Here is a 137500-nt window from a genome sequence, read left to right on the forward strand (position 1 = left end):
CGAATATGTCCCAATCCCCATGCAAACCCAACCACGGAGCCACATTTGTTTCTACAAGGACATCGCTCAAGCAAAGTATACGGACTTTGTACAACCTCTCCAAGGGGAATTAAAACAACAGTCTTGGAATAATTTTCTCAGCCTATAATTAACCTGCGCACTTCAGGTTTTCGATGGGCATCATCCATAACGCGCTCCCGTTGGGTTCAAATGAAATCTATTTGATGTATGAAAAGTATTTGCTATGTTTTATTCTCTCAGGAGGCTAGAAAAGATTTCTACGCGTTTCATGTAACGCCTCTAAATAGGCAATAGACCCGTTTTGAACCTTTTTCATTTAGCTTCTAAATAGTGCACACAATTTGCACGTATATCTCCAACCGCACTTCACCCCTGACATTACCGCTGTTAATTCAGAAATATACGTACGGTGAATCAATTTGTTCGCCAGGGATGCTAATTAAAAAAACATCAATTTATTTTTCGATTCCATCATATCGCACTAAATGCTTCATTGTGAAATTTAGCGGAACCGCAACAACGGAACAGCCAGCATATGCTTATCCAAGGGCAAGTCGTCTACTACGAACGCCTTTGTGTGTACCGTAAAGTTGTAGTCACCAAAGTTGCTCTCGCTACATTTTGTGGTCTTTAATGAAATATTCGTTAATATTTTTTTTAGATTTGCAGCGCCATAACAGAGCCTCGAAACATCTTTCGCGGAGCATGTATTTTAACTTATTCCTCTAAATTAATCAAAAATTGCAAATCAATATTAGTTCTCGCAATCTGAAAGTGATGTAGATTTATAGGCGTAGGAGCTGTGGTCTTTACGCTGCTTTGCGGGTAGCGCAGTGGCGCCGGCGGATGCCATTTCAAGCCCTGCACGGCGTGCTAAAGATCCCAAGAGTGCCAGGAATGTTGGCGTTTCAACTATTCACGCACACTGACATAATAGGTCTGCTGAAGTTGACCGATTAAACGCTTTAGTGAGATAGCAAATACACGGGTGCTCGAGAGGTGTTTGCGCCGTCATCGCCAACGCCGCCGTTGTCATGCTGTCCCCCCGACGGCGCATGCGCGGATCTTCGGCGGAGGAATAAAGGGTCCCCAGACACGTGGTGTGCGTTTGACTGCAAAAGCGACGAGTCGAAGCGCACGCGCAGCCTACGCTGCGCTAACCCAGCACCTCGTAAGTACTTGTTAAGTATGTAGGAGGTGTTGGCCAACCTAGTGCACCGCCTAGCTCCGTATCCAGCACGGTGATTAGTCGCGCACTTCACGCCATTGTTGTGAGACGCCTGGTGGCTGCTGGGGCGTAGAGAAACATACCTACGTAAGGAACGGTGGCTCGAGCCGTTTCGCGGCACAGCGAGTAAAAGGATCTGACCACCCGCCAGGCGCCTCAGCGATGTCCGCTTCCACTCCACCTTAAACGTAGACACCTCATCATACAGCCTGTGGGTTGCGTCCACATGTACCGTTTCCATAGAGGCGTTGATGCTGCGCCAGTTATGTGCAGCTGGTTACGGTGCTTTTCAACGCATCGCCTCGCTTTTGCCGTAAATTGTTTCCGTTTTCCTGTGGAAATAATTTTGCTGTTTGTTGCGTTAAGAGAGAGAAACATCTTTTAATAATATGCTGGAAATGTTAGCCTTGCTGTTCGCCTGACATGCTACCCCAGTAGTTGGGTGATGATTATGATATATGCAGTGATAAACAATTAGCATATACAGTCACACACACACACACACACACACACACACACACACACACACATATATATATATATATATATATATATATATATATACCGTAGAGATATTTACAGTTTCATTAAGGATCGTGACCTGCAAGAACATCAGCAACGCTTCATTGGCGCGTAACGCACAGGTGGTGCTTTGCTATAGGCCGAGAATGTGCCGCAGTTACGAGCTCGAGGCCCGTTGAAGGTGTAGTGCGCTTAGCTTCTGCTTCGGAGGGGCGCACCTCTGAATTCTGGCATCGGCGGCGTGGAGCCTCTGCTCGGGCAACTCATTTAGCAGCAGAGGCAGACGAAGCACTTCCACCGGTTGCGTCGCTCATTGTTCAAACAGAAAGCGTGAACAGGGAAACGCGTGGCTCGCGCGGAGCGCATCCTCTAGCGGCGGCGGAGCGCCTGCGCAGCGCGTCCAAAGCCCACGCCAGCGCTTTGTTTCCATATATGGTATTGGTGGACGCGCTCGCCGCATACCTTAGTAATGACGTAATCGGCGACCGGGTAACAGTGAACGCTACTACTGCGCCATCTCGTAGCGGGTCACCGCCGTGGAGCACGTCTCTTGCGGCACTGCTCTTTTCTCGTCACCCTCTCCTTTCCTTCTCACGGTTACGCTGTACCCTCTCCTCCGCTTTCCTCCTCGCGCTGCCTTCGCTATCGCCGTCTTTACACAGCGGAGCACTGTTTAGGCCGTCTGTGCAGAGCGAACAGAAAATGTGGGCCGATCCTAGCGGTAGTGCAGAAACGGTCCAAGCGGAATGGCACATACCCCTGTGAACTAGCGAAGGTGTTTAAGCAAGCCCAAATACGCGGCCAATACCTTGCGATAGCACATCGATAGCCAATCAATAGCTAATCTATACTCGATCAATGATCAATAAATTTCGGGAAATGCTGGGGATGAGTTGGTGTGCTTAGCCATGCCCAAATACGTGGCCAATACCTTGCAATAGTCAATCAATAGGTAATCGATAATCGTCCAATAATAAATACATTGCGGAAAAAGCTGGGGATGAATTGGTAGTGCTAAGTTCCGTTTAGCTCCGCTGTTTCTTTAGCCTTGCGCCACTAGTGCAAGCTACGCAAATTTTTTCATCGCTGCGCTACGCGTTCCCTCTCATTTTTCATCCTTTGGTGAACGAGCGCGTTCGTCCTGCTGGTTACGCCGACGCCGAGGTCGACGCTCAACGCAGGAACGGGCGTCCAAGAGCTGTGCTCTAAAAGTATTACACAAAGATTGTTATGGTATAAAACTCTAAAAGTATTGTACAACGACAGGGGACACCTAGGTTGCGTGCTGTGGCTTCCTAAGCGGCGACGTGTTCTTGTGAGGCTTGTGTTGTCTCTGGGTTGGGGCCTCAATTACTTATTGGACTTTGCTTTTTACCTCTAACACTGGGTAGTGGGTATCGACGGCAATAGGATGACAATGCCTAATGACGACGGAATTAACCCGGTGGGTGTACGGCCTGACAACCGCAGCATGACGGTTACAGAGTGACCACAGTTGCACGATGATCACGGCATGCAGAAAACTACGCCATTACGATGGCATCACGACAGCGTGTGAAGAAAGAATGACGACAAAGGAGTGACGAGACAATGGATAGACGATATTGGAATAACGGCCATGCAATGACGACGACTGACTGACGACGACAGAGGGAGTGACGACGATAGCTACATCGATGACAGCGGAACAATGATGATGGCGAGGACGGAGTGGAGACGTTGGAACAATGACGATGTAACTACGAAGGTCTGAGGACCATGGCATGACCCCGACAGAATGACGACGATAAATGACGGCGACTGAATGACAACGACATAACGAGTAACGAGGTAATGACGACAACTGAACTATGATGATGATGATGTAACCACGAGGGCTTGAGTACCAGGTTATGACCGCAACAGCATGACGCCAGTAGCATAACGTTGACGGCATGCCGATGAATTCAAGATTGCAATGGCGTGGCGACTGCATGACGACGTGAAGATGACAGAATAATAATGGCGTAACGACAACGAAGTGACGAAGGACGGAATGTGACGAGCGAAAGACGACACAGAAATGGCGACGATGGAATGATGAGCACGGGGTGCGGACGACAGACTATATCGGACATCTAGTCTGCACTACAGCCGGACGACAAAGGATGATAGTGAGAACGTAGCGACTAAAGCGTGTTTTTGTTGGAGTTAACGTCAGTGCTTGCGTATATCATCTGCCACCCCCGTACATCTCGCTTCGCACTGTAGCTGATGTAGAGCACTGCACGGGCCGATTTTTGCGGCCCGGGCCCGGCCCGGGCCCGTTTTTACATTGGGCGGCCCGCCCGAGCCCGATCAAAACTTTTATGGCGAGACCCGAGCCCGGCCCGGGCCCGGAAATAATCTACGTTACCCGCCCGGCCCGGCCCGCCACCCCTTTACCTTAAGCCCGAGCCCGGCCCGAGTCCGACTCGAAACCGGCCCGAACCCGGCCCGAGACCGAAAAATACATGTTTTTCAGAGTTGAGAAGCCCGAGAAGAACTCGCAGAAAGCCCGAGCCCGGCCCGGGCCCGCGTCAAAAAACCCGAGCCCGGCCCGGGCCCGGGTCAAAAAGCACACGCCATGCCCGAGCCCGGCCCGAGCCCGTGAAAAAACTCCTCTACCCGGCCCGGCCCGGCCCACGGGCCGGGCCGGGCCCGGGCTTTCGGGTAAGCCCGAGCCCGTGCAGTGCTCTAAGCTGATGCTGGTCTGTACTATATCCAGGATCGCTGTCTTGCAAGACAGCAACAAGCACCCAGCAGCCAGCACGTGACAGGTGGCCGGGGGAAAATAATCAGTGACCCAAGTAGTTGTATAATCGGCAGGACAGCAGTAGCCCCCGCTGGGAAAGTGGGAAAAATAGCCATATAAATGCTCACTTTAAAATGAAAAAGCACTCTTTCAATGTGCAGAGAAGCTGCAACATCTCTCCGCCAGCGTAACCTCCCAACAAGAAGAGCTGTTCATTGCGGGCCAGCCTTCTCTGCTATTTATTGTGTGCGCCTTTTCCCATCAGAAAAAATGTAAACCTAAGTCGATTCCTCCCCATAAAAAGAGAGCACCAGGCTGTGATTCTTCGCAACCGGGCACTTCGGGCGTCGAATAGTCTTCGCTGCCGTCTATAGCCACCGCCACCACCCCATTCCGCATCGCTGTTCTGCATAAGGAGAACAATCAAGCTGATGAACCTAGAGGTGCTAAAAACCAGAAAGAAACCGAAACTAACCATAAAAAGAAGATTCAGAGCATACTGAAACATTTACTGAACTCCATGCACGTGCTTCCTTCTGAGTTTCAAACACCGGCTGCTCAGTTTGCTGAACAGGTGCTTGCCGTACTGGAGCCGCTCAACATTGCTCTTCTGTAACAGCTTACGAAGCCCGAATGTTACGCGCCTTTCGTACGCCCCTGAATTAGTGCCAGTCACCAGTTCATCGCGTTGATGCGTGTCGCCGTCTGGTAGGTCTTTAAGGATATTCCTGTGCGTCGGTCGTCGCTTCACAAGATATCCAATAATCGTCATTGCGGGAGGTTCTGGAGCATTTTCACAACATCGAAGTGGGCTCGTGCCAATATCAGTGCAGCAAGATTGTGCATCTAGCCTCACTCTAACCTGTCATTATCATCGTTCATACCCTCTTTCCTTCCTATTCTCCTCTTCACCTTGTGCAGAGTCGCAGGCTTGAGCACGCTACCTCAGGCCGATCTCTCTGTCTTCCCATTAGTAAAATCTACCTCTCCCATACTCCCTTTCTCTGAAATCAATGCTCACCCCAGTAACAATAAGAACACCGATCAATGTTCTAGTACATTTCTGACTTATTCTTGGCAGCTAGCTCTGCACCCACCAAAAGAAGGGAGCGACTCTCGCGTTACCTGGTGACAAGACCCCGCGAAATTTCGCCGTCCACTGCGAACTACAGGGAGATTTATTGGTCTGGTGCATCATTCAAAAGCCCCAACAGCATCCATGTTTGTAAGCAAACGAAACTCTGCCGCTGCATCGCGTATAAGCAATGGAGAAGCACGAAGAGAGCTGTCCGCACTCGCATCGGACGTTCGTCTGACACGTAGCTTTGCGCCAGCATGCATGCCCGCAGGTTATCAGCTCGCCAACACAGCTGCTCTATGAATGAAGTGGGTTAAGGGGATGCCTTCTTGTTTTCTTCTTCAATATGCTCTCCCATGCGACAAATAAATTACCTAACTAACAGTACAATTACCAACAACACGACACACTACGTTTACGCAGCACTCCATCTTATGCACCTGAGGAATATAAAGGATTTCTTGCAATGGCTGTGTGTTTCCGTTGGCTGCATTAACTTTAAATAGCGCACGCGAGCAAAAGCAAAGCCCCCTTACGTTCCTAAGGAAATCGCGTTGTCCTATTTATGTATGCTCCATACATTATCTGGTTTTTGATGCTTACGTACGACATGCTAACGTACATTTTTGGCTTGGTTAGCGCCCATGGTGTTTACTCAAGCTAAGAAATAGCGTTCGCAACTTAAAAAGCTATGTGTTTTATGATGTGTGTTCATTCAACATACGCAGTCGCTGTACAGCATTTCTAGGCTATCACAGTCTCATGCTTGTCTCCAAGCTGCTCTTGTGTGTTGTCCACGTGCGCCTCTTTGATGGCCGTTTTAATGCAGTTGGCGCCAGTCTCGTGCTGATATGCCTCGGTAAGGACCAGCTGCAGGTGACCATATGTCCCGGATATTGACATATCCGGGACATGCCGCGATAACTGCTTCCGCAAGTAGTGGGCTGTCACAATCCGAATTAGGCGTCCTTGATGTCGTCGAAGTCGACATGCGATAGTGGTGGGAGCTTACGGTATTTCAGTCTTCGGGTTGTTAGGGGATTTTGAGTCTCGTTGTTTTTGCGAGGGCGGGGCCGTTCCTTGAAGCCTGTCGCCGTTCTCTTGCCTGTAGTTTCTGTTCTAGAAAGGTGAGGACTGTTTTCCATTCGTAGTCGCCATCATTGCGTTGCATCGTTGTCGACGAGCCTACGCGGCGGCTGCCGCCTTGCGTCTAGCTTGTAGTAATCGTGTTCCACCGGTTGGATTTCGAAATAATCCATACCTTCTTTCGTGGACTTTCCCCGACTAAAGGTGCGCGTTCTGGTAGTCTGCACATTGGGCGCAAGCATTTGGGACACCATCTGCGCCCGCGTCGCCTGCGCTACCGGCGAAGCTGCTACAGCTTCCTACTCGTCGGTGGGCTTAGCTCGGCGTAGCGGGGCAAAAAAGGGTTCCCTGTTAAAAGAATGTGCGTGACTTTCTCATTCGACTGGCGTCGGTATTTTGTGGGTTTTGACGACGAAACACACCGCAAAAACATGAAAACTCCGGGCCCGATGCGATCACGTCTGCACTCCTCGGCGCCCCTAGTATATCAACCCAATCTGAGAAGTAGTGTGCGAGGCCTTGCACGGACAGACAAGAGGTGTGAGGGGGGGGGGGGGGGTAAAGTGATAATGAAATTCATTCTGGCTACGTGAGCAGGTGTCAGGAGTACCCGCCACCACGAGCGCGAACCTACGTAGGTCGAGCCCGTGCATCTCTGCCACTGCAAGAATGGTGAATTTCGTGATCATGATGCTGCCCCTAAAGCTGTAATAATCGGCTCACATAACAGCTGGCACGTCGTGACCGGACGAGTGGGGAGTGCGTCAGCAACCAGCTCTGTTCCATTCTCCAACTGTGCACTGAGAGCGCTTCATCCTGTAGTGTCTTGGGTTCTTGCGCTCCCAATTTTATTTACAATTTCCAGGCTGTCCAGTTTACCATGTATGGCTACATTAGTTAGATAGAACGCGGTCATTGTTGTTGTAAAGAGAATAAGTTTTTGTAGCTCTTTCAGCCGCTTTCTAGGTAGGTACGACCGCGGCCGTGGTACGACGGTAGACAGTGGACCGCCGATACGAGTGTGCCGATTAGAGCGCCTCGATGCCAGCACCGCTTACAGGGTGGGGACAGCCTTTGAACCGCCCCGCGCCGCCGCTCTGGCTTTTCGCGGCCGTGTTGGTTCTTTCGCGCCGGCTGTCGAGCTGAACGAACGCGCGCTCCATTTGCTTTCTTGATGGTCTTGTGGTGCGAGAGCTCGTGTTTTGTGTAGTCTCTTGTGATGTTCCTGCTTGTTAACGAAACATGACGGGCTGCTTTGTCGCTCTGTGCACTGGATCGACCGCGGAAAGAGCGGGTATTTTCTTACCCCCGCGACGTTGAACCAAGGAAGAAAAGGGCAGCGCAAGTGAAACGTGACAGCTGGGTACCGTCGGACACAACGAAGATATGCGAGTGAGGATCATAATTTTGTTCAGGATAATGTCCCTTTGTAATCATTTTCTTTTCACAGAGAAGTTGCTTGTATATGTTGGCGTGCCTTTTCTAGTGATTACAAGGCTGCAGTATGGTGTGATCGCCGTGTTTGACTTGTTGCGCAACGGCGTAGGTTTATTGTAGACGTTTGTGAATTTATGTTTTTTTTTTTTTTTTGTAGCTAGAAGTATTGGGACACTTGTAAACTCGTTTCCTGAATACGCGATCGATGACAGTACCTACTTGGTCGATTTTCTTTCAGCAAAAATTAAACAAGCACAAAGCACCACTTAGTCGGAAGAGAGTGATGAGAGAAGCGACTTCATTCTCGACTTAGAGGAAGTTTCTTCTCTTGGGGAAGATGTGCTTGCCCACTTGGCAGGCTTTTGTAGCGTTAGCTACACTGGCATAGCCAAGCCCGTTTCGCGCGGCACATCAAGAGCCGTGCTGCGCATGCGCAAGGATCAGTGATGTCACACGGCTTGCGCACCGGAGCCACCGGAGCCGGCACCTCTCGCGCACTCCGCCGCCGCCGCGCGCGACTCACCGCCGCCGGTCTGCGCATTCCAGAGGAGTGACGTCGTAGCCGTGGTAGACGCACTGGTGCCGGCGCGCGCTCGCTGTGCAGTCGCCGTCTGACACTGCGCTGGAGCCGCTGCGCTTCTGACTGGCGTTTGCCAGTGTGGTATAGCCATGGAGAAGGAGAGCGCAAATGCTGCTCAACAGCGCAGAAGAACGGAGAAGCTTGACTCATCGGATCCCGAAGTAGTTGCCTGGCAATTAGCGGTTGAGCGTAGGAGGAATGAATACATGTGCCACATAATACGTATGCCGCGTGTGTGTCATTGGAGCAGCAGTAAGCATGGCAATCAAGCTAATCTAGACAACCAGGAAAGCTAAGAATAATCAGCTGAACCTTTGCTAACGCTACGTATATCCTGCCATAGTCGAGCTAAGCCACTGCAACTTTTTTGTTAAAGCCGATTATCTGCACTGTGGAACATTGCTCTGTGTTTATGCTAGCGGCTGAAGAACCTGTACAGGAACACCACCTTCATTAAATAAATGAATATGTCCGAGGCGACAAATTTTAATTTATGCAAGCAGACAAATTCTGGACTTTGTTTTTTAATGTGAGGGTGTTGTCAAGTCTTTTGCTGAAGCTCAAGATCTGAGCTGTCTGAGAAACACCATTGAAAGCACTGAATGAAATTATTGGAAGAATGTAACCTTGCCAGAAAAGCCATGTTATCAGCACAAGGATGTGATTGGAAAACTTCTTGAGCGATTTGTGTCCACACATCTCCACATCTATCTGTTATGGCTTAACACTCCTGAAAAGGCAACTGAGTGTTATACTAGCAAGACTGTAGCACGTACGAGCGTGCTGTAGGGCAACCACGTTTTAACCAGATAACCTCGCTAACAGCTTATAAAGTGGATTAATTAGTGCTTACTTTTGTAAATAAATTGTGTTTGAGTATTGAGAAGTGTTCTCAATGAATTTTCCTTCTTCAGCAGGCACCTGAACTGCTGCAGGCCTACTCACGCGACGTCTCCTAATTTTTCTCCCAGTTTTGTAAATATGACGGGAAAATCCTAAGAGGCAAGATTACTATTAAAAGAGCTTCAAACTTGACATTTCATCAAGTGTACCATTCCAGTAATATTTGTGGGTCGTTTACCAGTGAAATGAGTAAATAAAAGGGGGTAACCTCGCAAACAAATCGTTCTACCTTCAGGTTGCGATACACGCGAAAACTGTCAGACAATTAACCTCTTTTGAAACGAGCACTCTATGCAAGCAAACTGTTTATCAGATGGTAAAGCTGAAAATCTGCATTGAAATCGCGTCGATATCGCCCTTAGCACGCCCGCCGCCTTTTATTTCTGCCCAATGGTTAATCTGCAGCCGCCACACGACCAGCGCCTCCGTATTAGAAAGAACCAAGATGGCGCCGAAAAGCGTGAGTGTCCCCAGCCTGAAAGCGGCGCTGGGCATCGAGGTACCCTAGTGCCGATGCAAAGGGCGCGTCCTCTCGCGTGCTGCCGAGTGACCCGAGATGTGGGGCACGTTGGTCGCCGAACGCCCACGAGCTTTTTCAGACGCGTGTGGTGTTGCGCGTGAGCTGTGGAAGCCTGAAAGTTTAAATGTTGTAGTGGAGCATTTGGGTTAGAACAGTCCTCCTCTTCTCCCTCCGGCAACTCCCCGTGGGACGGCTGCGAGAGAGGGCGCCGCCTGAGAGAAGAATGGAAGTCACCTACCACGGTAGCATTCGCGCCGCTAATGACATGACACAGGACGAATCGGCTTGTATGTAAAGACATATATACTACCGGTACGGATGCGCTGTGTAACGGCTCCGTTCTCTACGCAATGAAGCAGCGAGCGGTATACCTAAATATTGTCACTGCAACTAATTTACGCTATCCGGCGCATCGTTCATTTAATAAAGCGAATCGCTTTCTAGAAACGTTCGGTTATTCGTTCAAAATGACAATCCTTGTCGACGGTTTCCGAACAACTTTTATTATTATTTTAATTTTATTTAAATCACACGATGAGGTATGTTCTTCATGTTTCTTGCGCTAAGCACTGTAGGACGCAACAAGGACGAAACAAACACTGGACTTGAAGCGGACACGAAGTGACACAGGGGAGGGCTCCCCTGTGTCACTTCGTGTCCGCTTCAAGTTCAGTGTTCGTTTCGTCCCTGTTGCATCCTACAGTGCTTAGCGCAAGAACAATGAATACACATCAATTAGCCCAATTCATGCCTCTTCTAAAGGTTTGCTCTTCTTCATGGCGGTTCGCTAAAATTTTCCTCTTTTTCGTACAATGCATGCTATATTTATAGCTAAAAATTAGTCGTTACACTTTCTTTCCTTTTAGATAACTACAGAACTTGCTGCAATAAAACATTTTAATTACACTAGAGTTACGCATTCATGAGGCAAGCACAGGTGACATGTTTGTTGATAACGGAAGAGAACTACATTGAATGCGCGCATGGAAGAAGCAACCGGCTGAAAAGTAAAGCATCAATTTAAGGATGCAGTACAAGATTCTATCTTCTTTCAGGTGGGCATATTTTATTGCTCATCCAAGAGAAAAAATGTTGCGCTAACATAATTGTTCATCCGAAAGATATACACTTGCTTGAAAAAATAAATACATAGGTAAAGGAATACTTTTGCTGCTACTTGCATTCAGCGCACATTTATCGTTTCAACATAATATCCACAAACATATCCGCCGAGAAACTCATCGACCCAGCAGCAGATAGGAGCAGGAGCAGCCACGTCAAACCCGGGAATGTAGACAAAGCAAGGTTCGCTTTAAACCTTCGCTGAGTACTTCATACAGCGACAAAACCGACTATGGTTCGATGCGATAACGAGCAACAATTTATAAAATCACTCAGGCGGACATTTTCGCACTGCCAGTTACATGTAAAAGCGCAACGAATTATAAAATACAAACGGGAAGGCGTCATGATCTCTCATACGGGATGGACGCGTTTTCAACTCCAACTCTTGCTAAAAAAATGTAATTATAGAGTTTATCGTCTGAAAGTTTACCATCCTAAAACACACGCGCCCTAATTGGGGTTGTGGGGGGACTCTGTAATTGGGGGCTTCGAATTTATTTCGACCACCTTCGCTTCTCCAATTGGCATCTAAATCAAAGTACACGAGCGCTTCCGCATTTTGCCAGCTTATGAAGGCGACCGCGGCACACACTAACTGAACCAGCGACCTCTCTCTCAGAAGCAGAACGCGGTGTAGATAATGAGCCCTCACGGCGGGTTGTTGTCGCTTTCTGCTGACATTCTTAGTGAAGCGCGAATGATTTCGGAGTGCACTGTGTGTTTTGTTTCCATTTTGATTGAACGTCGTGAACCGTAGTTATAACCCTGCGTTTTGATGAAACAGCGTTGCAAGTTGCCATGAATTGGCAAGGTTACGACGTTTAACCTGCGTTAGCGATGGAGGTGGCAAACGCTCACAGTGATGTTATCTCTTACCTAAGGCCACGCACGACTGTGAATCCGTCAAGGAAGCAGAAAAAAAGAGGTGCTGCCGGACTGCTGCCTCGCCAGGAGCAGCAGATGACAAGAATCTCAGATGTGTTTTAGTTATGAGCACATGTTAGCGCCGCCGCAACAATCGCCATCACTTCATTTACATTTACCAGCAGTAGAGTTAATGGTTGGGCTAGTTCTTGTGCTTGTGTGCACCCTTTCTTCGTCGGGTTCCGTCATCGCGGCCGCTCTACTTCCCATTTATGCTCGTACATTCACCGAAGCACAGTGTTTAACAATTAAGAGACGAGTGCCTACCGCTAACGATTCCACATAACACTTCGGCCGCTTAAACTCGTGCTTACGTGCACTGCCTGTCGAGTTCACGTGTCAGCAGGTTGGATGGAAAGCTATTTCATTAGAAATTAGAGGATTTTCTAATCTATATACGCGTGTTTGCTACATGCGTTTTCTGGTAGAGAAATTGCATGCAGATTATGTGCATAGAATGCACAATAGCACTTACAGGCAAGAGTCATCGCCAGAATGGCGACAGCAATAACTACCTGGAGGCTGGTGTTCATCATTCCTCCAGTTGCTGTGTGGCTCTAAGTTTTGCAGGCCGTGTATGCAAGCAGAGACTGTGATCCTGGCACCCAAGTGCCCTGCACATTACGTTTTGTAACCGTATCGCTACGTACTAAGATCGCAGCTGTCAAGCTATACCGCATGCGCGCCGATACGCGCCGATAGCGCATGCGCTATTCTTCTCTTACGCGCTTCTTTCTCGCACCTCGGCAAAACGCAGACTTCAGGCATTGTGCAACACAATAGAGAACTTGAAACGGCCCCGAACAAAAGGACGATATGGCGCGCTGGCTTCTTTCAGTGTAACACGTGCTTTTCCTTTTTTTAACTGTTGCGCTCTGCGCCCGTAGTCTGAAGCCCCCTCCCACGTCATTACCCCCGTATAAAGATGCCACAGAGTATAAATAGTTCAAATAATCGGAATGAACAATTGAACACACAGTGCAGAGGTTGTGTTTCTTTTCTCCAAAAGCTGGCGAAACATCTGCTAGGACTTTACCAGAAGTAGACGCGACCGTCATCCTTACAGAAAGCCACCAGAGGTCATTGATGCATTTGTTAAAGACACCTGGGCTCTACGGCCGCCTTGGATTATCTGTGTGCGTACACATAACTTTTTATGTTTCTTCCTTTCCATTTTCCTTGTCTCCCTTTTTCTCCTTTCCTCAGTGTAAGGTCTCGAGCAAAGTACAACCTGGCTAACGTGTTTGATTTCATTCTTTCTCTCACTCTCTCTCACTGTAGCCAAGTTATGGCATAGGTCGGAGAATTCGGAAAAAATCAAGCCGTGAGAAAAACAAATTGTGCCAGAAGACATCGCAAATGATCATCAGTGAGCGAATACCTCATGCGAACTGCACAAATCAAACGGGCACACTAGCAGTAGTGCTTCCGGAGCTATACAGATGATGTCATAACGGTGTCTCAGAAGGGCAGCACAAATTATCAACAACATGTTCTGGAAGACGGTACGACAACGTAACCACGACGACAGTGGCGGCGTGATGGTGGACGGCGATGGAGATGATGGCAAGACGAAGGCGCCGCGTGACCAAAATGAAATGACGATAACGGAATTCCGACAGCGTGACGACGGCAGCAGAAGACAGAGGTGGGACGACGGCTGCGCACCCGCGCTTTTTTCTCCGCTCGCCGACTCCACGGAGGATAGGTACTCCTCCGAACATTCGTTTTAAATTCATGGTGATCTTACGAACGGGGGGAGTGAGTCCAAGTGAAGCCGTGGTAAGCTAGCAAGATGAAATGGCACATCTCGGCAAAAGATGCTCAGGGGATTTCGGGGACGAAGCACCCAGGCGGTGTGGGAAACACGACACAGCTTCTCCACCACCAAACACAACATCGACACCTTCAGACGCCACAATGGTCTCGGGTGATAGTATGTGCGTTCTAGAGCTAGTTTAGCGTTAACCGGCAATGAACGCGCCCCGCAACTCTGTTGCGCTAGAACAAGTGGTCTTTGCATCGGCGCGTTTGCAACGGCGGAGAAACCCAGTTCGCCGACCATGAAAACGGGAGAAAGAGGGAAAGAAAGTTATTTGCATTCAGAGGAGCCTTTAGCATGGCAGCTCCTATATAAATACGTCGGAACGGAGAAATGCGTTTGTTCGGTGTCCATAACACCAAAATTAATTAGATTTGTTGCATTTAAAAGAGAAAGTTGTGTTACTGTGGTTTAAAAGAGAAAGTTGTGTTACTGTAGGAAGCAGATATTTTATTTTAGGTCATCCATTCTGCTTAGGGAAATAGCTACGAATTGCAAAATTTAAAATCAAGTACCATGTTCTTTACTCTAACTCTAGCTTTGTAATAAATACTGATACGCCAGTAATGTAAACTTCACATTTTGATAAATTTAAAGCGGACAAAGTTGATGTATTATACACCAGTCTCAAGTACAGCACTAATTTGTGAGTAGGATTTTTGATAATCCTGGTAACCGTAACACTTTCACGCAAGCTACAAACTCATGTATCAAGTTTGTCCGCTTCAGATGCTCTAACAGATGCAGCTTACAGAACTGCGATATCTGTTCTTTGTTGACAGTCTAAGGGTGTTTATTCGGCAGAGCTTGGAGCAGCGCAGCGTCAACAGTCAGCGCAGTAACAGCTTCCCAGCACGAGAGCCGTTGCTGAGTGAGAGCGCGCGACCCACTAGCGTTTAGAGCCAGTAGCGCTCTATCCACTAGCGTGTCTCTCTTCTTCACTACAATCACGCCCGGGAGCGATAAGGGAGCCGTCCGGCGACCTAACAGCTCATCACGATGAGCGGGTCGAAGTAACGCTTGAGACGGTCGACATGGACAATGTCTCGTCCACGGCGGCGCATGTCTGAAGATGGCTCAACTGGTTCGATTACGTAGTTCACAGGGGATGCGCGTTCGAGAATACGATAAGGGCCTTCATACTTCGGGACCAGTTTTGATGAGAGGCCAGGGGCAGTGAAAGGGACTGAGAGCCACACGAGCGCTCCCGGATCGAAGGTGACCGTCGAAGTGGCGTCACCGCGAGAGCTCCTCTGTCGCTCTTGATCATCGGAAGTAAAGGCCCGTGCTAGGTCACGGCACTCTTCTGCGTGCCTGACCGTGGCAGAAATAGGCACACATTCGGATGCATCCGGCCGGTACGGTAGAATGGTGTCGATGGTGTGCGAAGGGTGTCCACCATACAGTAAGAAATAGGGTGAAAATCCAGTGGTGCTCTGCGTAGCGGTATATTACACGCGTAGGTCACGAAGGGCAGAATGGCGTCCCAGTTCGTGTGGTCGGAGGTGACGTACATTGAAAGCATGTCGCCGAGTGTACGGTTGAAGCGTTCTGTGAGGCCATTCGTTTGAGAGTGGTACGCCGTAGTCGTATACGATGAACAACGTGGCACTCCTTGAGAATCGCTTCAACAACTTTCAACAGGAACACGCGTCCGCGGTCGCTGAGCAGTTCTTGAGGTGGACCATGCCGCAGGATGAATCGGCGAAGTAGGAATGAGGCAACATCGCGCGCCGTAGCTGCTGGGAGAGCGGCGGTTTCGGTGTATCGTGTAAGATGATCTACTTCCACAATGGCCCAGCGGTTACCAGCCGACGTCAAGGGAAGTGGCCCATACAAATGGATGCCGACGCGCCCGAACGGCCGGGTAGGGCAGGGTAGAGGCTGCAGACCAGCTGGCGAGAGTAGGCGTGAAGATTTTCGGCGCTGGCAGTCGGGGCACGAGCGAACGAACTTTTGAACGTAGTTGTACATTCCTCGCCAGTAGTAGCCTTGTCGGAGGCGCTGGAACGTTTTGAAAAGTCCCGAGTGTGCACACTGTGGATCAGAGTGGAACGATGCGCAGAGTTCAGAACGCAGGCTTCGAGGTACTACTAATAACCACTGGCGGCCGTCAGAGGTGTAATTGCGTCGGTGAAGCAGGTCGTCGCGAATGGCGAAATGGCGAGCTTGACGGCGCAACGCACGAGTGGTTGGCGGCGATGACGGGTCAGCAAGGAAGTCTATGACGGAGGCAATCCAGGGGTCCTTGCGCTGCTAGGGAGCGATGGTCTCAATGTCGACGGAAGAAACGTCAAGCTGGGATAGGGAGCAGCAGGCATTGTCGTCAGGCAAGGGAGAACGTGAGAGGGCGTCAGCGTCAGCTTGCTGGCGTCCGTTGCGGTACAGTACGTGGATATCGTAATCCTGTAAGCGCAGCGCCCAGCGGGCGAGACGACCTGAGGGATCCTTCAATGACGACAGCCAGCATAGTGCATGATGGTCCGTGACGACATCAAATTAGCGACCATACAAATAGCGCCGGAACTTAGTAAGCGCCCAGATTATTGCCAGACATTCTTTTTCCGTGACGGTGTAATTGGTCTCGGCTTTAGTAAGCGTACGGCTTGCATATGCCACAACATATTCAGGAAACCCTTCTTTGCGCTGCGCTAAGACAGCGCCGAGGCCACGGCGGCCGCATTTCGATGGGGGCGAAATGCGAAAACACCCGTGTACTTAGATTTAGGTGCACGTTAAAGAACCCCTGGTGGTCCAAATTTCCGGAGTCCCCCACTACGGCGTGCCTCATAATCAGAACTGGTTTTGGCACGTAAAACCCCATAATTTAATTTTTTTTTTGAGGCCAACACCGCTGGCATCTGTATGTACCTTAATAGGTGCCCAGCCTCTTACGCTAAATATAACCACATACTTCTAGAATGCCCCTACTACCCCATACACCCCCCCCCCCCCTTGCCTTGAGAGTGCGGAGCTGCGGGGGCTGCCATGGGCAGCTCCGAGCCTGGTCTGCAGGACGCCGTCCTGCGCTGGGCCGTGGAGGTGATGGAGCTCTACCGCGAGTTGTATCTGTCTCCTCCCAGCCCCGCAGGTCCTAAAGTTGTTTATTCATTCATTGAAGTGCAGGGTTTTGTCGGCGTTGTCGCTTGGACTCGGTATCCTGTTCCTGCAGCGCCACGTCTGGGTTCCCCAGGCGTTGATCTGCAGGGTCTGCACAGCTGTATTACAATTTGTTCCAGCAAGCAAAGCTGTTTAACCTGATATCTTAGAATACAGCTCCTTCTGTGCACCAGTCTTTGTGACTGGAACACGAAACTGCCTAGAGATTTCTGACCACCTGGCATTAAAATTATAATGCAGAAAGAAAGCGTAAAGATAACGTGAGTGATGTTCTTCATAAAACGTATCAAAACTACAGAAATCAGTATTTGTATGTGTAATTATCGACGGCGGCGAAAGATCGCATGGAGTGTTGACATAAATGATATTGCAATAAAACGCGTCAAGCGCCACCGGAAATGCTTAAGGATGTTCTATTCCGCCTGCTGATGCACGTATCCGTGTGTAATGTTTAAAGCATCGGGCCAGTGTGCTAGAGGTCCTCTATTCGATTCCTCCCGTCGCACAATTCTTTATTTTATATCCCTGCTCCCTGCTCTCGACCTGATCTCCCCGCTCCCTGCTCTCGATCCCTGCTCTTGACCAAGGGATCGAGAGCAGCCTCCACCACTGGCGAGACAGCTGTTCAACCTAGACGGTTTATTATGGGAGCCACGCGCTGAAGAGAATGACGCTGGCCATGATGATGGGTGTATACAGATGAAGAAGATGAAGGGGTAATATAATGCTCACTATATATATATATATATATATATATATATATAGTAACTGGACTTTTCAATGGGCCAAGCGTATATAGAAAAAAATGTGGTTGATCCCTCTTATATAGGAATCGGTATAGAACACGAAAGTGAAACGTGTCTTCACAGAAGTAGTGTAATGTTTATTGCACATTGATATATAATGTCTATTGGTGTTTTGTGGCTAAAGCGCCCGTAGGCATTGATGCACCCACGCTGACGCCTGGTGGCACGTCTCCTCCATCACGACTACCAACGTCGATGACCATGAGCAACCGTCGTGCATATGGAAGCTGCACTACGCTGCACACGCTAGCACAACGCGAAAGACGAAGCACGTAACTGACACACTAATACAACGCGCAAGACAAAGCACGTAACTGAATCGTCACCGAGTCAAATCAGCGCGATGTCGTCTGGTGAAGCAAAGGTCACGGTAGGCAAAGGCGGGCGTGCGTCGTCTGCTCGAGTTACCATGGCACGGCGACGCGCCGCCGCCGCAGGTGTGTTGCAAGCGTTCGCCGCGAGAGGATCTAGGGGTTGTACTATGTGGAGAGGAGGAAAACGGAAAGGGTAGGGCGCCGCGTCTCCGGCTCACGTCCCAGGCATAGTTTTTTTTTTTTTTTTTTTAGGAGGCATTGGTTAGGTTATAAGGTTAGGATATAAGGCGCGTCTGTGTAGCTGTCCGCAAATGCGTTTGTGGCGCAATGGGTTAAACGCTCGGCGATCTATCGTCGCGGACCGAGAGGTCGTGGGTTCGATTTCCAAATTTTGCATGTTAGTGGAACTTTTTCTTCTGGTTTCTTTCTTTGTATTATGTTCTATGACGTATTTCCGTGACGGAAATACGTCATTGAAGTCTTGGTGGACCCCGGCATAAAACACTTTCGTGTTAAAATGAGAAGCACAACTTCGCGGTTATCTTGCGTTAATGAACCCACCAATTTCGGTCGGTGGACCAACTTTTCTCAAGGGATCCATATATATATATATATATATATATATATATATATATATTCGGAATATCATCGAAGCCAGTGGCCCCCGTAGCACATATCAGCCCACATTTTTAGGCTCTACTTTCTCCGGGATCGGCCCTCGCAATAAGAGGCTAGAAGCGCCAGCTACGGAAAAGTGGGGGTCACTCGCTAAGAAAAACTTTGTCTTTAAAAAAATTAAGCAAGTTCCACGCTTGTGAAATCAGAGGAAACAGCGAAGCTCTGTAAGTTTGGGTGTAAAGCGTAGTGGGTATGACGCTTGCTTTCGGACCGTGAGTACCCGGGTTTAAATCCCGCCCCTCTCTCTTTCTCTCTGTCTCATACTTTGTCTCTCTTTCTTTCTATCTGTGTTTCTCTTTCTCTCTGTGTGTGTGTGTCTCTCCTTCTCTCGCTCTCATTTTCTCTTTCTCTCGCCCATAGCAAGTTTTGTTACAATCATCGGTACAACGCAATCATATGGTTCCCATAAATGCATGTTCTGCAAGCGTGGGTGTATATCCTACAGAGCTCTGCTGGAAACCAAAATTCCAACCACCGTCAACAACTGATTCCGGTAATTATAAGGTCATTCTCCCTCGTCTAACAACTGGCCATACCGTTCTCAATTCAGTTTTCCTGCAAGCTGTCCTGACAGGGCAGCCGTATCGAGCCTCAGACTTTCGCGATACACTCCTTTCATTTCTGAATGCATCTGATATCCTCCGCGCTGGGCAGTACCAGATGAGCGATTTGTGGCTAGTAACATGTGTTAATAGCATCGCGAAACAGAAACTTGTCGACAAAGGCGAGCTGTTGGTGAAGAGCCTCAAGTGCCTTGTCATAGACCCGGAATGCAAGAATATCAATATGAAGCTTCTTTGGCTTCCTCCACACCTCGAACACAGACGGATTGTTTAAGCGCTGAACCAAATGGAACAGTACAGTCTATCACGAGATAAATTTGGCGGGGTGACGGCATGGAGGGGTGGCAAATTACCAATCGCGACGTGGCTTTTACATTGAAGGATGGAGTCTTTCCAGTAATCTGCCTCCCCTATTGAGCATATACGGGCACCAGTTTCTCGTCTTTCTTCCTGGCCGACCACAACTTTGCCTACGGTGCAACAGAGTCAGGCATATCCGGCGACAATATACGACACCACGCTGCAGTAACTGTCACCGCTACGGTCATATTGCAGATGCATGCATCGGAACCTACACTGACAAGCTTTGTGTAAATAGACCAGCTGAGGATGAGACCATCACCGGTCATCTAGTGGACATGAGTGAGGTTGTGGATGCAACCGGTCAAACACCCGCCGAAGCTCATCGACAGGAAGAGACAAAGCCTTCATCGGCTGACGATAGCCTCAGCCCGAAGCCTGCCACTGTGGAGGATACTAAGTTGCCTGACGACAAAACAAATATGTCATGGGCAGAATTGCCACCAGTTCAAGACCACCCGCCATCAGTAGAATCTGGATCGATGTGTGAGGCAACTAAGAAGCGTCCAGCGCCACCTGACAACCCATCGCCCTCGGGAAAGGAGGCCCGTGTTCCCAAAGTGTCAAAGTTGACAAAAGCGCTCCGGGGAACGCCTACTCCCGCTGATGTATCTTGTCTTAAAGTGCAGCAAAAGGTCGCCAATGCATCACTTCATATAGAAAAAAGTGTGCACCTGTGGAGCGGTGGCTAGACGCTGCACTAACATAGGTAATCATGGCAGGCGCTCTTCCCTTCCATTTTGGTACTTTAAGTGGCCGTGGCTTAAGCAGTAAGCGACGGCAAGTACAGCTGCTTCGTGTGTTGCACAATAGAAAATTAGACATCGCTGCTATCCAAGAAATAAAGATTGAATCTGATGAAAACGTAGAAGTAGCTCGAACTCCATCTCTATCTGACTATAATGTTTGTGTGCACCATGCAATAGGAGTTTCTGCGGGTTGTATCGTATTTCTTAGAAAACATATACAATACGTGATGTGCTGCATTTGTTTACACCTAGAGAAGGGCGCCTAAAATGGTGAGATATTGATATCAGTGGTATTAGCTTTAGATTTGTATGTGTTTATGCCCCAAACAAGCTACGTGAACGAGAGTGCTGTTTTATATCTCCAGAACATCAATCGTCTACCGATCGTGCATTGGCTCCTTTTGGAGACTTTAATTGCGTATGTAACAGGGGCGTAGCCAGGGGGGAGGGGGCTGAGAGGGCTTCAGCCCCTCCCCCCCCCCCCCCCCGAAATTTTGCGGCGCCCACCAAAACAACCACCGGCGCCGGGAATCATTAGGGATTTTGTCTACAATGTCTTTTTCACGCTCGACACGACATTTTGGCACGAACATTGCGAAATCGGGCTGGATTTCGTGACAACGCTCCTGCGCTTGGAGTCACATAACGCAAGGAGCCCCATCCGAGCACAAAGTTTCAACGGCTTTTCGATAGTGAACGGGCGCGTCGCGGCATCTTGCAGCGGCCGTGGAATCTACGGAGCGCATGGATTTCAATTCCGACCTTTGTGGGTACAAAATTATCATAAACTTTTGACGCGAAAAGTGCACTGACATTTCCAAAGGCATGCTTCAGATTTTCAAACTGGAACTTTACGGGTTTAATGTTCTTATATACTTGCGCCAACAAGCGCGCACTGGAGCCCTCGCATTCACGCCGTTCCAGAAATGGAAGCACGCGCTCGCAATCTTCCACACACACGAGAATACTAAATATCACCGTGACTGTCAGCTGGCAGCTGATAAATTTCTTTAAACATTTTCAGGAAGCGCGCCCAATGTGAACGATCAGCTGGACCAGGGCAGGCAAAGTAAAATAAGAGAAAACAGAAGAAGGTTAGCGGCCTATTATTGAGACAGTTCTTTCTTGCGGGCGACAAAGTATGGCTCTCCGTGGCCATAGGGACAGTGGTCCTATGGATTAAAGCAAAGCCGCAGCTGGAAATACTGGTATTTTCAACGCTCTTCTTCGCATGCGAGCTGATTGTGGCGATATATATCTGAAGAACCATTTGGAGAGTTGCCCCAGTAATGCCTCGTATTTGTTTAAGCCCAGATGTACAAAACCAAATTATATAAATTTTTGGTGAAATTATCGGTGAAATTAGATGCAAAAGTAAACGCTGCAGCTACTTCTCCGTACTTGCTGACGAAACGACGTATATTGCTGGAAACACACAGCTTACTGTTTGTGCAAGGCACCTAAACAAGGATGCCAACGACATCGAAGAAGTATATTTAGGTTTTAGCACTGGAATAGATGCCCTCTCTCATTGCGTCTGGAGGTTCTATATAAATGTGTACAAACTGCTAAAGATTCTAGTCACTCTTCTCGTGACCACTGCCAGCGCAGAGCAAATATTTTCAAACATGAGATTACTAAAAAAACTACTTGCGCTCTGCAATGTCTGAGGAACGCATGGTTAGGCTGGATCTTTTATACGCCCACAGAGACATCGGCATCAACGGGTGCGAAGTCATTGACCGCTTCACTAAACTTCCCCGCCGAGTGAAGTTTGTCCTTTAGACAGCGAAGCAGCAAAAATCAATTCAAGTAAAAAGCTCTGTGTCTTCAGAACTCGTAATTATGAAAAGTAGGACTGTTCATTAGCTTTTAAAACCACAGAAATTTTCACCATTTATTGTAACAGTTAGCATCATGATCAAAATTATCATACGAATACGAAAATTACGAGGCAATCCATAACCAATTTTGACCGACCTTTCTCATTGAAAGCCCGGCCCACGCAGCGTTTCCCAACAAACACACTCGGATATTGGGTAGTTCAACTTGCCGCCTCATCTGTGGCTTTCGTTTGTCCTTTTCTTTCCTTTTTGGCTACCTGCTTTTACTTATTTTTTGAAGCAAAACAATAGCCTTCTTTAATTTTTGGTGCATAATTATTGTTGCCGCTGTGCAGGCCGCTAAAATGCACATTTTCGTACTAATTTCTGCACCTTCCGCTATTATTTTACCCATATGGTGCAGTCGCGACCGCAGCATGGCCGAAGTACATATCACGATTTCTGCGATCATAGTATTGTTCTTGCCTGGATCGTCTGTCTTTATATGCGGAAAGTTTACTATCTGTGACTGAGCAATATGTTTATTTGTCTTGTTTGACGTATTATATACACTGACGTTTGCTAAGATACGTAGGTTTATTGGATACTTATACGTAAATTTAAATATCTTCTTGCGAGGTTTTGTGTATACAAGCAGTGAACTTTGTTTCCGGCGACACTTTTTTGCCCTTTATCAAGTTGTATCTTCGCATCTGTATATTCCATTCTACGCATTTCTAATGTATATTTTGCCTAACTCCTGCTTTTTATATGTACTCACTGTTGCGGCTATAATTTCGGTGCAATTACTCACAATACACGACTGGTAACAGCTGCTCCTGCGCAATCCATTGCAACGAAGGACAGTGTCCTTGAGATTTTTCCCTGGCTGTTGCATATGTACAAAAATGTAAACAAGGTTCGTGAATGACATAGATTCATCAAAATATTTGTCCTGAACTTGTTAATTTCATGGCCTTTACGTTTTTCACATCAGCTGCATGCACTGTGTTGCTGGTTTTGAACTGATATACTTCTAAAGTTCGCGTGATATTTTCTGTACTTATCAAATAGACAAAAAATGCGGAAGCATTGATATCAGTTATTTCTGCCACAATTTTTGGGACATACGAATATATTTTTTATGAAAAAAATACATACTTTACTTGTATTCACAGTGCGTAGGGTTCAATAATTCGTTTGCAGCATGGCATTGGCAATTGCAATACAGTCATTATTCATGTATTTGATCCCTCGACGAATTCCATAAGGAGGAGGTTGCGCTGCAACCTGAGCCCCCCCGCCCCCCCTCCCGAACAAAACTTCTGGCTACGCCGCTGGTATGTAATGCACAAGATCGTACGTTATTGAAGCTGAGACATGATCGAAGTAGTGATGCGTTGCAAAGCCTGATGTATGATTATCAGCGTGTGTACATAGGGAAAATGAAGAGGGCGAGATGTCGCTACACGCATTTCCAAGGTAGCTCACATGCAAGGCTTGATCGCATTTACGTTTCATTTTTAATGCACTATCTCTTATTTATGGTTACACTGTGCACCCTGTATTCTTTAGTGACCATTGCCCAGTCTCGGCATCTTTTGGCATCCGCCGATACCAAAGCCGGCGTATGTGCTGGGAGTTGTGAAAATTTATTCATCAATTACTTTCGTGTGAGTGCTTTCAAAAGCGTGTTACTGAACTTATATCTCATTTGTCATGCCACAAGGACTTGCCTCTCTTTGCTGTGTGAGAATTAATCAAACAGGAAGTTAAAATGATAGCCATCGAACAGGCATCAATGTTGGCCTTTGAAAAAAAAGAATAATTACAAAGCAGTGTATATACTTCTGAGGAAATTACATGAGCTTGAATGTCTACATCCCGGTTAGTATATTGATGATATTCATAATAGTAAGGCGCAGTTACAAGCTTTGTACACACAAAAATACAGAGGTACACTAGTACGCGCACGAGCGCAGCGTTTTCTGGAAGAACAGTCTGGCAGTAGGTTCCTAGGTGATGAGCGCCGACACGTACTGTCTAAACAAATCCTAGATAAAGACTATGGTAGAATTGTTGTTAGTGAGCCGACTCTAATAACTAAAGCGCTTTTAACATTATCAAAAACTATTTCGAAGCCATAAGCCGTTGGATACAGGGTTGTGTGCCACCAAATTTGTATCGTTGCTGCCCCAATTAAATCAGGATGATTATGATTATGCAAATGTAACATTGATATCAATGAGGTTATTGCATACATAGATTCGTTAGCGAAGGCAAGACACCCGGCTCGGATGGCCTTACTGCCGAATTTGATCAGTGTTTTTGTTCCCTCTTGTCCCTATTATTACTTCAGGTGTACCGTGAGGCCTTCGAAGTTGGGTACTTACCTGCCACAATGTACGAAGGGCACATTGTCCTCATAGCCAAAATCAATCATGAAACTAAATTGCAGAAAGTGGACGGATATCGGCCCATTATGCATGGATATATGCAAGGTGGATTATAAAATTTTTTCAAAAGTATTAGCTAACCGGTTACAAGTCATGATAAGATCTGTGGTAGGTGATCATCAAACCTGTGGCATCAGAGGTCGGACCATTCTGACCAATATTCATGTTGCGAGATTGGTGCTAGAGTGTGTCGCTGAGGGTATTGGGCAGGTAGCAATGGCACAGCTATATCTGGCTAAGGCGTTCGAAAGGGTGAATCACCCGTTCCTGCTTAGTTTACTAGAACTTATAAATGTCGGATCCAAGCTCCTTAAAAGTCTAAGAATATGTTATGCTAATGGCTCAATGAGGCTGATAGTGAATGGTTCTCTCTCCGATCCGATTAGGTTTTTATCATCAGTAAGACAGGGATGCCCTTTGTCACCGCTACTCTTCTGCCTGTATTTAGAGCCACTTTGTAGGAGCATTCTGAAAAAACTAGATTTCAAAGGGTTTACACTGCTGTCAAATGAGATTCGGATTCTTGCATATGCAGACGACGTGGCCTTCTTTTGTAGTGATAAAAAGAGTGTAAAAATTGCTCTTGCAATTACAGAAGAATTTTGTGCGGCTTCTGGTGCGAGCGGTAACATTGAAAAAAGTTCATGTTTTTGGTTTGGACTTTGGGCCACAATGCCATCACACTACGCAGGCATTCACTGGAAAAAATCTGTCAGCCCTTCCACTGGGGTGGAGATGGAAGACCAGTGAAGCTGTACTATGGCGGGAATCATGTATTTCCAATTATGACTACTAAGATGTGACGGTGTAGTTGATTATTTGAACTAGTAAAGAATGAGAAATGTATATGATCTGGTGGTTTTCATTTATTTAGTGACCACAGGGACCATGGCCTTATGGTCGCTATGGTACACAGCAATAGGGTGTATGGCAAAGGTTGGAACGTTCTTCATAAACACGTCACCAACGCCGTGTGCGTTTGGTGCGAACGCCGGCAAAACGCCGCCGACGTCGACAACAGTTGTGCGCTTCGTTTGTGTGACCGCACACAACCACTATCAAAACGCTGGCTACGTGAAGGAACGGCTAAACACCGTTGTCGACACTATTAGGGGAGAGGCGGTCGAGAGCCCAGAGAGAGTCGGCGGCAGAGGCCGGCAGGGCTGCGCGCAATGCGCCGCAGTGGTGGGGAGCCTACATGCAACGCTGTTTGCATGTAGGCTCCCTACGCAGTGGGAGAGCGGGCACGCACACGCACAGTCTAGGGTGCCTCGATGCCCTTCTCGCCCACCGCTCCCCTTCAACTGGGAAGTCGCGTTTGCTCTCCGCCGTGCGTTCGCTCCCCGTTAACGCGCGTCCCTCGCCCTCGGGCCCTTTCACTCACACATAAGTCGCGTTTGCTCTCCGCCGTGCGTTCGCTCCCCGTTAACGCGCGTCCCTCGCCCTCGGGCCCTTTCACTCACACATAAGTCGCGTTTGCTCTCCGCCGTGCGCTCGCTCCCCGTGAAAGCACGCGTCCCTCGCCTTCGCGCGCTTTCACTCACATAAATCGCGCTTGCTCTCCGACGTGCGTTCGCTTCCCGTGAAAGCGCGCGTCCCTCGTCCTCGCGTACTTTCACTCTCACATACAGCATACAGCCAACGAGAGTTTTTTTTTTCTATTGCCAGACGCGACCATCGAAGAGTGAGACCTTAACAGCTTCGCTGTAAAAGATCTGCGCTATTTAGGTGTATACACCTAAATAGCGCAGATCTGCTGTGTTTAGTGCAGCGCCTGCTGTGTTTGTTGCTGGTTGCGAGGTGTCGTGGGCGCATGTCTTGCTGCAGCGAAATTTTCCAATAAACGTTCAGCTGTCAGTGGCGCTTGTCCCGTCTGTCTCGCCTCACCTTGTCCCGTCTATTGCACTTCACCATACTCTAATAGCAGTAAGAAGAGCAACCAACTCATCCGAGCAATAATCAAAGCCCACAGAATTGCCAAATTGAAGGAGAAATGTTTCAGTGTAGGACCTGTTTTGTGAACTGATAAGGAAATGGCATACTTGTTTGCAAACCAATGACCAGGTGCATTTTCCATGCACATACATTATTGTGTGTAACTACTCCCTGCTTCTTAGGTTTTTATGGCTTTTATCAAGCATTCCAGAGTACTTGACTGTTTGTCTGTTGTAAAATTAAATCAGTTGTCATTCAGCACGGCGTGTCATTTTCTGTAAGTCCTTACTTTGTCTTTGTACTTGGCGCTGGTCCCACCTAAATATGAATTTCCAAATAGCCTTGTTTTAGATTATAAGCAGAATACTTTTAGTATGTATTTCATTACAAAAACTTTCTCAATTTTAGGGAGAAGTCCTGCTGACCCCAAGCATGGTGTGAAATGAAGAAATGGCACTCCCCATCCATAGAGCTTGATTTCCCCTGTTTCATGCTTACTTGTTGGCATAGCCAGTCTGTTAGCTTAATTTTTGGTTCTTCCCTATTGAATGCTCAAGAAAGGCACCAAAACTGTCATTCATTGAAAAAAAAATTTGTGTTTGCAGACACTGCCATGCACAAAGCCCTTGACCTCACTGAATGTTTTTAAAAGAAAATGCAGCTTCTGTGTGCAGAAATAGGCTGAAGAAAACGACTGCAAACAGGAAGGTTGCAACATTAGTGTTCAGGAGTTGGCCAACAAAGGTCACAAGCTGAAGCCAACGTCTTTACAAGGGAACAAATGGATTTAGCCTGAGACATTCCTTGTTCGACCAGCCAAGTCTCCTTGTCGAAACATGTGCTCTAGCCTGAGGCGTGTACATATCCCGTTCTACCACTCTCAATCAACAATACACCAATACAATTAGCAACTCGTGGAAAGGTCGTAAATTCACGTTCGAAGGGAATGTAGTGTGCACCCTGCATGGTAGCATGAATAGTATGTTATTTACTTGAATGAAATGCAGATTTGCTTTCCAGTTATTTTATCCCCATGTTATAATTGGAAAGCATGGTTCCTAAGAGAGAATAATGATTTGAAGTTTACGCAGTTTTGCTCCTTTATGTATGTTCACACTGTTACGGTTGCTACACTACCAGTCCTGTCTGCGACTGCATAGTAGTGTTCCGAGTACGCAGCCCAATTCAATAGAAGAAGTAGGCTTTTTCCTCAGAAAATGTGCTGCTGCTTCACAGCTTGATGCAGACAAGTATTTTATATCTGGATGGTGACTGCAATAGGATGTGCTTTTTAAATAAGAGCGATATGCTGTTTCAAGTGCAATTAAATGCAATTGCAAATGACCTCAGCTTGGGGGATCACACGATGGGAGGCCAATGTGAGAAGGAGGATTTGATATTGTTACGTTTGATATGTTACATTGCATACTGTGACAATATCTTAGAACAAGGCATTTGAACATGAGAAAGCACGACTTATTTTATCTAAAGTTGCTACTATTGGATATGATCAGGGAAGGTACTTATTCGTGACTCCATTTGCAACATGTTACAATGCTGGCTTAATATTTTGCACTGGGTAGATGAAAAAAACCACTGCTTGCACAATATTCAACAAAACAAGGTAGTCATGCTGTCCATGCAGAACAGAACTCATGCACTATTAGAAAATAAATGCACAGGGTGATCGTTTCTAAGTTTTATGGAATTTTTAAAAATCGCCTGTGGCAGATAGCACAATTCTTGTCCTTGAGCTGGACTATTTGAAGAGGCGGATTACTAGCACAAGAGATCGAAACACATATTCAATTAGTTAACGAAACTTTCAGTAATTAACTTCTTAAGTGATTAGTTTACAGCACATATTGCATTTAACAAATGGTAGCTGGAGAGCTTGCAAGACGTATCTGCTTGAAATGGATTTCCAGGATGACACCAGTTTCGAGATATTATTTCCAAAGTGTGGGACAAAATACATGGGCGTTCTAGTTACTTTTGTGCTTCAATGCAGCAGATAGCTTTTTGTTAAAAATGTAAGTTGATCAACAGTGCATTTTTAGGGCAAGTTTGATGGCGTATATCTCCAAACTGGCGTCATTCTGGAAATTCATTCCAAGTGGATATGCCCTGCCAATTCACCGGCTACAATTCGTGAATTGCAATATGGGCCGTAAGTATTTAATTCAAAAGATAGTGCATTTTTGTTAATTAACTAATATGTGCTACGATTTGTCGTCAAAGTCATGTCCGTGTCTCTGACTAATACATCTAAGGACTAGAATTATGATACCTGCAACAGGTTATTTTTAAGAATTCTGTAAAACTTAAAAATGATCACCCTTTATATAGGGGACCCTCTTTGGAACTTTCACAAATCTAGTCATAAACAAAAAGACCAAGGATCAAATCCCGGCCATGGCGGCCGCATTTCGGTGGGAGCGAAATACAAGAACACCTGTGTACTTAGATTTAAACATACATTAAAGAATCCCAGGTGGTCCAACTTAATCCAGAGTGCCTTCCAACGGCGTGTCTCAGAATCATATGATGGTTTTGGCTCATAAAACACTATAAATAAATTTTTAATCTTTAGTAACCTGCTAAAAATGCAACGCAATCACCAAACCAAATTTTTAGCTTGTTTGCGTGATGAGTCCCAATTTCTTAATTTAGTACTTAGGTATTTATCATCGTATGTTTTGTGCTAGTCCATGCAAAATACCACCACTGGTCAGCCTCATTCTACAGTTCACTGTTAACTTTGGGTGGCTTAGTCTTGCAAGCTCAACATATATATAGGCTGCAAAATTGTGGAATGTCTGCCCAAAGTAACAGTTCAAACACATGGTTCTGTATTTATAGTTCAATATGGGACGAGATAAGATTTCTTCAATTATCATTTCTTTCGTTTACTAATTTTATTGTGTTAGGACATGTAGAATAGTATTGACTGGCATGTTTACGATGTAGCTTTTTTTTTAATCCAGACAGTTCTTTAATGGTACAAGGAATGCTTTCGATTTGACAGAAAGAACATATTTTATTATATTTGTTACATTTGCTGTCTAATAAATTTTGTTCTCTTTAGTGTGTGTGTGTCATGTATTTTTCCTTTCAGCGAGTAGCAACTGCTCTCGAAGGCACTGCCGATTACTAGCATTTTCGCGAGGACGAATGCGTGACAGCACAAGGTTTGCCAAGAGGGGCTCTGCGATCAGTGAAAGGAAAAGGAAATCGAAGAAGTGCAGCGGCGGGTTCATTCGTCATTGGACCACGTGTGCGCGTGACTTCGTCAATCCCCAGGGCCGTCGATTGTGTCACGTGTGGCGAGCACGCGGCGAAATGTTTCGCGGCGGGACGCCGCCGCCGCGCTTACGCAGTGGCAGACGGAATACAGCAGGCTAAAGTGTCGGACGCCGGCGATAGCTACAAGCGGCGGTAGTGCTGGCCAAACGCATGCTCGGGCGGCAGCTCCTCGGACGGCCCCGTTCCCTTGAGCTTTGGTGGCCGGCGTCCGACATTTTGACCTGTGGTGATCCGTTGGGGGCTGTGTAAGCGCGTGACCCATCGCCACCAAGCATTTCGCTTCGTGCTCGCCCCAGGTAAACTAAAACGCCTTTAATTCCATCCATAAACTCTCTGATTAATACCAAAAGACGCCCTAAATGCCGCCTTAATGTCAGCGCAAATGCTCCCATTTGGAAATGATAAAACTCCCATTGTGGCCTGCAAAACCTCCCAGTCAAATGGGGGGTAAAGTGGGCATATTACGGTACGCCCGTAGTATGCCGAAGGTATGCCCACCTAAATGGGAGTTTTATCGTACGCCCATTCCATGGGAGCAAAAACATGTACAAATGGAAATGCGCTAGAGGACAAGCGAAAAACGCCCATCTGGTTGTTTGTCTGTTTAGTGTGTACCTCTCTCGCAGTATAGAAATAGCAACAGTCATTGGTCGGGAGAAATTGAAAAAATACAAAGTGTGGGTGGAATTTGTGAATGTTCAGTCATGCTGAAGTGTGCAACGTATTCTTAGTTTCCTGTCTCACGTATGTGCACCAAGTACTGCACTGCTCAAGACTTCGTATTCAGGCTCTGCATCGCGTATTTGCAACATTTGTTTGGAGCTCGAGTTGCGAATCGATGCGGCGCGATAATCTGTTCGTCCCTCTTGAACGAGGTGGTGTAGGATTAGTCCATCTCTTCGTCAGGCAAATTGTTTCTCGTCTGTTTTTCTTTCGAGACAGTGACCATCCTTTCTTGCGTGAAATGTTACAGCTCCGATTAGTTGATTATCTATTTTCCAGGTATAGTAGTGTCATCAAATGCCAAACATGTCACACTGGCTCCTTGGGGCTTTCTCAAGGAGGTCGTTGATTCATTCCTTTATTGAAAATTAGATTCAGCCTCGACTACATTTTCACTGCGAGTCTAAAAGCAATTTCTGCTGCACTGGCGCATTCGATTTTCCGAGATCCTTTGTATCGTGCACCTTATTTAAATCAGCCATATCAGGATGTACTTAGGCGGGTCCGTAAAATGTTTATACCTCCTGGAGCTAAAACATTTTTCTTTAAATTGCATACGGAAACACTTCCTGTTAAATCCTGGTTGAACGCGAGTGTCTGCATCGTGCCGTGGTCCGTGAACTGTCGACTCTGTCCACGTGCTGAAACCATAGATCACTTAAAAACGATTAAAAAGGACGCCGACACCACTCCATACGCAATGAGCTTCCTACCGTTCAAGATTACTGGCGGTCCTCCCTATGACATCTTCATAGCACTCGGTTTATACAGCCTGTGAAGAGCTCGACTGTGTGATCGCTATGCCGAAAGCCCGCGATCTACAAGATCATTCTTTCATGAAAGTGCAGCCTATGTAAGAAGTGTGTACGGTGCGCAGGAACCTCCGCCTGACTGGATGCACTTGTTGGACGCATGTGTGTGTTTGCCCGAGCTTTAAGTGCGTAGCTATGTGCGCACTGTTATATCTTCAGTTTTCTTTTCCATGCATTAGAAAAAAAGAAGTGGGTGTGGAGCCCAGTGGTGGTTATGACGCTCGCCTTCGGACCGTGGCTACCAGGGTTCGAATCCCGCCTCGCCAAGAAAGCGTATTTTGATTTACTTATTTATCTCGCTCTGTCTTTCTCTCTCTGCACCTCCTCTCCTCACTTCACACTCTCTCCACTTCGCCGGAAACTACGAACACCATCGCTCCGTAGGGATAAACCTCGACCTTAAATAGCTCCGCTGTTAAACCATTAGCAGCTGCAAGCAGAAAGATAGGCATCTAGTCCTAGCTTTTTTTTCGCTTTCTTTAGTGGTTGTAGAAAACCTTATTAGTGGCACTACTATTGGCCGCAGTGGCACAGGTTGAGGAAGACGAGGACTGCCTGGCGCGGCATCAAAAGCAGCATAGACAAACCGCACGCCAGGCCGCTCTACGACGGACGCTTCCATGATAAATGTGGCCGCCATCGCCTTCAGAGGCGACCTCCACACATTAAAATATCCGACACATTGAAATGTCATGAGATTCATTTCTTCAAATCACACATTCCAAGGAAAGTCATAAATGCGCACATTTTGCTCTACCATTGAATTGAAAAGCAAGAATAATAAAAATTGACAGGTCGTAAGCCCATTGCTGAGAGACGCCTTCAGCAACTCAACATAAGTGCGCTGATTTGGCGAACTAATTATATTTGCTTACTAGTTTTTAATTCGAAGCATTCTTTGCCTACTTTAGCGACTTTCTGGTTGCTCTCCAAAGTTTTCGCTTTGGAGTCCCGCATGTCATCGCCTCATGCAGGAAAGTTGATGAGAGACAGGCAAAGGCGTAACATTTCTCGACCACTTATGGTTGCCAACTTAATTACCTACATCCTGCGACATGCACTTTCCGCCATAACTTTGCTTCGTCGGACGCAGTGACGAGGCGCAGTGGTTCCCAGTTTTCCTCCTTGAGAAGCAAACATTTTTACTGATAATCCCCTACGCACCGCTGAAACGCTGCATGTCATATGCACTTCAATAACAATATGCCATATGATTTTACGTTTTCGGTACCTTTATTACGCAACTTTGCGCAATTACATCACATTTTCACCAAAATGGTAGGTCATGCATACGAATCTATGGACTAACTTCGGATGGACTTGGTAGGGTTACGATGATTCGATAATATACAGCATCCACAACTGCGATACCTACAGATATGATTCGCCAGCGACGGCGATAGAGGTAATAACGAAATAGACAAAACAGATAACCAAGGTTATAGGGAGCCTATACTGCAAGCGAAGACTTGCTTGAAGGCCAATACCGTAATAGAGGGTTAGCGAGGCCACACCGAGAAAGAAATCACTGCAAATGAATCTCGGAACCATGCACCATTCGCCTAGGCTACCCCTTCTGCTGGCTCAAGAAACGCACGCCAATACCTCATGAAAAAAAGAAAAAAGAAAACGACGCCATGCAACCTTATGGGTTAATTTGTTATATAAAGATAGTCCTTCTGTTAAATGTCATGTTCATCTTCAATCCCGGGCTGTTAAGAACGGTCTCGAGTAAAAATCGCAACAAACAATTATGCACGAGAATGCGTCGTGAAGTGAATGTGACTGTCTTCCTTCTTCAGGAGATCGGTGAAAAGCTGAAAAGGAAAAAAAGGAACTTAGATGTGCCTTTCATTCTGCATTAGTTTGTGCATGCCATCCAAATGACTCTCGCCTAGTTTTACTGTTTCACTGAAATAGTATTCTCGTTATTGTATAGTACTACACCAGTGGGTTTCATATTCGTGCTGATGAATTTCCTCAACTACTGACGGTCTAATGCAACGTGTTAGTCGGCATGTTGACATTTGTCAAGAGACATGGAGTGCTTTACCTCGTGAAAAGTTTCTACTGGGTGTGCAAAGTTTAACTATAACGAAGCAGCGCGGCAAAGCGGGCCCCATCGGCGGCTGACTTAATTGAGGACACGGCTTCGAATCACCCTAAACATTAAAATTCTCATTCCATCTGGTCTAGGTGCTTAACTCCGTCTTTGACAATCCCTCTGGAACCTACGTAGCACACCTATTTCAGGGTATCACCGCTACCTCATTCACATCGACTTTCTTTGTCCCAGCCAATCAACGGCAATGAAATTATCACCGAAAGTGATCCATCGAAAATACAGCCCAGGTGACATCAGCAATGTTGCAAGGTGCACAGCATGAAAGCCAACCTACAGCCACCAGCACATATGTCAAATTCGACAGCGAGCGAGCTATGTGACCCCTGGAGCGCATTTCCGGCGTCTTCGTGTACGTGAGGTGTTTTATGACATAATGACAACTTCCAGAATAGCGACAATATTTTAGTCAAGAATCAAAATATTAATTGCAAAGGCATTTTACATTGCTTCTTTCACAATTGTTTTCTAAAGCAGTTGAAAAAAATCATCTCCGACTTAAATTATAAACTGACTTACTTCGATAAAAGCTGAATAGTAGGCTCAAATAGTGCGTGTTATTGGTTGGACGTGCTTCCACAATAGCAGCTTTCAGCGAGTTCTTAGCATTTCCTGGCTGCTTGCTGCAACACCTACATAGAGCTTGTGCTGAATACTGAGCATACGGCGCATCATATGAGCTGATCAAGTCTTGTTTCACATACTTTTCGAGCTGTGCATTGCCGGACGCTGCCTGTCGATGACTCCCCCCAATCAGTCGCTTTAAAAATTAAGCAAAGTCGTGTGTCTCACTGCGATATATTGCGATGGTCGTTGCGCTTGTAAGTCGCCAAGAAATGGTAGCGTTTTACCTTCCCATAAGCAGTAATATGGGAGACGTGAATTAGCCCATCCAATTAAGTAGCGACTTCTCATGACCTTGCGCCGACTCAAATGCGTGCAGAAATCACATTGCAACTAGTGGCGATATTCCAATACAAACTTTTCGTCAAAGGCAATCGTTCTGAAAGGTGTTTCTTGGCTCATTAAATTGTAAGTTCCGCAAGAATAGTCAGACCATATTCGCTGCTTGGTTGCTTCCTTTCCCTAACGTTCTCGCAACATTTGTGCTGTTAGCGCTACTTCCAAATAAGACCCCTGTTCAACGTAGCGTTGGCTCGCAAAAAAAAACAAAAAAACTGAGACGTGGTCTTTTTTTTTTTTTCTCTTTTTGTTTGCTCTTCGCGACGCTTGTCCTATGTGGGAACTTTTGCTCTTGAGCATAGCAACTATATGTATTGTTAAGGAACCCGTCAACAAACTCGATATTACTACTTGATAGTAAGGCTAGTTCCTACACTTACGACTGAACTCGTTACGTTGTTACAAAGGTTAGCTGCACTGGGCTTTACTCACCTTTAACAAACATACATTGAAGAAAACGTTTTTCCAGGCATCATGTGTTGGTGAGGCTGCCTAGTGCGCAAAGGAAACAAGAAAGTTTTCATACAGTCAGTGAGAGTCGGGGAAACCTGCACGCATAACTCTTCGTACGCCCGCCAATAACGTTTCTGTGTTACACTGTGTATTTGAGCTAAAATTCTGGTAGTTCCTCAAAACAGTGCAGCAAATATAGATTTGTTTTTCCGGCTATTACGCATCGTTGAAAACATTGTGCAGTACCTGAATAATAACTATGCTAATACCTAAAGATCACTAATCACCCTGCAACCGAATTTTTAGGTAACACTTAAATACGGAGTGAAGCCAGTCGGCGCTCAAGGCAGCTCCACTTACCTGAACTACCGCCAGTCCGGCATTTTTCATTCGTTTATTACCAATTACCACAGCGCATCAACACATTGTTGTCGGGAGGAATACAAGTACATGTATACCCTAGAGCCCCACGAAAACAAGAACGGTGCCGAATTTACCGAACTACGTACGCTGCCACGTGCGTAGTCAGGTAAATTGAACGCATAATTTGACACCAGTTAATTCAGCCTACATAGCCATTTTCAAATGTATAAACCTGGAACTTGACTATTAAGACGATTCCGTTGAAGTTTCGTATTAAGCATGTGCCGTACAGTTTGTAACTAAGAAGTTAGTAACGTAAATTATTTAGTGAATGGTTTGCTTTTGTGTTTCCTGTATATCGTTTCCGCCTGGGCAGATAATTCATTTGTAGTAATGTAACTTGACTAAATGTAGCAGTTTCCTTTCTTTTTGCTGGTTCTAAGTAAAAAAAAAACAAATAATCGTATAACCACACCACACAAAATAGAAGAAACTAATTTTACCACCACCTTACAGCAACATGCACTGCATGGCCTTTCAGAAATTATCTTCCCCGAAAAGTGTTCGTCGTGTATAGTAGGATGAAACGGCCGGCGTGGAACACCAGCGTATTTTGTGGCAGATGTAGGGGACGAATATCTCAAAACAAGTGGTACAGATTTCTGCTACGTAACCATGATTTGAATAGTGATCAGCTAAATCGCCGCGATTGCACAAATAGGCTCTATAAGTACCTAATTGAAAAGGTAATTAGCCACTTTCTATAATGAGTTGATCAGCTATTATTACTGTGCGCCTCTGATAGAATATTTCTTTATTTTTTTTTAAGATTACGTAAGCCTCAAGTTCAGGAACACGTATTTAAAATTAATTTCATGTTCAAGCGCCTTCACAAGTGCGTCTGTCTCGCGTGTCCAGCAAAAATAATATGCGGTGGATGGGTGGGAAACGAAAATTACAGATGCGTCTTATTGTTTTAGCAGTGCACCGCGATTTCCAAGGCTAACTGGAGTAGCAATTCCAACGCATACAATTTAAATTTCTCGACACATAGCAGCATAAGTCAGTGTACTAGATACGACTCCTCGTCAAATACAGTCGAGTCCGTTTACAATGAACCGTTCCTTGAGACAAAGATCGTTCGTTATGCATTAAGAACCCTAGGCGCTTCGCCAGATAGCTCCACCGTCGGAATGTATTCAGTGCCATTACCGGCCGCTTTCGAGTAGACGTATATAAAGCCTTCCAGCATATACCCACTCAGCTTCTTCGGTTGTATTGCGTCATCTTCAAACGTCGAAGAGCGCCCTCTAATGAGCGTAAAATTCTACGTATGCGCGAAACGATGCGATGGCGTGTCCGTAATCGAATCTCAAAAAAGTAAAAAAGAAAAAAAAATGACAATAACCGCCGCAACAACGCCGCCCTCACTGCTGCTGAGGCCTCCCGTCCCACTGAATATGAAAATATTTCTGGATGATAAAAGATTGGCGGTTTCGCTCGAACGGCGAAGCACTGAATGCGATAGCAAGGCTTAGGGATGCGCTTGAACTTTCTTGGTCGGTGTTCGAAACACGCGGCTGCGCGAAAATGTCTGACAGCACGCTTTGTAGGGCCTGTAATGACATCGCACAGGAGCCACTACGCTGACTGTAAACAGCCGCGCCAGTAAAATTACATCACTTTCAGGTACGAGCACTGATGCTGTTCTGCACTTTTAATGTTTAATAGTCTGAGAAGATTTAAGATAAAAGGCATGCGCTGTGAAGATTTATGTTTCATGACATTTGTTTGTGGGCTGACATTCTCAAAATTCTGAGGAACAATTCAGTAAAGAACGTAAGACTTGGTGTGACCACCTTTACCGATTGCATAGTGTAGCAGTATAACCCGCATATACGACACAGTTAAGTAAATAGCATACATATACCGAAATATACGCGAAGCCAAGCGGCGACGACGACGGCGATAATTCGCTCGGAGTGTCCATTTAACTGTTATCACAATAGAACACTCGCCCCACGAAACTGTTCCACCTGTAAATTTAAATATGTGATTCCGACAGCGTCTACCGTTTACCGTAGTATATGTTTCTACGCTTTCCTCGCGTTTTCTCTCTCTCCTGCAGTCCATCGCCAATTTTCCATTCTGTAATATTATTGGTTGCCATATCCTCCTGCCACCCTTCGACTTATAGCTCTCCATCCACAACCGTATCTTTTTTACAATTTTCTGAATCCCAGCAGGCGGTGTTTTCTGTACTTTCTCTCCCTCTATCTGTCCTCCTTCGTATAGTCCACCTGTACTTCACTTTGCATGCCGTGTAATAGCAAGGGTTTTTGTGTGTGTGTGTGAATGGATGTTACTGTACAGTACATGATTGTGAATGGATGTGACTGTACAGTACATGATTATTGTCTGTCGCGGCATGCTTCCCGTTTTTTAATTGAAGTATTAGTTTGAATTTTGACGCTGCCGATTTCTTTTATTTTAAAAACGATGTATTGATTGATCTCTTATATGAACAAATAAATTTCACATACTTAGAGAAGTGCATTATTTTTCTTTTTCTCTTTCAGCGACCTGCGTGCATAGATGTATTTGCGAGGTTGTAGACTACAAATGAAATTGAATGCAAGTGGTGAAAGAAGAGCCCATCGCTGATTTTATTCCAACGTTCTCGGCATCTCCTGCCCTTTTCTCGACGCTTAATTTGCCTTGGTAAGTTGCTGATTCGGCAATAGCTAAAATCGCCCTCTAGATGCTCCTCTGACCGTTATTTCCACGGCGACCGACACATTAAAGGCGAAATACCACTTTTCCGAATGATAGCTACGGGATAATAAAAGTCCCACGCAGTGGCCCCATCATAATACTTATGAAATGCAAAAGCAGTGGGAAATAGAGACAGCCGAAGTCATTCTCAGTTCAAAATTAAGCTTTAATGTTCCACAGAACAGCCTTTATGCTATCTGTTACATTATGTTACATTATCTGTTATGCTAACGTTATCCGCGAGTGAAATTTATTACGATAGTAATTCTATGGACACTCTAGGCGAATTTCCGCCGTAATCGTCCTCGTCGCCGTGAGGTTCTGTATAAAGTCCGCGGACAATAAAAAAAATGTCACAGTTTCACCCTAAGGGCGAAGCAATGAATGCGATAGCAACACAGCAATGTCATACGAAGTAAGGTGAGCGGCTTTGGTAGCAATATGAATTGTAGTAAACATGAGCTGATTAAGTAAGCAGGTGTGCTGCGGCGTAAGTAGACCGACATGAAGAGAGACTTGATGACCACGAGAAGGCGCGTGTGAAACGGTGGTGTTGATGAGAAGCGCTTCCCGTGGGCAGCGCGTGCGAAGGGACACACCTGTAGCGCTGCACTGCCGATCCGGGCAGGATTACATGTGTTAGCGTGCGCTGGAAAATGTCGCCCGACCATTACTAACTGAATGAACAAGCGTGGTGTGAGCGCGCACAAACAAACACGAATAGATCACACTGAATGACTGCAGACAACGACTGTCAAAACGCTGGCAGCAAGCATACGCCGCAACGGGCGAAGGTACGTGCGGTCTATCGCTTCAACGGAAACTGAGCGGCGAATGCACGGCGCATAAAGGTCAGAGCCGTGTGGACATAAGAGACGGTGCAGACGAGCAACGAGCGCGGTCGTTGGCAGAGTAGAAGTGCGCCCCCCCCCCCCCCCGCTCCCTCCGGCGCTGGCTTCCTGCTTCCTTGCTTGCGCGTGGGAGATGAGTGCGTTCGCTCTCCGTGATAGCGCGCGTCCCCGCACGCTTCCGCTCGGGCATACGGCGCGCGGCGAAGATTTTATCTATAGGGAACCTCACGGCGACGGCGACGGCGACGCCGACGGCAGAAATCCGGTTGAAGTGTCCATATAATTGCTATCGCAATAAAACGTCGTCGCGCGCCGTACGCTGTATGTGCGAGTGAAAGCATGCGACAGTAAGCCGGCAATCGAGGATCGCGCACAGAAGGGCCGGAAGCGGGAAGGAAGCGCGCAGCCTTCCACTCACGCACAACGCTCCGGAGGGAGGGTAGGAAGGAGGAGGGTCTGCGCTTTGCTGCGGCCGCGTGCTCCCACCGGGCCGGAAGGCTCCGTACTCTGGGGGGAGATTGGACAGGTGGATGGGCCGCGCTTTACTGCGGCCGCGCGGTCCCGCCGTGATGGAAGGCTCCGGGCGGAGGGGCGGGAGGGCGGGGGCGCGTTTTGAGCCGCGAGCAACCACCCGTGCGGCTGTATTTTGAAAGCCATCTGCGACGGGTACAGAGCTCACCATGCGCTGTGTTTTCGCGGCTTAGTTCACGTTGATGCGAGAGACGGCATGAAGGTCAATTCGCTCACTGCTGCACCCGCGCTTCCTTACTCCAGCTGTGTGACAGCCAGTTTCCGCGGTCATCGAGTGAGATGTGTTTATGTTTGTTTGTGCGCGCATGACACCATGCTTGTTAATTTAGTTGGTACGCCTATGGTTACAAGTTTACACTGCCTACCAAACTACTATCCTTACTTCGTATAGCTGTCTATTAATTTGCTATCGCAATTGATCGATGCTTCGCCTTTCGGGTGAAACTGCGACTTTTTTTCAGCTCGTAAATACTTATATATCGATCGTCCGATATTTGTTACAAGCATTTGCCTGTTAGATGCTAATATCAGCGAGAGGACTTTTCTATTTACTTTCTTATATCCCGTACTTCGCAGTATCCGCATCCGTTACATCGGCGTTGCACAGTGCAATACAATTCTACAAGCATTTGCGGTCGACCTCCAGGTATATATTATAGCAATCATAGGTGTCAACTGAGGCTGGCGCCCTTTCGCACCCACCGGCTACGCAGGCACTGAATATGCTCGCCGAACAGCCGGCCCACAGGGCGCGGAAGGCCACCTCGGAGGCGTCGGACAGGCGGCGCGGGCACAGGGCGGCCAGGCTGCCCAGCATGACGCCCATTGAACACAGGTTGCCGAAGCCAGACAGCGCGTACGTGGCCAGCATCGACGAGCGGGCCTGCCGATATGTGACCGCACTGTGGGTCAGTCAAGGCGCGTGGCATTGGAGATGCTCGTAATGAGCAGCGGTTAAACGTTACCGACGCGAACCCTTTACTTAAACGTTGAGGCGACGCGAACCCTTTACGCGAGCGTCAAGCACACTGATGCACACCATGAAGTTGCTTCCTGATTTTTTTAATGCAGAAGTGCCTAAAAAGTAGCTAGAGAAAAATCAGGGACATCAAGCTAGGGCCATAACTATAGAGAGACGTTGTCCCACATGTTTCAGCGAAACCTTTCATTATGAACACTGTTGTAGAAATAAAGAATTTAGGTACGGCCAACGTTGGATTGATATATTCGTAAGCAACAGCTTTTTAAACGTCCCTCAGCATACGATGTTACGTACTAACGCACACATGCATGCACACACACACACACACAAACGCATACACATGTATGGTCACGATTAACAAAATTCGCGCTTCTCGGTTTCCCTTCTCTAGCTATATATTTGGCGACTGGCCGCTCGCGGCACTTTGTGTGTATTCGCGGGCTTCTTTCACGCTCGCAAAAACACTTATTTAGCACGCATTGAGCAACAGAAAGCTGTAAAGTGTGCCCCATCTAATGTTATCTAAGCTGTTCAAGGGAAAAAAAGATTACAAAGCCCGGTGCAAGATACAATCATAAGACCTACGGTGATTGGTCGCCAGACCTCTGACGAACACCATAGGTGTTTATAACTATCTATCTCCGTGTTTTTTAAGTATTTTTTTTCGTTAAACAACTTGGCTAACGTTATCTGGGGCACACGGTATAAGCCCGTTCGCTGGTACTTTCATTCGGTGATAGCAGCCCCTAGTAACACTTAGTGCCCCAAATTGGCAGTAAACGGCCAGAAACTGACAAACCGCAAAGTTGAGAGAAACGCCAAAGGGAGCTATCGCTTTACAAATCGCAGCCTGCTTGCGTGCTTCGTTGCAAAGTACAGGTAAGCGCGTAAGCTGTCTTGCGCTACGTCAGTGCACGCCATTGACGTCACTGTCAGCCTCATCATGCGGACATTTTGTGGGGCTTCAAACGTGCTTTTGGGACAAAGGAACGACAACACTGTACTGCAGACAATAACTAGGTCATTTATTGCGCCTTTTATACGCCAATCTGGACAGCCGAATTATTACGAATAGAACATGCCGATAGGCGCTGACGAATCGAGGAAGTTCGACTCACCGCGACAGGATCGCGGGCGAATATGTTCGCCTCCATTCTGGACACCAACGCGTAATTGTTCGCGTGTACTGTCACGCGAATGGTGTCGCGTTTGAACGATCTAGGTTATCCATGCCGCTGCCCTGCTCCGAAGCCTTTCTCGGGGCGGTCCCGCGAAGCGTCGCGGCGAACGCGCCAAACGTCCGCGCAACTCGCAGACCCCCAAGCCTAAGAGCAACAGGTTACTACTAGAGTGTAGTACACTCTATTACTACTCTCTTTTTCGACCGAGTAACCCCGCCGTTAGGTGGTGTTAGCAGCGAAACACTCGCGCCATCTCTCGTACTAATCTGCAACTACGCCGACGGCATGCGGCGCCCTGCTACGCGGGCAAGCCGGATTACGGGAGACGCGAGAGCCATGCGGGGAAAACAACCTCAGGAGACGCATGAAATTTCGAGCGTCCCCGCAAGTTTTAGCTGATCGTTAATTACTGCCCGCTCCGCTCTCTTTTCACACGTTCAGACGTTACACAGAATTGCGTTGATTTCGTATTTTTAGAGAGCTCGTGTCCCAGAGGCGGGAGCGACGCACAAACAGCTTGGCTGCAAAATGACGAGGCCGCACCTTCACGCTCCACTCAATCGACTTAGCGGAACGAGGGAATTAGGTGCTCTATACGCTCTGCTACCAGCATAAGCGTTGTGCGCGCGTGCACTGACCTTCTTACTGAAGCACTCTGTGCAATGTGTTTGGAAACATCACTGCGTGCGGAGCGGATCGCATTAACACAGCTAACACCAACTAATGCAATAGTGGTGTAATCTGTAGACCGCTCAGTACTACAGTTACTGTATATCGTTGAGTACTACCGGTGCTGTAGACCATTTTGAAACACGCGCCCAGATTCACAGACACAGAATGACGAGCATATGTACACGAACGCGGGCTGTAATTTTAAAACAAAGAATATTGCACCTATTTTAAATGGTTGGTGTCCTTTCGAAGTCGATAAATGTGTCGTGTTTGCCTGACGTGCGCAACCTTTGCGTAACGTGTCTAATGTGCCCGTTCTTCCGCAGGAGCCCCAGCACATTCAACATTAGTAAATGTCGGTAATACGGACACAGAGCAGCCAAAGGAGCGCTTACTAAGTTCGTTATTTAAACAGCTGACCCCAACTATATCTTCAGCCGATTATGCTTGATAGTTAAAATAATTATATTATTCTGTTTTGGGGAAGCAAGCTCGCGACTCCATTGTTTTGATGAAAAAGAATGTCACGTGAATAAGTCTCAATGTTACCCTTATTTGCATATGTATGCTCCTAATAACTTGGGTATGCCTGACGCACACAGGCCTGTTAATGGAGTACCGCTTGATATGCAGCAGTTTCACTACTAAGTCTTACGCCCGCGTTCTTGCAGTGCCATAGATGTTACATAGGAACTTGCCAAACTCGCGAAAGTGTCCTAATAAGTGTTTACGTGGTTAACTCTCTTTTTTTCCTTGATTTTCTTTTTTTGCGACCCATCATTCCGCCACGAGAGCATACGAAATAGTGCGATCACTAAGGATGACCTTCTTTTAATATGTAATTTCGAACATGTAGCAACTGCGGAATTGAGTCTGTGGCCAGGGCATGTGCACTTAGGGACGACAAGCAGAGAAGAATTTGCGGCGAAATGCATTGCCGTTTCATTCTATTCTTTCCTTAGAATTCTCGCCTTACGCACCGAACGAGAATACGTGGCTGCGAATTATACTCGCTTCTGCTTCCTTACAATGCGCTAGGAATTACCGTAAAGCTATCGTTTAAAACGTGGTGCGGCTTCATGTCAATAACGAATGCACTGCCGCGAATCCGCGGCACGTTTGGAGCGAGAGCCTAATGGTAATACCGAACGCATGTCGTGAAGCCGAACCGCGTATAAGTCGCGTTCGCAGTTTGTGTCCCACATAGTGCGGCTTCAAACGCAATTGCATTGCTATGAAGCCACACCACGTTCGAAAGAAAAATATCGTGCTAAATACCACCCGCGATATTGTAAACACCAACCACGTAACAACATAGGTTAGTGTAATCACTCACGGATCTAGTACTCGATGAGCAATGATTTCGGAGGCGTGATACAAAGCGTTAGTGAGCGATAAAGGGAGGCTGTGAGCAGGTGGGAGTACAAACGCTAGTGTCCACGAGTAAGTGGGAACAAGAGTGACTTAATGTATGTAATCACTAACGAAAACCTGAATGACGGTGATTTTGAGGGCACGTGAGTATGAACGTCAAAGAGAGTGGACAACTGTATGTGTGTGAAAGGGTACATGACTATGGGCATGTCTGCGCGCCGTTAGATGTGAATTGAGCCTACTATAGGACCGCCAGTTGGGAAGCACGAGTACGAACGTCACCGAATGCCGAGGAGTGAGAGTGCACATGAGTATGAGAAATACGTAGCCTGGGAAAATACGGGTGAGTGAGAATAGAGTGAGTATCGGGTTATGGTGCACACCGATGTGTATAAATCACTCACACTGCTTCGTTCACTAGTGCGGCTTCACTGTGCTGCAACGCGCATTACCGTGATGCTGCATCACACTTCACGGGAGAGTCACAATGAGACCAGTGATCGTAGAACACACGAAACAACATGCGCGTCGGTGGCAGTATCGCGAACAGCCACAGCGACACCTTGAAAAAAATTCAACTTGGGAGACGCTTAAGCTTCGCCTTTAAGAGTAGAACGCGATGGCATTCAAGGGTCCCTCACTGCTTATCACGCTTCCTTGAAACTGCGGCTTATGCAACCGTAATCTTTACCGCGAAACGCTTACGGTGAACGCCATGCACGAAGGCGAGCTTTCTGCTTATTTTTTGCTTTTCCCCGCACGGCCGGCGCCGCCGCTGCCGCGGATGCGCGAAGGCGAGCGGCACGCGCCGTGCAGGGATTGGTAGAAAATTTTCGCTGACAGTCAACGCATGGTCAACGCCGGATTTTCTGCACAACGGGGCCCTTAAAGCTCTCGCTTTAAAAGGACTGCACTGCTAGCACGCTCCGCCCGAGCCTAACACCGATAACCTTGCGCAAATACCTGTTTACATGAAGATTAGAGTACCATTGTGTGCTGCTATTTAAGCGGCGTGATGGAGATTCCCTCTAATACCCAATACTATATTGCAGCAAATAGACGGTCATGTATTCAGTTTGGATCGCACAGTCCCATTTACTGCTTAGACATACAAATTAAGTAACATCTATAAGGGTTATGTGCATGTTCATGTTTATGACTCGCAACACTTAGCACTCCTCGAAATGGGCAATTTACATGCAGAAACACCTTAATCGAGGGCGGAATTACCAACATTACGTCCTTGGCAATGCGAAATTTTAATGAATGCAACGGCAATATTACTCCATTCAAGCAGAATAAAATGTAGTAAACGTGAGCAAGAAAGAATGGGAGCGTGCATTTACAATAATCAACAATTTAAATGCGGTAACATCGTCAAGATAGCGCAAACCAGACAGCGCATGAAAAATAGGCTGCAGGTAGACGATAAGTTCCAAAACTTACAGCTCACTTCGTGAGACGTCGAAAGTGCTGCCAAATCGGTGTTTATAGCCGCGCATTGGAGGGCACAGGTCACAGTTGTGTCTGCGTGTTTTGCGTGAACACGCGGTCTTCTTCGTGATACTTGTGAAATTTAGTAGTGTGCGCGCTTACGTGTGCTGGTGAGCAACATTTAATTAATTCATCATCGCGTAACGACAGAGTGGCAGAAATCGTTCTGTAACACTGTTATCAGCGTACCTGCATTGCCAAACTGAAACGACCCTACGCCCTTTAATTCTTCCTTTAATCCTTATCAGATTTAAACTGCACTTCGTAGACCCTTGAATGCCGTAAGCGTGCAGCTTGGATGTTACCGTAAGTATTGAACCCTATTTCAAGAATTGTATGTCAAAGGTGTTTCTTACGGTTTCCTACCCTTAAGCGCGTAAAATGTATTGCAGTGGGATGGCGTAAAAACTACAACACGGGCGTTGTTGTGCCTTTCTCACTCGATTATTTATGAAAAGGTTTCACCCGGGGGACGTTTTTGTGCAATTAGCCTCAAGCACCAATCTTGGCAACACGCACGTAAGACAGCACGCACGTCGAGCTTTTTGGCGAGCAGCGATTGGTAGGCGATGAACTCGTTGGCCACCACCTTGATGCCGATAACTTCGCCCACGTCGGCGCAGTCTTGCCACGGCACGCCCATGCTCAGTGCCAGCGGAGTGAACGCTCGGCCCAGCATCTTCTGCAAGAGGAATACCAAAGCGCATGTCATGATCGTGAAGCACTTACGCCAAGACATACATTGGTGCAATTTTTTTTGTACTTGTAGCACGTATTTTTTACTGCGCCAATTATCTTTCGCTGTCTCTAAACAGCACAAAAGCGCTGCGCACAATATTATTACACCATAGGGAAAATTGAAAGCAACTAACTTATAAAGTGTCAACAAGGAAGGGCATCGGTGTCATCGTAACCAGCGGCAGCCCGTTCTCCCACTTGGCCGTTGCAACGAATTCATCAATCATTAACATATTGCCAATGTGTATCAATTATCAGTAATTCCAACGCAGGTGATGAAGTACCTTCTACTCGTTTGTGTTAGCTTTGAGGTTGCGCTTCAATAACAAAGTTCAGGTTTTTTTTTCCTAACTGGCTCTAAACAATGTGTCTATGTGGTGCAGCTCTCTGAAGTAGAGTCGCATTGTATTGAAGATGCGCCCGTAAGCTTGCGTCCTTCGAAACAACTTGTGGTTCTCATCACCTTAAATTCGTTCATTGGAGCCTCTTTAGGGCCACTTCTACCAGGGTGACACAGCTCACAATAGATAACGAAGAAGACTTCTTTGAGGTTAATGTGACACTATGTTAAACGAATTGTGCTTGTGGCAGAATTTTCTTCATTACTTTACGATTGCTCTGCGTTCTGGAGGAATATTTAGGTAACACCAGCGTCGTTACTTTCAGCAAGAACTGTCGTTGCGTAGCCAGCTAGCTCGCAGATAAGCAACTTTATATACTAGGAATACAAGACAGTCCAACAATCAAGACAATCTACTGCATCTACGTTTTTTTATGTTTTTTGCGGACCGAGAAAATGTGGCATGTTGCACGCACAGGATAAAGTCAGCTAACATGAGTGAAGGTTAATTATGGAGCGCTCAAAGAAGCCTTCGTACTCCAGTGCATGCAAGAAAATAGGATGAGGACTAGCGGCAACATTTCATTTGAATTTCGGCATGCGCAGCTTTGGTCTCGCTTCGTACTATTCAGGGTAGTGTCGCACAATGGCATTTATGAGCCGCAACCTTTGCGGCAGGCATCTTCTCTAAACAACATTGTACTCGTGTGTCGCTAGCCACGTTTACATTAATGTGACAGAAGCACATCGAATTAACTTTCAAGCCTATCGCATCTCATGCAAACGAGTTAATTCAGGTAACTATCAGGAATTATGGAATCGCATTTTCGTCAGGACGACAACCGGCCAACCGATGGGCGGCAGCCGCTGCCGCACTGGCGGACTGCAAAACAAAAATGGTGGCTTACGGAACAGGCCGCATGCGATTTCTTTTCACTAGCGAGTACACTACGCGAGTATATTACGCGCATTTTTTATTTGTGAATAATAAATGGGATTAACATCAGTGAGTTACTAGATTCGGGGCATTTACGTAGTCAAGTCCACTTTGAGAAGATGCGCTTGGCTACCACTGGAAATGACAGCAGTTGCGAACACGCTATGAAATTTTAACATCCTGATACAATATGGCACGTTTTGGCAAAATAACGGTCACGCAAATTTTTCTGCGCGGACAAATGAAGATCCTGACGGAATGTATCCGATACCCTGCAGGTACTTTTGGTACATTACACAACACGACAGCACAAGCACGCCTATCGAAAATCGGAGCTCGAACTTCCAAATATGACACCTGATTGCGAACTTTAGAGAAGGGTACCAAACAGCAAAATGCGCATTCATGTAAATGGTGGCGTATCAGTAAATTCGATACGGTAAATTATTACGATACGTTCCTACCATCACCGTGTAAACGCGGCTGCTGGGAATGTGAGGGGAACAGTACACTAATGTTCATTCCTCTGGCGTTACCTCGAACGTGACGTCCCTCAGGCCTATGATTTCGGCGGCCCACCGGAAGATGGCGTTGAGAAAGTGGATAAATGCCATAAAGGCCACGATGTTGGCGAGGATTCCCCCGACTAGGGCCAGGCACGCCATGGCGCCCTTGGCACCCGCCTCCAGCATGCTCGTGTCCGTGCTGTGGCATATGGGTGAAAGAGTCAACTTTGTTGTTACAGGTCATGGCGCAGTTGATGAGGGCTGGTCCAGCAGCTTATATAAGAATGAGTGCGCTAACAATGATCATACAACTGAGCTTAAGTAACACCAACCAGAGAAACGCAATGTACACGCTATTTCCGCGTGTCGTCTACACTCTACGTGTACGTGACAACGTTCTATTTTCGGACACATTCGCTATGCCTCGAATATTCGCGCGCTACTGACGGGTATTATTAAGGAACGTGTGCTCAGGCATCGTCCTACCACTGTTCTAGCGAAGCTGAAGCGTACCTCTGAAAAAAAAAAGAAGAAAAGACATAGCTACTCCTATGATTCTTGTGGCATCGCGCAACACACAGTTAGCCACTGCCTTTAGGCCTGCTGAGAATATTCCTATCATTTGTTTTTATACGCACGCAATTACACGTAGACGGAAAGCAGTGGCTTAATGAGGTTTTCAAGTATCTGGTGCACCATAGCTTGAATTTTGGTGCACGAAAGAAGGGAACACGGTCATTTCATTCAATAATACTGTCAACTCATTCGTCGTTACAGGGGTGGAGGATACTAACAGACATAGATACAATACACAGAAGAACTACAGTAAACACACAAATTTCTCGACCGCCATGTTCGCTAAATAACGCAGCCGTCTGTGCAGCCTCCTTAATCATCAACACTAAAGCCACGTGTGTTTCTAGGCTAAGAAACAATGTGGATTCCTAAATATTTATTTATAGGACAGCCCTATAAAGAGACCGTCAGCTACGAGATGCAGTACGAATTTCTTCTAATAAGATAACATGTTCACTTATTTTATCGAGGAATCTTAAAGTTGAACCACATCGCTACGTTCCAAGAAATTTTTTCAGCGTTACATTTCCCATGGTGTCCAATGTGAGCCGCTATACCAAAACCATGACAGAATATGTACCGTACATCATGTTCATTTACTTTCTCCATAGGAAAGCTGTATTTGATTAACATATACCTATATAGCATGCTCAACGAGAGCAAATTCCTTCGGACAGCAATTACGTTTACTACGCTACTCACCACACTGCACAACGAGCAATGCAGTGGCATTCTCCACTGCGACTGCTTACTGTGAGCTGCATACTGGTGTTATGCTATTAAGCAATAAAAGCTGAGAAAATCTCTCAAGTGAAAGATCTAATGAAGCTAAAAACCAGGGGCCAGATTCACAAAGCTTTTCTTTCGTAAGTGCTCTTTACCGTTGGCCGGCCGCCTCAGATAATGATACTATGTCTGGCATCCGGATTGGCTAAAATTCTATCTTACGCGCACACGTACCTGCTGTGCGTGTAGATGCGCACGGTGACAACGCGCAGCTCCTCCGTTTCTGGGAACAGCAGCTTGGAGAAGAGAAGCGACGACGGTGCTGCCAGTACAGCCGCAGTGACCAGGTGCTGGGTGTCCACCTGTGGGCGTTGCGCGACCAAGTGTCTATAGGAGGCCGAAATCGAAAGCGTCGTTGGCGCGCCGAAAAACACTAGGGTTCTTATTTATGTGGCAATCTTTGCCTATTACGCTCTACGAGCACACTTCGAGGTGAAGATAAATAATTTTCCGATCCACGTGGCGTGCATCGACAGTAGTCACTGCACTACCCCATTAAAAGGCATGCGCTGTCGATGTTTTGTTTCATGACAATTGTCTGAGGGCGGTCACTCTCAACATTCCGAGGAATAACTTTGTAAAGAATGCAAGACAAAGTGTGAGCAACTTTAGTGGTAAAACTTTAGTAGTAGCGTGTCAAAAGGCAATGCAGGGTACAATGCAGGGTGCCCGTACAGGTGATAAAATGGCGAAACACCGGCGGTGTCGTGACGAGAGGAGTTGTACGCGAACGTGACGTATGGTAAAGCTCTGTCCCAGTCCCCATGATTGTCAGACACGTACATCGACAGCATATCGGTTTAGGTACGGTTCAGCTATTCGGTGAGCCCGTTGGTCTGCGGGGGGTACGCAGTAGTGAGCTTGTGCTCCACAGAACAGGAACGAAGGAGGAACTTTCGACAAGTAGCGGCTTCGGTCTGTGAGCAGTTGCCGAGGGGCACCATGATGAAGGATGACGTCGCGAAGAAGAAAATCGGCGACGCCAGTGGCGCAACTAGTCCGCAAAGCTCGCGTGATGGCAAAACGCGTAGCGTAATCGGTCGCAACTGCGATCCACTTGTTCCCTGAATCAAACGTAGGAAATGGACGGAGGAGGTCAAGACCGATGCGGTAGAACGGCTCCTGGGGTATGTCAATAGGATGGAGAAGGCCTGCAGGCAACCCCGAGGGCCCTTTGCATCGCTGACAAAGGTCACACGCAGCAACGTAGCATCGAACAGATCGGTACAGACCAGGCCAGAAAAACCGGCGCCGCACGCGATCGTATGTGCGGGATACGCCAAGATTGCCAGCAGTCGGAGCATCGTGGAGTTCTTTGAGAACACTAGCACGAAGATGCTTGGGGAGAACGAGCAGAAGCTTTGGGCCGTCGGGAGCGGTACTACGACGGTAAAGAATATCATCGTGAAGCGCAAACAGACGAAGCGATGGGTCGGGCTGACGAGAATGGAGGCGGCCAATTATGGATCGTAACGTGTCGTCACTTTGCTGTTCAGCGCGTATGTTGGCCAGATTTGCAATAACCATGACGAAGTCACCGGTATCACGCTCGGCGGTCTCGGGAGGGTCGACAGGGTAGCGTGATAAATAGTCAGCCTCTTGGTGCACCCGGCCAGATTTGTAGAGCACATCAAAGGGGTACTTCTTTAGTCCTAACGCCCAGCGACCAAGCCTTCCTGTAGGATCCTTCAGCGACGAGAGCCAGCAAAGGGCATGGTGGTCCGTGACGACAGAAAAGGTTCGGCCGTACAAATAAGGGCGGAATTTTGCCACAGCCCAGACCAAAGCGAGGCATTCGCGCTCAGTTATCGAATAATTGACGGCGCGCACATTGTCTGGGTCAGCTTGAACACCGCTATAGCACTAACAAGGTGACCGAGAACGGTGATGTGACGTCGAGCGAAACAACACTTGGAGGAGTTAAGTTGCAGGCCAGCTCGGCGAAACACATTGATAATGGCCGACAGGTGGGCTAGGTGGTCCTCAAAAGTAGGCGAAAAGACAATCACGTCATCCAGATAGCATAAACACGTACACCACTTATAGCCATGAAGGAGAAAATCCATCATTCGCTCGAAGGTTGCGGGGGCATTACCCAATTCAAAAGGCATAACCTTGAATTGGTAAAGTCCATCTGGTGTGACGAAAGCAGTCTTTCCGCGGTCCATGGCATCAAAGGTTCTCTACCAATATCCGGAGCGTAGGTCGATGGAGTAAAGGTACGTGGCGCCGTAGAGGCAGTCTAAGGCGTCATTGATTCGGGGCAGGGGGTATACTTCCTTGCGTGTGATGTTGTTCAAGTGTCGGTAGTCAACACAAAAGCGCCAGCTGCCGTCTTTATTTTTTACTAGTACCACAGGGGACGCCCACGGACTGGAAGAAGGTTTGATAACGCCGTTTGTGAGCCTTTTGTCAACTTTGCCTTGGGTCACACGACGTTCGGCGAGGGAGACACGATAGGGACGGCGGCGGATAGGGCTCGCGTTCCTCGTGTTGATGCGATGTTGCACAACGGACGTTTGGCTCAGAGAACGATCGTCGAAGTCGAAAATGTTGTGGTAAGTCTCCAGGAGGCGGCGAAGGTCAGTAGCTTCATCAGAAGGAAGGTCAGCAGTGATCATTCCGACAAAGACATCGCGCGGCGAACTGCTTGCGGGGCAAATGAAGGACGAACTGGAGGGACTGGTCGGATCCAACGCGCAAATTTCGCAGTCTTCGGCAGCAATGATGGCGCGGAGTGACATGCCTGCCGGAATCAGTTGAGGAGAGGCGCTGAAGTTTAAAATAGGAATGGCGATGCGATTGCCGATGACAGTCACGAGGGTGTTAGGCACGGCGACATTCTTGGCGAGAAGAACGTCTGTTACTGGGGATAGCATGTAATTGCCATCAGCGACAGGAGGGTTCGAGACCATGGCGATATACATGGCGGCTTTCGGGGGCATGCGCACATAATCGAGAGAGCAGAGACGTGCCGAAAGCGTGGTTTGGGCATCGGCTAGGTGAGGTAGTCCGAGCTGCAGGAGGCCAGTTGCACATTCAGTTAGGGCAGAATGAGTTGCGAGAAAGTCCAGACCAATTATAATGTCGTACGGACATTGCTCAAGAACGGCAAATAAAACAGAAGTTGAGTGACTGGCGATGGTGATGCGGGCGGTGCACATGCCAAGGATGGTGGGAGTTCCTCCATCGGCCACGCTTACAACGTGGGAAACAGCAGGTGTGACCACTTTCTTTAGGCGACGGCGAAGACCAGAGCTCATGACAGAAATAGAAGCCCCGGGGCCGACAAGTGCAGAAATCGTCACGCCATCAACGTCAACGTTCAACACACAGCGTCGAGTCGGCAGAGTAGCTAGAAGGTTTTGGGGCAGAGTCGTAGATGCAGCGTTACCTCCGGGCGCTGCATCGTTTAGTTTTCCGGAGGGAAGGAGCCACGGTTGCCCGGCGACGAGGTGCGGCGAGGTGGCGGGGAGCGGGAGGATGGACGGCGGTACGGTTGCGAACGCGACTGGTGACCTCTAGGTGAGGGCGAGCGGCCGGACCATGTCGTGGCAGCGTCAGGATTGTAGGGGTGTGCAGCAGATAGTGGCTCAAAAGGGCTGCGATCAAGGTGGCGAACATGGCTAAAGGATGGAGTACGTTGCGGGAACGATCAGCGGTTGTTACAGTAGCGAGCAACGTGCCCGACACGTCGGCAGTTAAAGCGGATAGGCCGATCGTCTTCAGTTCACCAATCAGCAGGGTTCCGAGATCGTGGAGCGAACCGGGGATATCGAGGGAACGATGTCGGGGTCCCGGAAGCGGATGTAGGGCTGACAACGGTGCAAGCAGCGTGAACCCCGAGATTCGCGAGTTCGTTTCGCACGATGGCTTGGACTAGCGAAACCGCTAGTGTGCTCGAGTCTCCGGCGTTAGAACTGGTAAAGAGGCGGCCTCGATTTTACGGCGGACAATCCGCGTTAATTTGGCCGAAGGCGGCGAAAGGTTAGATTGCGGCCTCTCTTCACACGAAGACGTTGCAGTGGTGTTGGGAAGCCGGGCGAATGGTTGTTCAATACGGCGGCTCTTAGCCTGCTCGAAGCGCTGACACTCCTCGATTATGGCATCGACGGTAGCACAATTTCTGCACATGAACAAATTAAATGCGTCGTCCGCTATCCCTTTCAGGACGTGGGCAACGTTGTCAGACTCTGGCATGTTACTGTCAACATTACGGCACAAACCAGCACATCCTGCATGTACGACAAATATGATTCCGTGGACGTCTGGGCGCGAGTTTACAGCTGTTCCATCGCAGCGATTTTTCGACTGGAGGCCATGCCGAACAGGTCACGGAGCTTTTGTTTTAATGTATCCCAGCTCCCAAAGTCGGCCTCATGATTATCATACCACAACTTCGCCGTTCCACTAGGATAAAACACCACATTGCCCAGCATGACTGTCAGGTCCCAGTGGTTGGAATCGCTCACCCGTTCGTATAGCGTGAGCCATAACTCAACGCCGATACCATCGGTCCCGTTGAACGTTCCAGGGTGTCGGGGTTGGACTACTACAATCGGTGTCCGCGGAGCAGAAGCAGATTCCGGTTGGTGTGCCATGGTGGTCGCACCGCAGCGCTGACCGCTTCGGAGCTCCGTCGCCTGGCGAGAATACCCCGCACCTTCCACCAATGTGTGACGGGGTGTCAAATAGATAAAAGCGGGACAGGATTTATAAACAGGGACTACTGACAGAGATCGCCAAGATGGCTGAACACACGCAGCGTTCTCCGGCGATCGTCGTCTTCTTCCTTAATGCAAGGAGGCGGCCTGTAACAATATATTTGGAGGGCCTGCGTGGTTGGGGATGATTTTCTCGGCCGCGAGCGGCAATGCCGACGCCGACGCCGGATTTTCCTGCGACACGGAGCCCTAAACGCTATGGCGTTAAAAAATGGATCTTAACCACACAAAACATATTGCGGGATAGACTAAGATATAACTGCATGAATGTCACCTAATGGTTACGCGACAAACCTTAGCTATGCTAGAGATGTCCTTTTATTATGTGATTCTGATCCCACTACGGATATGTTTTGCGTTGCAAGTGAATTGAGTCACTTTGGTATGCTGGCTTTTTGCTTCAAAAGGAAACTAAAAAATAAGAGTATCAAATGAGTATCACCAGTGCCATGGCAGTCCTAACACTGAGTTGCCGGCAACTTTATATTTCGCCCTTTAGCGTCGCGTTAACTTTATGGAACGCAGCGGACTATATTTGCTATAAGAAACCTACGTAGTATTTCACCCCCAAGAAATTCCTCTCATCACGGTCGTGCACGTAACCATGCGAAGATAGCTCTGTGTTTCAATACTACGTTTTTACTGTTACTGCAATAAAAATAACTGCGTGTAAGCAACAAGGTAATCCTACCAAAGCGATGTCACTGACATTGACATAGCTTGCCTAATTGAACTTAGTAACTGCTTTGCGTTGCAGAGAAATTAAAATTAAAAGAAAAAATGTGAATGTGTATGCGTAAAGCGGTGAAGTGGAGCGCACAACTTACTCCTTGAACTTCATTAAGCAGGAATACAGGAATTTTTAAAACCATCTAGAGATTAGCAAGAAGATGCTGGCGTTAGTCGACTCGCGCAACATCAAAACCAACATAGTAGGCAGAATCAAAGCCGAATACGCTGACAAAAGCACCAGCGAAGTGCTGAAACAGTCTGTGAGGCTGAGTGCCAGGCCCCAGCTGAATAGCAGTTTGCTGTTCTTTCCCCTGTTTTGAGAATGTTCTGCGTGTTTCGTGCAATAATATGGCATTGGAGAGCAATATATTATTAATTCGCTGCAGTAAGAGCGTTTTATTACCCGTCAATCGACTCCGCTCACAGCGAAGCACCGCCGTGGACATTTCGATGCGTGTCACCGACCGACTATCCACACTAACGCCACGATGGTGCTGCCACCTAGAGCTCGATGTCGAGGCCAATGTATGTTTCAGCAAGCCTATTTCTGCGGGGATACCTGAAACACCTTTGACCGCCTTCTTCTAACACGTTCCGGTCTATATTTTACGATCTACCTATGATACTGCCGCGTACACTCCATTAAAACTCGGTTTTCATGTACATTACAACATAACACTTTTATCAGTATTGTCAGTACTTCGGTGAAGAAAAAGGTCAGCGAGGGATTGAGATCGTTACGCATTAACACCCAACAACTACGCAGCTGCACGCCTTACAAACAACCTGCCTCTGTAGCGTCGTTTGAAGCTCCCCAGGAGAGAGAGATGACCGCAGAAAAATATAACCTTGTCTAAACATGCTGCATGTGCCGATCGGCACAGTGATCGCTCACAATAGTTTCGGCATTTTCCGTAGAGCCCGTGTTCATCACCCGCATATGTGTGACCAAAGTTAACTCCGTGATTCTTTTAATCGGTTAAGCTGTCTGCGATAGTGTATTCAAACAGTAAGGATTATTATTCTTTTCGCAACCAGCCGCGGCCACGTCTTTTTTACACCACAACCTAATGAAGGACAGACTAATCTTAGTAATCTATTTCGACTCAATATACAGGGTATCCCAACTATTATGCACCAAACTTTAAAGATATGCAAAATATGTAGGTGGACAGAAAAAAGGTAAATAAATCAACTTCTGAAATATTATAATCAGACGAAAAGGGCCAGTGAGTAAATTGTGGAGCAACATGAAAAACTCCCGATGCATATTTCTGTTTCTCAATACGTGCTACATAAGAGTGTTTTTGTTTGTTTTTTTTTCAGCGTGAAAGAAGCCTGCGAATAGACGCAAAGTGCCTCGAGCGGCCAAGTCGCGCGGCAATTTAAATTTGCACGTTCGAGGGCTTCTTTCACGCTCGGAAAAAACACTTTTATGTAGCACGTATTGAGAGAAAAATGTATCTGGGAGTTTTTCATGTTGCTCTACAATTTTCTCGTGGACGTTTTTCATCTAATTATAATAATTGAGAAGTTTATTAATTAATTAAGACAAATTATGTCATTAAGCGAAATGCAAAAGATAATCTCAATATCTCCAAGCGACGGCAAATGTCATTACCTTGGTTCTGTCCAGCTACATGGCATTTGCATATTTGTAAATCTTGGTGTATGATAGTTGGGACACCCTTTATATGGTAGTGGCCGCAGTTAGAAAATGTTCCCATACGCACGTACTCCGAGCGCGATGTACGATCCCAGCATGACGGACGACATGCTGGCGAAGCCCGACGTCAGGAAGCAGTGGAGCTCGGCTTTGGTGACGTGCGGGAGGTACGGGTGCAGCATCAGCGTCGACTGCTCCTGCGTTGTTGCAATGCATACGGCGGTACGCGTGGGCGTGATCAATGTGCCTAAGAATGTACTGTATAGACATCAAAACCATATTTTAGGGCAGACGAGACGCAGCGATTCGTAATGCGTGTAGCTGCCGACATTCGTCAATACGATGTGGGCTATCCGCCCCCGCCTTATACGCTCCGCGTTGAATCAGTGGCTATGGCGTTCTGCGCCTGAACACCATCTTGATTGTTCGTTTCCCGGTCGGTGCAGCTGCTGCATGAAGGTGGAATGCAAAAACTATCGTCTATCATGCTTTTTTTTTAGTGTAATTGAGAGAACTCTAAGTGATCTAAGAAATCTAAGTGGTCAAGACTGATCCATCTAAGAACTCTAAGTGCTCAAGACTGACCCTGAGACATATGTTACGGTGTCTCTCATACCGCTTGTGTTGCTCTGAGACAGTGAATGTCAACGATCATCATCATTCTTCCTTTAGAGCGGTCATATTTGAAAGTTCAGAAATTGCACTCATTATTTTAGACACGCTGAAAATTGTCAACCCAATTTGTATGTTGGTCGGGGCCCCAGTAGCCGGGCCAATATTCGGGCTGGTTGCAAACGATTCATCTTTCACTTCTACTACAATATGTATAAGATATTCACTGTACTTTTTATTTCTCATTCCTGTTTTCAATGCGATTATATCTTGCAAATTTGTCAATTTAAGCGAATTGCGTGTCATTTTCCCACGCGAGGTATCGTTGGGCAAGGCCGTGACCTAACGCTGATCTCTGTTCAAGTTATAGGGAATGAGAGCTTCTGCCTAAAAGCAGCTTTTTTTCTCTCACTCCTCACTGCATGTATAGTGCATAAAACAATAAACTTTACGTCTACTTGAACACCGCACCGAAAGATGCAGGACAATAAGAAAAATGACACACAGTTGCACTCACAACTAAAGTATACTTGAAAGTGAACATTCATATGCAAACCCTGCATGCAAGGGTCACGTAGCAGAAGAACCTAGTTGTGATGGAAAGCTATGCACTAAAGAAAATCGAAAATCAAATCTGTCCCTCCTGCACAGTGCACTGCTCGTGTCAAGGGTGCAGCACCTGAAGCGCAGACGTACGAGAGATTCAGCCCGCCGTAGAGCATTCACTGGTACTGCTTCCTCTGGTACAAAGAAAAATATCACTTCCAAAAATAACTCTGAGAACACAGATGGTAAAACAGTTGTTCTATTTTTATTGCAGAAAATTTATTAGCACCAAAACTTCAGATACCTCGATATATTTATTTTTTTTCGTTTATGCTGAAAGAAGCAGCTTTTCTTCATGACTTTAAGAGAATTTGTCCATATAGAGCAAAGTCAAACAATGGTGTCATGAATTCTGTAATCGAAATGAATTTTGTCAGTTTTGTTACTATCCTCAATTAACATTTTGTGCGCAGCTTCACCGCCTAGGAAAGTGTAGGCAGACAGATCATACGTGCGCGAGTCAATTAGTATTCATTTCTGACACGATACAGCTGTCTCTCGGGCCAGTAATGCGACTCAGAGCATGACCCTACGTCGGAGACGGAGTTAATACTTGGATGTGTAGGGCAGCACCAGGTCGCTTCTCGTACGCTTTATATATAGCGTGATCATCTGTGCTTGTGTGATCTGTTAAAGCGCATCGCAGGATTTTACTGCTTCGCGCTCCCTGAAAGCTTCAGTCATGAAGCGAGCAATTGCTACTCGAAAGAAGTGTATTATGTAGATCAATTTTTTCCTGTAAAATGATGGAAGAAGCCAAAAAACATGTTTAGAAACTACAAAAAAGTGAGAAACCAAAAACAGAAGAAAACAAAAAAGATGCCACTGAATTGGTACTCTTTTTTCTTGCTCCCTCTCCCCCTTCTTCCCTCTTGGTGACGTCATTTCTGTACACTATAGCGCCCACACACCCTCAGCTGTGGCTGCGTCCATGATACAGCCTACCCAACTCCTTGTGTTCTTGTTCTTAAAAAAAAGAATACAGTGTAGCGGAAGTCGGCTGTAAACTTAATAGACTGTAGAGGTTGTGGCTGTGCCAGCCACCGTTAGTCAGTGCACTGGAATAGTCTATCTTCTTGCTCTGGGAACTAGCCACAGACGAAGTATTACATCCACTATTGCCACTGTGGGTGGCCAGCAGTTCCCTGCTGCTGAAGACTTAATGGATGTAGAGAGAAAAGCAAGTTTAATAAAACAGAGAGAAAATCGCAGGATCAGCTCCAATAAAGGTTTAAGAAGTGCTGCAATGTCTGCAGCAGTTCAGTTGTTGATTAAATATAATTCAGTGCTATGCACTAGAAATTTTGCGGCAAATGCGTCTTCTGACAGAGCACAACGGCATGGTACCTACGTGGCCCTTCACGAAATGTTACCACCAAAAATATGGCAGCATTCCAGCGAGTAGCAGCGAACGTCGTCATGATCGCTAGACCACTGACGAGAAAGTTCGGAGGACGCTTAGCTTAATACAAACCTCAAGCTTGTTGAATAGTGATCTCTTTTAACTTTGGTTACTACAACCACAGTACCGACACACTACAGTACCGGCTCTAGTCATACCTTGTGGTGGAATGCACATGTAAATACTGCAAGCACTTACCTATTAGACATGGCGTCGTCGTTCATATGCAATGTTTTCTATTGTGAACTCTTAGCAAATGAGTCAATGCATTGATCGCTGAGGAAGCTTTTGTATTAAAGGGTAAGTAAAGGAAAATATTAATTTTAGTTAATTGGATGGATACCTTATATGCCTGGAAGCCTATCACCATTTTCTGGGGGCTGATATACAACATTATTGCGGAATGGCCTGCTGCCGCTCCTTAATTTCGATCACCCGAGTCAAAATTGAGCCCTCACGTAAACTCCTAGTCACCATCTCTGCCGCTAACAGCGAATCAATCATTTCTGTCTGAACTGGCGTTGGTGGCGTTCTTCGAACCGACCGCCTCCGGCCTCGGCTTCGTCTCCGGCGCTAGCGGGCGGTGCCAGCCGCCCAGTGCCCTGACGTCACACCACGCGTCACACAAGAGAGGTACCATACTCTCCGACAGGTGGCGCCACTATGATTTTCAATTCTAGCCTGTTCTCGGTTTAAAAAGCTGTTCCCGCAATGAGTGACGAATTGGTTATTACAGAAGCTTAATTTTCAACCTAGCTCGACTTAATACTTTCGTTTAGAGACCCTTTAACACAGTTACGAGCTGTATGTGGTGACGTTATTTTTGGGTAGCGGTCTAGGGCACTGACCAGATCTTGGCTGCGGTAGCTGACTTGCCTAGAGCGGTTAGCGCTCCACCACTTAATATTATTAATGCAAGTTCTACTAAATGCGAAGCATTTATTGGCGAACATTTGCCACTTTGACAGTAGCTATCTATCTAGCCGCCAACGCCTTGGTGCTCTCATGGTCGTTTCGTTAACTTGGTATGTACCAAAATTGGCATAGTATGACAAGAGTGTAAGAAAAACATAAATGATAGGCGATCACATGAATATCATGACATCTGTGTCATGCAGATCATGAAACAGCCGCTTACGTCTTGGTGCTCTCATGGTCGTTTCGTTAACTTGGTATGTACCAAAATTAGCATAGTATGACAAGAGTGTATGATGAACATAATTGGTAGGACATGACATGAATGTCATGATATGCGTGTCATGTAGGTCATGAAACAGCTCTTGGTCGTTTCGTTAACTTGGTATGTACCAAAATGGGCATAATAGGACAAGAGTATGCCGAACATAAATGATAGGTCATGACATGAATATAATGACTGTGTGTCATGTAGGTCATGAAACTGCCGCCTAAGGCTTGGTGCTCTCAAGGTCGTTTCGTTAACTTGGTAGGCTCCCCGCACACTGCTTCGCATAACATCAATTCCCACAGGGCGTGGGATCTGTCGACAGTTATTAAAAGAGCACTAAAGCGAAAAATTATTTGAGCTCCTATAGTAATGTACCCTCTTGCAATATCGGAAAATTCACTCTTACCCTGAGAAGAAGCGTACTAAGTCAGAAAATACGCAAGAACGGAAAACTGATGGCAACGCCGCCTTGAAGTTTCCGAACCAGCCCATCGTGAAGCCGTGGATCTCTTAACTGACGGCTTCTACTAAGACCTATAGCTAATTTTTATGGGGAAACAAGGACTACATTGTACTTTAGAGCAAAAGACTCAACTTAGCAAAGTTTACCCAGCGGCAACGACCCAAATACGAATGCACAGTTCTAAATTAATGACGTCATGTTAACGTACCGACACTCTTTCAGGGGCAAATTCAACAAATTGAGGTCTTAGCATATTTTTTTCTGATAATAGTCAGCCTATATATTAGCGTGAGAGTTTTGTGATAATACTTTATTAGTCTAGACTGATTTAGCGTTACTTAGTGTCTCTTCAAAGCTGACTCACCAGTGACCCATCCTTTCCTTCGCCCAGCCTCTGTATCAGTGGCAATGCTAACGATGGCCCATTTATAGATGAGTTAAATTTGAAGTCCTAATTACCGGTCCGAGTATCAGGTTCCCAGCCGCGCATATGGACTCGCAGGCAGTGGAGCCAACCACTTGGTTCAGGAATCCGCCCAGCCGAGAGACGATGGCTTGCATGATGCCCCAGTAGTAGAGCACGTTCACGCAGAAGCCCACGTAGAAGATCACCGGCATCGCCTGCGAGCCGTTCACAGAGGCACACTTTCACGCTGGCTGCTGAACAAACTGAACTCTACTGCACAAAACAACAACCGAGACACAGCTAAATTTTAACGTTGGGGCCGATCCACGACAAATTATTGAAATACCACGTGTAGTATGTATATATATATATATATATATATATATATATATATATATATATATATATCAGATCGTGACTGGGAGCTTAACAATATCGTTGAAAAAGAAAAGTGTACACTCGCTGCATTCTACCGGCGCTAACATGTGAGGCCGAAACTTGGAGCTTAACAAAGAAGCTAGAGAACAACTTAATGACCGAATAAAGAGCGATGGAATGAAAAACGTTAGGCCTAAGGCTAAGAGACAGGAATAGAGCGATGTGGATCAGAGAGCAAACGGGGATAGCCGATATTTAAGTTGACATTAAGAGGACAACATGGAGCTGGGCAGGCCATGTAATGCGTGGGATAGATAACCGGTGCACCGTTAGAGTTACAGAATGGATACCAAGAGAAGGGAAGCACAGTCTAGGACGGCAGAAAACTAGGTGGGGTGATGAAGTTCGGAAATTTTCTGGCGCAAGTTGGAATCAGATAGCGCAAGAGAGGGGTGGGTAATTGGAGATCGCAGGGAGAGGCCTTCGTCCTGCAGTTGACATAAATATAGGCTGATGATATATATATATATATATATATATATATATATATATATATATATAGGAAAATCAGAAGCACAACTTCGCGGTTATCTAGGGTTTATTATTTTCCCAACAGTTTCGGTCGGTGGACCGACCTTTTTCAAGGTCGACCCTTGAAAAAGGTCGGTCCACCGACCGAAACTGTTGGGAAAATAATAAACCTAAGATAACCGCGAAGTTGTGCTTCTGATTTTCCTAAATACGCTTGGCCCATTGAAAAATCCAGTTACTACTATATATATATATATATATATATATATATATATATCATCAGCCTATATTTATGTCCACTGCAGGACGAAGGCCTATATATATATATATATATATATATATATATATATAACATACCTTAGTGAGATCTAGGATTTCTCTCCATTTGAAGAGAGAAAGTGTGACATTAGTCAAGAGGAAACAGGCCAACCTGGACGCAGTAAGGGTAAAAGCAGACCAAATCAGGCTAGTGCTCGCAAACAAATATGCAGCTTTAGAACAGGAAGGTGAAGACAACATAGAGGTAATGAATCAAACCGTAACTATAGACTGATCTCAGAAGCAGCACTTTAAGAGGGAGGTAAGGCACCAAGGCAACCAGTAAGTAAGCTCTCCCACGTAACAAAGGACCTAATAAAGAAAGGGCAAAACATGAAAGTGTCAAACTCGAGAGATCAAATAGAATTCGCTCAAGTATCAAAACTGATCAACAAGAAAAAAGTACGGGATATTCGAAATTATAACGTGGGAAAGATTGAGGAAGCCATAAAATATGGACGCAGCATTAAATCAGTAAGAAGAAAGCTTGGCATAGGACAAGGCAATATGTATGCACTGAAAGATAAGCATGGTAATATCATCAGCAATTTCGATGACATAGTAAAAGCAGCGGAAGAATTCTATACTGACCTGTACAGTGCTGAAGACAGCCAAGCTACTTTCATTCGAAATAGTCATGAACCGGATACAGAGGCTCGTTCTATAACTAGCGATGAAGTTAGAAGGGCTTTGAAAAACACTACCAGGGGAAAAGCTGCTGGAGAAGATGGAATAACAGTCGATTTAATCAAAGATGGAGGAGATATCATGCTTGAAAAGCTTGCTGCCCTTTATACGCAATGCCTTACGACTTGAAGTGTACCAGAAACCTGGAAGAACGCCCACATTATACTCATCAATAAGAAGGAAGACGTTAAAAAATTGAAGAATTATAGACCCATTAGTTTACTTTCAGTATTGTATAAAATATTCACCAAGATAGTTTTCAATAGAATCATGGCAACACTTGACTTCAGCCAACCAAGACAACAGGCTGGCTTCAGGAAGGGATATTCTACGATCGATCATATCCATGTCATAAATTAGGTAATAGAGATATCTGCGGAGTACAATCCACCTCTCTATATGGCTTTCATATATTATGAAAAATCATTTGATTCAGTAAAGATACCAGCAGTCATAGAGGCATTCCGTAATCAAGGAGTACAGGAGCCATACGTGAATATCTTGGCAAATATCTACAAGTATTGCACAGCAACCTTGGTTCTCCACAAGAAAAGTAGAAAGATCCCAGAAAATAGTCAGGCAAGGAGAGACCATCTCTCCAGTGCTATTCACTGCATGCTTAGAACAAGTATTCAAGCTTTTAGACAGAGAAAGCTTGGGAGTGATGATCAACAGCGAATATCTTAGCAACCTTCGGTTTGCAGATGATATTGTCCTATTCAGCAACAATGGGGACGAATTACAGCAAATGATTGAGGACCTTAACCGAGAAGGTGTAAGAGTCGGGTTGAAGATTAATATGCAGAAGACAAACATAATGTTCAATAGCCGGGCAAGGAAACAAGAATTCAGGATCGCCAGTCAGCCTCTAGAGTCTATAGACCTTTTCACCAACCGACGTTTGAGCAGCGCCATTTGCCGACACGGGCGACGTCTAGCGTCAGAACAGGTTATGCCGCCATTTTGGACTGTGCGCCTTGCGAGAGCAGGCCATGTGAACAGACCGGCCGCACTTCGGTTGTGTGATCTTCGCCGCGCATTATTTCGATTGTTTTCTTCCGCTTCGCTTGTCTTGTGCCGCTTGACTTGTTACATGTTTCACGTGCTCGCGTGAGCGCTCAGTGTAGTGTGCCATGGCAACAGCAAGCCCAGCCAGTGGATGTGGTGTTTCGTCGTCGGTAGCGGCGGCAGCCGCGTGTGCTTCGTCGAGACCTGGCGTGCTAATCAGCGATATATTTCATTGTTATTGCTGGGCACATGTGACCGTATCGTCGATTGAATCTGATCACCATTACGTTTAGTTCTAGTTCTATTCTAGTTGACATTAAGCGCAAGAAATGGAGCTGGGCCGGCCATGTAATGCGTAGGATGCATAACCGGTGGACCATTAGAGTTACAGCATTGATAGCAAGAGAGGGGAAGCGCAGTCGAGGACGGCAGAAAACTAGGTGGGGTGATGAAGTTAGGAAATTTGCAGGTGCAAATTGGAATCAGCTAGCGCAAGACAGCGTGGACATAAATATAGGCTGATAGTATATATATATATATATATATATATATATATATTGTAAGCACATTTCACGCATATATATATATATATATATATATATATATATATATATATATATATATAATGAAGGATAGAGAGTACGAAGTACGTTGGATTTGCACATTATATTTTGCTAACGTTCGGCTGGTAGACCAGCCTTCGTCAAATATCGGTCATCGGCCTCTTGTGCTAACCTTTTTCCGCTGCAGCTGTACACTGCAGAATAAGAGGCATACAGACGGGAACACGGCGCTATGGGCCTTTTGCGCTATACGGTGTGCATGATGCCATCCTAGCTCATCAGATGCTCCTTGTTAACTAGTCTAATGAGTCTTGCTTCCAAAGCATTAGATGTTTACTCCGTACATCGCTTATTTTTTTAAAGTTATAGGTATGCGTCCTAATTGTTCGAATTAAGTCGGACACCAACGAGTATCGCGTCTCTAACGAGTGAACAACAAGTAAACAACGAGCTAACAACATCCGCGACAATCGATATACCTCGAACAGCTTCGATGCAGTGACGCGACCTCAGATCCTGGGTTGAATGCGCTTTTACAACGAACAGCCGCTAATTCTGCATTCAGCGCAAAACCCCGGGTAGTCGCTCCGCAAGAGGAAACCACCCTCCTCGCCACTCGCCATCCTTTTTGCACTGACGCCACCCGACGATGGCTCACGACGGTCAGGGCGCTACATTGCTGCAGGGCGCCGCTTTGTGGCTCCGCAATTCCATCAACTGTCTTTAAGGGCCATGGAAATCTTCTCAACACACAGCCATAAATATCAGCACACATGTGTGAAAATTTAATCACCTATCCGTCATTGCCCATGAGAGGCTGCAGCATAAACCTCTTAGCTGTTTTACAGTGAAGTTGTATACCTCTATCAGCCAAGGAAATTTTCGTGTCGTTGGCGTAACCAAAAAACGCCAGGCTAAAAATTGAATATACAAACAGCATATCTCCTTTGAAATCAGGCATACAGCAAACAGCGCAGCACTCGTATTGAAAAGAAAAACGACAAAACAAAACAAGCATCAAAACCACATAATGGATGATAAGGCGCGTATGAACAATGGGAACACCCTCCGACGCGTTCCGGTAAAGATTAGGTTTGCAGCTGCTTCGAAAGGGGTTGACGTCATTCAAAACCCTCGTGAAACCAGTGTCCCTGGTTGCACTCTTTTTAGAGCCACGTGCGTGAATTCAAGTGACGTCACAATGGGTAATCGTTGTGGGTGTCGTTTACAGCATTCCTTCTCCCGCGTGTGTTTGCCGGTAAAGATAACGTTTGCGTAAGCTACTTCCGAGTGGAAAAGTACTCAACAGCATAGAAATGACGTAGTGACGTCAGCACGGTCTAGCAACTGATTCAGTTCATTCCAGGCTACCATGGGTAGACCACGGTAAGTAAAGATGCCAGAACAACATCGTGAATATAATGTGAAGTAATAAAAGGTGTGGTAAAGTACATTTCACTTGTATCTGGTTTCACTCTTTGTAGAGCCACGTGTGTGAATTCAAGTGACGTCACGATGTGTTAACGCTGTGGGTGTAGTTTACAGCTTCGCTGTCCAACCACCTTCACAGCGTGGTTTGGAGCCACAGTTTTTCTATGCACCCTCTTCCACGTGTGCCCTCTTTATCCGAGCGAGATATCTGTAAGTTATCCCGATGTCACACTGAACTTGTCCCATCACGTGTGGTTTTTTCTTTCTTTGTTTTTTTTTTTTACACAAAAGGAACACGTCCTAATTATATTGCACAACAACACATCGCGTACAAAACCCCATTTGAGGGATTTGCGCACGACCGCGGCGAAACAGACCATCGCGCGACCCGACTGCTCGTTCTAGTCGCTCGATCACTCGGATTGGCCATCGTAGCTCGGTCCTCAAATTCCGGAATTCGTCGCTCGTAGCACGGAAGTACTTCGAGTGCTCAGCCCTGTTGGATGAGTACCGCTTTCTCTCTATACAGCCTACGTCTTCTCCTCGGTCGGCACAGCTGGGTGTTAAAACCCTAGACGAAATAGTTCTAAAAGTGTTGTTCTTTCCGTCGGTTGTATGCACGGTTGAAATCTGGCGAAAAGTTTTCGATTCGGTGTCCCTGTAAGCGCTGACATGAGAAGACTGCGTGCGGTTAGCTGTGCAAGGCATGGCGTTTTGCCGAACATGTATACGGCAGCTCGATCACAGAAATCGCCCTGTTTGAGCAATGGGCGCAAAGAGGTGGCACGACTGTCGCTAGTATATAGTTACCACACTCACGGGAAACACTCCAGCCGAAAGTGCGAACTCGCCGTAACGGCAACGTTTACAACCAGAAGCAGGCGTCGAAGCCCCTGTATTATTAGTTTCAGGGGCAAGTGACCGATTTCAGCGACCGCAATCTCTGTCGCTTCACTTACTGTCATCGCGTGAGAAATTAGTCAAATACTTAATCATTAAACCTTTCAATAGTTACTGCATCTGCTCGGTGTGGTGAGTGTTCGGGAGTTCTTCGCTTTATAGGTTTCACGGTATACGTATTCGCTCTGCGAAGGTCTGTTTATGATCGAACCTACCAGGCGCGGTATTGTTGCGTTTTCAGCGGACGATCTGCTCTTCGAGAAAAGTCGAATGCATGTCTTACGCTGAACGCCAGTATGGGCAGGAGCGTGGAGGTGTCGTTCCGTCCGTTATCGGGCAGCAGAATGCCACCTCCGGGCACGGACAGGTTCGCACCGGCGGCCAGGTACCCGAAGAAAAATTGGCTCCCTCCGGACGCGTGCTTTAAGAAACGCCTGATGTGCTGCGACACGCACACGACCAGGGTCCGGCCCGCCGACCAGCGCAGCATCAGCGCCGCCGCCACGTACTGGAGCACCAGAGCGCGCGCCAGCACCAGCCACGGGACCTGCACGGACGTGCAGACTCGTCGGCACGATAGATGGTTTTGCCGGAGGCAGCGTGGCCAGACGCGAGCGTAGAGGATTGCCGGACGCCAGACAGACAGAAACGTACTGTTGCCGCATAAGTGTATGAAAGTGTATTAACATGAAAAAGTTGTCGCAGTTTCACCTGAAAGGCGAAGCATCAATTGCGATAGCAAATTAGCAGAGAGCTATTCGAGGTAGTTTTAGATAGTAGTTTTATCGGCTGCATAAACTTGGACACATTCTCTTTCTAACTGAATTGACAAGCGTGGTGTCATCGCGCACAAGCAAACATGAATAGACCACACTTCAGTGACCGCAGACGACTGTCAAAACGCTGGCAGCAATCGCAGCCGCCGCAGCGGGCGAAGGTTCGTGCGGTCTATAGCTTCAACGGAAACTGAGCTGCAAATGCACGGCGCATACAAAAGTCAGAGCCGTGTGGAGATAAGAGACGGTGCGGGTGACCGCCACCACAGCCAGTGCAAGCGTAGTTGTTGGCAGAGTAGAAGCTGCTCCCCCCCTCCCTCCCGCGCTGCCTTCCCGCTTTCTTGCTTTCGCGTGGAAGATTGCGTTGCCAGTTCCCCTTGCGCCTGGTTGCCAGATACGCATTTGGTGCCATGGCACAGCGTCGCCCCACCTCCCTCCCTCCCATACACCCACGGCCTTTCGCGCGACGGTCGCGTTTGCTTTCCGCCATGCGTTCGCTCTCCGTGATAGCGCGCGTTCCCCGCGCGCTTTCACTCACGCATACGGCGCGCGGCGACGATTTTATCACCCTTGGACTCTATACGGAACCTCACGGTGACGGCGACGATGATGGTGACGCCGATGGCAGAAATCTGCTTCAAGTGTCTATATATTTGCTATCGCAATAAAAACTTGGAGGACTCTTAAGCTTCGCCTTTAATAGTGGAACGCGTTAACGTTCAAAGATCCCTGAATGCTTGTCATGCTTCCCGGCAACTGCGGTTTTCTTTTTTCTCCACCTTCGCCTCTGCGCGCCGCTGCAATTTTGCGCTTCCAAGGAGGTGAGTGCCATCTGGATGGTGTTTCTGCAAGTAACCTACCCGAACGCGCCGCTGTACACTGTAAACGGAAATAACTCTCAAGTGGGAGTATACTGCTTGTCCTCTAGCGACCCCCCATTGGGAGTTTATTATGCTCCGAATGATCGGAGTATAATTTTTACTCCGTGCGGGCGGAATTTTTGCGTGGTGCCAGGGGAATCTTTTTCCTGTCATTTTTATTTTTTATTTCGGGCTGTACGAAGGTTTTCGAGCAGCACCGGGAGTTAAAAAAAGTGTCACGTCAAATTGCGTGGAGAATTTTATATGTAGAAGCTACGGGTCAAATTCCAAAATATACGCACAAGAATAAGCCAAATTCTGCGAAACAAGTGAACGAGACCAGACAGACCAAGCCATACATAAATACATAAACATTTGAGAAACACCCGATGAAGAGCTGTGAAGGACATCCAACGGACACTCGACACACAAGAAGTATCCCTGCTAGTATATATAGCCACGATAATGTGTGCGTCGAAATGACCTAGCGAGCAGCTGTACTGTTTTCCGAATTACGACTCACAAACTCGCACATATGAGATCTGCATCTTTGAAAGCAACATGAAAGCTAAATCCACACGGAACTGTTAATTTATAATATTGAAAAAACAACGTTCATGGCATCATTTTTCATAATTAGAATGCCATTCTGTGAGCGCTTAAGCGACTTCGCACACTGCCGGCGTCCGCGGCCAAAAAGTAGTGCGTTAGTTATAGTACGCAAGAAAAATGTACGTGCGCGTGCTTCATGACAAAATTAGCTTGGTGCGAAAGAATGGTGGTGGGACAACAATTTATTACATGTGAGCATGACCCGTAGCAGCCCACGTAACACCGAAAATTGCGTAGTCATACATTTTTTACCGCACTACTTGCTCCGCGTCCAAGCAATGTCTCTCGGTTGTGAAACGGAGCTACATCGCTGATCTGGCAAACGAATCCTCACGCTCGGAGCCAGCAGGTATTCTCCTAATTCCGCATATAGTAAGGTTTAGCTTGTCCGGTAATCAGGTAAACCGGACAAGCTAAAGTTGTTGGCAGAGTAGAAGCTGCTCCCCCTCCCCTTCCCTCCCGCGCTGCCTTCCCGCTTTCTTGCTTTCGCGTGGAAGATTGCGTTGCCAGTTCCCCTCGCGCCCGGTTGCCAGATACGGAGGTAACCAATTGCATTCTACTTCGCTACTGCTGGAAATTTTCGGGAGCAACACGATTATGCCACTGCCGAAAATTTACACCAGCAGCAAAGTAGAAGGCAATTGGTTACTGCAATATTAGCTGTTTTTGATCTCTGCGCCACCAGGTGGCAGCACCATACAGGCCACTCAGGTTTACGCCTCCGCCCCAACGCCCGGTCTGCCTGCGTTTACCCGATTATCGGACAAGCAAAACCTCTCTACTATTGTTGCAGTAAAATGTTATGCCTCCACATCTCTGCTAAACTGTATTTTTCTACACATGCGTTAGTTTGCGTATAGAATGCACTGCGCGTTCGTAGCTCGACACACACACGCTGTGGTGCGCAGTGAGCAGTAACACGCACGGTTTTCCGGCTGCTGGAGAGTGCGTAGTTGATGGCGAGCAGCACCAGGATGCCACCCAGGGAGGTCAGCCGGGACAGGTGGTCGCGGGCGTCGTACACCAGTAGGCTGACGCCGACCACCAGGATGGACAGCCACACCTTGGGCATCCTGCGCACGCGACCGTAAGCACGAGGGTCAAGCAATGCTATTGCTCGACACCTAGCTTTTATATGTATAACCTCCTATGAGTCCTTGTACAATACGTTGCACATTGCCTTCTACATTTTTTAACACGAAAGTGTTTTATGCCGGGGTCCACCAAGACTTCACTGACGTATTTCCGTCACGGATATGACGTTCTTACAATGTACACGAACATAATACAAAGAAAGAAACCAGAAGAAAAAGTTCCACAAACATGCAAAATTTGGAAATCGAACCCACGACCTCTCGGTCCGCGACGATAGATCGCCGAGCGTTTAACCCATTGCGCCACAAACGCATTTGCAGAGAGCTACACAGACGCGTCTCATATATCTAACACTCCTCCGTGTACCCGCGCTCTTGCTCGGGGCGGTGCCGCCGCCTACGAGCAGAAAAGAGAAGTACTGCATTATGACACTAACGCGCACCGACAGTGAACGCTTCGGTGGTCTCAGCACTACGACGCCTCGATGCCAGCATTCGAAGGGACGCTGGCATCAAGAAGCACTACCAACGCCACCTAGGTGGCGTTCACCGTACTCAGCACAGCGGAGCGTGGCCTCCGCAATTAGCTCTGAAAATGTTTCTGAAGTTGATCGCGGAGGCTGCAATTACGACGCGCTGTACGCGCTGATTTGACTCGGTGACGATTCAGTTACGTGCTTTGTCTTGCGCGTTGTATTAGTGTGTCAGTTACGTGCTTCGTCTTTCGCGTTGTGCTAGCGTGTGCAGCGTAGTGCAGCTTCCATATGCACGACGGTTGCTCATGGTCATCGACGTTGGTAGTCGTGATGGAGGAGACGTGCCACCAGGCGTCAGCGTGGGTGCATCAACGCCTAAGGGCGCTTTAGCCACAAAACACCAATAGACATTATATATCAATGTGCAATAAACATTACACTACTTCTGTGAAGACACGTTTCACTTTCGTGTTCTATACCGATTCCTATATAAGAGGGATCAACCACATTTTTTATAAGTTCACTCGGAAATGATTGCGCAAAATATTCATTCTGGGTATCAAGTAGGGTGGGTGCATGTATAACTGTAAAGAAGTAAAGACTCATATTCTTGTCATCCGCTTTCGAGGAATTTGACAATTGATATAGACCTCTATGTCGTCCCAGACGGTCGAAAGCAACCTTGAGGTGTGTTTCCAAATCACTAAGATTACGTGAAAATACCAGACGTGCCACCAACATGGCAATGTACTACACGTAGCTCCATCTTAATCTCTGCGTTTAAGCAATGAAATGCAGTTTTTACCATGGCAAACATGAGGAGATGAGGTTATGTTCACGTACATGGAGACGCAGTTTTTGGCATGTAACCGTGGTATTTAAATTTTAAAATTGTTTTTCAAGTTCGTGACATAACAGTAGACAATAAAAACCACCTTGAAGAGCAATTAAATCATGTAGTTGTGTTCGGGTATCAGGAGGACAAAGCAGCAAAATGGGATTTCAACAACAACAACAAAAAAAATCTGGGGTTTTACGTGTCAGAACCACGATCTGATTATGAGGCACACCGTAGTGGTGAACTCCGCATTGATTCTGACCAGCTGGGGCTCTTTATGTCCACCCAGTGCACGGTACATGAGCGCTTTTTTTTTTTTTTTGCATTTCCCCTCTATCGGATTCTGGCGGCTGCTGGGCTCGGACGTGCAATTTGTAGCTCAACAGCGCCGGGCCATTACTTACTCTACCATTACATTACTCGATCGGCTATCACAGCGTTTCAAGATGAGATGGTCAGTAGGTATGGTTGCTCGATACTCATCATCGAAGGACTTGGAAAGCGCTACAGCTGGTGCATATAAACACCCCCCAAAAAAGGGCAAAGACCCAACGAAAGACGGGATAGCACTTAATTCTCGAATGAATATTTACTTTATAATAGCCACAAGCTATTAATGGTTACCATTATGTATATAGTTGCACATGATACGAAAAAATAGTTTTCAAATACGTTCGACTTGTGGCAATAACGACACATTCCGTTTTGAGAGAAGCGCTGTGCGGTCTTTGGTTGCGTATGGTTGTGTATGGTTGGTTTTGCACGCTTTAGCGGTTGCGTCCTCTAAACCATTAATTTACGACGTAAAGCATACAGAAGGAACACACATTTACCACGCGGTTATCTTGGTTGTGCAAGAGTATAGATGGCTAAATACCATAGGTCTCATAATTGTGTATTGTGACAGCTTTTTTTTACATATTAGTTATGGTTACCTAGGAAACCCTATATAGAGCCAAAAAACAGTTACGTATGGATCGAAGCCACAAACGCTGACTGTATGTCGAGAGTGCTGCCTGCAAGATTGCACTTGCAGAATCTTGCATGTTTTGTCGTACTTGAGCACTTAGTGGTGGGCCTTTGCAATAAGTCACCGTCGCAAGGTGGGGAGAGAGAGTCGGGACGTTACTAGATTACTAGTAGGATTACTAGATTACAACGTTACTAGGACATTGCGTTGCTGCTTCGTACACGCTGGTAGGCGCCTGCGGGGTAAAAAAAATCCGGCAGCGCCCACCTCACGATGGCTCTAGACAATAATGCGATTAGCACTTAAGCGATGTATAGCGACACGCATCGTATGGCTAAGGACATCTTTATTTACAATCTCTAAGGGGACAAATAGGCGAGGAGTGCTAATCGCTTTAATATACTTAGGTGCCACCACGGACCGCAGCTGCTATACCTGCGAACGCCACCAAGAAAGCTACACTAAATGCAGCCTCCTAACCACAGCCAGCTTTGTCCCACTTGCACTGTAAAATTGGGATTCGGCATTGACTTCAAATAAAGTAAGGCACGGTTGCATAGGCTTCATTTTCTGACGTAAAACTTTAATTTTCATTGTCAGCTATAAGAGCATGGGTTGTCCCTTTTATCAGTCGGGCATGTTTTCTTTTTTTTTCCTCAAGCTAGAGCCATGTTTCCGGGGCTAGATAGCAGACAGCAGCAGCAGCAACCCAACATGTGCGAAGTAGGCTAAGAATGGTAATTGCATTAAGGCAAATGTCGCAAGATGCGTTGAACAGGGTTAATATGTTCAATGGGTGTGAATGCGAGAGGAAAACGCATAAAACATCGATTCACTGAGAGGTAACGCGTAAAGTCCCGCGCGACTTCATGCACGGAAACTTCATCATTGCTTAAGAATTTGTTTCTTCACTTTTGTATCAAATAAAACGGTCATGCAGTACTATATACTGCCCGCTCTAAAGGTTAGTACGAAATCGCCATACGTGCAATCTTCTTTTAGTGCAATAGTCACTCCATCTCCACCGACGGCCCCGTTTCAATGTATAACGTCTACCCACCGCGGTAGCTTATAGTGGCTATGTCCTTGCGCTGCTAATCTCGAGGTCGCGGATTAGACCCGGCTGTGGTGGCAGCATTTTGAAGGAGGCGAAAAGCAAAAAATTATCGTTTACTTAAATTTCATCATCATCATCATCATCCTATATTGATGTCCGCTGCAGGACGAATGCCTCTCCATGCGACCTCCAATTACCCTTGTCTTGCGCTAGCTGATTCCGACTTGCGCCTGCAAATTTCCCACCTTCATCCCCCCACCTAGTTCTCTGCCATCCTCGACTGCGCTTCCCTTCACTTGGTACCCATTCTGTGACTCTAGTGGTCCACCGGTTATCCATCCTACGCATTAAATTTAGGTGCATGTCAAAGAACCCCGGGTGGCCAAAACTTAATCCGGAGTCCCCTACCATGACGTGTCTCATAACGACATCGTGGCTTTGGCACGTAAAACCCCAGCATTTACTTTAGTGCGACGTCATCACTTGTCCTGGTACCGCGGGGCTGTGTCTGTACCTCTCGCGGTAGCGCAACGCGTCCGCCGAGGCCATGATGGTGGTCGCGTAGCGCTTGAGCAGCAGCCGGCCGGCCGCGAACAGGAGCACCAGGAGCGTGGCCAGGGCCAGCAGCCACACGGGATGGCACATGTCGGGACCCTCGGCCCAGTGGCGGGCGATGGCGAACAGCAGGAACGCGTGGTAGAGCACGACGCACGCCACGGCGGTGTACAGCCGGCTCTTGGCACTCTGCATTAGCAGCGCCAATGGGGCCAGCCTGGTCGGAGACATGGACGAGAAGCCTTCCTCGGCAATCGCCGTGTCCATCTCGACTCCGGTGACGCCATGGCCGCCGCCGCCGCCGCCGCCGCTGGGACCCATGCCGTCGGCGCGCTGCGAGATTAAAGGACACCTTATACGCGTCACGGTTTTTGCAGCTGATGAGTTACGAGATTACTGCCTGCATGTTTTAAGTGGCTAATCACCAGGGCACTGCACAGAAAGAAGTAACCGGCTTTTTGACGGCGCAAGCTTTTCGAGGGATAACTTCCTGCGATGGGCTTCCTCTTCAGCGAAATGAAACTTCAGGTATACACAGGTTGGCCGTGGGAGTTGTGAGAGTTAAGGTTGCTGTAATCACATACGTAAACGTGGTGGCCACATGAATCACCAATCAGCGTGTCGGTGGCTAGTTTCGGTTGTGTGTATGCATGCGTGCGTGCGTGCGTGTCTCTTACGTAAATAGCGGGCGAATAGGCCCTGTCATTTTTTTCGGTGGCACGTTTCTTGTTCGTTGGTCGCTTTCTCGTTTATGCATGGCACGTTTGAGAGCGCTGCGATCGTGGTGCGCGAACGCAGTCGCGTGATTTTTTTCTGCCAGAAATCCTAGACATCTCCCCAACTTTATCTTGAAGTGTGTGTGTGTTTTTTTTTATTTTAAGATTTCTGAAATTAATAAAGTAGTGAATATTTGGAACTAATCAGATTGCAAAGAAAGTGCTTTGCTCTGCGGAGTCGTGAGCCAGTAGCGCACCCAGGATCTCGGCCAGGGGGGGGTTGACAGTTTGCCAATACCATCTAAACAGCACTAATTTTTATTTCTTCACGGAAAATTGTCAAAAAAATGCGTTTTTTGCGAGTGTGCAGACGATTGCGCGTCTTACATGTTAGTTGCAGTACTCGAATGCGCAAGGAAAGAAAAGGGGTTAAACAAAAGGGGGGTTAGGTCGGCCTCAGGGGGGGGGTTACAACCCCCGAATCCCCCCCCCCCCGTCGGTGCGCCACTGTCGTGAGCAACATTCGCGTATTCCTAAAGTGCAACTATACATTTTGAAGCTTGGCCGAAATTAGATAGGACACCATGTGTATGCAGAATTACCACAATCGGTTCTTCTGAGCATGGAGGGGGTCGACAACCTTCAATCATGTACGCACCGAGTATATAGCCAAAGCGTTATACCCGTGAAGGTGTGCGGACTTAGTTATGCTATTTTATTAGCTTATCGGTCTCATTTCTTTTCGAATTGTTGCCTGTAAGCTTCTAATATCTTTAAAAAGAGGCCTTCTGCGAATTTTGGTATCGGTAGCAATATATCTGCCTTTGAGCTGTGAAAACAACTATGATCCCTGAAAAGAAGGATTGCACGAACATTCATATGGTAGAACACGTGCCTGCTAACTGAGGGTAGACTGCATGCCTGGCCAACGCAGTAACCATACTTAACGGACCTTATACTTTCCAAATAAATATACAAGATGAGTATTCAAGACACTTGCACGTGTAATAAGCCTAGACAAATAAATACATAGCACTTTATTGCATAAATATTGTTCTCTTGCTTGACTTCACACATCTTGACTTCACAGATTAGAAGTCACGGATATGTGAGTATGTTGAGTTCTTGCGATCAAAATATATGTCGAAAATTGCAGTTTGTGGTGACAGCCTGTCTCTCGGTACCCTCTTCCGATGCCCTTCCACTTTTCACACTTGGGAAAAAGTGAAGAAGCAAAGCACATGTTCTTTCACTCTCTGATTTTCTAGGCTTCTTCAAAACCATAACAAAAATGGTTCATAATGATTGACGGCTTCAGAAGTGAAATTGCGCTTCGCCGTGTTTATGCGGACTTTCTTCAGTTCACCACTACGCCCAACATGCCGCTAAATTGTGACATCATGGTGAGCCGCTATTTCAGACGCTATTAGTGGCGAGAAGTTGGAGTGGTGCCCTCTCCCATGTGACGTCACGGCCAGGACGCCGCTCGCTCCGCTCGCTCGGCTGCCACGCGCGCTCGTTCGCTTCGTGCATGCTCGGTGTATGGGGCGCGCCAGCCGTACTTCGCGAATAATGTTTTGGCTACTTTCTGTTGTCACGCCTAAAGTGCAGTCTCTTTTTACAGCGTAAGCTATTATGGGCTCATTCCAAAAGCCGGTTCTGGTCTCGATGATGCAGCCGCCACCCCGTAACCGCTATCGCCGGAAATGCGAAAAAAGTACTCGCTCTCCGCCGGGATCGAGCCCAAGCCCGCTGCGTGGGAGTCGGATACTTCACCACTGAGCCACGCAAGCGCTTGCTATCAGGTAGAAGAAAATTCCCTTTAGACGCGCCCTATGGGCAGGCGCGCAGGCACAGGCGACCCGAGCCTCCGCCAGTATGGTGGCGCCATCTAGTTAATGTGCCTGCAACCACCGCGTGCGACAAGATGCGATTCAGACGAGGCGCGCAATCAACGCTATCCCGATGTTAGATGTGCGCCACATATTCTGGGTACCTCTTCGGTACACGTGATGGCATCTCCTCGCAAGGTACGAACCGCTGCTGAAGAAGCGAATCGTAGAGCTACGTGCGCGGCTACAACCAGGCATCATCGGGCTCAGCAACTGCTGTTCAGAGAGCATTACAAGCCGCAGCTCACCGTCGACGCCGGCCGGACTATTCTGCTGATGCTGATATTTTCTAGGTGTCGTATACCTTTAAGAATAAAGCTTCGGCTTCTTGCCGGCCGCAGCCATGTGGTCTGCAGCCATGTGAAGCCATATTTCGCCCAAAACGATGCGCCGAGCAGCAGTGTCAGTTTCGCCAAGCAGATCAGTCAAAATGGTTTCCCAAGCAACAAGCAGCGCTAAATTGTTGAACTGAGTAGAGCGTGTAGTAGAGCACTGCACGGGCTCGGGCGCCCGGCCCGGCCCGTGGGCCGGGCAGGGCCGGGTAGAGCAGTTTTTTCACGGGCTCGGGCCGGGCTCGGGCACGGCGTGTGCTTTTTGACCCGGGCCTGGGCCGGGCTCGGGTTTTTTGACGCGGACTCGGGCTTTCTGGTGGTGCGCATGTAACGTGCAGCGAGTTATTCTCGGGCGTCTCAACTCTGCAAAACATGTATTTTTCGGTCTCGGGCCGGGTTCGGGTCGGTTTGGAGTCGGGCTCGGGCCGGGCTCAGGCCTAAGGTAAAGGGGTGGCGGGCCGAGGCGGGCGGGTAACGTAGATTATTTGCGGGCCCGGGCCGGGCCCGGGTCTCGCCATAAAAGTTTTGATCGGGCTCGGGCGGGCCGCCCAATGTAAAAACGGGCCCGGGCCGGGCCCGGGCTGCATAAATCGGCCCGTGCAGTGCTCTAGCGTGTAGCACTGGAATAAGAATACATATAAGTCCATGCTTTTTCGTGTGTGTGTGTGTGGCAAACAGCTTAAAGCCTCAATTAGCTTTACTTAAAATTACCGCCACTTAATATTAACTGCTTAACGATGACTTAATTTTAAGAAGCAGTTCAAAAAGCAAACGGTACTGCAGAATCTATACTGATGTGTTTAGTCCTCGTGCTACCGCCGAACGTTTCTGCGAACGTTTCTGCAAATTCGATATTTTGACAATGAACAACTCGTCGTGAGAAAACAAGATTTAACGGGTTAAAATCTCACGTCTGCCCCTGAAGGAAGCCGCAAATAATCTGTGTGTAATTACTGAACGTGCAATGGAATTTGTTGTGAACTTTAATCTTAGCGCCAGCCTGGTTCGTCCGTCTCGGCGCGTGTGCTGTAATTATTCATACAAGTGATCTCTGAATTTTTCGAAAGGCGTAAAAGCTGACACCACATTTTTTAGGAGCTGCAGTCACTTGTGTACGTAGTATCGTATCATTCTGACAGACATGTGCGTCGTCTATTTTCTCGTCCTGTTTCTTGCGCTGTTAGTGTGCAGTGAATCTGTATCAAGAAGCTTAAGTTAATATGCTGCAGTACGTAGCGCAGCCGCGTAGGCCCACGGCTAACATTAAAATACCTTGTTAGGAGTACGTTTGTTTGTTTAATAACAAAATCGAGCACTAAAATTTTGTGTTCATAGCGACAAGTTTAAAGTAAGAAGCTACCGAAACTATCCGCTGATAGCATACGTGTGCTTCTACTTGCTTGAGCACATTATCTTAAAAGTGAGGCTGAAAACCCCAGATAACCAAAAACATATGCAACTGGAGCAGGCAATATGGTTCCATTCCTGGAAATGAAAGCCAGCATCCTAGTCTGTTAAGCTAGTCATGTACTTAACCTATATTAGACCAATGTTAGAATATGCTAACTGGAGCCATTTCAAACTAGGTTATTTGACCAAAATAAGAAAGTGCAAGGAAAGCGTCAAGGTACAGTCTAATGTGGTATTCCCGAACCGATTGTATTATCAAAACTTTATGCCTCCCTGAGTTGCCTGCGTTAACTCAATGCTGGAAACAGGGGAAGCTGATTCTCTTTCTTGCTGTTGAAAAGCTGCTAGAATCTCAATAACAGACTACTTATGTTCTGAGAGAAAGTGAGGGGCACTAAAAATATCTATAAGCTTTTGTATGAGCTTTCACCTTGAACGAGAATGGAATAAAAATATTTACCGTTGCAAGCCTCAGAATCCAAACATTCTCAAAATTTTGAGGAGCCACATTAAATTTTGAGATATAGACAATAAAAACTGTGTCTAAGTACAAGTACACACTGAACACACTTGAGTTGGTGAGTGGCCAGCTGCGAATGCAAAAGCGTCCATAGCTGCTACCTCGAGGTAACTGATAGGTGGCACGTGTTTCTCCTATAGCCCATGTACCTGGCAAGTGGAATGGTTATACGTAGTCCTGTGCTTTTTCTTTTTTTTTTTTCAATAGGTGGTGGCTAGCTGATTCCATCTGTTTATGTATTTATCATTTGTGTCCATCTTATGTGCATGTGTTTGTGTCATGCTCTGATTGTTATACGTGCAGTGATGCAAGCATCTTTTTTTTAACATATTGCACTACAGTCATTTATTAAACTTTGTGTTGAAATGTACAAAATGTGGCCACCCAGTAATGACTAGGACAGCCAGCAGGATTGGCAAAAAATATGATGCAGATCCCATGCACTTGCTTGAATCGACATGAGGCGAAGCTTTCACGCAACGGTCAGTTGAACTCTAGAAAACTAACTGCAGTGTTTACAGTTGTCCTTATTTCACCCGATGCAACAGGTACTCATAGGCAATGTTTGCTTATTCACCGCACAGGTCACATAATGTAATGTATACATAGCATGGTGAACTCACTCAAATGTCGGCTCACTAAGACTTCCAACTAACCGTGAGTCTGAGTTCGTTTGAGCCTGACTGAGTAGAATTTTGGTGAATACGAGTAATAGCAAGCTCGGTTGAGTAAACTTTTAGTGAATATTGTCATGTGGTAGTAAGGGCAAGCTCATCTGAGTATAATTTTAGTGAATATGAGTCAAAGCAAGCTCGGAAAGTATATTTGTGGCGAATATGACTCAGTGCAAGCTCACTTGAGTAGAATTTTGATGAATATAAGTCCGAGCAAGCTCACCTGAGTATAATTTTGGTGAATATGAGTCAAAGCATGCTCGGCAAGTAGATTTTTGGTATGTATGACTCAGTGCAAGCTCGCCTGAGTAGAATTCTGATGAATATAAGTCAGAGCAAGCTTGGCTAAGTAGATATTTGGTGAATATGACTCGGTGCAAGTTTACATGAGTAGAATCTTTGTGAATATTAGTCAGATCAAGCTTGGCCGAGTACAATTTTGGTGAATATCACTCTGAGCAAGCTCGACTGAGTAATGATGGGATATGGTTATACGAGTTTATGCAGTAATACATGCAATTGCAGACTCATTACCAACATTGCCTCCATCTTGATGGGCAATACCTACGCCTCGTGATGAGTCTGTACACTTTATGAGCTGTGGACATGCAAGACCCACCCACACTTGAAAAGATGCTATCATTCACAAGAAGGAATGCAACCGGCTGACTCCGCTGCACAATTTTGATCTGTTTTTGTTTAATGAGTGATCTACTACTTATAAAACCAAGGTGTTTGCCTGCTTTTTGCATTATTGCATGTGTTTTACAGGAAGTAGAGACAGAGAAGCAAGAAAAGGCGAGGATGTTTATGGCGAAGTAGTTTCTTAGAGTACTGCGATATGTTACAACCAGCATAAACAAAAGTAATTCGATGCACTGAAGTAAGCGAAATGTGCAATTACCTTTTAATGTGAGGGTTAATACAGATGCAGTAAGGATACAAAGTCTGCAACACACTGAACATTTGTGTGTCGTTTTTTTTTTTTCAGCAGGAAAATGATACATCAGAAAAATGAGAAAAAAACTGTTTAAATATTGCTTCGAAAACAAATTGGCCATACTGTTTATTCCCAGTCAAAGCGTTAAATATGCTATTGTAGAACATTCATTACGATATATAGTTTGCACCTTCGCTTTGCAAGCTTGATAAGCCGTCGCGTCTAGCAGCGGAAGTAACAGAACTTTACAATGAGATAATTAATTGGGGAAAATGCGCATGAAAGCCCTAACCAACCAATTGCAACTAAACGGTCGCGCGTATAGCGTGACCTATTGACCGTAGCGTTTGTCTCTAGTTGCATATTCTTTAAATTGTTCCGTCCGTAAAAGCATACCACGATAAAACTGTGGCATTTTTGTATATCGCGAGTTGTCTCCAGAACCAGAAAAATAGCACGACATCCGAAGGCCATGCATGCATGCTTCCCGTGAGGGACTCCTCGTAGTATATTTACCAACTCGCAGCGCGTGTGAATAACGGAAAATCACGCAAAAGTACGTACTATCAGCACCCGAAGTCAACCTAAAAAACAGCGTCGCCAGATTAGCAACGTAGCGTGTCAACAAACCAATAGAAATCACAGAACCAAATCTGACATACGAGTTTTAATCTGCACTGTTCGCGTGTCGGTGCTGATGTTACGTACCGATTGCGCAATCCAAGGCTCCACTCAATTAGTTGCACTTTCGAGGCTTGTTGAGCCAACATTTATAGACAAAAATGCATCTATAAACGTTGCGTTGAGCGGCCGCCGCCATTTTCCAAAAGAGACCGCGAAATAGCTCTCGGCGCAATTTCGACGGAAAATCGCAGCGATTGCTGTGACGTTGCGACGCTGCGACCAACCGGTTGGTCGCAGCCGAAAATCGCAGAATCGGCCCTGCGACTGCGATTTTCGTCGCATGCGACGGAAATCGCACTTCCGGTGCGAAAATCGCACTGCAAGATCGTACCATGGGAAACGGCCTTAAAGCAAGCAACAAAATAATATTTCACTGTTGTGCATGTCATGCGTCCATTAAGTTATTCTGTCAATTTGATAAATAACACAAAACCTAAACACAATGATATGTGTTGCGGGGCGATATTTTTTTGCTTCGCATCTACTCACGTATTAATGGCCACCATTTTTTTTCCAAGACATCTCTGACCACCTGTTCTCGTACGTTATGGGAGCTCGCGACAGCGTGCGAAAAATACCCCATGACGCGCGTTCCAAATTACGGCGGACTCAAGCAGGGTGCAATCATTTGCGGCGGCGTCTTGTCCTGCATCCTTGTATCGTTGGTCATGCGGGTTCTTCTTAAACCGCATAATTTTTTACAACTATATCTTGTTCTCTTGAAAGGCACTTCAACCTTGTAGCGCAGAAAGGCTTCCGGGTCTTTAGAAATGTGGAAGTTATAATTACCACACCAGAAATGGTCACCTATAGGAGAACACTGACAGTAACGGTAAGAGAAATGCAATATATTGGTCAAGTCTGGTTTAGTGTAAATGGCAAATTTACGTGCTCGGCAGTTTTGTACTCTCGCTTATAATCTACATTTAGCGCTCCAGTACTAGGTGTCCATATAGTAGAGATCAGTGGCCCGCTCCGTTCGAACTCTACTCCGTAATTTCGGGCTTCCAATCAATTCATATTCCCATTCCATTTCATGGGTTTAAAAATGTGTAATGATTCAGGAATCATTGCAACTCCGGAGTTGCCACTCCATAACTGTAGTTAGTTTACTGTCTCTAGAGGATACGTTGAGCGAAAATTGTGGCCACCGCAAAGGCGCTACCATGTTGCTACCTCTTAATTTTGTAACACTAAAAATATTCAAAATGTGATGCGACAACAAGCATTTACACGCAGAACGTACGCTTAGAGACTGTGCAAAGTTTCTTGCGTATATTTTTCAGAAAGATCGGATGGAATGTGATAAAATTTTGATGAAAGATATGCAGCGCGTGAAAGGATGCGCTTGCAGGTGCCTGAACTAGATGGCGCCACCATTCTGAGGGAGGCTCGGGATCGCGTTGAATGCGCGTGTAGTCCGAGTCGCATGTAATCACCTGAGCCTGCGCGCCTGCACAGAGTAGCAACATGGCAATTTCAACATGGCGATTTCAGTGCTAGAGTTCGTTATATTAACTCTATGGGGCTTGACTAAATTTTTATCCTGCGCTTAAGGAGATTGCTCGCGCGCATTCATGAGTGTTTAACAGATACCGCATGAAACGCTACCAACGCTTGCTGCGCATATTATTCTTCAATATAGCCGTTTAAAAGGACGGTTACTTCGGAAACGTGCCGTTTGTGGTGGCGACCACGGAGTAACGGGGGATGTGTGGTAATTCGTCATCAATGACATACGTTTTGAGTCTCATAATGTTCTTCAGAATTTGTAGCCATCTATCTATCTATCTATCTATCTATCTATCTATCTATCTATCTATCTATCTAGCCTCCTGGGTCGTGATGCCATCGTGGTGTTTATTCAACTGGACATACCGGGTGTTCAAAATGAAGCTTTATGGTTTTCTTAAAATTAGGCACTCGGAGGCACGTAAAGACCACCTGCGCAAATAACTTATGTGGCCAGGGGAGCACAAAGTGAGATGATAATTATCGCTGTCAGCAGCCCAATTAACTAAAATTGCATAATTAACTTTTAAATGCGAAGCATTTCTTGGCGAACATTTGCCACTTTGACAACATCTATCTAGCCACCTACGTCTTGGTGCTCTCATGGTCATTTCGTTAACTTGGTAGGTACCAAAATTGGCATGAATATCTTGACATGTATGAATATCTTGACATGTGTGTCATGTAGGTCATGAAACAGGCCTACGTCTTGGTGCTCTCATGGCCGGTTCGTTAACTTGGTAGGTACCAAAATTGGCATAGTATGACAAGATTGTATGACGAACATAAACGATAGGTCATGACATGAATATCATGACATGTGTGTCATGTAGGTCATGAAACAGCCGCCTACGTCTTGGTGATCTCATAGTGGTTTCGATAGTGTGTATACAACTAGAATGGGTTCGGACATGGGTACTAACTCAAGGAAACACTAAAGGATTATGGTAGAAGTCATAGTCATGAGCATAATTCAGCGAGAATGACAATGACTCAGCAAAAAAGAATAACACTCAAAAACCACAGGAATGGGTTCCGACGTGGGCACTGAGTGAAGTAAATGCTAAGAGATGATGGGAGAAGTCATAGTCATGAGCATGACTAAGCAAAAATGGCAATGACTGAGCGAAAATGATTAACACTCAAAAACCACTGGAATGGGTTCGGATGTGGGCACTAAGTGAAGAAAACTGTGAGGACGCTTAGGCTTCGCTTTTAAGAGTGGAACGCGATAACATTCAAAGATATCTGGCTGCTTCTCACGGTTCCCAATGACTGCAGCTTAAGCAACCATAATAGTTACTGGCAAACACTGGCGGCGAACGCTATGCACATAGGCGAGCTTTCTGGTAGAAACGCAGCCTCTTGCGTGGGCCGATCCCAGAGATAGTGCACAACCGCGCGAAAAAATTACATCATTTTTTTCTGATTCCCGTGTTTGTTTCGCACTTTTAATATTTCGGTCTGAGTAGATTTAACATAAAAGACATGCGCTGTGGGTGTTTTGTTTCATGACATTTGTTTGTGGATTGTCATTATCAAAATTTCGAGGAACAGCTTTGTCAAGAATATGAGACAAGGTATGAGCAACATTAGTGGTAGAATGGTGTGGCAGTATAACCCGCATATACGGCAGGTCATATATGAATGCGTGGCATATGCATATACCAAAATATATTCGGAGGGCCTGCATGATTGGGGATGATTTTCCCCGCCACCCACCGACATCGCACGCCGATTGCCGACGCCGATTGCCGACGGGGCCCTTAACGCTTTCGCGTTAAAACCCTAAAGAATGATGATAGAAGTCATAGTCCTGACTATGAGTCATAGGCCTGACTCAGCAAAAATGACAATGACTCAAAAACCAGTCAAATGGGTTCTGACATAAATGATAGGTCATGATGGGTTCGGACATAAATGATAGGTCATGAATGTCATGGCCTCCATGTCATGTAGGTCATGAAAGAGCCGCCTACGTCTTGGTGCTCTCATGGTCGTTTCGTTAACATGGTAGGCTCCCCGCACACTGCTTCGCTTAACATCGATTCCCACAGGGCGCGGGATCTGCCGGCTTTTATTGCGATAGCAATTATATGGACACTCAAAAGCAGATTTCTGCCGTCGGCGTCGCCGTCGCCGTCGCCGTGAGGTTCCGTATGACATCAATGGAGATGAAATCGTGACCGCGCGCCGCCGAACGCTGTATGTGCGAGTGAAAGGGCGCGAGGGACGCGCTCTTTCACGGGGAGTGAACGCACGGCGGAGAACAAACGCGCGTTCCACGCCGTGCTTGCTTAAGGGCTGCAGAAGTAGGCGTCTCTTTCCTCCTTTACAATCACCATATATGTGGAGCATCGCGCCTTCTTCCGATGCGCGAGAGGCCGTAGGGGAGGGAAGGAAGGGGGAGGGAAGGGAGGCGACGTTTAGCTGCGGCACCAAGTGCCTATTTATATCAGAGGCTCCGGCAACAGTCACCAACGCCGCACGCATTTTGAGCGAACGCGGGCAAAACGCCGACGGCGTCGACAACAGTTCTGCGCGTTGCCGGTGCTGCTGCATGTCCAAGTTTATACAGCTCATAAAGCTAATATCATTACTCCGTATAGCTCTCTACAAATTTGCTATCGCAATCGATGCTTCACCTTTCAGGTGAAACTGCGACAACTTTTTGTGGACCCCAGTAAGTGGGTATGTTTGTATTGAAAAGTCAGAGGCAGTCGTGTTTCTACACAGTATCAGTTGAAGAATTCTTCTAGCGTATCGGTGGTTCGAGTTATCAGACTCCAAATTTTAATTGTCGTTCGCATGATTACGCATGGAAGAGAGTTAGCATCGGCGCAAAGCATCTCCCTGATGTGACGCGGCTGTTGCGTGCGGCGTTTAGTCTGACAACGGGGCGGAGGCATAGGCAAAGATGATAATAGTTGCCCTTCCCCTCTCGGCTGGGGAAATAGAGATATGACAGCGCGATGTGCCGTACGCAGTACGCATGACACTGTTAAACGCGATAACAGGAGATAATTTTTCGGCACATTTTTTTTATTACTTGAGATCACACCGGCGCATCATCTTGTGAATGCGTTAGCTTCACTGTCATCTACTAGCGTGCTTCTGGAATAGCGGCGCCTTTGTACAGAAGGATAACCAAGAATATCCAGGTGGAGTCCCTTCGAGCTAATATGGCTGCTTCTGGCGCGGCGAGGTATTCTACCGAAGAAAAAATAGACGTGGTGCTTGCAATGGCGGAGATTAATGGCAACGCTTCACTGGCAATGCGGCTGTACGTGGCTCGCCACCCACACCAACCCCTTTCCAACCAGGCCTACCTTCATAAACGTGTTTCGGCACTTTCGCACAACAGGGTAAATCCATCGTCCGAGACAGACCAGGACGACAATCATTGATGAAGACTTTGAAATCGACGTTGTCGCGTGCGTAACGTCGATGCCAGAACCCAGCATCCCACAGATTGCCGATCAGTGGGGTCGCAGCGTTGTAACAGTCGCAAATGTGCTAAGAAAGCATAAGTTCCATCTCTATCGTGTTTACCTTCAACAAGACCTAAGTGAGGCGGATTTTGAAACGCGGGTTGACCTCTGCAATTAGGGCCTGATCAAAACTCGAGACATCGAATGCAAGGGACAACGGCGGGCTGCGAGCATGCCATCAGTGACGTCATTCTCTCTGTCGCAGCCGATTGTGTGTGTAACTTTTATTCACGCTCGGAATTAACCCAGTGATAAACACCGGGGCCGCACGTTTCAGGTTGCCTGGTTAACCAACTTCAGGGAGTGAAAGGACCGGCAATATTTTTTTTGACCGCATTGATTTTCGAATTATGATTTTTATAGTCTGTGTCACTGAATTAAGCTAATTTCTGTCTTAAATGCAACAAATTGCATTCATATAACATTTGAGCGGTTTTCTATTACGAACCTCTCTTTGTTTTACATTTATTTGGATAGGGAAATCGAAGTTGGCCTCGGGAGGTAAAGAGTGGTCAGAGTCCTGTACATATGCCCGCGATTTGCAAGACGATTGGATGACTGCAAAGCCACGTATACATTTTCTTCTAGTATAGTGTTAATAGGCATATTTAGCAAAGCGTTGCATGCTTACGGTCCGGTCCACCCACGCTTCAAGCGCACAGGCACTGTATAGCCCTGCTTTCATTTCGCATTTCTGATAAACGCATCTCTCCGATACGCGAGTGACACACAGTCTGCTTCGCTGTAAAACGACTCTGTGGACACATCGTCCCGCTCCACTCAATCGGCTCTGCAGCGGAATGAGGGTCATGTTCCGCTACTGGCACGAGCGTTGGAAACAGTCGCTCAGTGGAGAGAGAGAATAAACTTTTATTATCGAGGTTGAGTGAAGTTTTCTTTCCCAGCGGAGTGGGCTAGTGCGGCGTCTGTTTCGCCGCGACGCTATCAGACAATTCCGCCACCCGTATCTGGCCTTCTGGGTTGTAAGTTTTCGTCTTCATCTCCCACTCTTCTGGTGAAGAACTCTTTAGGCTCCGTGGAAACTAGCGTTTACACTGAACGGGACATGACGGCTCAGTGTAAACTAGTGTGACTCAGAGTCGCTCAGTGGAAACTCGGGGAAACCTCTGAGGCGACTCCGTGCGGATTGGTAGGGCGTACCTGTCTGAGGGGGAGCAGACCATAACCGTTCAGCTAAAGCTCTCTACGACGAAAAAAGCGTCGCATCAGTGCACTCACCAAGGTGTCCGCCTCGCTGAGCTCCTTCAAGCCGATGGCACATGCGCTGGGCCTGCGAGGGACGCCTCCGCCGGGGCTGAACAGTGTCAGAGCACACGTCTCATCGCTCCCGGACCGCGGGTCGGCGCAGGACGACGGCCTCTGGGCTGCGGCCCTCGGGTCGTCGGTCCCCTGGAGGCTGCGGGTTCGCGAGGCCGGTGGCGCCAAGGAGTAGACTCGGTGTTCGTACATCGCCGGTGTACACCTGATGCTCTTCTTCTTCTGCTTCTTCTCCTCGTGCGGCGCGTTCTATCAGCCTTCTTCAATCGTCATCATGGCGACGAAGGGGAGGAAGTGTGGGTGAACATTTTCTGTGCCGTGTCGGCAATGTGACAATGTCTCTAGCCAAAGAAACTATAACAAAAAATAAATCATATACAAAAGCTATGCAGCCGACAGAAATTGTATGCGCTCATGCCCACCGTTCCACCAAAACAAACTGGAACGTCAACAGTCATGTTTGCATCCCACACCTCTACTGTGCTCTTAACAGCGCGAGCGTCCCATGGACAACCAGCGCCTGCGACCGTATACATAAGCTCCATGACAACTTTTATTTTTACAGCAAAGCTGTATACCTCTCGTTGGTCGGAAAATTTCGTGGCGTAAACACAAAAGTCCATACCCCATACCAGCTGTGCGATAGCTTCGCCGAGCTGGGGGAGAGAGAGCTGAGAGAGAGTGAAAGCAGAGTATAAAAAAAATAGCATCGCGCAGCATAGCGGATGCGAGTGGAGAGGAGGAGTGAAGGCATGTGGTAGTGGTATGGCGCTGAGCCGTGCTCCCTCAAGGGCTGCAGAAGATAGCGCCAACCTTTCCCTTTCCCTCAAGAACCACTTATCATCTGCTGCCGACGCCGATCGCGGGCGCTGAGCCGTGCTCCCTCAAGGGCTGCAGAAGATAGCGTCAACCTTTCCCTTTCCCTCAAGAACCACTTATCATCGCCGATCGCGTTTCCCCGCGTTCGCGCCGAACGCGCCTGGTGTCCGTGACTGCAGCCGATGCCTCTGGCGGCGGCTCGACAGGTTTCGACCAGACAACTGGACACTAGTTGCTTCCGAAAGACTGAAGCGAGAGCTAGGGAAGCTGAAACCAAGCGTCGCAGAAGAGAACATCCCGAGTTCAGATTGAGGGAAGCCGAGAGTTCGCGGAGGCGAAGAAATGAAGATCCGGAGGCTGGCCAACGGCGCTGGTTGAATTTATTGCGATACTACGCAGAACATCGCGAAGAAATCCTGAGCGCCGGGAAACTAAGTGTGGGGTTTGCCACTACTTTACTAGGCTTTCCCCAGCTCCGCTGGTCTCTGGTGTTTGCCACGCATAATTTTTACATCGAAGCTGTATGCCTCTCGCTGGTCGGGAAATTTCGTGGCGTAAACACAAAACGTCAGGTTAACAATTGAAGGCAAACGGCATATCTTTCTTTGCAATCAGGCATACAGTATATATACTTAGTGACGAGTCACCACGCTTTCATATATAAAAGGGAGACCCGTCTAGCAACTCATTTCGTTCATTCTAAGACTGCCATGGGTAAATTATACGGAAATTATTAACACCAGAAGAACAGCGTGAATACAATACTCGACCATGTGTTGTGTTTGATACAGCTTCGCTGGAGATTTAAACGTTCGCAGGGCGGGATGGCGGCCAATTTCTTTTTTCGTACGAAAGTTTGTCCTGCCACTTAAAACATCCGTGAAAGCGCGTCTTTTACGTGTGCCTCATTATCCCTGCCCTGGTTGTCAAGATCGGTTGCCAACTATAGCTCAAATTTACATGCTAAATTGTATACAGTGCGAAAAATATTGTCGCAGTTTCACCCGAAAGGCGAAGCATCAATTGCGATAGCAAATTAGTTGTGAGCTAGCAGTTTTATCAGCTGTATAAATTGGACATGCAGCAGCACCAGCAACACGCAGAACAGTTGTCGACGCCGTCGGCGTTTTGCCCGCGTTCGCACCGAACGCGCACGGCGTTGGTGACTGTTGCCGGTGCCTTCGACGAGATCAGAATGGGACACTCGTCGAGCTGCGTCGGAAATCTTACCCACCTTCTCGTCTCGCAACGTTTTAGATGCGAAGCATCTTATGCTCGGGGCTATGTCACTCCCTCCCTCCCTACCTCCCTCCATCCATCCAACCACCGCGCGTCCACACCCCTACTGCGCATGCGCATCCTCCTCCCCCTCCTCTCCTCTCCTTGTCTCATATGCTCTCCTCTCGGCATTTCTCCTCTCCTCTCCGACGCTCCTCTCCTCTCCGGATTGCGCAACGAATGGCAACACCTGCGGCTCCGCGCGCGATAATGCGAAGCAGCTTAGGTTAGAGACGCGACGGTAGGCGCCCCAGAGGCACCGGCAACACTCACCAACGCCACGCGCGTTCGGTGCGAACGCGGGCAAAACGCCGATGGCGTCGACAACAGTTCTGCGCGTTGCTGGTGCTGCTGCATGTCCAAGTTTATACAGCTCATAAAACTACCTTGAGTCGACCCCATGGCTGCTTCGCATACTACTCAGGGTTCCCCTACGGGAAGATGGTGTAATTTTTTTATAGAAATACGCATTTGGTGCCGCAGCTAAACGTCGCCTTCCCTCCCTCCCGTTTCCCCACGGCCTTTCGCGCGACGGAAAAAGTCGCGGTTGCTCTCTTTATATGGGGATTGTAAAGGAGGAAAGAGACGCTGCAGCCCTTCAAGGAGCGCGGCGCGGAACACGCGTTTGCTGTCCGACGTGCGTTCCCTCCCCGTTAAAGCGCGCGACCCTCGCGCTTTTTCACTCGCACATACAGAGTCCGGAGCGCGGCGACGATTTCATCGCTGTTGACGTCATACGGAACCTCACGGCGACGACGACGCCGACGGCAGAAATCCGCTTTGGAGTGTCCATATAGTTGCTATCACAATAAAACAAAGTTGACAAAAGAGCGGACATCACAAGCACTGACTCACAACTGAAGTTTATTGCAAACCAAGTAATTGGTTCAAACTTGCGCAATTTCTAGAAACTGGCTCTGGAACGCCTGATTCATGAAGTTAAAAAGAGCCAGTGAAGTAGTCTTAGCGTGTATAGGAATTAAATTATCAGCCCACCGGCAATGCTACCGCATGCACTGGTGCTGTTTTACAGCGACAACTGTTACGAATAAGCGTTTGCCTGGCACCGACCGAGATTTCTTTCTTCAAATACATGTAAAACGCAGACAATATTTTATGATACAATCCCTTCAACGATTTGAATTAAGTTTTGTTGAATAAGATAGCGAAAGTTGTATACTAGTGACTACAAATGCAGAAACTTTATTTGGGTCCCGGAGTTTTTTGAGAGAATTCCTGAAAAGTGATAGACTACAATATTCAAGTATGAAGTTTACAAATCCGTAACTCCGCGTTAAAAACAGACCATAGCAGTTATCTAAACTGCATCGGTTAAAGCATCTAAAATGGGCAAACTTTAGATTTGAATTTAAAGCTTAGCTGCAATTTTTACGATATTTACGAGATTTTTTTAAGTCCTGCTCAAAACTAGTGGTGTATGTAAAAGCATCACATCAATTTTGTGCACTATAGATTTATAATTATATGGAGTTTACAGAATTGTGATATCTTCGTTTTGAGTTTAATTTATTATTTCGTTCTTCTCAGTTGTAAATTCAATGTTTATTGTTTCTTTTTCTTGTAGTTATAGGAATACGACTGCAAATTATGTCACACGCCGAACACCCTGCACAGCACATGGTATGGGAGTGTGACCGAAACAGCTACACCGCCCTTTTCCCCACCCCTACACCGGAGCAGTGGGAGACCCAGCTAGCTCGCCAGCCTCAACCCTGCTGACCAGCGGCAGCTGGCGAACAGACCCAGGCGTATGGGGCCAGGTGACATGACTTCCTGGACTGAGGAGGCCACCTGAAAAGAAGGCGACCAAACAACCTCGACTGCTCTTAATAAAGTTCAATAATAATCATCATTCAAAATGTTTCTTGTCATAATTGATGGCATAAATTAATAATTTATTCGTTCAGTCACTTAGACATTTACTTTTTTATTTTAAATGCAATAAATTGATCAAATGTGGCTGACGAGAAAAATTATTGTTTTGGTCCCATACGTATAAGCGTGCGAGATAAGCCGTTCCTGTCCGGGAAAGAACATGCCTCATGGCGCTCCTTCTCCCCGGCGGGGGATCGAAAGCGTATCGAGGCGCCCTACGATGGATGACCTGTATCAAAGCGCTCCCAATTCCCGACGCTCACTGCAAAAAAGCTCCTTGCAGCATAACCCCACCTCCCTCTCCAATCCCATCAAAAAAAAAGATAAGAAAAAAGAAGGTGGTTCAGCAAATATAACTGAAATTGTATCGTTAATGAGAGGAACGTGTTTTCAGTCTAGATGGAAACATACATGAAAGCGTTCGGTGGTATAAATTGCTGTATATTCAACAGTGCTCAGGAAGTATAGTGCGAAATGCGGCCAGCATTTATTAATAGTCTATGAAGTCGCTATGTCGCGCCCAGCGCAGCCGCCGTCGCACTATGTATAGCGCAATACGCCAGGGCAGTTCCCCTGTATAGATGTTGGTATGAGTGATGGTGCAACTTTTCCTTCCAAGGAGTAACAAATTAATTAATCAAGTGTTACACGCCTCTAAAACGTGAATGCGAAAGCCTGTCGCCGCACCAACTGGTAGTGGGCCAGTGCCATCAGTGGCTTCGCATAGGGAGGGGCAGTGTGGGAACGCTGGCATGATGAGCGGCATCGAAGCCTGCTGGGGAAGAAGACGACGACGAACGCGCGAGCAGTGGCACGAGCACGTCTCTGTGACCACGCGACTTTTTTTTTACTTACAGAAGCATCGACACGGGTATGGTATGATAAACTTTATTCAGGTCCTGAAGATCAATGCTTAGGATGACGCAGGCGGCTCCCACGTCGGGACAGTAAGGTTTAACCAATTACCGCCGTGCCGAGGGCCTTCTGATCGGCCTGTACTTGATTTAAAAGAACTCCACTGTGAAGCACTCGCCGCCTCCAGTCTCTTTCCTTGTCGCAGTCTGTGAAAGCCGCAGGACATTGCCAACTCATATGATCCCGTGTATTGACGCCATTACACTTCTCGCAATTGATTGGTACCTCTCTTTCTGTATATAGTTTGTTAATAAAGTTTGGACTCGGATAAGTTCTTGTCTGTAGCAATCGCAGAGTCACCGCTTGAGCTATCGACACGGGTCTTTTTTTTTAAAGGCTGTTTGAAGGTCATTGTTCGATGAGGCATATAAGGTTTTCGCCTTAATAAATGGCACACACTGCCTCTGCCGGACCGCTCCAGTTCAAGGTATCCGGCATTGCTGCTGAGCACGAGGTCGCGGGATCGAATCCCGGCCACGGCGGCCGCATTTCGATGGGGGCGAAATGCGAAAACACCCGTGTACTTAGATTTAGGTGCACGTTAAAGAACCCCAGGTGGTCTAAATTTCCGGAGTCCCCCACTACGGCGTGCCTCATAATCAGAACTGGTTTTGGCACGTAAAACCCCATAATTAAATTAATTAATTAATTGCTTAAATGTACAGGACTATGGAACATGTTCTTGCAGGTGGCTCTGGTATGCAGACCCCTTGGGCGACAGCTTTCACCAGTGCATCTGGAATAGGCATCACTCAGAATTTCGGGATCACTAACACTGTAGCTGAGTTTATCAGTGCAAAGTACTGGCCGCATTTCGATGGGGGCGAAATGCGAAAACACCCGTGTACTTAGATTAAGGTGCACGTTAAAGAACCCCAGGTGGTTCAAATTATTCCCGAGTCCCCCACTAAGGTGTGCCTCATAATCATATTGTGGTTTTGGCACGTAAAACCCCTTGAGTTTGAGTTTATCACTGCAGGAGGCTGCCCGCTACACATGTAACAAACTCTATATACTTCAATGAGCTATTGCGTGATTCTCGTGAATATTTTGTGAGTACTGCGCAGGGGCCTTTCCAGCTGATGAATGGTACTGAGTAAGAAAAGCGCTTGGCCCACTGGTTTATGTTAAAAGGGCGAAGAATGCATTGGCTGTGATAGCAATGTTAACCGTTGCGCTTCAACGCGGCTCCGACCTGCGCGGATGTGCGGACATTACTTGCACCCTTACATAATTTAACAGGCCATGTAGGGCTTGTAATGACATTCCACAGGCAGCCCGTAAAGAGCCATGCTAGTAAAATTACATCACTTTCAAGTTTGAGCGCTCTTATTGATTTGCACATTTATTATTGAATAGTCTTAATGGATTTAGGATAAAATCCATGGGCTGTTAATGTTATGTTTCATGGGATTTGTTCGCGTGCTGTCATTCTCAAAACATTACGGGGGAGGCTTAGGACTTTCAGAGAATGTGAAGGCGAAAGCCTAGTTGGACCCATAGCGATGTGGAATGAAGCTTTGAGCTCACGCGGCGACGTATGCAAGGCGAGCGAGCGTGCTGCCGTCATTTCCAGAACGTTCTACGGGCGCCATGCACCGCTGACATTTCCCTCCTTCTCCCCAGCGCCGCTGTTGGCCTTTCCCTCAACGAGCGCGAGGGGCAGTACAGGAACGGTAGCACAGAATTGCATTAGCCAACGTTAGCGCTGGCCCCATTACTCCTTTCCAGATTCCACGCACCGCCTGATATTTACTGTAGCCCCAAAGTCGGCTATGTTGCATTATTACTGCATTCCGCTTCCCCTTTATTTTATGATGCTCGGCATCGGAGCCAACTGTGAATGAAGACGAACGCGCGAGGCAAGCGCGAGGTTCGAGGCGAGCTCGCTCACTTTTGAACCGAAAGCTTCATTACGCTACCTCCGAAGTCAAACCACAGGAGAGCATTAAGGCGCGTTTTGTCCATCGCCCGCCGGCGAGCGTCGTCAGACGCCGGGTGCGTCGGAGCGCATTGGCCGCACGTCCTGTTACCTTGGCGGCGCCAGTACGTCGAACCATCGGTCGAACTATAGCCGCTGTTGTTCTCGCCAACGTGACCTAACGTGTTAGCGCGTTCGCACTCTGTCGGACTATACTTAGGCCTTTATGGAGCCCTGAAAGGAGACAATGCCGCTGTTGCCCGAGTAGAGTTGGGCCCGGCTGCGAGTTGCAACCAAGTCTCACTACTTTACTGATCACCGCGGTGTCTTCATAGGCATAAAAGAAAACGATGAATAAACACTGTATTCATTGCAAACATATCTGTATATCATTGCGAAACCACACCTCGGCCACAGCTCGACAATGGGCCTAGCCAGGGCAGTGAAGCTTTCGCTATCAACCGGAGTTAACCATAGCAATTTTTTCTGTACATCACAACGACCTTGAAACATAGAGATTTAAGGCTTTCCCGTTAAACATCTGAGGAATATTCAGTCAAGAACGTAAGACCCGGTTTGAGCAACCTTAAAAAAATTAAATTCTAGGGTTTAACCTGTCAAAATCACGATAATATTATGAGGCACACCGCAAGAGCCTCAGGAATAACTTTTACCACCTGAGGTTCCCTAACATAATCCCAATGCGCGATACACAAGCGTTTTTTGCAATTTTAGCACTTTTTGCATCGAAATGCGGCTGCTGCAGCCGGTATTTGATGCCGTGCCCTCGAGCTTAGCAGTGCATTACCAAAGCCACTAAGTACTCGCCGTGGTGACTTAGCGGCTATGGTGTTGAGCGGCTCAGCACAAGGTCGCGGGATCAAATCCCGGCAGCGGCAGCCTCATTTTGATGGGAGCAAAACGCGAAAACACCCGTGTCTAATGCATTGGAGGTACGTTAAACATCTCCTGGTGGTCAAAGTTATTCCGGAGTCCCCCACTACAGCGTGCCTCATAATCATATCGTAGTTTTGGCACGTAAAACCCAGAATTCAATTGAATTGAATGCAAGCCACCACGCCACCCACGGCAGGTTTTAGCAACCTTGCGACAGAATAGCACCGCATCTACCTTGCATATACGGCTTGCATAAATATATAGCATACATATACCTAAATATACGCGAAGCGTAATGGAAACTCGGACGGCAAAAATTGGCCTCGAGTGTCCATATAATTGTTATCGCAATAATATAACGCTGCTTGCTGAGCCTTGTCGCTCTCGGCACATTAACTAATGTGCATTCCAAGTCGCAACAGCATAACTGTCAACGAGAAGACTGACGCAGGTGCGAATATAGTACACAATGACGACAACGTTTTAACAATGAGCATTCTCTTCACTATGACGTAATTACCGCGCTCTTCGGTACAATTAAGATATCTGTGTAACATCTGTGAAATTACCGCAACCACCGGTGAGAGCGCCTTTTTAGACGACGCTGAATAGCGCTTCTGGTTTTCATTTGGCTCCGTACAGTAAAGACGAGGAAACAGTATACTTCCTCGACTACGCTTTGGTGTTGCCTGAACTTACGGATACTTCACACCAATAGACGTGCACGCAGAAAACTCTGACGGCTGCACCTGCCCCACTATATACTGAAACAATATCTCGTATACTTTGCGTGTTTCCTTTGTATGCCTCCCAGCACAAGGCACAAACTGCTACCGTTGACCCCCTGAGCTCCCGACCCTTTCTTGAGCGGAGGCTTTTTGGCGATAGGCGAAACATCGACCACGCCAAATGTGACATTAAATCGTGTTTCTTTAAATGCGTAAGCATTTCTATGCTATACCCAACTAGGAAACGAATCCATCCGTCACGTAAGATGATCGCTTTCAAGATAGAGCCCGCACCAGCCAGCGAGCTACTTTCGTGCTGCCCGTAAGTTCAAGGCGAACGCAGCGGTGAGAACACAGCGCTCACGAAGCTCTCAGCGCACTCCGCACCCTTTTGGAACACCAGCTGATGATTTCTCCAGCAATGCTCCCGTACGATCCACTAGTTGTACAGCTATCGATGAATGGTGTGACTTTAAACTCGAAATTAAAGAAAGATTAAGGTGTCTGGCTATATGAGACGAGGAGAAGCGAGACGTGGAAAGCACCAACGGGCGTTTAGATTCAGGAAAGCATAGAATAGCATAGCATCAAAATCCGCCACTCCTCTGTCTGTTTATAAAAACTGATAAAAACAGATTCATTGATTGATTGATGACGAGATCGACACGACACCGTGATGGCGACAGCGGCTTAACGAGAAGGGCGGCGTACCCAGCAAACCAACTTTAAGCTTTCGAAGTTAAAAAAAGGAAGAAGAAGAAAAAAACGCCAGGCTAAAGTTTCGGGAATGAAAAGTGAGCGCCACTTTCTGCCTCGCAATCGATGCGTTGTTGGTCCACATGCTTCGCGGCATTCAGAATGACGTCACCAGCTTGCCCTCCACGACATATCATGGTACAAGCGTAGTCGAGTGCTCGAGCATCGTCTCTCTTTAATTGACCTAACCGCCAGAGCCTTCTTACTCTAACAAAATAAAATGCGTTAGTTTTGTCAAGTCAACGTAAACGACATTGACAAATGGACTTGTTGCTGGGCAAGTTGGTACGATTTACTTTACATTCTGTTTAACCGCGCCAACAGCAAGCACCCGTTCGAGAGCTCTTACAAGCACTCTACATAATAAAGAAAGCGTGTGCCTGTGTTAGCCAACACGTCAGTCTCCTTGCATCTTACAAATATAGTCTTTTGTTTTTTTTTGTTTATTTACGCGGACGCCTTATGAACATAGCAAGTAGCAAAGAAAAACATGACACGATGTTAATACGGTCGATGTATTGCACAGGCGCAAAAAGAATTCGTTCCTCTGACGCCTCCTCTCCATTAAAAATTGGTAGTGACGCTCGTATGTGTCATGTTCTCTGGGGAATGTCCACTTTTCTAGCAGTTAAAAAGAATTCACAGTAAAGAGGCTCGAAATGTCTTGCAGATCATATTGACTTAGTCCTATTTTATTCTACAAGTATTTAAAATTTCGTGAGAACACTTGTTTGTATGTTTTATGAAACTGCTACTTTTCGCAGGATACACCTTCAATGTCGGTCAAGTTCTTACTCGAACCATGTTCTTCTCACATACGCCGCATACTGCGAGCGGGAGAAGTCCAGGAAAGCTGCAAGCCTTTCGTAAAGAAAACACTCCCGCCAATATATGAACTACTTGCTTTGAGACGAGAAACGCTACGCTGCTGTCCCTTCCGTCCTTTCAGTGGAACTCAGTGGCCACCCCCATCCCCCGCGTAAATAAAGACTGCTACTGCTCCTGCCGACTTCTTTGATTAAGAGATCCAACATTCAAGTGTGACAGCGGCCGCTGCGCTGTCAGTCTGTCGCAGTTTTCTCCACTTTTCCCGTCTTTGCTTTCCAGTTTCTCACTTATTTCCCACCCGCCTCTCTTCCTGTCTCTCTATCTCTTTACTTTTTTTTTAAATATCCCCTCGCTGTCAACCTTCCCAGCCCCTAGAACTTTTCTTCTCCCCCACTTTTTTTTCGGTTTTTTGAACATCACCGACTCTCTTACTTTCCCATTCACCCTTTAACGCCACAGCAGTAACTGGTTGGGTCCCCGCTTCGTCGCCTCGTCTTCGACTCCCGTTTTCGCTCAACGCACCGTACCGCTGCTTAATGCGTTTTCCATTATCCCATATTCCCCGCTCAATTAGCGCAGTTCATTCACCCCGTCTCAACTCCACTATACAGTGGGACGTGGAGCATGGTTTCTCCTCCGGAATCAGGAGCGTTCTAGGTGCTGTGGTCTCATAGCGGCATAACACTATGGGCGAGTCTTTTTTTTTTTTTTACAAGCACAACTGTGTAAGATCTGACCATACCAAAATCCCGAATGCGTAACTCAAGCAACGATCAAAAAGAAAAAAAAGAAGCAAGTATCAAAAAAGCACTATGAACTTGCAAACATGGCTCCTTGTTTAGTTTTCTTTACTATCTTGTTATTGTTCTTGTTGTATTTAATTGCAAAATTTTCGTACTTGTGACTTGTCTTTGCGTATGCAGCACTTCTAGACATGTTCTTCTCGATTTCTTTTTCTTCATTTTTTCCTGAGTTTTCTTGCATTTTGAAATTGCCGGCACCTTTCCATTTTTTTCCCCTACATCTAAAGCAATGAACGAAATCGCTGTTAAAGAACCTGACGTACGCGTTCAGACAGTTTGTTATCGAATGAGCAAAATAACTCTGAATTATGGGCGCAAAGAGTGACCGAAGGCTCTGTGTCTATACCTCCTAAAATCTATATTTCATTCACTAATTTTCTCTCAATAAAAATGGAAACGACTAATGTGAAATCCACTACGGGCACCTTGAAAGAGCCTAAAATTATTATTTTTTTCTTTTTTTTCTTACATTTTTAGGACCTCTTTTATCATTTCAGTCACCTCCCTTTTAAACTAGCAAGTCGTGCCTGTATCAGGGCTGCCATCTACAACTTAAATCGACATCTGTCCTTCTGTGTCTCGCTCACCGAAGTTAATTTAAATATTGGACAGTCCGGCAGCGTAGAACGACTGCCACGAGACAGTCGCACTGAGCTGGAGCATAAGTCAATACGAATAATAGCTTAACATATCTGAAACATTGCAATGACACAGAACACTGAATAAGAAGGTAAAGAGGCGAACTCTGAAGCCGAATACCGCGTCGGAAGTTCACAAAATCTAATATTTCTTCCGATGCCAGCGGTGAGCGATCAGCACCAGCCAGAATATTGTTCAGTAAAGAAACTAAACAGTAGCCACAACCAGTGCTGTACACTAAAAACCAGCAAAGAAAATGAATAAAAAGAAGAAAGAAATGTCAGCGAGCCGCGTTACCCGACGAGCTCCCCAATCGAGCCTGTGCCAGCGAGGAGAAAGGGGACGAGAGAGCCGACCCGCTTCGGCGGCGCCGAAAAAGAAAGCCGTCACCGGCGTCGACGGCACCCATCGACGGAACAATCGTCAACAACACGCACCGGGGGTCTCAAGTGGCCCCGGGGGGCCGCTTCCGAATTGCCCAATAATTGTCGTCTCCTCTCTTTGGAAAGCGGCACCCCTCTGAGTGCACCTCCAGCCCCACCCCTCGGTACCCCCCCCCCCTCCCCCCCTGCACCACAGCTCAGGGTGCAAACGGTACGAGAAAGTCGTTTCTTCCGCCCCACGTTCCTTCAGTCCCGAAACCACACTAATTGGTTTCTTTTAGACGGGACCTTGAGGGGACAAAAAAAGAAAGAAAAGAAAGAAAGCTGCCACGCAGTTTTATCTTTTTTCACCCTGTCCCCAGCGTCTCCCGACCAGCGCGACGGCGACGGTCTAGTTCGGCGGGAGCAGCGCCTCGCAGGAGTCGCACAGGGAGACGCCGCTCGTGTGGTCCTTCGCTGCGAAACCCTCCATGGCTCCGCCCTTTCTCATTGACGTTTGTGCAAGCCTTGTTCGCGATCTGTGGCATCTTTCCAAAATGTTCCACAATTTCTTTTTTTTTTTTTCGCTGCCTCCTTCTCTTTTACGGTTTTTCTGCGCCTCTGCTTCCCTTGGTCTGTGTCGCGAGGCTATGCTCCCGTTCCCACGTATACTCCCCTTGTACTGCACACAGGCCCTTGTTAGGGCTTGAGGTTTCGTGAGGGCCCGCGGCGGGCGTCCAAGCTGCGGCTATCCCCGAAGGTCCAGCCGGCTGGACGGAGCCAGCGCGCGTCTGCAGGAGTGGGCGCTTCTTTCGTTCGGCTCGGCTATGTCTCCGTGCACGTGGCGTCTCGGAGCGACTTCTGAGTTGGGCACACTTTGAGATCAATTGTTACGCGACTGATGCGGCTTTTCCTCGCATCGTTCAGTCGCGAGCAATTTGTCTTGCGTAACCGCCTTCAAGCTGGCTTCTCAGAAACTGCGGAAAGCGGCCAATGATTGAGGAGATAAAAAGTGAAACACAGCACGGGTGACCTGTTAACACGTGTGTTTACTTGCGCAGCCATAAGCGGTGTTTTTTTTTAAATAATTGATGACGTTTGACGTGTCAAAACAACAGTTCTTTGTAAGAGCAGCATCGTAGTGTGTGGTCTCTGATTAATCTCGACCACGTGTAGTTCTTAATTCCTCGTGATCTGAAACTGAAATGCACGGGAGTTCCCTGCCCAGAATGTGCATCGGAATTTTCGTACACGAGCGGTTTGGCAATTTGCACCCATCGGTATGCGGCTGGCTCTGTAGGGAATCAAATCAGCGACTATGTGTTCAGCAGAAAATTCCAAAACATTTTTTAGCGGTCTGTAAGAAGTCTGCAATTCGTTTGATGTGCGCTTAAATATTGCCCTCAGACAACACCCTGTTTTTCATTCCGTTATTGACGTCCACAGAACATCCATCCGACAAAGATGTTGTCAAATATGCTGCCTACAGTTCTATTATTCATATATACTGTCCCTCGATATGCTCATTCGCGGTCGCAATAATCCGTCTTTGTTGCGCACCGCTACTACAATATCTTAATATAAGTGAAAGAAATATCTTAAAATGCGTTGTAGCCAGAAAACCAAAGACATTCAAATATATCAACGTGAAGTATGTTCTACACTTAAAAAAGAAAAAAAATGAGCCAGCTTCCTGATTTATTGTTGAGTTGTGCCAAACTTAGCGCAGCAGCCGAGTTGTGATTACCGCTGTAGTCAACGGTTTCGGATCACTTCCGGCCACTGGTTGTCCGTTAACGCGCAGCGCACAAAATCGTTAGAGTCTCTTTTGCATTTCTTTTTTTTTTTACACTTTACCCCATTGAATTGTGGCCATCTAGGTCAGAAAGCAAACCCGAGACCTCGTGCTCAACACAGTAGCCTTTTTAGGCAGTCAGCCACTTACGTCTGTACACGTATAACTTTTTATACATACTCGTAATAATGAAACCTGCACAGACCTTGCTTTTTTTTTTAACAGCGAAGTTGTTTAAGCCAGCCGTAATTTGGGGTTTGAGTTCGTATCAAGAAACTATCAAAAAATACAAAAGATAAACTTTCCTGCCGAGGCGGGATTCGAACCCGCGTACCCGCAGTCCCTAGGCGAGCGTCGTAACCAGTTCTGATTATGAGGCACGCCGTAGTGGAGGGCTCCGGAACAATTTGGAACAACGGCGGTTAATCGTCAACGTGAATTATATAGCTTTTTGCACGGAATAGGATGGAGTCGGTCGACACAAGTCAAGCGGTGGTTGAAGAATACCGGGAGAGGCCTTCGTTCAGCAAAGAGGACATAAACGATGATGATCATGAGTGATTATGTTTGTGCGAAAAATAGTATGCAGACATTTATGCTTCACCTCAGGGGCGTCGATGAGAATCGCGGCTGCATTCGGATGGGGGCGAAATGCAGAAATGCTCGTATGTACTTTGATTTAGGTGCACGTCAAAGCACCCCAGGGGACGGTATAGTTTATCTGTTGCCGCCCACTACGGCGTCCGCCGTATCCAGTGTGTTAACGCTGGGCGTTAAACTTTACAATTTGATTTGACATTGATTTCTTACGAAAAGTAACCAGGAGCTTAGTTTAACAATGTGCAATTTAGTAAAGTCCATAATGAATAATTAACACCAAATATGCAAGAAGATTGGAAAAGGCAGTGCGTGTTCCTATTCCCGTAGTCTTAATTCTTCTTGTCTTGTCCTCAGTACTCCTGTCTTATTCTACCATGTACAGCCTTTGTCAAAAGAATGCGGGCTACTCCGTATAAATGCCGTTCGGCTCTGTGGTGCGGTTTCCATGGCTCTCTTGACATACCAGACCTCTGGATGGTAAGAAGGGCACTTTCATAACCAAAGGCGCAGGAAGTAATGGCATACCAAGGCCTCGCGGTCACAGCCAAAGTATCCCGTGAATATTTGACAAAGGCTGTACATCTCAAGTATGTGAAAAGAGAAGCTGGGCTTTTTAGAAGAAAACAGCAGCTATATGTCTACGTATAGTTGTCAATACGAGTGTCAGCGCGAAGTAAATGACAGGTGTCAGGCGCAAAAAAAAAAACAGTAAATTTACCAACCAGCCAAATTGTTTAGAGTGCTGACAGTGACCCAACTATTTCTACACAGGGCGTGTTTGTGCAGAAAGTTCTTTTTCACATCGTTTCCTCCTTAATATTTATGTACAGCAAATGTATATTACAATAAAAAGAAGTGATGGGGGTTCGCTTCTGGATAGCAACACATCAACGAAACGTGTGCAAGATGAGAGCTTAAGTCAGTTCCGAGTAACCAATTAGCGAGTTGTTGCTAGCAATATTTGACTTTATTCACTTGCTATTAATTATTCGAAAACAAATGCACCACGATCTCACAGCGACACAGATTTCACGTCGCGCACAAGATCACTGAGCAATACGTTTGCTTAATCGTCCCTACGAAATCTACATGATAACAGTAGTATACTAATTGTTACGAAAACCTAAGAACGCGCGTCATGCGAATGCAATATGCTGAGTATATAGGCACGAACATAACGATTTCGCCAGAATAGACTGTCGGGCTAGTTGTTTCATGATCAATGACTGGCAGCGAATGGAAACGGTATGCAATGTTGTATGTAGACGTGTGCGTCTTCCTTTTTTGCCCCATTGACGTGCGCAGTTAGTTATTGGCACTTTCATGGGCTAAACAACTCCGAAATCCGTATCCGCCTAGTTCGACATTTCTAAAGCAGTATGATGCTATTCCGATTCCCGGAACCATCGCTCAAACCTTCCTTACCTTTTGGGGACATAACATCGTGTAACACCAATGTATTTCCGAGGTTCGGGGCAGAAATATTGCTTAACTGTTGCAATAATCTCCAAATTTGTACTTAATATAGACACGAGTTGTGCATTCACAGGCTTCAATTTCAGTTACAATATGCGCTCTAGCGTTAGTTAATAACGTTAGTTATAATAACGGTAACAGTAAGCAGCGTCTCGGCGATTATCTGCCATTTCCTAACGCCCTCCATGCCCAATATTGCGTTCTCGCTATAGGTTGTCCTTAATATCCGACTTCCACGACTAGTAAATCGAAAACTACATGGAACAAGTTTCCGGCGTATTTTCTGCGTCGCGTCACACCGACTAGCTTGTTCTGCGTTGCAGCAGCTTTCAGCTACCATCCCAAAATTCAGTGCAGCCCCAATCAGCCGTCAGAAGCTTTAGCCTCACGCATCCTCAAATATGTGCAGGCAGTAAAGCCTAGCGGAATATGCGTGGACAAAGACATCCCCTGGTGTTGAAGCTTTACCCTCCTTCAAATCGCAAAGTCAGCTCAGGAGTAAAATCGCTTTCTAAGTAGGCTCCTATTACCTAATGACATGCTAGGAATGTCGAAGCAACAATTTTTTATGTACGTACCACGGTTGTCTGCTGAAGAATTCTCCATATGTAGGCGGGCAAGTTTTTAACCGACGCCTCTTGTTTGTTATTACTTCTTATTATTTAGCGCCCATTGTGTCGGATGTGTTCCTTTTCCTTCTTGTTCTTTGCGCTGTTATGAACGCTGTCAGCAAGATGAGCCAACTTGCCCAAATTAAGGAATATTGTTATTAAAGACCTACTTACCTAAACATAGTTTGCCGAGTACGGTACGTTGACGCTCCATCCTGGGCTTTCATGCCATCTCGCGGTATTATTTTCGAACTTTACGGGGGCTTTTCGTCACTTGTGACGACACAATTGCAAGGTCTAGAGCAAATTTCTCGAACGCCGACTGCAAAAACATGATTAAAGAACTTTCATGCAGTTCTGCTGCGTATCTAACATCATGTCCGGGATTATTATTTTACGTTTTCTCTTTCCTGTGTATATGTTTACAAATCAAATAATAATAATAATATTTTACGTAATTGCTTTCGACTTCGTTTTGAAAAAGAAACATGAATCCAATGTACGTTAAATCGAATGTACAAGGTGTCTTATAAGATATTACATAATGATACTGCTGTTTTCTGCCACCTAAACCACTGGATCTACAAGAAAATCACGCCCGAGGTTGATAACTATTGTCATAGAAACTTCACAAATGCATCTCTCGCATTTAAACGGAGCCGTGAGTCCTAAGCAACGCTGATAGTCCAAACCAAAAATGGACCTTAAAACGATCACGAGCCCTGCTTAGGTGCTTAGCAAAAAAAATTAAGGCTAAGGGGAGGCTGCGAGAATCGGTGGAAGCCAGCTGAAAAAAAAAAGAAAGAAAGAAAGAAGGCAACTGCCACCACTCAAGAACACCGCAGAACACTTCGCCTCGAGGGCCGGCCTGGTCTCTCGGCCAAAAAGGCGGGCTTTTCGACGCGCGAACCGCATTCAACGGTGGCGGCAAGACTTTTCTGTGCGTGATTGTTCAGGGTGAGGAGGAACCAGCGCGTGGTAGAAGCTGCGGGGGTGGAAGGTGGGGTGGCAATGCAAGAAAAGGTCTTGACAAATTTCTGTTGCCTGCCGAAGCCCAAAATGCCGAAAGCAACGCGCAGTTCTACACGGGAACAGGAGAGTGCGAACAAACTAAGCAAAGAAACGCAAGCTGAAAATGGCAAGGAAGGCCGGTGAAAAGCTCGTGCTGAGCGATCCACCAAGGCCGAAAACAAAACAGCAATAGAGAAAAAGAAAACGCGGAGAATTCGTTAAAAAAGGCCCGCGAGAAGGTTGTAAAAGGAAACCTCGCTGCAAAAAGCCGCAGGCAACAATAAAAGGGCGCTGAGGGCGTACGCGGCCGAGGGAGGCGTTGTCCAACAAATTGGAACATGGGAGAGCTCCCGTCAAGGTCACCGAGGAGCCGAAAAGCCAGCTGAGTCCGACGGCGAGGCCGTTCGAGTGTCTCGGCGAAGACCAGTGCGAGCCAGAGGAAGGGGAGCGAAGAACACCCCCGGCCTCCTCCTCGACTTGGCCAAGTGCAAGTACACAACGCGGAATGCGTCGTTTTCCGCCACCTCTCTAACAGCAGCGGTCGCACAGCACTCGTGGGTGCAAAGCTCGTATGCAAAACGAGAGCAAGATGGCAGTTTCTTCTCTTTCTCTCTTTCTTTTTTTCTTTCTTTTTTTTTTTCGCTCTCTGACTCATGATGTTGCCATCGCATCCCCTTCCGTACGCCTTCCACGAACCCGTAGCAGTCGATGTAAGGACATTAAAGAAGAAAAATATGAGTGCCCCAATCGCCCAGTATACTACAGAATAAATTGCAAGGAAGAAATTATCCGTGTAACCTCCGGTTACAACCTTCGTGGGTGCGCGGCCGTGCAGTCACAAGTTATGCGGACTTTATGCCGCTGAGCGCTATGTCGTGAGGCAGGCGCGGCGGCATTCTGATAAGGGCAGAACTGCGAGACAATTGTCCCCTTGAATTACGGTGAGCGTTGAACGAACACAGATTGCGAAAAACTAGACGGCTATCGTCGCCATTTATTTTAAGACTTGCTTCTTCTCCTGTGTACAGGTTTCCGTAAGGGAGTAACTAGATTTCAGAGAGAGAGAGAAGGGAGGAAGGAAAGGCAGGGAGGTTAACCAGACTTAGTCCAGTTTGCTACGCTACACGTGGGGAGGGGGGTGGGGGAGTGAAAGAAATAGAGGTGGGGACTCGCATTCTTAAGGCATACTCAGAGCTTCGGTTATTCAACTTAATAAATTCATTTATTATGGTGAATGTATAGAAATATAGAGGCAGAAGTCCGCAGTCATATTTCACAATATGCATAGCGGAATTACAGGATTGTGCTTGGGAACACGACAATATTATGGAACTTCGAAGTTTTTGTAAAGCAAATAAAGATATCTATTTGCTGTCATTGACTAAAGTCCTACCCTTCTTTTCTGTACCTGTCTGATGAATATAGAGTTGTTGTTGTTGTTGTTGTTGTTGTTGTTGTTGTTGTTGTTGTTGTGTTGTTGTTGTTGTTGTTGTTGTTGTTGTTGTTGTTGTTGTTGTTGTTGTTGTTGTTGTTGTTGTTGTTGTTGTTGTTGTTGTTGTTGTTGTTGTTGTTGTTGTTGTTTCCTTCTTTGCTAATTCTCATCATTCATCTAACGTAAGCAATTCGGTCTCCTTATCATGCCTTCCTCAAAAACTTGCTTGTGCAGAGGCAATTTTGTTTTCCATGTTTACTTATGACATTTTACAGGCAACATTATACGTCTGCTGCATGATTCCTACTCTGATCGAATTCACATTTATACACATGGCCCTTCGACTCATACCAGCTCTACTGGTGCTGTAGTTATTCCGTCGGCATCATTCTGTAAGAAGTTCAAGATCAGCCACGTCACAACATCAACAAGGTCTGAACTTGCCGCCCTCCGTAGCGCAGTGCTTTATTTGCACGAAAAATCACCAAATCAATGGGCTATATTCTGTGACTCAAAGGCAGCCCTACAGTCACTCTTATCAGCTCTGCCCCGCAGCTCATATGAACAATTAGTAGCAGAGATACGGTTACGCTACCATCAAGTGGTGGTCAGAGGCCACTACATTGTATTTCAATGGCTACCTGGGCACTGCAACATCACTGGCAATGAATGTGCCGACAAAGCTGCCCGTGAAGCACATGACGAATATGAAAGAATCCCAATACAATTGTCAAGAACGGATGCAGCGCGGCACCTCAGCAGTCTTGCCTATATTATAACACAACAGGTGGGCTCGGTTGCTGTACCACAATGCAGACAACCAGTTGCTCTTCGCCACGCAGGTGTTCGTGGCTATCATCACCCATGATCTGCTGTCTTCTCGGATAGATCCTGCTATCGACACGTCACTGGAATGTGCGCTGCTGCCCCACAACGACGAAGCCGGCGCGTACTCACCATGTACGCGTTCTGGCAGGGATCGACTGCGCAACTTCATCGGGATCAATGCCACCATTCGACATCTGGATGCTGAATTCACTGTGGGAAATCCCATCGGCACCGACATTCGTGATCCCGCCAAATATAAAGCAGCCGCGACTGTCGACAGCGCTCTGTGGGCTCGGTTGCTGTACCACAATGCAGACAACTAACCCGTTGCTCTTCGCCACGCAGGTTGGTACCAAGTATTCTCTTTTTGCAAAAAGATCTAGCAATTACCTTCTGGTGCAGCTGCCGAGCCCCCGGTGCAGTATCACTATTGCTGTTGAGTGTGTTTTTGCAGTTCGTTCTTTGCTTCTCTTATCAAGAGACATCGAATCAAACCCGGGTCCCCGTAGTGCTGACCATATAACTGCAAAAATTAACAACCGGCCAAAAGGAAATAATTACAGAAATGAAAGATATTAAGAGCCAACTACTGGCGACGAATAAGTTGGTGTCGGACTTGAATTAACCACCGCCTTGGCTGTGCATGCATGTAGACAAAGAGTGAACAAAGCCCAAAAACACGCACTCACGCCGTTCATCACAAGTATTTCACCGGCAACAGATGGGCTGCCGTCATGACGAATGAGTCGAGCGACACTGCTTTTATGTCGGTCCACTTAGGCCTGCACTGAACTGGTTCACTCATACAAAATGAATACCTGCTCGGAAAATAGAGTGAAATACTGGTGCTTATCCGTGGTCATTAGGAGACCTGAAAAACTTCGCGGAACTAGAATTCCCGGTGTTCGAACACCACAGAGCCGCGCCACACATGTGATGCCCTGATTTAGCCATCTTCGTCTAATGCTTGGTCGACCTGATTTCCTGCGTCTTCCGCTCGTTGCATGCCTGATCAAGCTTAACTGTCTTATCTTTCCCATCTTCACACTTCGGACGACAACCAAAGCAGACGACCAAGCGCGATATGACTTGTGATATCGCTGAGCGAGTGGCAAAGGTGAGCGGAGGCAAGCTCGACGGATGCACGTTGGCGACCACTTCCCGCGCTTCGCCCGATATAAAATTCACAAAAAGAGAAATAAAAAAAATAACTTAGGATGTCCGGCAGCCGCTAGGAGTGCGCATGTTCCTTGAAACCGAAACTAGCTTTACTTTCCGGGGGGTGCTCCTACGACGTCAGTATTTCATACTTGAAAAAAGAATCTTCCTTGTCTCGGAACCGCGTCCGCGGCGGGTGCCCAGACCCACTAAAAATACGCCGGACTCAAATCTGATTGATTTGATAATAAAGTTTACGTTGTTCTTCTTCTTCTTCTTATCGCTTCTATCTTTTCGTCGCCGCATTTCCACCCTCTCCCTCTTCCATAGGTTCTACTATTCGACGTTTAATCGTCCACCATACATTGTCCCCCCATCACGCCGGTCACAGCGCATTGGCCATCCCCTGCAGGTAGCACAACCAAACTCACGCACAAATACATTTTCAGCCTCGTTTTTCTACCGAGCATCTAAAGACTGGAATGCCCTTCCTCATCAAGTCGCTGCGGTCACCTGTTCATCACAATTCGTTCAAGATGTAACAACTTTTTTATATAACGAACTGAAAGCATTGTAACACTTGTTTGTATATGTTGTATTCCCACCCCTTATGTAATACCCCTACTACGAGGTCTTTAAGGAAATAAAATGAAATGAAAAAACCAGAGTTTAGCAACCGACGCCTTTTACTACTTATACCGGGTTACAACTTTTACCGGGTTTTAAACGTCCATAAGAAACATTACTGTGCCGCCTGCGAATAGGAGTTTCTTTTACACACTCCTATTCATTCCTAATTGGAATGGCGGACAGTGCCAACTGCAGCACATGTGGTGTTGAAGAAACCACCAGACATCCCTTATGTGACTACCCCAGATAAGAAGAAGAGAGGATTGCTCTTTGGACTGCTTTGGGGCACTTAGACGACAGGCCTTTTACGGAGGAGATCTTGGGCCCGTGGCCTCGTGCATCTGCTATGTGTAGGGCTACAAAGGCGCCGCTGCGTTTTTTGATGTGCACTGGCCTGTATGACCGCCTGGGACGAAACTCAGCGATATGTAAATATGCACAGTGTCAACTTCTCTGTTCCTTCTCTTTCAATCCCTTTTCCCCCTTCCCCAGTGCAGGGTAGCCTACTGAGCTAAGCCTGGTTAACCTACCTGCCTTTCCCTTATGACTTTCTCTCTCTCTCTCTTACTGGTAACATTTTTACTGATACTATAGCATTTTTAGTTGGGAGCTAGTGTACCGGGTAGAAGGAATCGCAGAATTATGTTGACGTTTGTTTAGTTTATTTTTTATGTCTGGCGGTAATGTGCGTGTGTGTGTATGTTTTTTTCTGAAATCGCCCATCATGTGGCTATAGTATGTATAAATTCTTCGCCGCCTTTATTAAGAAACTTCGGGAATGTTCTCCAATTCAATTCATTTGCTTTCGGGAATCTGTTTCAAAGTCTATTTCACTACCTTCTCTATAAGGTTATCAGTTATTGATCATATTTTATCATGCCTAAAGCAGTCACAAATGAAGAATAAGGTAGAGCGAGCTCGTGTCTTCCGTGTTGAGCCCATGCTCATAATATCTATCTTAGGAAACTGCTTCCAGCGATTGGTCATTTGCACAGCGATGGTCTGGTTGTCCCATCAATCGCTGTACCGAATCGCGGGCGCCCGAAAGCCAGTCAATAAAGAAACATTCCTGCGTAAGCTAGTTTTAGTGAATACTCGCCCTGGACTTGGTGATGATGCGGATAATTTCCTTCAAAAATGGCACAAGACCACAAAGGAGGGGGAGGGGGGTGACCTAGAATCGGGTAGTATTACGAGATGAAAACGAAGTATGAAAATACATAAAAAAACGGTCATAGATCCAATTGTGGAATGTGTAATAGAGCGGACAGCCTTGCATAAATAAGAAAATCATAAATTCTTCATACAGAGTTGCCTTTCTTTATTCGTTTTCGTTGTATTCTTTTTCTTCTTTAAGGACTATATTCTTTAACCTATTGTTATGCCTTAGCGCATACGAGCACTGCGATTACGTGAACATTATTATCATCACACTAACGGCGCGGGTGATTAGTTTCAACATTATGATTACGAATTGGCGAACAGTGCCGACAGCAATATGTAACATCCTGATTTGCAACTCTTTAGAGCTCGTTCTTTAATGTTTTAGGTTGTTGAAGTTGTTGAACAAGAGATAATGAACGCCCAGCTAAACTCCATTTACATGTAGTACGAAGCCTTAGACAAGCACCACTTCTGAGGTACCCATCCTGAAAATGTGCGGCGAAATATACTAACGTAGCACACATCTCTGTCTTCATTTATCATTTTTTTTTCTTTTTTAAAAGAAGGTTTCCCGCCGCACTTATCCTTATTAACAGATCTGCAGGCAAAGTACAAAATTCGAACCATCTAAATGGTGTTCACAAGAGTAGAGTGTCGGGTTAGCTGGTTCATGATGACTAGATACAGAGGCAGAGGAATTGGATCAGAAAGGCAGATATGTTAACCGGAATAGCTTCTGGTTTGCTACCCTTCATTGGGGAAGGGTAACGGGAAATTAAAAATGGAAAGAATTGCTGAGAGGTCAAGCAAAGGTGGTGTGATAGAAAAAAAAATCGGGAAGCGCCGAACGTCTGTGAGAGCTATATTCTCTCTAATCGCCCACTCGAGCGCAAAATTTTTAAGTGTCTTCATTGACTTGGGGTGCGACGATTGTATAGACCGGCTTTCCAGGACTGTCTGCTCCGAAAGTTGTAGTTCATCAAGATAAGCCGGTACAGTCGCAATATGACTATCTGTGTGCGCTGTATCGGCGACCACGGCAAACAGTGAATGATGCCACACAATCATTCTGGAGCACACCTAATTTTCCGCACACACGTCTGCCCCAACTTGACTCCTGTCTTCGACTTCGCCCTCCGCCTGGACTATCCCGACTCGAGACAACAGTACTTTGCTGGCTGTGGCTTGACGTCGCTTTTACAAAATCATTTGGCTTCCGCTTCAAAAAGGAAGATAGCGCTGCGTGTGACCAACGTGGCAGCGAGGAAACTGTTGAACGTGTTCTTTGCCGTTATCATGATGAATAACTTGCAGCGAACGACAATGGGTCGGAGTGAGGCACACACGTGCATGCAGCCCTGACTTTCAACTTTCAAGAGTAACAGAATGTCCACTCGCTCGCCATTGTCACGTGGAAAGGGACTCGCAGGACAGTGTGGCAAATGTCTGAATGATAGATTGGCCGAGCACATCTGCAATATTAACAAAACTGTTATATCCGGTGATCTTGCCCTTCATTATCGCGAGTGTGATTGTGCACTTTCCTTTTTATGAATGTACATTTGTTGCATAAGCCTCCAAATAAGCTAACAAGGGTTTCGAAATTTAATGCCACAAGACTAATTATGCGTCTCTCTGGAAAAGCAATGGAGTGCCGGGCACACAGTATTGCAAACGGGGATAAGAAAGTCTAGTCATCATTGCATAAGAAGGTCAATCTTTGAATTTAAAAATGCAGCAGGCCTGCGCGACCTTGCAGAATCACAACCCAATTTCAAGCGAAGTTTTTTTTTTTTTTTTGTCATCGGCGTTGTTGTTGCTTTGAGCAGTTACAATAAGAATATCAGTTGTCTGTAATGAAATGGCATACTTAAATGTTGCCCTCATACAACCAATGACTGGTCGATTCGAATCCTTGGCCGCATATAAGGCTATCCAGGAATCTTTACAAAGGCAGTAATTTATCCATGCACATTTTACTTCGCCAGAACATTGGCTGTAAAGTTCCCCCTTCCCTCGCTCAGTATCGCCTAAATTTGATCTCGATTGCGTTCACAGTTCTTCCAGCGCAGCGGGATATAATCTGCATTGTTCGTAAAACAGACCTACAACGCTGCGGGTCGCGTGCATACGTAATTTACACAAAGCCTATATTAGTCCGCATACATTTAACTTCACCTAAACATCACCCATAGTGTACTCCTAATTTTCAAGAAATATAAACAAGATACCTTGCTGACTTTATTGATGACACTGGGAAACCTACTAGGAACCTCGCGTAACACATGAAACACAGGGAAACGAGAGTTCATAGTTAGTTGCAGCGCTTCTAATTAGGCCAGGAGCGCTTAAGTTTCGCCACACAAAGCACTTAACTTGATCACCCTATCCATAAAATATAAAATTGGTGTAACGATACGTCAAGACATTGGCTGAAAACGGCTGCGTGACACTTTGAACACGTCATTAAGACTTTTTTTTTTAAAGGCTGCAGTTCATCCACGTGCATTTGATATTAACATACATTTGCCGCAGCGTTCCACTGATTTTGGCTAAGCTTGATCTCCGTGGCATTTGTAGTACTGGCAGGAAGCAAGCTAAATTCTGCACCGCTCGTAAGGAGCATACATAACACTCCGGAGCGCTTGCAAACGTAATGTATTGCGAAATGTGAAAATTAACTTGCCCACCTTGAACTTTGCCGGCGCATCACCCATTCATTATCTGGTCCTTACGTTCACCAAACATAAACAAGGTGGCTCGTTTATTTCACCGAGTACACCGGGAGAAGCTCATATAACACATGCAAAAACTGAAAAAAAAATGAAGGGCAAATAACTTGCTGTAACATTCTTGAGTCAGAAATGTTAAACATATATGTTAAAAAGGCCATATAACGCTTTCGAGCACTTTTAAGCGAAGCTTTATAGGCTCACAAGTTTCGGCGGCGGCGGCGGCGGCGGTGGTGGTGGTGGTGGTGGCGTCACGCTGAAAAGTGGACCGATCCTGGTGATAGTTCAGAATGGGTCCAAGCTCAATGGCACATACCAGGGACAAAAAAGAAAAGGAGAGAAAGAGCAGAAGAAATAAAGAGAGAGAAAGAGAGAGAAAGAAAGACAGAGAGAGAGAGAGAGAGAGAGAAAATCACCAGCCCTTTCCCTGTCGAGAAAATGGGGGTACGCGAAGGTTGTCCTGTGTGTACTTGACCTACTACTTTCTATTCGCCTTCCTAGAACTTTTCGTTCCCTTTCCTTCTACTTTTGTTTCCCTTTCGCGCAACTTTTCCTTTCGTTGCTTTGTACGTTTCCTTCCCTCGATTTATACATTTAATAAACGTTTATGTTTTATTACCGTGACACGTCGTGAACATTACGTTATCTGACGAAGGTCAGATACACACACGACAAGCTTCGCTTACTCCCATTTTCTCGACAGTGGAAGGGTTGGTGAATTTTTTAATAAGTGTTTTGCGAGAGTTGAATTTGATCCACATGCGCTTAACTTCGCACATAAAAAGTCACCATATGGACCGCCACAGGCGCGCCGCCATTGAAAGCCTTCCGAATAGAGAGCAAGCAGGCATCAGACGCCACCCGCCGATCCAGAAACGTTCAACAGAGAGGCAGGGAATCCATTACCTTACTTCATGCCCGCGCACTGCGCACATTGCGGCCCAGCTGCGAACGGTCTGCGGAGTTGCAGCCGTGACTCCGACCACGTTCCCATTGGCTCTTAGTCTCTCGACGCGCTCGGGCCCTACTTTTGCCGCTGGCGCACGCAATCGTTCCGTCTGTACAACCCGCATCACAACTTTCCCCTCTCCCGGATGCTCATTGAATTGCTCCCCATTAATTTTATACTACCTTCTTTCATCTCGTTTGTCTTTCTATTGTCACCATTTTCATGTTCTTCTTGCATGTTCTTTTCCTCGCCATCTGCACTGTTTATGTCGACAAAGGCGGGGTCTGCCCCATGTTGTATGGCAGTAACGGCATGCCTCATCCTTCCCTTTTCACCCCTTTCTTCGGCCTCACATTTACTTTTGCTTTGTTTTCTCTTGCATAACCATGCAAACTGCGTTCAGCCTTCCATCTGCAGGATGGCAATGCACGGAGCGGCTACGACGTCTGTCTCCGGGCTTGGTACCTTGACACCGCCTTGCTGTCCTGCGAGGCACCGGCAACCAGGGAGTGCAACAGCTCCAAGCTAACACAGCTCGGAGCCCTGAGCAGTTCATCTACTCCCGATTTCCTCTTGCTGGCCTAATAAACTTCATCGCGCTAACTCCGGATAACTGCCGAAACCACATCTTATTTAAATGGAGCCTATGTTTAGCTCACTGCGAGCAACCTTTCTCTTTCCCCGTCATGCCTTTTTTTCTTCTTGAGCGCTTTCACTCCTAATTTATAATGATGGCTTGGCTTCCGATTTTTTTTTCTCTAATTGGCTTTTAAATAAATTTCTATTGCCCATTTGATTTATTTTTTCATTGGTTTTATGCCCGTTATACCTTCCGGAGGTGCGGGCTTAACCCCCACATTACTTTTCGGTTCTTTTTATTTGCGGGGGATAAGCTAAGCAATAAATGTGACAGAGACTACTAGTAGGTGTGCGATGAGACTGTGTGCGAGCTGCAACCGCCTCAGCTGCACAAGAAGCCGCCCGTAGTTATACGACGGTTTCCGCAAAGCGAGCACCACAAGCTCTGCCGCCAGCACTGGATAGCCAATTGCCGGCCGTGACCGGAAACCGACTGCCATCAATGACTTCCAGGCTAACAACACAGCGTTACCGCGCCACCGCTGGCATAAGGTATCACGGAATGTCGAACTTCGTTAAGCATGCAAGTCAGCGCTACGTCCTCCCCATGCAGGCGTGACTGACATATTCGAGCAAGTGCAGTTTCCATAACAGCGAAGTCAAGTGTGGGTAATAGGCGGGCACAACGTGTTTCCTTTCTGAGCAGGGAACCAAACAGTAGGCGAGCGATCGCTCGGCCACTTGCCACAGCTCTGTCCATGAATACGCGACTGCATTTTAATCTGAGCTGTAACTAACCAGAAAACCATTCCCAAGTTATCTGATCAGCGCTATATAGTGACAATAAATACGTGGTAGGAACCAGCCACCGGGGTCGGAGCCGGTCCCAAACGGGCATTTTCGGCGCGCGCCCACATACACGCCAATTCCCGAATTAACGATGTTGTTGAAAAATAAAGTTAACAGGCACACGGCCTTAACATCCATGCAAATCTAGCGCTCTAAAACTATAAGGTAAAGGGTAAAAGTGAGCATCAGGCTGCTGCATTCGTCGCCTCCAGCCGGTAAGCTTGCACACAATTAAGATTGCAGCGCAGACAGAATGTATAAATGAAAGTTGTCCTCACAATGCCTCTGCAGCTTTGGCCAAACTATTGTGTTGTGTACCCCCTCAGTGCTCCCCGCGGTGGCCGAAATAGCGGTTGTCTGAACCGTTCCTGCGGCCGCCTTGGTCATTGTAAACAAGCGAGCAACCGCCGATAAGACGGTGATCGATCGAGGGCGCTATCCCGTAAGCAAATACAGCGACGCCCATGGGTATGGTGCTGTAAAAGGTCTATAGAATTTGGTACTGGGTCACACGTCTATGTTTCCACGCCGCATACTAATTACTACTTTCAGATGCTGCGCCATTGTCTGCCTGCTCTGCTTGATAGTATTGAAAGAGATGCATCTTTGTTATCCTGTAGCCTATAGGATTTAGCCAACTGTTGGATCAGCAACTCTCCAATTTTCCTATGGAGCCGTGGCCTTCCCAGCGAAAGCCACCACCATCAGTTACAAGGCGTGTCACCCAACGACATCGACGGCTGCGGAACTTGCCGCTCTTCGCGCTACACTTCGTCTCGCCAGCCAAGAACAACCTCGAAGATGGTGAATATTCAGTGACTCGAAGGCAGCACTGCAGTCTTTGGTATCAGCCCTGCGGCGTGGACCACACGAACAACTGGTATTCGAGATTAGAGAACTGATCCATACGTTGACTGAGAAAGAACACCACGTGACATTTCAGTGACTTCCAAGTCACTGCGGTGTCATAGGAAAAGAACACGCCGATAACGCTGCTCGGTCGGCCCTTCAAGGCGACGAAGAGGGATCAGTAGCGTTATCAAGGACAGATGCCACTAGAAAACTTCGAATGCTCACCCGTAATAACACGTTCTCCATGTGGAACACAGGAAGTTTTCAAAGCAACCGGCTGCACCACCTAGACTCTTCTCTACGCCTTCGCATCCCAGCTGGACTCTGGCCTCGCGAAGCTACCCTGCTTTGTCGAATATGGCTAGGAGTGGCCTTTTTTAAGTCTTTTGCATTCCGAATCAGATGGGCCGACGACGTCTCGGGTGATGACTGGGGTAACGAGGAGACACTACAACACCTTCTCTGTGACAGTCCTCACTACAATTTACAGAGACGATCGCTCGAAATTGCGGTAGTGCGCTTTGACCACAGACGTCTAACAGATGAACTTATTTTATAATGCCGACATCACAAGCCATCACAGCGGAGGGTGATGAGGGCACTGTTACAGTTTTTAGGGACAACAGACTTGGACAAGTGACTGTAGCCTGAACAGATATTTATAGTGCTTCAAGTGCTACTGTGCTGTGCGGTGACAGTATGCAGTGACAGTGACCGACTGTGATTGTGTATCTGTGCTCCTTTCTTTCTTTATCTCTACTTTCCTGTCACTTTACCTCCCTCTCCCCTCTCTTCTTAGCGTTAGGTATCATACCGGTTCTTCCCATCTGGTTAACCTCCCTGCCTTTACCCTTTCTTCTCTCTCTCTCTCTAAATTAGACATTCTGTACTGCTACAGTGATGAGTGATTTATTTCAGTATCAGTGTTGGTGTTTAGCAATTCTTGTATAATTGCACCTTTTTATGTTTATTTGGTGTACTTATTGAGTATGTTGTATTTCGTTCTGCGCCTACTATGTTTCTACTGCCTTGTAGCATTTGCTGCCGGAAAGTCTAGGGCTCTTTGAAACCCTACATTCAAGTCATTGTTCACGTAACAGACAAGAAGCTCTGAGCAAAATAGTTGAAAAATGCGTTTGTTCCCTCAAGCTCTAAGGGCTCTTCTTTTCCGGCTTGGCCAGATCTCGCAGTTCGTTGTGGCTCTATATATTGCGTGGGCTATATACGATAGCACTAGCCTTTTGCCCTCCATGTCAGACTTGACATGTGCACACATTGCTCTCAACAAGTAATCAATTCCATGGAGGCATCTCAGCCAACATGGCTGAGAACATGGCTGAGATGCCTCCATGAAATTGATTACTTACTCACTCTGTGTTCTGATAGAAGCACTAGAGATAGTCTTGTCTGTGCTCACGCGCAATTAGGACACGTCAGGTTCCTGTGGGAGGAATGGAATAAGTCTGAGCCCCTATATCAATGAAATATAATCAGTTGCCTATTATAGTGTGAAGGTGCGTGAAAATTCTTGCTGCAGCACACAGCCGGCACATAAGGACCCACAATTACTCTTTTTTTTCCGATATTGCAGAAGACAACTGCCATTCGGAAGATCGTGAATATGGCAAGAAATCACTGCTGTTCCTTAGCCCACCAGAGCTATCCGACAGGCTTGGACAAATAACGAGCTATTGCTGAAGGACATAGCCGCCAAGTGCTATATACGACTCCAATTCCACAAAGATAAAACCGCTGAGGCAAGCGCTCGCGGTAAAGAACGGCTGACGCTGATGTCTCAATGATCTTTAGAGGAAGAAAGACAGCAGCATCAGCTGCCGCTAGTTTTCGTGGATGGCCTCGTGAACGTTTCTTTCAAAGCGAAAATGGGAGTGCGCTCCCGAATAGAACCGAAGGCAATAACTTCCTACGGTCCAGCTCAGCACTCAAACAACAGTTCCGCGGTGCACAGGAGCGGCTACACGCCGCCGGCCGTAACGAGCCCAATTCCCAGGTCTGACGACCGCCGTCGCCTCTTGTCGCAGTGCTTCCTCCTTTCTTCCCAGCCCTCCTCTTTGTGTTTCCTTTCAACCGCCCCCACCCGCCCACCGCTAAATGCCGAGCGTCCTTTTTCCTATTTCCCGAGTGCCCCCCTTTTCACCGCTGCGGGCTGCGTTTGGTCTCGCCGCTCCTTAGCCTTGCAGTCTCTCCCGCCGCAATCGTGCACTTCAAACAAACAACATGGCGCTCAAGTCGATGGCGAGTGAAAAAAAAAGGAAGGGAAGTGGTCACTGTGGGATGACACCAGACCGCTTGTGGCTTGGGTGCGCCGCAGTATACGGTTTGCCCCTGCGGAGACTAGAGGTGACGCTCGCGGTTGCTGGCTATACGAGTGGTCTCATCGGGACCGCCTTTTGCTTTCGTGTTCTGAGCGTGCTGACTTTACGAGTACGAACATTGCGGTGGCTGTTCCCGCGGCTTGGACTTCCCGAGAACGTGGTTTCTCCACATCGGCTGACCTTTCCTCTGACATGCTTGGCGGAACATCTAGCGCGACACACATCTACAGAGCATCCTCAAGGCCGACGGGGCCTCACATTGACGTCTGATTCTGCGAAGAGGAATTTTGTTGCAGCGTATTGCGGCGCATCCTGGAGAACATCGGCCCATCTCTTGGCGATCTGTGCAGTGCGGCTCTTCTTCGACAACTCTCCGGTTCTGACGAAGGCACAGATGCCGCGACGTGCATCACGTGGTTGTGGGCGCGGCGATATTGGCGGAGCTGTTTCCCGAGGCCTACAGTAACGCATGCGTGTATAGAGTTGTGTAGGACGCATTACGCCACAAGCCCGCGGACTGCCCCAAGGTAGCTAATCTGGAACTGTGAAAGGCGCTTGCTGCCGACTTCCGTCCCTGCAGGGACGAATGAGGTAAGAAGACCACGTGAAGGGCATGATATGCCTTAAAGCGCTGAATCTGCAACGATAGCTTGACTCACGATGACAAGCATACCCTGGAACAGCGATTCGGGATCACTGTGTGCAGTCAAGAGTTGCGTCTGAAGGATTGCGTGAAAGGCATCATCCTGTGCTACAAGAAAGGTCAGTGAACTGGTGGCTATGCTCTTTTTTTTTCCACGTTTCGGTTGGTCATTCTTAAATGAGGTCTGGCAAAAAAATCAGTAACCCCTCCCGTGTCGAGGAAGTGGGGGTAAGCGAAGCTTGTCGTGTGTTTCTTCGGTGTTCCTCCGAACAAATTGCACTGACGAGTACCACGTGCATTGTGCTCGAACCGCAACCGGTCACACGCGCTGCAGCTGGCTCCGGAGTTCTGGTTGAAAAAATCGCGTTGGCGCTAGCGTTGCCGAGGCGTGCACCACCGTTGTCGGGTTGCTGGAGGGCAAGACGACGCTGACGTTTGGCCGCGACATCGCGCTCCCGCAACTCGGGGTCGGCGGCTCTTCACTGTCGTTTGGTCTCAACATCGCGTTCCCTCATTTCGGGGTCCGCGGCTCTTCGCTGACTTTTCGCCTGGGTTACGGAAGTTCTCACGCTAGAATCGGCACGTCGGCGACGAGCCCTTTCCCGAGCGCTTTCATTCTGGATATATTTCCATGAAATTTATTCAAAATTAAATCTCTTCGTTACGTAAGACAATGAATGGCTCATGCCCCTTTAAGCAATGGCTCATACCCCCGTAAACGCGGACTCATCATTACGACGACAGCAGAAAAATGAAATTCTACGCTGGAATGATTAGTGGCAGCGCCGCCAGCTGTGGAAGCCGACGACGACGATGAACGCGGGAGCAGTGTCACGTGCTGGGCACGAGCCACCTGTGCAGCTCTGATAGCAGCTGGTTTTTTAGCGTTACATCGCCGGCGCAGGCTAGCGTATACAAGCTTCGCTTGAAAAGCCTTTATGCTCATATGTCCATGTCCCTCACTTCTCAAGTATACATGCTGGTGTTATCCGGTACACACAAGCGTTGTAAGTTATAGTGCAACTCTTGCTTTACTCGGTTTCAAACCATAAGTACACAATCAGCTTTAAAGTAGGCTTACGATGACACACAAAACATTAATACGAAATGGCATTGCGTCAGTTTCAGTAAAAAATTACGCGCGTCTGACGAAATAGTTTCTCCAGGTGCATAAACATGCCTTCATATTATACGTAACGCGAGTCCCTGCTCGAGGACCACAGGAAGGTCAGTGACCTCGCATAAGGTCATGCAAAAGTCTCTTCCGACACTACTAATTTTGAACGACGCAGCTAATGACGATGCGTAAAACCATATAAAATGCGTCTAAGCTTCGTACACCATACTTTATTCCGACTCGCAGTAATCAAAAAGAACCTTCTATGGCATATTTATACTGAAATCAACCAAACAATAATTTAAGAACCGACGCATAGTGAAAACGTTCCAAGTACGATTCGTTTTATTTATTTTTTTACAATCGTGTTCTCTGCTTTGTTCCACTTATTTCTTCGTGAGACAGAACTCTCAACAGAGTTCTCGCTTCTGTAGTTTGGTGCACGCACATTGTTGATCATATTTATTTCCTGCAGCGTTGCCCTATTAATTACAATTTGTCACATTTATTGAAAGTGCTCTTCCATCAAATACGTTTGTGGTATCTATATTTAAGGATTATATGTCGAGTTGTTCACTGCATTTTATTTTGCTGTAATGTCGCATTTTGTTCAACAATTTGCGGCGATCTTGCAGTGCATGTATTCCGCGATGCGGCCACTGTATACATGCACACCCGTGAAAGCAAAAAAAAAATGTTATATGTATCCACACCAAACAAAAATTACTGTCATGACATTTTCCGTAGGCGTTTCTTAAAGATGGTAACGTGTAAAATTTGGTCATTTCGCCAGCCAACCTCGCTCTCCTGCAGTCGTTGCGTTCTGCTGCACCTCTTCTGTCGTTGTCGAAAAAAGACCAACTACAAAATATCGACGCAATAGTGCAGCTCCTAAAGTGACACTAAAAGAAAACTAAGTCAGCTTAGAACGATAAAGTACGTTTTCGAAACACTGTTTTTCTTTACTTTTCGCGGTAACAAGTTCAAAAGATGATTTGAAGGTCAAAGTGCCAGTTCTTGAATTTCGCGCAATAATCCCAGCGCCCATTACAGCAGCGTGGCGTCATGAATGTCAACGTAATTTCTCGTATTTAGGCCGTTGTGGGCACAGTGAATGTTCTCGAAACTTGCTAAGTTCAGTCTCTGGCTGTTTTAGGACACGATGTTGTTCATCTTTACCGATATACAATGCACCAGGCTCAAACAGACCCGGTCAAAACTTATGACGTCACGGAGAGCTCGAGCGGGAAATTCAAGGGCACTTCGCCACCCATATTCCGTTTCAGCGTCCTCACGGACTTATAAAGCCTCCTCTAGGGGTTAGGGGTGCCTTTTTTTGGTATTGCTGAAGGATACGTTGCTAATAATAGCTCGACTTAGTGTTCTCTATTGTGCTCCTTCAAGGTTGGCTTTTTTCCGTTACTCAAATGCCTAGAGGTTGAGCCTGTTAGACAGTGAAAAGCCAGCGAGCTACTGTGTACTTTTATGCAGGATTATAAAAACAATGAGCTGATGTGTTATTTCAATAAGGAAAACATGCCCCGCCGCTTTTCCGTGCGGTCGGCTGTTTGTAGAATGGCTCAGTGAGGAAAACGGTGGTGTCGTTACAGGCAGCTTGTGCGCTGTTTTCTTGCTGTCACCTCACTCTAAACCGTTGCGCGTAGCAAATTAAGTTTGCTAACCGAGTCCACAATGTAATTATTAGTGTACAGTTCAAAATTCTCTGTTTCCTTAGCAGAAATGGTGCTCACTGATTCAATTTTGAAAAGCACGCTGGGCCCATCGTGTCATGCGTCACCATAAGTCAATGTGACAGCTCTGGTGCCGCGTTTGAACAGGCTGTAGAGTAGCAGTCTGGGTCAGTTGGTACATACTGAATAGTAAAAACCAGTCAAAAAACGAAGGACAGAGAAATAGACGTGGTACACACGACGACTGGCTCTATCCGTGCCGACGACTTTCCGTGCTCATGTTGGTTTCGACGGGAATTCAGGGCGCAGGCTCCTTTGCCAAGCGTATCACCCCTGAAGGAAGCCGAACGCCAGGCCGGGGTACGCTTGTACCCTTTTGAACCAGTGGGTGCCCGGCGGCGGTGGGAATCGAACCCACAGCCTTATATGAGTTGTTAGTCCAGTCGTCGTGTGTGCCACGTCTATTTCTCTGTCCTTCGTTTTTTGACTGGTTTTTACTATTCAGTTTGAATAGGCTGTCTTGTGAATTTTCTTATTTGGTTCACGCTGATCGTATATCTCCGAGTTGGTATTGAGAATTATCGCCGCATTTAGAAATATTTAGACTTTTCATTGACGCAAATGAATAAATTACTGTGTTAACGAGAAAGAGCACAGCGTGCAAGTGATTCACCCGACCAACGTGGTTGTGACAGGCATGGGCAAGGACAGCATGCCATTTGGAGATGAAAAAGTTGCTGGAAATTTTGAAGACGTGAAAGAAATACCATGGAAATAAATGGTTTTTCTTAAAATTTTGAAAACATTTGGCAAGATATGTTCGAAATTAGCCCACAAAAATCAAAAGAACCGCAGGTGAGGATCTATGCAAGATATTTTTGTAACTTATGGCAGAATACTGACATTATATAACAAATAATCATTTTTTCTTTTATTGGAGATCCCTGATAGCTTTTGGAATTATCACCTACAGACCATTAAAGCGCTTCTCTTGCTCTATTAGGAAGTATATGGAGACTGAGGCATTGCCTGTACGCTTAGAGCACTTCAGTATTTCGGAGCAGTTCTCGCGGATACAATGAGCTTGCTCCCGGGCCAGTTTCATGTTACACTTCCACCGTGGCGAAAGCTACCGTGAACGTCTGGGCACCTTTAGATGTACGACACGGTGGGAAAGTGGCAGCCGTAAGTATATTCTGTTCTGGCACCCTCCTGAAACCAGTTTAGAATAAATTTCATTCAAAACGCCATTTTCATTCAATTGAACGAAAACTTCAATGATTGCGACACGAAAAGCTAAGCTGCATGTTTTTTTTTTTTTCTTTTTTCACCAAAACGTAGGCGGTAAGTGTGTCGACAGGAGTGTTAAAATATTTTCACGCATTTCGACTAATTTGGCACAGCAAAAGTCTTCAAAAGTTGATGGCTCGTACTTTTATGCCTTCCAGAACGCCATGTAGTCCTTATTGATTGAATAATAACTAACTTGACTCGTCCAAACGCTGTTAAAAATTCACGACGTTGGGACATGCAGGAAATTTCAGAGCGGTATCACCACCCACCTTTGTTTTCGCGTCTTTTATGCTTTGCCAAGCTATCTCCGATCCCCGTGAGAGTGGCCGCTGAATATTGCAGGAAGAAAATAAACGAGCATGGAGCACTAAACCATGCCACCTGCTTTCACAAGGTAGCTACGCCTGGAGGTTGTGGTTAAGTCGTGCTTTACAATTTTTCCGACAGATTTTACTTTGAGAAATTCAATTTTTGTTCACTAACACCTTGCGCCACGCGGAGGGCCGGTGTGGAGCTCTGCGTGAACTCATTCCGTTCGCTTTTTCCCTCGCAGTACTGGCTCAACACATGACCTCTGATGCTCAGCGTATTGGCCGGGAATGTTTGATTCCCGGTAGTATTTAATCGATGCGGGCACTTGTTCGGCTACCCTGCCGTGGCTCTGCCTGCACAGCCTACCGCGCGCTCTGACATGACGATCACGTGTTGGGCTGACTCGTTTAGCTTCAATCTTGTAGCGCCCAGTTCTTTCCTTCCCTCATGCCACTGCGTGTGCTTATATGAGGATAGTGACAGAGAAGCAAAAGAAAAACTTGACTCGGATAAGGCAGAGATTACGGCTTGTACAATTGCGTGCGTAACGCTACAATTTCGAAACAGTTAAGAAAAATATTGGAAATTTTCTTTGCTTTTATACTTACAATAAATTCACTTTATTGCGCGAAAACGGGCCACAAGAGGCTCATTTTCAAATTTCGTGCTCTGAAGCTAAGCTCAATTGACTTTCTTTCTTTCTTTTTTACTTTTTTTGTCAGCTTGTGCAATAAATTGAAGTGATTGTTAAAGTGAACGGAGTGCAGCTTCAGCTGCTGGGTTGAGGAGGTGGCCACACAATATAAAGGCCTGATCGGTTGAAGAAGAGCACTGCATTCAGCCCAGAGTGGTTACGGTCATTGCAGAGTTTGAAACTGAAGACCATGACACTATATTGTAAGACAGGAGGAACAGCTGGTCGACGCACCTCCTCCTAAATGTATGCGTAAATTGCAAGTTTATAGTCTTTAATTTTGAGTTCTTAGTTTGAAAGTTTATATATCATATCATCTTTTTTCTAAAGCAGTATTTATTATCCACATAAAAGCAAGCGTCGAAAAAAAAGATGACGTTGAGAACTAAGCGCATGCAAGTACATATGCAAAAGAAGGAAAAGATGCTTTGCAGTGCCTCTAAAATTATTTCACATGGTTATCCTTTATCTATCATTTTTAATACACATTGGCCATCTAGGTTCAGTTAGTCTTACTTCACGATAACGCGTTATTCTTGCTCCTTTGTATATTTCTCTTAGCATTTTTCTCTTTGCACTTTTGTTCTCTCATTCGAGCATTTGGTTTTCCTTTTTTTTTTTCATTCCATTCTTAAGCCCATATTGTGGCCTACAACTCCGGTCAAGCCGTACTCTATATATGGGTGCGTGCAATAGATGAAGACAATCAACACCGCCATCATTATTGTTCCATGCGATTGCCCGCTACGGAGGGCAGCAGCTGCGTCATCATCATATTTCGCGTCCCGTGATGCGCGCGCTTCGAGGTCTATACGTAGTATAAACGGCGGGATGTGTGCGTAGATGTAGGCACAAAAGAGGTATGCAAGCCTATCCAATTAACTTAGCTCTTACGTTCGCAAGCACTTGACACACGGCTGAAGTTTCATTTAAAATTGCACCAAGTGTTGTTCCATTGAGTGTTGTCTTCACCAACAGCGCAATGAGGGGACGGCCCGCATCCAGAGGACGTGGTCCGGGGAGGCCCCGGAAAAATGCGGCAGCCTCCAGCCCAGCGCCAACGCCAAGCCGACACAGGAACGCAACAAAAAGGTATGCAGCGGAATTGCCTGAACCGAGGCAATGGCTTTTCACTAAGAAAACTGGCTCGAAACATTACTTTACCGCACAGATTGCTTCCAAAGCAAACTGAGCTGTCTAATAAGCCGGGATATTGTAGTGACGGTGACAATGGTAATGTTGTAATGATGTCTGATTACACTGATGATATTACCCGAGACGAGAGGAAAGTTTGCTGTTGACCTAGTTGGTACATATATATATATATATATATATATATATATATATATATATATATATATATATATATATATGTTTAATCCGCCAGGAAACGGTACAACGAACTGATACACACACAAACGCTGTCTCGTGCTTTCTTGTCCCGTTTCCTGGCGCTGTGTTTAAATCGAGATTGTGAAAGCCGAAAGCTGTCGGTCAATAAGGGCCGGTAAGTAGATTGACCGTGCCCATGAATACCGTCTTCATAATATTTCGATAGTGAAATATCAATAGCGAAAGCTTGGACCTTGAATTAACGCCCGAAGTATACCGCGGTGTGCCCGTTTCCGATGTGATAACCTGATAGGCACTCCCGAGGTGCGAGGCGATTCTTTATTTTTCTTCTTTTTTTTATGGTTGTTCACAATATTCAGATACCGTGCATAATGCCGTGCCTAATGAACCTACCATGGACAATTAATAGTAAGAGACGGCTGTACTACCGGTGCCGTAAAGGCAGCGAGCACACAAAATGATGAACCAACATTACTTTCTAGGGCAATAAATATATATTTCAGATTCCATGGTTTGCTAACGTGAACCATGGATCTTTGGGGCCGATAAGCAGCAAAAAGTAAAAATAACGAGCTTGGTGGAATCGGCCAATGCGCCATTTCAAAGGACACACTCACAGCACCCATCGTTTACAGTTTCTGTAGGCTTATATGCTCTATATACAGTAACTCTACTCAGCTGCAAGGCCTCTGTTTCAGTCGAGGAGGGGCTTCTTGCCTAGGCGCGTTTTACGGCGACGCTGTTTACCTCTAGCCTCCGTATGCATCCCCCGCATGCGTTCCTAGTAGAGGGGGGTGGGGGGGGGGGGTTATACCCTGGGCGGCTTGCGTCCGTATCGGGGACACGGCGCGTAGACAGGAATGGATACGGGTAGGGGAGAGGAGAAAGAGTGTGGCGACGGCGCCTGTGCACGTGGCCGGCGCTTCTGTGGTTATAACGTCACGTGCTTATGAGGTGCCGGCGCGGCTGCAGCAGCGGTCGCGGCAGATGCATGGGAGGTGCGCTGACCCTGGCGGCGATTGTGTCGGCGTAGTGTAGTGCTGTATAAAAAATGTACGATTTCATAATGTCTGCAGCCCACGTATGCAGCTAGCCTAAAGTGCTTCGCTGGTAATCCGTCTCCATATGAATGTTGCGGCCCCACAGTTTTTTTTTTTTTTTTTTTTGTGAATGCACGACACCTCCTATGGCACGGGGTCAGATTATACAAGGGTTCCAGGGTCCCCTCATGGGCTCAGCAATGCGTTTCATGTGTTTATTATTTTCCTGCTTCTCTTTACCGCCCCGCTGTAGGCTTTGCAAGAGTCCTGGATCAGTGGCTCTTCGCTCCCGGCTCCAAATAGGTAAGTGTGCTTAAAGGGCAGCCAGAGTGGAAATACCAGTTAGTATTTAAAAAAAATAGGCGGACATCGGAAAGATGAAGAGTGGAGGAGCAGGAGGGAGGGTGATCTATGCGAGAGAAATTGTTGCATACTTTTTGTTTAGAGCTTACTACAAGCAAAAGACAATGAAGCCTTGCTCACATTCATTAACTCAGTAGGGGTTGGAAACGTGCTCGGTGAGCGTTAATCAGCAGTCTAAATTTTCTGGCCGAGGATTCGACTGAGATGCTCTACACGCTCCATACTTCGTTTCTCTTGCGTGCACTCAGTGCTCACTCTATCTTTCTTCTCCTATTCCCCATTCCTCTTACCCCTTGCGAAGGGTAGCAAACCGGTCGCTCGTCTGGTTGACCTTCTTGCCTTTCCTCCCCCTGCTTTATCTCTCTCGATCTGTATCGTCACGTCCGCGCATTGATCAATTTTTCCGTAACCGCTCCTCCGATTAATCGCTCGTATGCAGCAGTGCTATTGGCTTCAAAAAGGCTGCGGTGCTTGCTGAATCTGCGAAGAAGTTCACATTTCCGCGAAACACGATGCATGCAGTTTTCAAATATGAAAATTTCCCCATTGTTGCAGATGCAGTGCGGAGGAAACCGGCCTTAGTTTTTTTTCTTTTTCTTTTCTTTGCTTTGCATACTTTTTGTTTTCATTTTTCTTTTTTCGTAGGCCGTGTCCCGTAAGCTATTGGAGTTCCGCGAGGCTACTATGATGGCAATTTGCCATGTGCAACGAGCAGACCAACGTCGGCTTCATGGTAACTCGTGCACGAGAGCCCACGAACAGCGGCGGCTGTACTGCAAGTTTAGCCTTGTGCTTCACTTTCAGTGCACACAGCAATCTATTCTCTACAGACGCAACGAAGAACTATAGCGCTGTTTGTTGCATGCACTCTTATTTCTTTCATGACGGCTATCTGAACTATCACCGTGGCTATGATCACAGTGTTTTATACACCGAGCAAGCAGAAAAACTGCATACTTCTTCGGCCCCGTGATCTGTAGCACAGTGAAAGGCGCATATGCTCTAACTCCGGCGCGCTACGACACAGAAAACAGCCAATCGACACCAATACCTCATTGCACTGTACATTTTACCCGTGGGTAAATTTAGTGAAATAAGTACGCGCAAGGGACAGTAACTCATTGCGCAGTAAGCTGTCGAATGACTGAAGGTAGCTACTTGCACAAAACTTTTGTTTGCGTTTGCCACTAGTTGGAAGACTTTTCGGTGCAGCGACTTACTCTCACTCTCGCGAACCTCTTCAACTGTGGGCAAGTTTACGCACACAGAAAACATTCGTTTCCACGAACAATGGCTTTAATAAATCCTGCCAAAAATATTTGCTCCCCATGTACACAAGATTTTTCATCCCACATCTTTCATCATTCCTCTTTCGGCGCAGTCCTCGAGGCCGTACGTAGCCACGACGACGCCTGCCTGTTCGCCGTACCGCTGGACGAGACGATGTGTCCGGGATACTTCAGCACCGTCAAGGTGAGCACCTCGTATCCTGTTCGTGCAGTGTGTTTAACTACCTCACGATGGAAAAAAAAAAAGAATGCTGAATCCATTACCCGCTTGTGCTACTTGCACTTGCAGGAGCCGATGGATTTGACCATGATCACCGAACGCGTCGACAATGGTGCCTACACGTGCAAAGAGGCCTTCATCGGCGACTTCAAGAGAATGGTCGAGAACTGCGCCTTCTACAACGGGCTCGAGAGCGGTGAGACAAAAGCCATTTCAGTGACTGTGTCCCCACATGGAGACACCGATTTTTAATGTTCCGACTAATGTCGACAAGATAAAAAATATCTACAACATAGCGCTGAATGTAAATGTAACCCCGTGCTAACCAAAAACAATACGACGTGTTACGGAGAATGAAGCAAACAGTTGTATTTTACGAGGTGCACTGTACCCGGTTTGAGAAGAATTTCGACACGTTGCTATGCATCACTGGCTGTTCATTAGTGACCTCTCCTACATCAGAAGGCACTCAACTCAACATTAAGCAGTGTATCTGCTTACAAGTATTTCAGTTTTTTTCATGAAATAACGCCTCTTGATAAGAGGTGACCATTCGTAAGAAATCATTTTTGTCAATATAACGTCAGTCCTGACGTGAGGCGTTACAGGTGCAACTTTATACATGCTATGGGTATAATTTTGTCTGCTAACTTAGCGCTGTGTTTTTTTTTCTCGACTATAAAGAATTTTTTTTAATCACGTGCGGCAGATAGCGTAATGATAGTCCGTGAGCTGGATTACTCAAAGAGCTGGACATTGCACGGCAAGTCAAAATGCATAATGAACTAACTAACTTTCAAATAATTACTTCACGGTATATATTGGAATTCTCAAATTACAGCCGGTGAGTTCGTAAGGCGATACGTATCCACTTGTAAATAATTTTCAGGATGACAGCAGTCTCGAGATATTCATTCCCAAAATGTGCAAAGAAATTCAGGGACGTTCAGTTTACTTTTGCGTTTCAATGCAAAAACGGCGTTTCGTTAGAAAAGTAAGTGAAACAACAGTGCATTCTTGCAGCAAGTTTGATGGCACATATCTCGAAACCTATGCCACCCACAAAATTGGTTCCAAGTAGATACGCCTGGCAAACTAGCCGGCTACAATTCGTAAATCGCAGCATGTGCCGCATATATAACAATTAGGTGAAAACGTAATTATTGATCCTTTGTTAATTGGTTGATTATGCATCTAGATTTATCATGCAAGAAGTATTCGCCGCTTCCAGTAATCCAGCTCAATGATTACAATTGTACTATCTGACACAGGCGACATTTAAAAATTATGCATTGTCTAAAAAAAACAACGCCCGGTATATAAATGTGGAGGCCCTTGAAAACACTCACTCATAATTCGCGACTGAAGGGGTTAAGCTCAGTGTGCCGCATGTTCTCTGCATGGAAATAACGTGACATTTCCGCGAGAGCTACCGTGTTATTGCACGTACGTCATGCGTTACACAATCGCGGGAGCAATACTCTACTGTGGAGTTCATCGAAAAACGCTGTTTCGTCTGAACCGCAGAGATCGCCACCAAGGGCTACCGGTTGTGGGTGGCCATGCTTGACGCCCTGCACACAGTCTGCTTCGACGACGACGAAGACGGTGAAGTCGACAGCAATCGGGACAGTGACGTCAGTTCCGGTGCAGGCGCCGCGTGCTCGCCTGCCTCGAGACTGTACGTTCCGGAGCACGTGAGAAAGCCGAGACCGAACGCCAGCGACCAGCGGGAAGACGAGCGCACCATGCCGAGGACTCTGCGCGCGAGCAGGAAGACGGCGGCGCAAAGGAAGAGCAGCCCGACCAGAGTCCAGGACGAGGCGGCCGAGGGCGATGACGACGACGAGGACTTCGTGGCGCCCACAGTCAAGAGGCGCAGAGTAGGAAGGCCGCCCAAGGCGAGTAGGACAAGAGGCAGAAGGCGGGCCGCGTCGAATGCGACCTCCCGTACGCCATCAGTCGTCAAGAGTCCTGCACTCGAGGCACTCTCGAGGGCTACGCGCAAGGCTCTGGAGGTGAGCGCTGTCACACAGATACCATGCGGGCGATTAACAGCGTCACCAAAGCTTTTACCGTGAGGTCAAAAAAGTCATCAAAATGGGACATGATGCTTCACATTGTGTGCACTCTGTGTGCTCTGAGGCAGACACTTACTTATAGTACAAAGCGGACAAGGCACCACAGTGCATGTGCAAGTGTCTGAACAGCATCGAATAAGTATTGCAGTGTCACACTATATTTGTTGCCTCACCGAGCGTAGTACTCTTCCCTAGGCTGGCCAGTGAAATTATACTCATTGTTTTCTATTGTTTCTTGCAAAAAATGTCGGGGATTAAGATTTCCTTTGATTTCTTGCCATGAACTACAGTCTGAGGCCTTTCATTGGGTTGCCTATTGAAGTATTCTTGTTTATTTTTCTCACTGGCGCTTTGTTTTCATATCCTAGCTTTTCTTCTTTACCGAGAAATTATAATATATTTAAATAATGGCTGTAGATCTGCTTGGAGAAATTGGTAACAGAAGGAAGCTACGTGTTGCTCACTATGGAAGCTTCACATAAGCGAAGCTCCATACTAAGTTAAAGCCCTCAAACGATGTCAAAGCCTTAGGCCGGTACTTTTCTCCGAATGTCCCGAGTAATTCGCATTTACTCGCACTACTAACGTACAACGTCGTGACCGTGTATAATCAAGCCTGCTTGACAGGCCTAAATGCCTGCGCAGTCAACCTGCTTTTTTTTTCCTTCAAATTATCTGGTTGGACGGAAATCATTGATCTTCAGTTAAGCCGCCAGGCGCATGATACAAAAAAAATCTTTTTTAAGTAATATTGGCGCAATTAAACAAAGTTATTCGTGTGACATACATTCTGGCAAGTCTGGGTGAATATGTGTAATAGTGTCAATGCGATGAGCATTTTCAGAAGGAAAGCGCTTTAAGTCGCCTTTACCTCGTCCAAATTTCTCACGCTGCCCTATTTAATATTTTCCGTGTACACAACCAACAATAAATCACTAGCTCACATGCAACATAGTGCAGTATCGTATGCGTAAATTGCCTATCTTGGCGCCCATTTACGCTTTTTCTATTCTCCGTAGGACTCCGCCGACTTGACTTACGACATCTGCCGCCTGAGCGGCGACTTCGAGGCGAACAGTGACGTGGCCGGCTACTTTCCCGAACTCAACATCGCCGGCACACACAGCCACCCTTCCGACCTGCTTGCAAGGTTCGTGGGCTCACCGGAGGAAAGTGGTGGGTACACCATCGCCGAATCTCCGGAAGCGTCATCGGAGAGTGATTCGAACGACCGCAGCCGACACGTCAGCGGAGACTGCAGCAATAACACGGATGAACCGGTGAATGCCACCGACGACGGTGAAGCAGGCGGAAAGCAAGTGGATAGTCGTGACGATTCGGGTTCCGACGGAAATCGCAATCCGGACTCAAATGCTCCTGCGGCGGAAGTACAACACCTGGCGGGGGACACGGACACAACGCGCTCGGATCGAAGCACAACGGAAGATTTCGATCGAGTTCTGGAAGAGACGACAACCACTGCAAGCACTGAATTCCGAGTAAGCAGCATCAGCAACGCAGCTGAATGCGAAGAGCGAGTGAGTGACGTCTCTCGAGAAGGTGCGAAAGGTGGAGCGACGCAAGAGATGGCACCGCCGAACACAGCCCGCCCGGGCACAATGGCGTCGAGCAGCCCATTCATGGGCAACAGACAAGGAGCTTACGTACAGACGTCCGTTGCGACGCCTCCGAGGTGTCGCTCAGTTCCTCCTCTCCACTTCGTTGCTGTTAACATGCGTCACGCAATGAGAGTCCCCCGCTCGCCCGGTTCCTGTGGTCGCGACGACAGCGATGCGAATGCCACAGCTAGCGCGGAGCCTGCCGAAGAAGGTCGTTCGGCTGCGTCCTTAGGGATTCGTGAGGACAGACCCAGCCTCGTTGAAAGTAGGGAAGCCAACGCCGATCATACAACGGCAAAGCCAGACGGAGAGTCAGAAAGCCGAGAGTTGAACAGCTGCAGATCAGACGGTGAGACCGAAGTGACGAAAGACAGCTGCTCCGATACTCTTTGTCAGGTCATTGACGGATGCACCGATTCAACTGCTAGCACCGGCCACGTCGCCGCTGGTACGGACACCGACGCGGGAGATAAGACCATCGAGATGTCGTCGGAAGGAAACGAAGAAACCATCTTGCAGTCTGTGCACAGTGAGAAAACGACTGAAGAACAGGCGGGTGCATCACTTCCGGCTGGCAACCTTTCTCCGGAGCGCATCCAGGTGAGGGATCGATGGATTACAAGGCTCCAGGGTGACCTCCAGGGAGCTGAGCAAGAGTTCTACTGCGGACTGGATAGCCCAAAGTCAAGCTTCAGCTTTTCGTCTGGATACCTTAGCGAAGAGGCCCTGTCGCCATCCATGCGGTATCACAGCAGCTCGAGTCCGCTCCCTCAACTGTCTCCGTCTCGCCTGTCTCCGCTGCTGCCGACGTCGTGCCAACCACCGCAAAAGGAGTCGACTCCCCCGATGCAGGCGGAAGAAGCGCAACCGTCAACCGAGCGAGAAGCAGCGTGTGATTCGCAACCAGCTAAGGAAGTTCCACCGGTAGATGCAGCTTCATCGCGCGAATGCTCGGTCGTTACGGACCAGCCTCAGCGCCGGGAGCCAACGGCACAACCGCGGTCGCCTCCATTCGGGGCGCCGACGCCGCTGCAGAAGATGTCCGCCCTAGTCGCCGAGATACCGTCTCCGACCAAGAGGTACGGCGCCTTCTTCCCGTCTCCGTTTGTGCCGCCAACTACGTCTGTCAGCGCCACGTGTGGTGGCGGAGATCAACTTCGAGACGGCAGAGACGGCGTGGCGTTTAGGGTAAGTGCAGCTGGGCTCGTTCACAGAGGGGGTTAAGAACTACCAAACTTCTACACGGGAGTATTAAGAATGCTACACTGAGCAGAATTTGTATAGTTTACATTATTAGTCGTATAGCGGGTGAATAGTGGGAAGTATATGTTCGTTCTGTAGTTTAATTTTAATTACTTCCTGTTTTTGCCAACTCCGATAACGTGTTCTCGTATACGGTGACGAGCGCCAACGTGACAAGTAGAGAAATATACATAGACGGGAAGCAGTGGTAATAAGCTGACATTCAGTCGGAAGGGCCTAAGATACTTTGTGTTTTCGCGTCTACCCCCACGATGTATATGGCGTTAAAATATTGAAGAAAAACCTTTTGGTGCCCGAGAAACGATTAATGCTGTAATGTGACAGCAGATCTCGCTCGCTAATACTTGCCGAGTAGCTCGGCTTTCGATGAGTCTGCCCTTTCGTGCCTTCTTGATTTCACGTAGAAAAACAAAGACAACTGACAGCATTAAATGCAGATCCGAGGTTTTATTTTGCGCTGGTACCCACTGCACAGTCGCGGTCACGTACTAGACCAACACGGGGTGCCGTTGAACTCGGCTCAAATAGCTTGGTGCGAACATGTTGAAAGCCGACATTGGGAGTTTGTCATACAGCCCGCAGACAGGAATCAAATTCTGAAACAGTTTTACGAGTTATTTTTTTTTCGTACGCATTTATAACGTGATGTCGTATTACGCAGAAAAAAATCGCGCCATGACGCTCTTTGTACAGGGGCACAATGCAGTCGTTCTGGATTCTAGGAAAACTTCTATACTATGCGCCTGCGCGTAAGGGCCATACCCAAAGTTTTTTTCGTTTTTTTTTAGCTTTTTTGTGTGATTTCTTTGTGATTTCCTTTTCCCGTGGATTATCGACTAGGCTGACAAATATAGCTGAATAGGCTGTTACTTAGGTAGCTATGTTATGATTACGCAAAACAAGTTCTTTATTGCATTCCCCCCCCCCCCCAAAAAAAAAAAAAAAACATTCCAACGCCAGATGCTTCAGTACGCGAAGAAATATCCAAATGTGTTATCGCTCCCCTACATTCTACCCATCGCTTTTCTTTCTCTCTTACTTCAACTGCACTGACTTTCATGGTAATTTAAGAAGAAAGTGTATGCTTACTGCAGCAGCGGTTACGTTTTCCACACAGTTCCTTTGTTGTTTAGCATTGAAATCGCAAGAAAAGCTGATGAATTCTTCATGCCAACACTTTGAATCTCGCAGGTGACAGAACTGCATGCTAAGCAAGATGTTAAGCAAGAGTAATCGTCAGAAGCCGGTGATTCCAGCATTTCTAAACGAGGTTTCTACGACTCTGCCACCCTGTTGCCCCAATGTGCTGATGCTCTCTCATGACTTTCAGTATTCATTAAACTATCTCTCTCTCTCTCTCTCTTCACTGAGCCTGTCTGTCTTTTCACTCATTTCAATATTCCTGCACCTCTTCCTCTTTATTACTCTCGGTCATGAGGCATCTACGCTTGATGCCTTGCCGCGATACTCGCAAAGTCTGCTCTGACAACGAGCGAGAAAAGCAAGGGGAATTGAGGAGCTCAACTTGTTGTTGGTAACAACACTATCGGGCCAACAATATAGAAGAAATTATGTTTAACTGGAATGCAGAAATAACGTAAAGGATATAAAGTGGACGAAAATACAAATTGTGGTCGGCGCGAGCCGTACCCATACCTACCATATTTAAGGAAATGAAAATGAAATGAAAATGAAATGAAATTTAAGCGTGCAATGCTGTACTGATTAAGGACCACGGTGGCGGCTGTCACCACGTCCACTTTCTCACGTACTTAGTGCATATGTGTAACTAGACTTATCTCTGTGAGGGTTAGTCAGCGCCACTGGCGGCGAATTGTTTTAAAGAGAAGTCGCTGAATAAGTAATTGATTCACCTTGCAGAGCCCAATGACCGTAATTACGAACTGATTCAGCAACAGCTAAGAGCTGATAAAGCTTATTATTGTGAGCGATCTGTTATCGCGAAAGACATGCTCATATCAAGCCTCACAGGAGCTTCAACATATGTATTTTTACATGCTACCCAGTAGTGTGGTTCGTCCGCACTAATTCATAAATAAAAAATAAGAGGTGTCGCTAGCAAGAGAAGTATACTAGCTCGTTATATCTGATTTGCACTCCTTTGTTCTTTGTATTGAGCCATGGTAGAGGGGAACAATAAACACTTGCACACGAGCACATGCACACAAAAAAAGAAAAAGAAAAGAACGGTGAATGATCAATTGTCGGACAAATTTAGGCACTAAATCGGAAATGAAAGGCCCAACAAGATAGCTGCTATATAGATATCGTATATCCTTCGTACGTTAATTATCGTACACTAGAAGCTCAAAAAGGACACCTGCTTGTGCGTGGATTTTGTCAAGCGATTGATGGGAAATTCATGAACCGCCGCCGGCAATCTGAACCTATATGTGTAGACAATAAGTAGACGGGTAACAAATAAAGAGGCCACAATAGTTTGTCACAACAGTACAAATAATTTGTGGGGTTTTGCGTCCTGAATCTACACATACTATACAGGGAGTCCCTGCTCAATTTAGCTAAAGTTTAAAAGTCTGCTAAAGCACTCTATAGGAGGACGCGACCAAATGCATATTGTTGGCTATTATGTGGAGCAAGGGACACATCTTTATTTTGCCTAATTGCAGAATTAGTCCAGAATAATTAGCCAACCTCCAAAGTATTAAACTTAGGGCGAAATTTAAAATGTGAAAGTTGTAGAGCGTTCTCAGAAAATCTAATTCAGCAGCTTCTAACTTCCCAGTTGTTCTGTAATTATTTTTTCTGGATCCTAAAGGAAGCATGCGAAATATACAAAAAGAAAAAAAACACGTCACGCTTGCAGCGCTCTCAAACGTGCAGCGTAAGAACGAACAGCACATTTAGCCTGGTGTGCTGCCGCAGGTGACATGACGGTGACGCGGACGCTGGACGCATGATTTACGTCAGTGATGTGATTCCCTCGGGCCATTTCATGGTAGCGATAATCAGAACAAGCATCAAATTTGGGTGTGCTCATTGCTCCATCTCCCTGTCACGGCTCTGTAATGTGCGTCTTCGCCGCATGACGACTCACTATGCAGTGAAGACGTAAACCGAAACAATGTTACAGAATGAATAATAATCTTACTGCAAACAGCTGCTATGAGCTACGAACAGGGAAGAACGTGTCCTTCAGTTCAACTGCTCGAAAAACATAATCACCCGAGACTTGTGACACCTGACACTCGAGCTGAGAGTTGTAACGTCAGCGGCGCGCTGATCAGAGTAGGGCAAATCCCCAGGAATATGCAAAACTAGGTGCAGTAACCTAAGGAGGTATAGGGCTCCAATAAAGTAGGTGAGAGGCAGCCAGGTGAATCCAAAAAGCATATAAGCGCTCATTGAGATCTCCTGAAAGGAAGCAGTGCAGTCGCAAGCGCTCGACATTAAGCTGCAGTTAAGAGCAACAGAACGTGTCCAGTCCGGGGGAGCTTTTAGTCTTCAGACTGCAGTAGGTTGGCGGTAAGTCGAGCAATTTTGGGGGCTTTCGAGTACTGTGGAGTGACTATATGTGCTCATAAGACTACATATTTATTGCGAGTTTCAGACATTTTTTATTCATATAACTGAAAGTAACCGTATAATCGAACAACTAGAGACCTGTAAAGTTTCTATGTAGACATAGTGACTCTATCGGTTTATTTCGGCATTCCTAAACGAGCATTCATGCTTCTTCTTCTTCTCTGCCCCTGGTCACTGGCAATGTGACTTTACAAGACAGATCTTTTCTTTCCTTTCTTTTTTTTTCCGCCTGTCTGGACACGCACTCGTCACGCCAGTTTGTTGCGTCGATGCGATAAACTATTTCGACCTATCGCACGTACGGAGCACTGCCGACAAGCCACGGGTTCAACAATTTAGGCTTCTCTCACTATAACAATGACTAGTGCGCACCGTTCGTGGCGCTAACCCTGAGGACGACACCAGCTCGTAAAAGCCACGTCACGTGACCAAGCTCTGCAGCGACAACGAGCGCGTCCACAAGTACGATTGACTACTCCGCTACCAAGCAGACGCGAGACTCG

General features: G+C 46.8%; 2 protein-coding genes across 2 annotated transcripts; one reads left to right on the forward strand and one right to left on the reverse strand.

Annotated features, from left to right (window-relative positions):
- Positions 1-30249: 30249 nt before the first annotated feature.
- LOC119450626 (uncharacterized transporter YutK) lies at positions 30250-87810 on the reverse strand. Its single transcript, XM_049666552.1, has 11 exons — positions 87570-87810; positions 74119-74492; positions 70095-70242; positions 67205-67468; positions 61159-61320; positions 56502-56627; positions 49483-49610; positions 47977-48145; positions 45961-46107; positions 40425-40605; positions 30250-30350 (listed from the first exon to the last, which is right to left on the reverse strand). Exons 1-11 carry the CDS (start codon positions 87798-87800, stop codon positions 30250-30252), a joined length of 2031 nt encoding a protein of 676 aa, XP_049522509.1. The 5' UTR covers positions 87801-87810.
- A 37426-nt stretch (positions 87811-125236) lies between these two features.
- LOC119448898 (uncharacterized) lies at positions 125237-134780 on the forward strand. Its single transcript, XM_049666553.1, has 6 exons — positions 125237-125294; positions 128340-128431; positions 128537-128663; positions 129995-130485; positions 131568-133355; positions 134622-134780. Exons 1-6 carry the CDS (start codon positions 125237-125239, stop codon positions 134661-134663), a joined length of 2598 nt encoding a protein of 865 aa, XP_049522510.1. The 3' UTR covers positions 134664-134780.
- Positions 134781-137500: the final 2720 nt, after the last annotated feature.

This window comes from Dermacentor silvarum, chromosome 4 (genome assembly GCF_013339745.2).
Source record: "Dermacentor silvarum isolate Dsil-2018 chromosome 4, BIME_Dsil_1.4, whole genome shotgun sequence".
NCBI lineage: Eukaryota > Metazoa > Arthropoda > Arachnida > Ixodida > Ixodidae > Dermacentor > Dermacentor silvarum.

Bases quoted from the DNA above. Each gene is read 5' to 3' on its own strand.
- LOC119450626 (XM_049666552.1), bottom strand. From the start codon at position 87,800: ATGTACGAACACCGAGTCTACTCCTTGGCGCCACCGGCCTCGCGAACC. The intron at 70,243-74,118 runs GTACAGACACAG...TCGCGTGCGCAG, and splicing joins GCGTTGCGCTACCGCGAGAG to GATGCCCAAGGTGTGGCTGT. The intron at 46,108-47,976 runs GTAACGCCAGAG...TTCCTCTTGCAG, and splicing joins TGAGGGACGTCACGTTCGAG to AAGATGCTGGGCCGAGCGTT.
- LOC119448898 (XM_049666553.1), top strand. From the start codon at position 125,237: ATGCGGCAGCCTCCAGCCCAGCGCCAACGCCAAGCCGACACAGGAACG. The intron at 128,664-129,994 runs GTGAGACAAAAG...TCTGAACCGCAG, and splicing joins CTACAACGGGCTCGAGAGCG to AGATCGCCACCAAGGGCTAC. The intron at 130,486-131,567 runs GTGAGCGCTGTC...TATTCTCCGTAG, and splicing joins CTACGCGCAAGGCTCTGGAG to GACTCCGCCGACTTGACTTA.